At 43.1% G+C, this 143,133-nt stretch overlaps 5 protein-coding genes across 10 annotated transcripts in view; 3 read left to right on the forward strand and 2 right to left on the reverse strand.

Moving 5' to 3' along the window:
* The window catches only part of BCL2A1 (BCL2 related protein A1), a 2,359-nt gene extending 1,104 nt beyond the window's left edge, over positions 1–1,255 (reverse strand). Inside the window, exon 1 of the mRNA XM_041469256.1 lies at positions 836–1,255. Within this exon, the coding sequence (XP_041325190.1) occupies positions 836–1,255 (420 nt within the window). The remainder of the gene's footprint in view (positions 1–835) is intronic.
* Positions 1,256–27,340: 26,085 nt separating this feature from the next.
* LOC121354362 (translation initiation factor IF-2-like) lies at positions 27,341–28,375 on the forward strand. Its single transcript, XM_041468918.1, has one exon. The coding sequence runs from the start codon at positions 27,341–27,343 to the stop codon at positions 28,373–28,375; it is 1,035 nt and encodes a 344-aa protein (XP_041324852.1).
* Positions 27,755–64,201, forward strand: ZFAND6 (zinc finger AN1-type containing 6). Of its 6 annotated transcripts, XM_041468810.1 has the most exons (8): positions 27,873–27,898; positions 29,111–29,140; positions 30,574–30,664; positions 52,667–52,836; positions 53,895–54,006; positions 56,126–56,226; positions 62,526–62,639; positions 63,233–64,201. In XM_041468810.1, the coding sequence occupies exons 4-8, from the start codon at positions 52,686–52,688 to the stop codon at positions 63,379–63,381; spliced, it is 627 nt and encodes a 208-aa protein (XP_041324744.1). In that variant the 5' UTR covers positions 27,873–27,898; positions 29,111–29,140; positions 30,574–30,664; positions 52,667–52,685; the 3' UTR covers positions 63,382–64,201. The 6 variants fall into 6 exon arrangements, with proteins under 6 accessions (XP_041324747.1, XP_041324743.1, XP_041324744.1 ...); XM_041468809.1 differs by lacking the exon at positions 29,111–29,140 and having other exon boundaries at positions 27,763–27,898; XM_041468811.1 differs by lacking the exons at positions 27,873–27,898; positions 29,111–29,140 and adding an exon at positions 28,212–28,371.
* Positions 64,202–65,617: 1,416 nt separating this feature from the next.
* Positions 65,618–83,585, forward strand: FAH (fumarylacetoacetate hydrolase). Its single transcript, XM_041469074.1, has 14 exons — positions 65,618–66,582; positions 68,786–68,896; positions 69,518–69,639; positions 70,698–70,747; positions 72,200–72,290; positions 72,826–72,923; positions 73,180–73,232; positions 74,619–74,718; positions 75,459–75,589; positions 76,339–76,414; positions 76,942–76,988; positions 78,149–78,250; positions 79,255–79,372; positions 83,461–83,585. Exons 1-14 carry the CDS (start codon positions 66,391–66,393, stop codon positions 83,538–83,540), a joined length of 1,371 nt encoding a protein of 456 aa, XP_041325008.1. The 5' UTR covers positions 65,618–66,390; the 3' UTR covers positions 83,541–83,585.
* A 9,558-nt stretch (positions 83,586–93,143) lies between these two features.
* On the reverse strand, positions 93,144–93,323 carry CTXND1 (cortexin domain containing 1). Its single transcript, XM_041468718.1, has one exon. The coding sequence runs from the start codon at positions 93,321–93,323 to the stop codon at positions 93,144–93,146; it is 180 nt and encodes a 59-aa protein (XP_041324652.1).
* Between the last annotated feature and the right edge of the window lie 49,810 nt (positions 93,324–143,133).

The following is a 143,133-nucleotide window of genomic DNA, read 5'->3' on the forward strand; positions in this document are numbered from 1 at the left end:
AGAAAAAGTAACATTTACATATAAGGAAAGGAGAAAAGTACCAAGGAAATAACTGACACTGGTGTCATTAATGCTCAAATTCCCCCAGCTGCAAAAAAAAAAAAAAAAAAAAAAAAAGTATTGGTGGGATGAAACTTTGCAGAGTGAAAGGATATTTCCCTTCACTGGCAGAATGGGAATTTCAGCAGCTTGGCAAAACAGTCCACTTAGTAGCAAGTATTTTCCTCAGCATTGACCATTCATAGATGAAAGTTCTAGGATTATCTCAGTCCAAACAGAAAAGATTTAATGCCAGTTGTACTTACCAGTATATTTGTTGTAAGTAAAACTGATTTGGTGGATTAAATAATGGCTTTGTTGAAATCCACAACAAAAGTGCTGACTTCATTTGTGAGGATCACAACTGTGTATTCTTTCCTTACATTGAACTTAAGTATTTTTGGACCAACTTCTCTATGAAAGCAAAATTGCTGCGCTGACCTTAGGATATCACTTAATTTTAGATTTAATAATGGAAATTTCAGGGTATGTGTGGTTTAACCTGCTTTGAGTGGGACGCTGGACCAAATGATTTTCCAAGGTCATTCTCAACCTGGATTACGATATGATCCTGTCATTCAAAATTGGCAAGTGCCTTTTAAAAATAAAGTTGTCTTTTATCACTCTTCTGTTTAAAGCAGAAGCAAAGCTCTCACTCTGAGTCTCAGTGAGACATTCCAGACACCAAATATTAAGCCACCAAATGAAACCCTGAATAAAATGGTTTAGACAGTGTCTGTAGCAATAATTAATGAAATCTGCTAATGTAGATTTTGGTGGAAAATGAGAAACTCACCCAGCCACCATTCGCATCAATCCATTCGGCTTTGTTGTTTATGATGTACTCTGTGATGAAATAAGAGATCTGCTCCTTCTCCTCTGCAGTCAGCTGAACCCCATGCTCTTGAAGCTTCTTGGTGAGAAGACCTCCAAATGTAAATATGGTCATAATTCGTCCCCAGTTAGTATTTCCATCAGCAAACTTTTCATCCATGACTCCATTGAAAATTCTCTTGGCAACAGCTACAGAGGTGATGTCAATCCTGTCCAGGAGTGGCCTGAGAGCCTCCTCGGTTTGGTCTTGCAGAGAGGATGCCATGGTTCTCAAGACATGAGCAACCCTGGTCTGGGCTGGTCCGAGGTGTGATTCCTGGAGCACATACTGCAGATAATCCTGGGCTAAGTAATAAACGTAATAGAACTCAGCAGTTTCCATTCAATCCAGAGTGCAGGGAGCAGCTCACTGCTCGCAGTCAGGCTCGGCAGTGAGCAGCCACAGGACATGCACACGGTTTTGTTTCGTCAGTTTTGATGGAATCTTTCTGGTTTTACCACAGAATTTCCTGTAGAAGGTAGTGACTTAATGGCTGCGTTGGGGAATATGTCACAGAGGAAATGAAAGAAAAATTGTCTCCTTTTATGTCTTGAGTGATTTATTTCTCCAAATAGTGTGATTCCGCAACTAAAATCGACCAGATTTTACCACATTCTTTAGAAGCATAACTTGGCATTTTCTAGGGACTTTTGTTACATACCACTAGCAAAGGTTTGGCATTTGGCTTGCAAAATTCCAAGAATGGTGTGTGCTAGCAAAGGTTTGGCATTTGGCTTGAACAAACGTGCCCAAAAAGTGCATGCTGCTGGAGGTGCAGACGCCCAGCACCCCCAGTGCAATCTCCTCGCTGCCAGGGTTAAGGCTGCAATCTGTATTGCAGGTTTATGCGTTATTTCTGGTCACAACTTTGTGAAGAAACTGGTAGATGTTCCCAACAGGATAGAAGAATGGATAAACTTTCTTCAGCACTCAGGGAGTTTTAGGGAAGTGCAAAAAGTGGGAGCACAAGAGTGGTACAATTATGGATGGACAAAGGGGACAGTCAGCTTTATAGCATTATCCCTGTTCCAGACTTTCCCACACTCTCTCTGAGTGCTCTTCAAGGTCCTTCTTTGAAGATTTGAATGGGAAGCTTCAAAGATTTCTTTCCCCCATGGGGAGCTCTGCTGTAAAAGATGTTATAAGTATGAAAGACAATGCTAATGCAGGCAGCATGTCAGAACATGGGATGGAAAATATGGGGCTAGTGATGTGTGATACCACCTGAATCTTTCAGGACAGGTAAAAAAGAAGTATCATGATACCTACAACTGCTCTTAGATTCAAATTTTCTGTCAAGCTGTTATTTTTGGGAGAAGAGGCACGGGTATCTAGCCAGCTTTTTCCTTACAAACATCTTGTCCTGAGGCAATCTGATCTTGCTAAAGGGCCAGGATATGTCCATGGAAAACTTCAACCGATTGCAAAGGCTTCAAAGAGCAGCAAGCAGTTTGATGTCTGGAGACCCCTCTCTTTCTCCATCTTTCTTTATCCCTCTACTTCTTATCCACCCTTCTTTCACTGCTGCTCTTCCTTTGAAACCAAAAGGCACTCCCAGCACCCCACACCAACAGCTTTTCTTTGTCCCAGGAGTGGCTGTGAGCCTGTTTCCAGTCCTGGACACTCCCTGATGCTCAGACTTACAGAAGAGGAGCAGAGCTGCAGTCTCAAATGTCAGGACAGCACTGGCACCTAATTGCACTGGGGAAAGCCTGTCTGGACTGTGAAACAGCTCTGGTGTCACACACTGCTAACCCTAGCCAGCCCCAAAAAATGCATGTGCTGCTGCTCTGACATCACAGTTTTTGCAGAAACCCATTGACTAGACCAGGGTAGTTTCCACTTCCTGCTGAGGTTATTTCTGTACGTGGTGAGTCTGGCTGAGACTGACACAGTCATCTTCCATCAGAGCAGGGCTTCAAACATCGAGCTGGAGCCAGCACAGCACAGCATCCAGAACTTCAGGATTATTTCCCTCACTTTCTCTTGGAAGAAAAGAGAGAGGGGCTTGGTGTTTTGTTCACTTTTGGGAGAGAATGTATTTCAGAGGGCAGTGTGAGCTGGAAAACTCCAATGTTAGATGCTACCCCCAGGGAATGATGTGATGCCAGGACTGGGAATGAGCTGGGTGTGGGAAGCTGGATCTCCCCTCTTTCATACACTCATGTTCTTACCAAAGCTCATTTTGAAAGTTCAGAGGTGTTTCCTATCCAGTACCTGCAGCTGTTGCTTTGGCAGCGCTGTCAGGCTGCCTTTGCCTTTGTTATGTTCAGTAATTTCAGCAAAATGCTATCATTTTATGAGGAATGAAAATGGGGAAAGAAAAAAAAAAAGATATAACAGTTGCTAACTCTTTCCAACTGGACAGGAATTTCTGGTGCAGAGGGAAGTCATTGCTCACCCAGCCAGCTCCCCTCCTGTCAGATGCTTGCTGTAAACAGGGCTGGGAGAGGTACTAGAGCAGACATCACAAGAATCCTCTTCCTATATAGCACAGTCTGTGAAATTACAGATCACTCCTGAATTTCTTAGTAATTGATTAATGAAAAGTTTTTGGTATTCTCTGAGAATATAATAGTTGAATGTGAGGACAGTGAACAATACCTAAGGAGACCAGTTTTGTTTTCTTCATCCCTGACAGTAGCAGTGCACAAGCAGATGCAGCTGTTTCTTCATTAGTGGAGCATTTAGGATTCTGAGGAGGGTGATGAAATAAGACTATGAATGTCACCATTATTGAAAGAAATCAATGTATTACCTTGGCAATTTCAGTGCAAATGCTGCTACTTACAGCCTCTTGATTTCTTAAAGGGCTTTGAGGTGAAGCTGAGGGCTCAGCTCCCAGAATGGGGTGGCAGCTCTGAGCAGAGATCTCTAACAGCCAGCTGTGACACTGGTGACCAGAGCTCAGGATGGAGCTGTTGAAAATGCCCCAGCTCTCTCTCCTTCAAAGTTTTCAATAGTGTGCAGTGCAGGGTGCAGTTCCAAGTGTTGGATGTTCAGTAGCAGTGACAGTTTATGGATCTATACACACAAGTTTGTATAGAACAAACTCTGAACACTCTAAGAAATCGGCTTTGGGATCTCTTGCATCATACCACTTTTATGCTTTGATTCTCATTTTCTACATTAGGCAGCGTCTTGCTTGCTACTAGCAGACTTCATTCTCATTTTGTAGCTGTAAGTGAATACCTCTGAATTAATGAAACTACTTTGTTTCCTACCTGCTCTGTCTCCCCTGTGCTGCATAGACTGCATTCTCATACACTGCACTGCTTCTTCCTTGTTTTCCTCTTTGCTGGATATACTTTAAGTGTTAGTTGTTAATAAAAGGCTTGAAACAGAAGCCAGCTTGTCAGGGAAGCTCAAATGCAAACCCTCCCCTCACTACTTGGCAATTGGAAGGGGCTTCAGAGACTTTGATTTAAATCTGTGCCCTGTGGATTTGAATCCACATCCTACTCTAACCTGAAAAGGCTTATTTTTCCAGAACAGATGGGGACTGAGTTGACAGATCCTCATAAAACTCACTTGTGAGAGACGATGTTATCTCATCACGTTCGAGACAAAACCAAGCCAAATAACAAAAGCTTTGCTGAGCTATCCGTGCTGCATCTGCCTTGCCAGAGTTCAGGTGATTGTGGGCACTGTGATTTTTCTTTTGATCTGGAGGAACAGTCCAAGGCCTTAAGGAAATGATTGAAGATTTTTTTCTTCCCCCCTCCTTTTCTTCTCTTTTTGAGGTCCGCACCGGGGTGATTTTTTTTTTTCTTTTAATTTCTTTTGGCGTAGTATTGGATTTCATTGCGAAAGAGCAGCTCGGTTCACTTGTAGCTTTTCAGCTGTCCTGCACAGCCCTGGTACGAGAGCTGGGCAGGTTAGATGGCCTTTATTCGGCAGCCTGGGCAGGTCAGATGGCCTTTATTCGGCAGGGATGCTGCGGCGCTCGGCGGCGCTGCGCTGGGGCCGCTTGCCCAGTGGAGTGCTGACATCTAGTCGCAGCCGGCCGCGCTGCAGCGCCGGGGGAGCTGTGCCGCATGGATATCCCTGGTTTGGGTTCTTCCGCAGCAAACTCCTGAAGTCCCGCGGGACTGGGATGCTAATGAGCCAAGTTAATAAGTGATGTTGTGTTTCCCGCAGCCCCGGGCTGCAGCCGAGGAGCGAGGGAGGGATTCTCCCTCTCGGCTCTGGGACCCCGCTGCAGTGCTGTGTCCATCTCTGGGGTCCCCAGCCCAGGAAGGACATGGAGCTGTTGGATCAGGTCCAGAGGAGGCCTCTAAGTTGATTAAATGGATGGATCATCTTTCCTGTTTCCCCTGGGATAATCGGGATTGTTCAGCCTGGAAAAGAGAAGGCTTCAGGTTGACCTAATTCCAACCTTGCAGAGCCTGAGGGGTGCCTACAGGAAAAGTGGAGGGACAGTGTTTACAGGGGCATGGATGACAGGAGAAGGGGGAATGGCTTTGAATGGAAAGAAAGTAGGAGTGGATTAGATGTTAGGAAAAGATCTTTACTGTGAGGGTGGTGATGTTGTCCAGAGAAGCTGTGGCTGCCCCATCCCTGGAGGTGTTCAAGGCCAGGGGAGGGGGGTGTGAGCAGCCTGGTATAGCAGAAGGTGCTCTTGCCAACATCAGGAGGGTTGGGACTTAGTGATCTTTAAGGCTCTTTCCAACACAGACCATTCAGATTCTCTGATTCTATGAATTCTGCCAGCCGGGAAGCACCAAAGGCTCCTGTCCAAAGCATGAAAGGTCCTCTCCGTTAATTTTGGGAACAGTTAACTTTAAAACATTTAAGACCATCTCTTAATGTTTCTAGGATAGAGACAAAATATCAGGATCCTGGATCTGAAATTCTGTGGCAACTTGAAAGAGAGACTTTGACCCAGCTTGCATTCTGTGTGTCAGACATGCTCTGAAGGCAAGCTCCAGAAAGGATGGGAGGATGCAGCTGGGTTTGCATCCTCTTGGGCCAACTGAGGCATTCTGGGCTAATTGGAAAGCCAAAGTGGTCCCCAGCATAAACTAAAGCAAGTAACTACTGCTCACCAATGAGCTGCAGTGCCATCTAGAAAGGCTGAGGGCTACACAATTTGGCATAGGCTCTCTCCTGCTCCCAAAATACCCAGGAAAGGCTGAGGGGATGGATCAAATGGAGGTGCACCATGGTTCTCCATTGCTCAAACATGAAAAGGTGGTCATTCTACTCCCCTTATGACTCCTCTGTAGCATTCCAGAGACCCAAGGGAACTGTAGGAATGGCCAGCTTTGGCTGTGTTACTCAGGATTCAGCTGCTGCCTCGTCACTTCCCCTGGTAACTCATCCCAAGTCAGAGGCTGTTTTCTTCTGAATCCCTGTCTCTGTCGTCACCATAAGTCAAGGAGCAGCCAAACATACTTCTCCACTGTGCATGTGTCATGTGTCATCATGTGCATGTGTGCAGACACATGCTCTGCATTCTCCTCAGCCTTTCTAAATGTTTATCTTGGATTAGGAGCATTTGAACACATAGCCAATGTTGTCAGCAGTGAGCCACAGAAATGTAAAGGTCCCTAAGCTTCCCAGACAATGGAGCATGAACAAGTCTTGGTAGAAGCTTAGCAAGCTCTTGCAGATGCCAGCAGAAGCACTGGTGTCAGCTTCATGGCTGAAAACACTTGCTCCCAGAAGGGGAAAAAATGAAAATCTGCTTTTGAGTATTCATGAAATAAGAAGCCAAGAACTCATGCCTCAAAATGATAACCAAAACTTTGCATGTCCCTGGCACCCACGAGTCAAGAGTGTCACAAGTCAAGGGTGGTCTTGAGTGTTGGTTCATTCTCCTGGGGCAGATGAACATGTGCAGAGTCATTTGTGATTGATCAGCTGCTTTAGTTCAGATCTGTGTTTTTCAGCAACATAATGCTGCCAGGAGAGACAGGCATTCAACACCTAAACCTATTTTAGACACTGGTGATACTCAAAATGTGGTGAGACAGCATTTCAGTGACATAGCTGAGCCTTGCTCAGCATAGAGAGTCCCACTTGATGACAACTTCAAAATGTGAACAAGATTTAGGGCAGCATTTCAGTGACATATCTGAGCCTTGCTTAGCATACAGAGAGTCCCACTTGATGACAACTTCAAAATGTGAACAAGATTTAGGTAAAGAGTTCCCACTGAGTTCCCCATGGATAAGATATAGGTGCCCAGTTCCTTCAGATGTCTTTGGGAAAAAAAATAGCAGCTATTCATTAAAGCTATTAATAGTTTAAAGTTAGGCATGCTTTTAAATCCTTTGCTGTTTGATTTTCCAAGAGAAGCTTATGTATCTCATGTTTTTAAAATAAATCACTTTAAAATTCAAGCTCACTTTACCAATTACAAGTTACCTGGGTGCCTTGGAGCTTTGCAGTCCTCTACATCAGCCCTCCCAGGAGCGTGCTTGCCTCTGTGCTTCTCCATCTTTTAAATCAGCCCTGCATCTGTTCCTGCACTTCTCCATTATTTAAATCAAGGCTGCACCTTCTTATGGTACTACTGGTAACCTTTGCCCTGGGTCAAGTGTTTGTGATCCACAGATTAAATATCTTCCCTTTAGAAGAGAATGTATTCTCTTAATAAATCATTTTACCCCCCTTTTTCCATATCCCCTCTGTTGATGATCCTATAAAAGAGGGTTGCAGCAACAGTGGTATTTCTACTATAAATTCTTTTTCATGGAGGTTCATAATTCATCTTTAATTTGTTTTCCATGTATGGTTCCAGTCTGGGGGCACATTTGTTTTTATTCCCCTTTCAAATTGTTTTGAAATATTTAAAGTTATAAAATAGACAAAAATACAAACGTACAGTGTATAGACATTTTCCTCATTTATAATCAATCCAGATCTTTGGATGGAAATTATGATTAGGAAATGAATGTGTAATGGGATTTCAGTAATTTTCATATGTTCACAATAAATATTGATATTAAGACACATTTCTAAACCCTAATTCAGTAATTTTACTACAGTTTTATTACCTTTACAAATGTTTATTTGCATGAAAATGTGGTGCTGGTGCCTACTGCTTGCAGCCTCCTTTTTTAATAAAAATTTTTAAAAAGCCTTCATGTACAAGAAAAAGACACAGACTACATTGCCGTTTGGCAGGACTTTTCTGCAGTCTAAAGTCCGTTGTTACGAAGGTCATTCCATCCACCTGCAGCCTAAGAAACTGGGCTCCATGTGGTAGCATAAAATCTCCTTCATTACTCAACTGCAAGGCAGAGCTTGTGAACTAAATATCCCAAATGACCCTTCTGGAGGGTTCTTCAGCCCTAACTGCATTTCTCATTTTTCTGATTTGCACCATTGCAGCAGACACTCGGCTGTTGGCACTCTGCAGTATTTTCAAATGATTATGTGTAAATTGCTGCAAATTAGAGCAAGAAATTAGCTGTAACTCCCATGGCATATTTTTATCCTTGTGTTTATTACGTTTTCTAATCCTCCAAAAAGCATGCTGAGATGGCATTTCTGTGCTCCTAGGAGAAGGCTGTGAGCAGAAATAGCAAACTAATCTGTCTCCCCAGGTATTTATACCACATTCCTCGCTGTGCTGTCTGAGCATGTAACATTGTCCCCTCGATCTTTTTAAGTGCAATGATGTCCTGTTAAGTAAGTGTGAAGGAAGCTGATGCTACCGTGACTAGTTATCCAAACCTGCTGCCATTCTTTAACCACGGCAGAATAAAAAGAGATTTGCTTTTCAGCTCATTTTTTATTGATGGATCTTTACAGTGCTCTGTGCTTTGAATTACATTTGTCCATCTCCATTGCCATGGCTGTGTACAGAGCCTGGGGTCATCAAAGGAATTAAACCTGTAAGCATCTTAGCAGTGATACTGATCCCAGGGCCTGCTCAGGCCCTAAAATGCTCTGTCTTTAAGAAAGCTGAATTCTTTTAGACCCTTCCAAATAACTTTTTGCCAGCTCTTATGGGCAGTAAAGCAGCACCGAAATGCCCCAGCTGGGGCTGGGGGTTGTTCTGTGGTGGGAATTCACCCGTCCAAGCCTGGAGGAGTGTCCTGCCCCAGCTCACTGAGCCAACACAAACCCCAGTGGCCTCACGCTGCAGCAGGAGTGGGGCTGTGATAGTGTTTCATTAGGGAATGGTGAGGGTGATTGCATTTAATCCGTGAGGCATTTTAATGGCTATCGGTAGCAAGAGCAAGCAAACTCCATCCCAGCAGTTCAGTGCATGTAACTCTGAGTTTTCACAATAAAACCCCAGAATACCCACTCATCCTCAGCAGACTTGCCTTTGTAGCAGTTTGGGAATAGATTCTTGGCATGCCAGGGAATTATGCATCATAATGACTTCATCAGGGGCTTTCACAGTGTATTCTGGAGCTGAGAAACCTCTTTAAACCCCAGTGCAGATGGAAGCTTGGACCCAGCAGCGAGTGCTTTTCTCATGAAGTCAGAGGAGCCCTGCACAGACTGACCCCCTGTGCCTCTGCAAAGCTGTATTGATTTTGGTAACTTCATCTGTGCAGGGATGTGAATCTGTCCACAGGGAGCTAAATGAAACCTAAAGTTATTGATTTTCAAGAGCAAAGAACTTTAGTTAAAAATCTCTTATGTTTTCTTAATTATTCTTAATTTTGAAACATGGCATCACAGCAGAATAATGACATTAAGAAGCAACAGTAAATAAATCAGCCAGTTGCACGTGATTTAATGCAGTAAGGGCAGAGAGAATGGAACTGACTGAATTAGACAAGGTTTTTATTTGCTCTTTGTGCTGGATAACTGTTAATCACTCAATGAGAAACGCATTTCCAATGGCCAGTGCTCAAGCAACGTAAATAATAGCAACATCCTTGTTTCTCCTTTGCCCTCAATCTCCTTTTGGAGGCTTGACAATAAACAGCCATTCCCAATCTATTTCGTAACTCAGAACCCAGATCCAAAAAGCCTCCATGAAACGTAATTGGTTTACTTTACTTGTCTCTCCTTTATATTCCTGAGCTAATAAATGGCCACTGCAGTTCCAGAGGGAGTTAATTTTTCTGGCTGCCTACAGAGGATTGAGAGCTGTTGTCTCACTTGAGCACAGCTCAGTTGTTTGCTGGGTCTATCAGCAGGGGCCGTATTTGCTACAAAAGGTGGCAAACCACAAAATCATTATATCCAATGTAAAACTTGGTGTTCATGTGGCGTGGCAGACTCCTTCAACCTGCTGAGTTTTGGTTTCCCCGTCTATTGGATGGGCTTCTTCAAAAGATTTGCTGACTCTGGCAATAGGATGTAACTTTCTAGTTATGCCTGCATTGAGAAAACCATGGCTGTCTCTATGACCCAGTTCCCCACTTCTAAAACAGAGGAAATTTGAGACTTGCATTCAGGTCTGTGCCTGTTGCCTGTATTTACAGCCTTCCCAAGGAGGTGTGCTGGGGCAAGGGGGTTCTGTACGTGGTGCCTCAGCTGGGCTGGACCATGCTCAGGCTATTGGTGATGATAATTCTGCAGCCACGAGCTCAGTGGAGCTGAAGCAGGTAGGAGCTGACTCAAACGTGCATCACTCCAGCCATTTGCCATCTGTGTGTGAGTCAGAGCCCTAATATTTGTTTTCCATCCTTTGTTAGAAGTCAGTGGAGCTGTTTATTTATGCAGCAGTTGACACACTGGGGCCTTAATCTCGGCCAGGCCTAGGTGCTGGTTTAGTACCCAGCCTAATGTTGCATGTTATGAGTGAGAGGCTGGCTTTAGCTTTTATATGTATGTGTGGATATGTCTTGAATCCCATTTTTCTCCCACATGACATTGTAGATAGCAGCTAGGTCTGCCTTAGAGATGCCACAGATGCAGAGCTTGTAATTCTTTGGACATGTGTTTTGGTTCAGTCACCTAAGACTGAGTGCTAGTGAGGCAACCTGAAAGGCAGTTTTATCAAGTTCATCTTTTCAAATCACTTTTCTTTCACAATATGGCTTGCTAGCTGTAAAATTATTCCATTAAACAATGTTACCGCACTCTGAGGCAATTTGTTTTCTTGTGCATTGATCTTTGATCCAACGTACTTGCTCCTGAAAACATTCTTCCTTTTTAACCACTTAGATAGAAGTTAATTTTGTAGAAATTGGAAATTGTTATAGAACAGCATTTCTTTTGTAACTGTAACATTACTTTTGTAAATTTTCTGTCCTTTGTAATATGCTAATCACTTTTTCTGGATAGTCACTTTGTGAGTGGATTTCTATTCAGTCATGGTCAGATTCTTTAGTGTTTAGTGTACTAAATTAATTTGTCGTGTAGCTCTCCAAAATAGTTTAGAATTATAGATTTCATAAAAGGGTAAAAATCTCATTTTAAAATGAAGAAATAGTTTTGCTAGTATGTAATGTTTGGCAAATTGGAAACAACTGCAATAACAATAAACTACATTTATTGTTAATTAACTTGTAATCGAATGGAAACTAATCTCCCCTGGAAGGTAAAAACACAACACTTGCATGATGTGGTCAGGTTTTCTGTTCATGGTGTCCAGCTCGATGCCAACAAAGAAAATATCTGGGGGTTTATTGCAGCAATTCCTTGCCAAACAATGCTGTCTCCATTATCCATGGCCTCGTGTGAAATCAGGAGGCGTTTTAGGTGCCTTGGGGACCTCCAGCTATTGTTTCTCTTTGAGACATTGTTTTCATCCTCAAACATCCACGCTGTCCTGTCCCCTTCCTTCCTTTCTGTGGATTTGCAGCCCTGCCCTGCAGCCTCACAAGCAGGTGATGGGGCATCCTCCTGCAGGGAGGGAGGAGGAATGCAGCTGCAGGATTCAACCTGAGCACCTTCTGTCTGGATTCTAAGGGGTTCTGAACACTTCTGAGGAAGCAGGGCTGGGAAACAAAGTCTGGCATGAAAGCTCACACTCCTGAATAGGGATCAGTTTTAGCAAACATGCTGCCTAATTCCTGGGGATATTAGCAGGATAAGAATGCTGAGACAAACACTTACAGCCCCAATAACACACTGAAAATTGTGTTCTGATGTGAAAAGTGACTCCGTAAAAATGTTACTTCCAAGCTGCAGGAGGCTGCTCTCACCAAGTCCAGACCAAATGTAAGCAGTTTACAAGCAAAAGTACAATATTTATTTCTTAGCTGCCAGCCATATAAAGTGCCTAAGCTCTAGGTTGGTTGCCCTACAGCCCACGTAGTTTTTTCCCCAGGTAGGTGTTGTAGTCATGAATTGGTGATGCTTTTCCTCTGCTTTGTATTTGCAACAGAGAGGTTGCAACTAGATGTGAAAAAGGTCAGAACAGGTTCCTTCCTTCTGATAAATGTACACCTGCTGGAATTGGAGCATCCGGTCTGCCTCTTTGATAGCACAAAGCAGAGAATTTCAGTTATTACTTTCTGTGTGTTGCTCATAAATGAGCTAAGACAGACTCAGCTAGCTAGATGAACCCTCACAGTTTTATCATTTCATTCCTTTTAATGGTTTTGCAGAAATGTAACACTCCAGAATGCTCTGATTCACGCATGCCTCACAACAACTGCTGTGGTTCTTCCCCCAGAGCATTCCCCCTTGACTCCTGCACTGGCTCTGGAGCTACCTGAGTGTTGGTGCAGTAATGCTCTAAACCTTCTTTCTACCCTGAGGTACCTGTTTGATATTCAGCCAAGGTTTGTTCTGTACCACTGATAAGTTTTACAAGGGGTTCAATGGTTAAACAACAAAAATGATAGATAAGAATTTCACCATTAAAGCTAACTACCCTCACTGGTGGTGCCTTTATGACTGTGTTTCTGTACATCCCTGTACTTATTTGAGTTAGGCTATGGTGACAAAACATTCTGTCATCATTAACACTGATGCTGATGTCTCTAGTCTCCATCTCCCCCTTTATTGAAGTCTGGTATTTTGATACCTCCTGACACAACTAGATGAAGAAGAATACTGAGTCAGCACTGCCTTTTTACTATGAATAAGGGATTGCATCAGTGTTGACTCCTAAGGAACTTGTAGAAATTTATTTCTAGAGAGCAGTGAAGCTATCAGCCTCCAGAGAACTAAATGATAGAAATTGCTTTCAATAATTACAGTGCTTTTAATTTGACACATTGTCCTTTTGTCATCACAGGGTTTTTCTTGCTTGAGGAGTCCAAAGAAAGAGAATATTGACATTTGAATGATTAAAATCTGGGAAAGTTTACTTTCAGTTTGTCTGCAGCATCTCTGCATAGACAGAACAATCTGTTTAAATTAAAAATATTGTTAAGGCAATACTGTGCAGGGAAATTTTAGTGCCAAGAATTTAGCCATGTATGTCTGACCATATTAATGGGAATCCTACTGCTAAATCCCTGTGCCCCCGGTACATAATTTACCTAATGATTCCAGTTAAGCACAAAAAACAAGCTCCATCTGAAACTGTTTGACTTACAGTGCTTGATGCATGGGAGCCAGAGAGAAAACATCATTGCAGTGTGAGTATCTCAGTTCCCAGCACTGGGAGTGAGGGGAGAAGATGGGCTTTAGAATAAACATGTTCTGGGACATCAGTGCACACTGTAATGGATTCATGGCATAAGCTTTGGATTCAGCTTTTATCCCACTGTGAGGGATGGACCTTTCTTACCCTCAGTCTCAAGAGTCCAGTTGGGCAACATTTGTCTGATTTGGGCTCCTGGCTTCAAAAATGGCACTCAACTGTAAGATCCAGGAAACCTTTAATTTGCAAAGAATTTGGCATTATATATAGTTTGGGTATAAACCACTACTTTTACAGTAAATTTTTCCTTTATCTTCCCTGTATGTAAGATTTCATCTTTGGTGTATGCTGGTTTGGTATTTCCCATCTGCCTTTGGCAATAATATTTTCAAGGGAAGGTCTGATCAGTTGTCTTCCCTTGTGCTACAGTTCCATTCATATCACGATAGGTTATACAGGCAGCATGATATGGACAGTCTGTTAGGAACAATCTGCTATTTCAGGTAATAAATAAGTCCTCTCATAACTACATATAGCAACACAGTGATTTTTTTAAAGTGACATAATAGAAGAATTTCTCAGCTTCGCTATTTTCAGCTCTGATTTTATCCTTCAAGCATACGTGGCAGAGCCAGCCTCGAAGCAGAAATTAGAGCAGACTGTAGGAACACACTGAGGATGCCTCATCTCTCACAGTCCAGTAGAATGCTACATATCCTCCTACTACACTTAGGAAAGATTTGCTGTCTGTTAAATAAAGTGGTATTATCTGCATTACAAGTCAGACATCAGCAAAGCACCTACACATCCCTGGCTGAAGGCTGCCTGTCATCCACCTTCCCACACATATCACATGTTTGGGCTGGAGTGAGTAGAGCTCTGTGTGTTTAGGTCCTGAGCCAAAGAGAGCTGGGCTTCATAAGTCACTGGACTGCTTAGGAAATATTTTAGAGGAACTCATGTGCTGCTAGAAATGAACCTTCCAAGTCCAAGCCTAGTCCCTGAGCTCAGTTAGAAATACTGTGCTGAGCATGGTCACAGGAAATCTAATGCTTGTGGAAGTGCCATCATCACTCACAAGTGATGAAACGACCATAAAATACTTTGGAGCATATTTTTACAAGCAGCAGCATATCAGCTCTTATGTCCTCATCAAATTCCAAATCAAGCAATTACCTTGCAATTCCAAATGGCAATATTATTGTTTGCTTCATTACCTGCTGTGCTTGCTAATGCTGTTTGTGCAGGATGGTCACTATTTCTCCAGCTTAGCAGCAGTCACGTTCTAGCAATGAGCAAAAAGACCCATTATCAGCCTTCCACAGCACCTTGGATCTCTTCAGGATGAATAGTGCAATATAAATGTAGAGGATTATTTAAAAACCCATTGCAAACACTTCTAGCTATTAGCCATAATAATAGTCTGGCTGTTTTATTTGGCAATAATCCAATTCCTTTATCAAGATACAGTACCTGGTGCATGTACTTGCAGACCGACTGGCTCATAAAATAGCAGGGTGGCAAAATTATCAGGAAAAACAATGATGTGCTTTTATATTGCTGTAAGTTATGGGTGTGTAATAAAAGGGGAACATGAAGTTCTTGAGCCAGTAAGTATAAAGGTGAGGGGTTTACAGCAGCTGTAAGTCCTGAAGTGTGCATTTAATACTGCACAATTTTTAGCTGTTCAGTCTGATTTTTGTGTACCTGACTAATAACAATAAAGGTGAAGCAGATAATATAGGAGTTGGGAACTGTAGCAAGACAATGTTGTCTATGAGAAAAGAGCAAAGGGAGATGTGAAACACTTCAAAAGTAAAAATGTACAGGCCTCCATAAGAGCAGAAATGAGGCATTGACCTAAATTCACAACACACATGGTTTATTTGAAATCTCAGGAGCAATCCATAGAAAACTTCACTTTGATATTTAAGCAATATAGCCATAATAATACAATTAAAACCAGTGTAGTTTCTATGAGATTTAGTTTCTTATCTAGTGCTTATTAACAAATCTGCAGCCACTCTACAAAGGGGGAATGAGGCATGGCAGGGTGCCAGCACTGACAGAAGAAGATATATCATATTCATTGGTACCTCTGAATTATATATGTATATATAAATGTTGATAATACTCATCACTATTAACCAAATAATTCCTGAGCAAATGATGCCTGGGGATCCATACAACTTCCTGCTTGTTAAAACTTTATTTTTCAAGCAAGCATTTGTTTGACATGAAGAAAACCTCCCTGAAAGGGTTTCCTGATTTTTGCCTTGTGCTGTCAGTGGTTGGTAAAAAGTTTGGGTGTTGGTATGCTGTATGCACTCAAGGCTGGCAGGAATTCTACAAAGGAGAATTGTACTGGGCTCCAAACTCAGCTCAGTCCTGCAGCAGAGCATCTTAGGCTTAAGTACCATGATTTTTAGAAGCATCTCCGTGAATACATTGTGATCTTCAGCCTTTCTGTTGCTGATTCAGTTAAACAAGGACAAGGGGCAAGGTGATCCTTCACCTCCTTGCCAGCTGCTTGGCTGAGTGGGTGGGCTTGCCAACCGAGCGAACCTCAGCTTGCAGATCTTCCTTAGCTCCTGATTGTTTGTTCCTGAAGAAAAGCCTGGAGAGAAGCAGATCCTGGTATCTACATATGGCTCAGCTAATTAAGAGATGCTTTAGGCATGGAGCTAATCAAGCCTTAGAGCCCTCTGTGCTGCAGATGCTTCTTTTCTGTAACTACAATGGGGCTCTGTCATTCACCTCCTGTGAACTGTGGAGTTCTCCCACCACAGCTATTGTCACCAGGGAAGAAAGTGTTACTCAACACAAGTAAATGAGACAGCAGCTGGGCCTATGGTTAAGTCTAATCTGCTCTGAAGTGAGAAGTGACACAGGCCTAACCCGGCTGGATGAGTCAGTGGCAGAACCAGGGTGAGAAGAGGAATCCCTCATTACCAGCTCTGTGATACAAACACATGCCTTCCCTCTGCCTTCCCAACCCTTCATTAAAACAGCGGTAGCAGTTAGATTTAGTTTATTTATTTTTCTCAAGATGAACTTTCACCTATTTTTTGAGTTCTGCAGGAATCCTTCTTCTCCTTGCCTTGCTCTTCCTCAGTTTTCTCTCTTCCCGTAAAGCACCAGTGTCAGGCTCCTCATGCTTGCTAACATGAAACAAAAATTGCTAAGAAACACAATTGTTGCATGTTTGCTTGGTTGCCCCATACCTGTCACCTGGCTACAGCTCTTGTAGCTGCATTTCATTCTTTGTGGGGCACTGCAGCCCCACATGAACATTTAAAAGCTGTGAGTCAGGCCTCCAAGAAAAGTCATGCATGACTTAAAATCACAAGGTTGATCAAAAACAATAAAATACATATTTTCAATTTGCCTTTGGGTTTTCTAAGGTTGTGAGGCACACCCATTTCAGGTCTTCAAGCCCTGATTTGCAACTATTAAAGCTAGAAATTCAGGGTATTCATTTGTCATGAGCTACACATAATTCTTGTTTTCAGAAAAACAGGAAATATTATAAGACCTAATGGCCAGAACTGGCAGCACTGGTGCTGACACTGAATGTACTTACTGAAACTAAATGTGTGATTTTTTCCTTTCCATCTAGAATGAGGGCTTTGCTTTTCACTTCAGCACAATGTCTCAGTGTTCAGATACATCAAACTACTTGAGAAAGTGTAGATTGCTTTTGCTGGGGCTTTATAAAATTGTATCAATGAGTTGGTGTTGGATGAAAGTCCCAGTGGGATGGACTGTCCTGTAATTCTGCACTTTCAGCCTATGTGCCACTGATTTGGTTTGGGTTAGGCATATTCATTTCACCTCTTCACCTTCACACAGCTCCATATACTTGGACTGAATACCATTCTGAATTTACAACGAGAAAAAGAAGAAAATAAAAGTAAAGGAGAGAAGACTAGTTTTCTTTTTCTCATTGTAAATTTTGGACATTACAGCAAGATGGTCAGATGGCTGGACTTGGCACACACCATCCTCCAGACCTTCAGACTAAACACCTCACTGGCAGCTTCACCCCTCAGGTAAACAGGATTCTGCAAAATGACAATGCAGCTTGTCTGGGCAGGGGACAGGCCACATCCCAAGGTAAAGAATGAGCTCCCTCAGGGGCTCATGGCCATGGCAAACATCACCACCTTCTGCTTCCTGTGCGAGATACAATTCCTAGAGCTTGTGTTCTTGGATGCAAAGAGAGCACTAATGGTACCTGCCAACACATGTGGCCTTCCCTTGAAAAAGGGGTGAGAAAACAAAATACATATGATAGATGTTAGTCATGCTGCTTATTGCACTGTTGGCACACTCTCCACCTGGGGCTCCTATACTCACATCCAGGATCTGGGGATGAGTCACACAGACTGCATATGCATTTATGGGCAATCTGAGCATACACAGAACATAATGGGAATTTCATGATGTCCCAACTTGCTTTTGCTTCCCTTTGTGCAACAAGATGTCTGCAAATCCTAGACAGAGCCCTTTTTCTCTGAGATGAGGTTGCTGAATGGAAAAACATAGCATGCCCACAGGGAGCTGCATGTGTGGAACATGAGGTTTTTTGCTAGAAAAATAGACTAGTGTTGCACATTACTGCTGGCCATGTGTCCTTGGTGATGATTTTCTGAAATCTCCGGATTCTGAAGTCATGGTAGCACTCAAGAATCTTTATTAAGCAAAAAGTTTTCAGCCTCCACATTTGTAAAATAAAGCTAGTTCCGTCTGATTCACCGGCATATCAAAAAGTAAAGATAAATAAGAACACTCTGAACCTGTATTTTGAAGACTGAAATTCTGCAAGCCAATCACATGGCTTTGGGAGACCTGAATTTATTTTTGAACAGCTTGTGTTGACAACTTTCTAATTTTCCTTTAATAGCTGTGTCTGTGTGGTTTGGCTTCCTACACCATCTCTAATAAAGCTATCAATGTTATTTTGTATATGTTAAACTTTATTTTTCCTTCTAGTTCCTCAGTCACTAACAGGAGATAGTGTTATATGCAGGGCAATTATCCAGACATTACAGGATGAAAATGTGGACTATATTTCCCTGGGAAATAAAGTTTTCAGACAGTCTTTTCCACATATGGAAAAGGAATGAAAGCTTCAACACTGCCTGTTCTGGTTCTCTGCTCGCAGCAATAGAGATGTTGGTTTGTTGGGTTTTTTTCCTTGCTTGAAAACAGGAAGATTGTTAAAAACAAGGATTCAAAATGGAAGGACAAAAAAGGCATGGTACTAACATAAGATGTTGAAGGGAAAATGTTTGTTAGCATTCAGTGGTAGTGTCTCACTTCCATGAGGTTGTTTTACTGCAGGCAAAACCCAACAACACAGCAATTAATAAAATATTAAACGTTGCAGAAATTTTTAGAAGGACATTTTTATAGTTCTACCAGGTGCAGTGGCATTCTTTTAATTACCTGGGTATGACAAAGAATGCTTCAAAGCTGAAGTGTTAATTCCTTGCTATGCATAAGGCAATAAAGGTAACAGATAGGGAAGGGAACTGAGCTGCAGATAGAAGATTCTGATATGTGCACAGAAATGGTCAATGAGGTTTGTTCTCATCTCCCCGTTGTTATTACACTGTTAACAGGTGGAAATCATTTTGAAGGGCATAAAATCCAGTCATAAAAAAAATCATTTGATTTAGCCATCAGATGAATTCCAAGTGCTGATGTCTTCCCAAATGCTAGCACTCTACAGTGTTTCCTATTGCCTCTTACTCAATTTAATATATGTAACACTGTAAGGGGTATCATGCCCAGTCACCTGCTAACACCCACCATTGCCTTCCTCCAGACATTTACTCAGACATTTCTCAAGACCTTACCAGAAGCTCATTCTTCAGGGGAGGAATCAGTCCTGACCCCACTGAAATATTTTCTAGAAGTGGTGTCAATGAGAAATCAAACCACATTTTTTGGCAGTTAATCAAGTTGTCCCATGAGTATTGTGAGTGTAAATACTTGCCCCTATGCTAGATGTGCTCCCTGGATGCTGGTTACAGAAATGCTTCCTTAGCAAGAGACTGAGCCAGAGAACACCTGAGCATCTGCCATGCCCTCAGCTCCTGATGACTTCAAGGACAACTAAACTCATACCATCTTTATGTGCCTTCTGCAGGTCCTCTCCCTTCTTCAGGACCTGACATAACCCTGCGTAATGAGCACTCTTTGACACTCAGCAACTCACAACATGAGGGAGTATATCTAACATCATGGCAGAGAGAAATTATGCATTTTGCCCAAGATCAGACAGAAGATCTGTTGTAGCACTCAGAACAACATCCCAGAGAAGTAACTTTTTGTTACGTATGGACTAATATATATGTCTTTAATGTTTATTATTTCCCCTGTTTTACTTATTGCTCTGCTGTCTCTGATTTACTCAAGACTTAATATTGATTTTGAACTGGGATGTTTTCTTAGTAGAAAGGTTTCTGGTTTATGGTTTGTGTTTCTCCCAATTCCTCTCTTCTGGTAGTATGGGCTCTGGCAGCCCAGCTCCAGCACAGCTAGCAGTAGTTTTGTATATGATCACGGCTTCTCATGGTCTTTTCTGCAGACACTACTGTAGCATAAAATAGCACAGAAGGTTGTGTGTCTGTACCACAGTTCATAATCCAGCATTCTAGCACCAATGCATCTCCACCACTGCTGTAAGCTGTGAGTTGGGCCAGCTGAATTATAAACTAGGTCACCATCCCCTTCTCCAGTCCCTACCAGACAGGTGGAAACATCTCAGGGGGAGGAAGATGCAGACAGAGGAGGGTGATGAACCATATCCTTCAGTGGCCAGGCCCACCACTGCTCATCTGAGAGCTGTGATCACTGCTGTGTGGGTACACTCTGCACAAGGTCTTCACAAGCTGATTATCAATTATTCATGTCGTTAAAGCCAGTTTGGCACGGGCTAGTGACTCAGTGAATATTATTGTGATTGGTTTTACAGCCCACGTGGCTCAGTGATGGCTGCTGCTAGCACAGCCTGAGCTTCAGCAGAAGGTGGGTTGAGCACACCTGTGTTACATAACAGCCACATCAATGCCTGCCATGCAGACATAACTTAATGTTGACATTTTCAACTGTGTAATTAGGTATGCCAGCAAATGAACAGCAGCAGTACTAAGCACTATTCTTTGTGAGCTTGGTGTGGGGTGTGTAAATATTTTGCCTCAGTTAAGGAAAAGAAATTAGGGAAAATAAATATTCCCAAGCACATTCTAGAGAATTCTAGATAAAAGAACAAAGCAGAGTAAAAAGCAGATTTTATGAGGCAGTATTCACAAAGATCTTACATTACTTACACACCCCAACATTTTCATGTCTGAACTGCATAGAAACCCATTATATCTTCACATGCAGGACACTGTATTCTAGGAGGTGTGACTTTCAGAAATAGCAGTTTTTTAAGTAAAAAGGAAAAAAAAATTTAAAAACTGCAGTGCTCTACTGTGGTGTGTTGCTCTCTTTCTGCAGAAATTGTTCTTTATTGTGGCAACTCTGATAATTAGCAATTTCCCACAGGAGGGAAGTTTTTGCAAGCCTGTAAGATGTCCCCTTTCATTTAGAAGAGGAGAAGTAGAAAAGTAAGGAGGAAGCAGAGAGACGCAAGATGGGAGAGAAGTGTGATTTATTGCTCTTCAACTGTAGACCTGTCAGTGATCCAAATCCTTAATCTTGTTCTGTGTGTACTTTTTCTCATGAAATCCACTGGGCATTTCCTGTGTGTGTAATTCAGGTAAGTTGCTAGTATGGCTTTTTAATATCTCCTGGGCAGTGCACAAGACATGAAAAGACAGTATAGGGAATCAGGCATCAGAGTTTCTTCATATTAAATTAAATTAAACAGTATATCAGCTGGACCAGAACAGCTTTTATAAAATGCATCAGGGATGGGGTGGGAATGAGGATGGACAGGCCTCTGCTCTGATTCTGTCACTGTGGCCCTCACACAGGCTACAGCTGTGCAGGAGCTGCTCAAATGTGATACCACCCAAGCGATTTCCATCTGTTCCAGGAGAACAGGAACATGATACCTCTCCCTCTCTGCACCTTCCTTCTCCCTGTGTGGAGTGCAAGGAGCGCGGTCTGTAATCTGTGTTCACTAGCAATTCCCTGGGAAACTGCCAGCTCCGAGGAGAAAGATGGATAGACTCTGTCCCTCCTGATGTGATACAATGAGCAAAGTACACTGCAGAAAAGCAGGAAGGCTGGGCCCAATCTCTGGCTAGGAAGACTTGGGAATTTCTGTGATTGCTTTAGAACCCTGGAATGAAAGTTACTACCCAAAGGCAGCCCCCACCATCCATCTTCCAAAAGGCTTCTTTTCTGAGGAACAATGCTAGGACAGCAGTAATCCCATCTCAGCTTGATGTCTTCTGGCAAAGTTAATGAGAGAGATCAAAGCTGATTATGACACAACACTTGGATATTGTGGGACAAAAATATGTGCTATAGGTATATTAAAAGCCTCAGCTTCAAATTTCCTAAAGAAAGCCTACAAAATCTCATATGCATTTTGAGGATTTGTGAAGCTTTAGAAATGCCCTGCTTTTAAACTTTCTCCAGTAGAACATTTTATTTTCTTTTTAATCTATCAAAATCAAAATCAATTTCTAATGACATTTTGACAGAGAAGAATATTTGTCTAATTTAAGGAAATACTGATCAGGTCAGCTTTGCTGTAAATATCACCTGCAAATTTCCAGCCATTCAAGTATCCAAGACTGCTTTAGAAAAAGATTTCAGGCATTATAATTTTACAAGAAATGAGTAACTGCTTGGAGAGTTTTGGAGACAAATGGTTTGCTTCTAAGCAATCAAAGCGATGTTTTAGCTTCCCTAATGAGGTAGTTCCCTCAAGGAGCTGGAGAACACTGACACCAGATACTCCCTCTGTTGTTGCAGCAGATTCCTCTGGCATTGACAAATAGCCTATCTGAGCTAGCAAGGTCAGATGGACAGGAACAGAACAAACAAGAGTGCCAAACCCAGAGTAGTCTGGTGCTCCCGGCATTCCTAAGCAGGTGGGAAGACGGCTGAACAGACATTTTTGTCATTTGGGACATTTGTACCTAGATCCCTGACAGGTGCTTCAGGCTTATTGTTTACTTTCTAGACACCAGGATGTGTGCAGGCACTGAGTTTATTCATGCAGAACAACCCTCTAAATCCAAGAATCCAGTGACACAGTATGAGCTAAGAGCTCTCCTGCATGCAGTGGAGACAACAAAAAGTTGCAAAAGCAAAAATTGGCTCTGAGTACCTTCAGGGAGGCATTAAATTCTGCTGGATTTAAAGGTCTCTGAAGGAGTGCTGCTATTAAAGGATCACCAAGCAGTGCTGCCCTGACAATGGGATCTTTGCTCCCCTTAAATTTCGAGCAGAAACAGGTAGGGCCAGCTTTCCTGAGTACATGGAGACTTTTGAGTGGCCAAACCCATCCTGTTAGAGCATCTCTGGTCCCTGTATCCTCACAATTTAGCAGCTAGTTGCCAGAGCAGTTGATAGCCTCCAGGCTTTCTGCGCAGTGACCCATTTGTGGAAGGGTTTATCCATATGGTAAATGGCTACTTTAATGTTACAGAATTTAGGAGTCCAGATTTTAAATAGTAATTAATAGTAATTAATACTCAAACCCTGTAGCATGTACAAAGCATAGACAGACATGTTCAGAGGGTTGTGTTATGGGCAGGACTGGGGAGCACGGAGAATTTCCCAGTGAGACTGGAGTTGGTGTGTTGATGACTAGACACGCACAGCGTGAGCCACTCCTGCCCTGAAAGACTTTACTATCTACACAGACAAAGCAGATGCAGGAGAAGAAAAAGCACAGAGGTACAAAATAACTTCTCTGCCTAAAGTTACTCATCAGCCCACAATGGCACACTGTTCTCCTGAATGCTTAATGAACTATTTAACATGGATATTAAAAGCTTAAGTGGGGAGTCATTAGGGCTTTAAAAGGCCCCAGCCCAGATTTCTAAACAAGGCTATCTAGAAGGAATTCCCAGATTTGGAACCACGTGGCAACACAATCTGCCTCATTTTGAAAGATGCTGAGCTGCCCGGTGGCTCCAAAGCAGCCTGCCCTGGGGAACCCCTGCCCAGGAAAGTCACCGGGCAGCCGCTTTGCTCTCGGCTTCAGCGGCTGCAAGGGCACCCAGGAGCTGCTGGCCCTGAAGTGGAGCCACCTCTGTGGGCAGGGCAGCCCTGACCTGGCTCCACTGCCAGCCCTGGGCATTGTCTGATGCCTGGCATCCCACTTGCCTGTTTTCACAGGTTTCATCCATCCGTTCTCAACCTCTTCTGGTGTTTTTACCTATTATCCCTGATGATCACTCAGTTTTCACCAGATGATTTTTTTCTCCCATCCTCTGAGAGGCAGGAAAACATTTTGTTATTTTTAGGGATGGACTCATGTCTCTGATTGGGAAACCAGTATACAGAAAACAAAAGCAGAGTATTAAAGTTTTGAACAATACGAGGCTTTTTTATTCCAACCATTTTCACAACAGCCTTGATGAGTAAGGCTCCAGAATGCCATACATAAATGCCAAGAAATTGGATTTTCATTTCTGCTCCTTTTTTTTTTTAATTTTTTTTTTTTTTTTTTTAATGAGAAATAGTCCCTAGGTTGTTTTGGAAAATGAATGCTGAAAGCTGGAAATCCTGATGGTAATTTCATTTCCACATGTGCATCTTTCTTGCAAACTATGTAGCATCAGCACAGTAAATATCCTTTATGTAATTTAAAAGTAAAATGCATCATGGAGCATGCTAATAGAGCTTGATGGTAATATCATATAAACAGAAGCATGAGAGAGTCTGAAAAAATCCTGGGCCAATTTCTGCTCTTGGCTAAAATCCTACGACCCCCTTGAAGTCAGTGGCATTCTGGGCTTACAAAGCAGAATTTGGACTCTAATTCTGCAAATCTCTGAACGTGGGCATTGCAATGGAAAGCTGGCATTGCTGCTCATGAAGGCCACTGCCAAATAACTGGGCCAAATTTCCAGTAGGCCTGGGCAGCTGAAACTCCAGTTCATCCTGTTAGGCTAAGGCTTAGAACAGAGGTCAAAGTACCTGTGGATAAAAAAAAAAAAAATCCAGTGAGACTCAGAATCAAATAAAATAAAATTTAAGATTCACTTGTTCAAGAGAACTGTTTGCTTATTTCTTTTGTATTTTTATAGTCTGTCTCTCAGGAAGCAGGAGCTGATTCTGCTCTCAATAAACCTACAGTGAAAATCTCAGCAGAGTCAGGAGCTGCACACTGGGCCCCAAACAACAAGATTAGAACTGAAATGATGTTAGCACTTAACACCAGATCCAAAGCCCACTGATGTGAAGAAGAGTCTTCCCATTTTCCAGCTCTGAAGATAAATCTACCTCAAAATGAATACATTACTAAGATTCCTCTAGTGATATCTAAAGCTTTGGCAAAAGAAATAACAAGCCACTGTAGCAGAAGCAAACATAAAAGGAGGCAAAGGAAAAGGTCCTCTGTGTTAGCAGATAGATTAAATGGATTTGGGAGAAGCGAGTAAAAATCAGAAGAAACCTCTTCCAGAAAAATTGTGTCCATATTTTCTAAAGAGTTATATGAATAGATAGTCCTTAAAACCATGAAAATAAGTTGTGCTGGGGAATGAGGGTGATGGGAGCATTAATATATGAAAGCAGAGCTGAGTAATGCAGGTCAAGGAGAATAAACAGCGTTCCAGTTGTGACGTTACAGAAGAGGAAGTAACGTTCACTGATTACCACTCACCCTTTTGCCATACATCACAAATCACTGGCACAGCTGGGAAAAACCTTTCACCTGGGTGTTTCAGCTTGGACTAGGATCTCCTGCCTAATTGTTTGGAGTTTCTTTTGTATTTCTCTGTCAAAGCAAAATCATGCCTGGTAGAATGAAATTGTTCCATGAAGAAGGTCCCACTGAATACCAGGCTCCCCATGCTTCAGGCAGTCCTGTGCCCTACTGAACATGTGTGCACTCTTAAAAACAAAAACTATTTTGATCAACTTAAGGTGGAACAATAGCCTCCAATTCTTCTGCAGTGGTCCGCAGAAAACAGGCTTCTGTTTTCAGCTGCTGGCTCACAATCACTTTTGACTTCTTCAGCTGATTTCAAAGCCAAGGACACCCTTCTCTGGGTAGTTAACACCTTAGCCACTTCTCTGACTATACACTTCCCTTTTAATCCTTATCCTACTTGACTTCATTTTAGCCTATCAGTACCTAGATCCTCAAATCAGAAAACTGAACACTATTACTTCAGTATTATGCTTTTCATTCACAGTGAAATACATGTCCATTTAATTTTTAAATTCATCCTTTATTCTACTCCAAGAATAAACCTGGCCATCTTGTTTGGGAATTTTCTTCCTGAGAGACAGCTTGACTACAAGCTTTTTTAAATGCAAATGACATAAAACTTTGTGTTCCCTGTTTTCCTAGAGGTTGTTTGCCTCTTCTGAGCTGTGGCAGCTTTTGAGTGTACCAAACATAGTGATTCTGAACGCTCCAAAAACCCCACTTACTCCAGCATTTTTGTAACTGAGTTTTCTCTTTTCAGCACATGAGAACGGACGAGCATCACCCGCAACTTGAGCAAGATCACATTTGAACGTTCTGCTGCTCCCCCTTGACATCTGATGCCACAACTTAACATTTGTTGCACCATGTGTTGCTGGTCAGTAAGTCCTGGCAGGAGGTGTCTGTCTTGTTCACTGTTTGCATTTCCCTTGCATCGGCGCTGCTGTTCTGCCAGCTGCTGTGCTGGTCACTCCCAACTGCAGAACAATCAGTTGGCCTTTTCCTGAACACTGAGGATGTTGTGCCCTACTATTCTGCATTTGTATTTCCAATGATGAGATGAAACTTGACACAAAGAAAACAGTCCGAGAACAACCAGAGGGAATTAATTCAAGTTTTGAAAAAAATCATATTAAAAAGAGATGATCACGGAGAGGCTGGGAGGAATGCAATCATCACTCCCTGCAGCTCCTTATGATTACTGCCAAGACCATGAAAGTGCTCCAAATAATGTTGTGGTGAATGCTGTGATACCCACATGCAATGCAGGTCATCTTCTGCTCATGCAACCTGGCATTTGGAAAACCTATTGCATCAGCAAAGACAGCCAAGACTGAACAACCTCTACCAAAATAGCTGTAAAGCTATGTTAGCACTTTCATGCTGGTTGCACTAGCATTTTTTCTAGTGTTGATCCAAGCTCTGATATTCAAAACAAACAAACAAATAAGGTGTTTTCTTCCCTTTTAGTGCTTTTTCCAGGTTTACGGCTCTGCCTACTCAGCTCAACGTGGGTGATGGCAAGCTCCTAGCAATCAGAAGTCTCTGCTTGGATTTTATCTTCGCTGAAATCTTTATGTGTCCCCTCGTAATGCTTTCCTCAAAAAAAAAAGACCCCAAATTTCAAATCTCTTCACAGTACCCCTAAGAAATCAATGATCCTGATGGGTCCATTCCAGCTCAGTGTATCCTGTGATTGTATGAAATGGGAACATTTTACCCAGCCTCAGCTTCTCTGGCTGCACGACTGCACACTTCTCCTTCCCTGCTCCAAAACTCTCTGCAAGCTCCACTCACCTCCTGGCAGCTGCTCTAGCCTTGCCCCGCTCCTCTTCCCTATCCACAGATAAAATTCTGCTTTTATTTGGCTTGTTTCACGTCCCTGGAATCCTGTACTCCCTATCTGCTTCAAGCCATCGAGTCACTTACCATCCTTAAACCTCACCTTTAAAACCTCCCTGCATGGTATGGGCTGTGACAAGCGGGGAGAATGTATTTAAAAAAAAAAAAAAAAAAAAAACACCAAAACTATATCCGTATATATCGAGTGTGAGGTGGAAATGGTGTGCATGTAAAGAAGCTGCAGTGGATTGTCTGAGAGCCCCACATGGAGAAAAGAAAACACAAACAAGCAGGTGACATTAGAGATAACAAGAGACTCCAAGGGCAACGCAGAAGGCGAGGGGCCTGTGAGGGACTGACCCCACACAGCGCCCTGAGCCCCGCAGGAAACACCGCCAGGAGAGACCTTCCCCTTCACGGGCCCGAAGGGCAGAGGGGGCGGCAGCGGGCGCATCCAGGGGTATTTTACAGCAAAATGAATTTATTTGTGGGGCAGGAGTGCGGCCGCCGCCGCCCCAGCAGCCGCGGTCCGCTCGCCCTCCCGCCGCCGCGCTCGCCTCAGGTCACCCCTGCGGGCGGGGGGGAAGCGGGGCGGGCCGCTGTCCCTTTAAATAGCATTCCGTGGTTCACGTCGCCGCCGTCGCCGTGTAATAATTACTCGCGAGCCGTGGCGCCGCCTCCCGCTCCCCGCGGCCTGCCTGCCTGGGCTCCGCCAATCAGCGCCCGCCCGCGTCACTCTGAGGGCAACGAAACACGGAGAAAGGGGAAAAAAAAGTTTGGTGAGGAGCGAGCGGGGCCGGCGGGCGCGGCGGGCCCGGCGCAGGTGAGGGAGCGCGGCGGGGCCGGGGCGGCCGGGCCGGGGCTGCGGCAGCGGCCCCGCACCGCGACGGGGCGGGGGGATGGCGGCCGGCCCCCCCATTGGCCTCGGGGAGCGGCGGAGGGGCTTTGCGGAGGGTTCCCCCTTCGTGCCCCCGACCCCCGCAGGCAGCGGGCGAGGGGCTGCGGGGCGACGGCGGGCGCGGGGCCCGCTGGCTCTTTCTCTGCCTTTTTTGGTGGTTCCGTCCTCGTCTCCCCACCCCCGGCGGGCGGCTGCGTGCGCAGGAGCCATCCCGGGGCAGAGGTGTTTGTACTCGTGTCCTTGGGTGGAAGGGAGAGGCAGAGCCGGCCCTCCGCCAGCGCTGCGCCGGCCGGGCCCGGCCCCGCGCCCTCCGCACGGCCCGCGGGTTCCAGCGCGGGGCCGAAGCCCTGCCCGCCCCAGGGCTCCCCCAGCCCGGAGCGGGCCCCGCTGCCCCTCGGGTGAGCCCAGTGCGGCGGGGTTGGCTGCTGTGGGGACGGGGCTGCTCGGGAAGAACGTGCGCTTTGTGTTGTACCGCTCTTCTGGTTAAACCGAGGGTTAACGCTTGTAAAGTCTGTCGTACTTTGGCGTTTTGCGTTACGAAAAGTTATTGTTGTTGTTTTGGTGTTCGCCCAGGAAGCCTGTGAGATTTAGCCCAACTTGCCTCCTAGGTTTTGCCAAAAGCCTGGAGTGATAGATAAAGGGTGTGAACATCCCCTCGTGTTTCCACAGGATGTTAGGATTGGGTAACCTTAGAAAATAAAAAGGGCAGTTACCTGACTGCTAATAACAACAGCAGCAACAACGAAATGCAGAAACTTCCACCATATGTGCTGGTGTAATGTGGAGGCATTCAGCAAAACCGTGGTGGTTACTTCACCCCCTGCATGGATTGACTTCAAGTGCACCGTTGTGTTCTGAAGTCCATTCCCGTGTGTTTGTCCAGGCTTGTCCTTTAATAGGTGTCATTGCGTAAGAGTTAGAGGGAGCAAAGAGCGTGCCGAGTTTCTTTCACTCTTCTAAGGTTCTGTGCTCACATCTCAACTGTGCCAAACTTTACACTGAAAAGAGAAGGGCACAGCTTGGTAAGCTGCCCTGTGAGCTTCAGTGAAAAAAAAAAAAAAATTATTCTCTTCTTCCTCCTACTCACAAGTAAATATTTTTGTTGTCTTGTGTCGTCTTAAATAATTTTTTGCACAGAACGCTAATCCTTCTGAGCTGTGGATGATGGTAAGTCAACAATTCAGGAAGTAAATATGTCAGTTCATTCCTTTGTCTCGTTCTTGTCTGTCCTCTAGCTTTTACAGCTTTACTCTGTGACTTTTATCTGATTTGTTTTTGTTATGCTGAGGTACCTATTCGTTACTATCATCTAACTTCTAGAACAAAGGGACTGGCTCTTTTCTGATCTGTCTTGTATTTGTTCAGGCCAAAATAAATGTATAATGGGAGGATTTTTGTTTCTTATGGTACTGAATAGCAAAGTCTCTGACGTGTCAGTGGCATAATTCCTTGCGGATAGAGAAGCAGATAATCTTCACTAGTGGGAAAACTGTCTCTTTTATATGTTCATAGAATACCTCTTAAAATGTTTGTCTTAAAAACCTGTGAATCATGTTAAATTTATTTTAATCTGTTACTATTTAACTTCTTGACTAATCATGAATTTATGGCAAAAATTAACAGCATTGTATATGACATAGTATACTTACAGGAGTGTGATTGAAGAATGTAAGTTTACATTTCAACTTCTGGTTACTTCGTGGTCTCAGATGGCACATTCAAAACCTTACACAAATAGCTTGAAAGAGATAGTGGCAAGTTATCAGAGAGAGAGTAACATTAACACAAACTACTGAAAAGTTGCTATGGTTACAGATAAAGGTAATCCCTGTTTCTGTGAAAGTGTGTGGTTTTGTAACAGCTATATTAATCAGTCTGATTTCTGAGAAAATTGGAAGTATACAAACTTCTGGCTCCATTTTCTTGGCAGTTAATTGCTATGCACTTTTTTTTTTTTTAATACTGAATGGGCTGTGACTAATATTTGAGATACATCATTTGACCTACAAAGATTATTATAGATTACGTATAAATCGACTTGGACTATGCTGAATTCAATGGAAACTAGTATACTTATTTGTGCTCCACCCAAAAGATATCTAATATCAAGGAAGTGTCTTTTAAAATGTCTAGGTCCTTTTTCAAAGACTTTGGCTGAAGCAAGTGATGTAGCCCTCTGTCACCAGAGACCTTGGCTGTGCAGCTGTACAAGATACAATTCCGTGTTCTCATTAAAAAAAAAAAAAAGAGAGAGAGAGAAAAAACACCCAACCAAATCACACACCCCGCAAAAAACCCCAACAACCACCCCAAAGCAAACCCTTATGACAGCTGCTGAGAAATTGAGACCTGTTGGGAATGTCCAGCTTTATAGGCCACGAGGCCACAGGGCAGGGACAAATGATTCTGTTAAGGGCTTATTGCCTATATAGAAAGAGTTGGGATTTAATAATATCTCAAGTCAGCTAGGCTTTGAGAGGTTTGAGATAGCTGCTAAAACAATCCAGTGGGATGTGTCTGTCTGGTGCGTCTGTGCTGCTGTCCAGACAGCTCAGCAGACCTCTCTGTGTTTACCACATGCACCTCTTTGTTGTTTCCAGATCTGATTATTGCAGTGCAGTAGTACGTCTGGCATTGAAAGCAGCAAGAGGAATCTCAGAAGTTCAAGATTACTGAAATCTCATCAGTCTGGTATGTTGTTCTCTTCAAACTCCTGGAATAGCAAGTTGAATTCTTTGTATGTGAGGGCCTCCTTAGTTACAGCTAAGGATAAGTTTCCTGCTAGGTTTCTAGGGTCTTGGCTTTTCATCAGCAATTTCATTCTCGGGAAGTAATGTGCTACTAAGAACTATGAACTGCGTATTGTTGGGCTTCTGTAGGAGATTGTTTTTGGTAGTGGTGTTTGAAGCAGGACAATGAGCCCAAGCTCTGGGGACCTTCAGTCAACATACACTCTGAACTTGTTTTCATCTTGCTAATCCAGCTTGGAAATTCCAGGTACTTTTGCAGACTTTCAAAACTAAAGTCAGGCTGGAAAGGAGTTACTGCTAGCAGACTTTGCAGAGACTGATGTATTGAAGAATGCATAATATGAAAAGGAATGTTTGTTTCTTCACATAGAGATTTTTTTCCCACTGCCTTTATATAGACATGGCACCCATGAAATAATGGGGTTTATTAGGTTTGATAAAAAAATGTATAATATTGTCTCAGAGTCATTTCTCAAATGACAAAGTTCTGAAATTCTTATGCTAATGTACTTCTTAAATTGCTATATTTTCAGAAATACACAGCAAGTTTGGGAACTATTGTTTATAAATAGGGTTACAGCATCTGAGGCTGTGAAAGGCATGGGGAGGTAAATATTACTTTGAAAGCTGTCTCTAGTAATAAGAAAAGCTAAAAGTCTGAACTATAAGAATAATAAATAAAAAATTTGGCACATGCTGTAGTGTAGACATCATTGACAACCAGAGGGTAAAGTCCTTTACTCCAATACCAGTTCAGTGTGTGTATGTAGCAGATCAGTTTCTTTGCTACTTATTAACGTGTACAGAATCCAGGTGTAATGGATTCAGGACTGAAAACCAGCTGCAGAATGGTGAAGAAAGCTCTTGTGGTTCACACTGATCTGCTGGGACCTGGGTTGAGTAACCGTCTCTTCATCTAATCCCTGAACAGCCATCACATGTGGCTTTTGATCACTACTATTCTTGTCTCTGTTTGAACTGGTGACTTACAGATGGAAGGCTCTGTTCCTGATCTCTTGAGCTGTCAAGTCTCCCAAACTTGTTGTCTTGTATGTGTAAGATTACAGAACAAATGGCCTTTTAGCTGTTGCGTGATTCCCATAGTCAAATGAGAGTCAGGTGCTCTCTTACTGTCCAAGTGCAAGGTTGTGTGGCAGCAAACTGATATTTTTTTAACACTGCTGTGAAAGCTTCCCTGCTTAGTGTTCTTGCAGCTGCAGTCTGCTGTTTTCCTTTTTTTCTGCATCGCTACAGATATTGTAATAGTAGCAAAGGCTTAACTTGAGCCTGAACCTTAAAATTTGCCTGTACCATTTTCCCAGAATGTATTGCTGATGAAAAGTGTGTTTAGAGGGAAGATAGATGGCTTCTTGCGGAAACTGAGGCTGAAAACTAGGCTTTTTAATCTAGTTTCACTACATTTCCTTCAGCATGGGACAATGACTTGAATAGCAATTTTTTAATGCATGGATTCCCAACATTCAGATACAAATATGTTTACCTGTGATTTCTAGTCCAATGACCTAAGGGTCAACCATGAATCTGGTTTGGACGCCCCATTTGACAGATAATGTGGGGATCTTTACTTTTATGAGGATAGCAAATTACTCTTGGGGCTTTCTTATTAGGATAGTTGTGGTGTGTTTGTTTTGCTTTTAAATGAGATGGGTAAGAAAATCTGGGAGGCCAGTGCTGAGTTTGCTTTGCCATCCCCCTTCTGCTCTGGGTAAGCCATACTTTTGCTCATCACAGGCTGGCCAAACTCCTGCCAGCTCAGAGACTCAAGGCAGGTGGAAGGGGCTGATTAGCACCAGAGCTGGTTTCAGGAGCTGGCCAGACTGCAGGGCTTGTGGGGGGAAGAGGTGGGGAGGAAAAGGGATGGAACGTCACCCCTGTAGTGATAAGAGCTGCTAGTTGCCTGTGTGGCAGAAGCATGAGCTGAAGTGTGGGATGTTTGATGATAAAAAATATTTTTCATTGCCATTACAAGGTGGTGAAGCTGCTGTGGTAGCAAACAGAGCTGGAAGCTTTTGGAGTAGTATATTTGGTTTGGTTTTTTTTCTTCTTCTCCCTTTTCTTTTTAAAGTATCCCAACAACAATGTTTACCATAGGGTTGTCATGTCTTCAAGCACTTGGCAGTTTGGTTGATACAGTTTTGAATTTTGCTGTTTCTATGGGCCTAAAGTTAATGTACCCTGAATTGAAGCTTTCCAAGATTGGTTCCTGAGATACTTGAGGGACCCTTTATTGGTCTGTTTTGTTTGTGTGAACCTTGTTCTTGGTTTTGATTGCTTAGATAAGGGTTGGTCAAAAAAAGTGCCATGCAAGTATGAGTTATGTTCAGTGGACCCCAGATCAGCTTCCAGCAGTGCTGGCTCTCGTAGGGATCTGAATTCAGATGCAAGGATTGAGGTCTGGTTCTTTCAGTTTATATTTTAGGTATTGTGTGTAAGTTATGTGAATATTGTTAATTCTGTTCTTGTAGTGTTTCATACATATCAACTTATAACCAATTGCTGCTTTTCAGTTGTACTTGGATTTGTGGTGTGGTAGGTTGCTTTAAAATAGGTAACACAAAATGTGCAATTTTGTCATTTTAGCAGAAGTAAACATCCCTCCTGAAGGTGTTTTTTATGCTGTCTTTGGTGTATCACACCTCAAGGGAGCACTTAGCTGTAAATATTTTCCTAATGTTGTGTAGTATTTGCAGTAAAGCAGTGTGCTGGACTGCCTTGGACTTCATTAATCTGTATTAGGGAAGTTAAAACTTCCCTGTTTTGAGGTAATGGTAGTGGGTGAAGTAAGGGAAGGCAGGCAGTTCCAGCACTGGGAGAGGTGACAAGAACCAGAAACAAGTTTTTCCTCTCTGCCTTCGCACACGACAAAAACAACCCCAATGTGCTTGTGCTGACAAGTGCTTTATCTTCCTCTAGCTTAATATTTTTAGTTATTTTACACTAAACACGTGAAAATATTTTATGTAAGGCAGCCTTGCTACCCAGATAAGTCTTGTGTAACTATGATGATACTTGTGGGTGCTGGAGGGAGCACTGACTGTTCTGGCTCTTCCCTTTGTGCTTGTTAGGATGGGGCAAGGTTCGTCTTGAGCCAGGTGTCCTAGCTGCACTTGTGAAATATTTGTTAAGCCTTGTTTTGTTTTTACTCATCTTTTCACTGGAGAGTTCGGTAGGGAACCACATCTGTGTTTGCACGATGGAAAAAGAACCGCTTTTAATCTAAAGGACAGGTTTTTGTGTGGTGCTGAGAGGAGGCTGTGCCGTGGGAAACGCTGCTGTCATAACGTGACCAGGATCTTGCAAATTTGTGCAGTCAAGTGAAGCCTGAATAAGCACAAAAAGTTTCTGGCAGAAGCCGTGGTACCTTGTGGGATGGAGACAGTCACTTCCTGCGGAGCTCCTGCTGACTCATGCTTTAAATGGGTGGAAGTCTTTGGAACCGGCGAGCCGATGTATTTTTAGCCGGGGTTACTAATTTATATAGTGTGCTCGGCCTCCCGGGGTAACTCCAGTCACCCTTAAAGCGCGGATGGGCTCCAAACCCACAGCTAATTTTATCCCATAAGTGGAGCAGGCGGCAGTTGTGTAATTGCCGCGGGAGAAGCGTTCCCAGCCCTCTCGGGTGTTATCCCCTCTTCCACCCCTGGCCCCCCGTCCGGGAGAGGTGGGTTCCCCGCGGGGACCGGGCTCCGTCCCGGGCATCGGTCTCGGGGTGCGCCCGCCCGCGGCTCGGGTTTGTCACGGAGGCAGCGGGGCACGGCCCCTTTAAGAGCGCGCGCCCGGGGTGCCCGAGCCCGCCCAGCCTAACCTGCTAGCAAGGAAAAGTTCTTTACGTGACGGGCAGGCTCTTCCGCCAATCAGCGGGCGCGGCCCGGCTGGCGGGGCGGGCCTCCGCCGCCTCGACCAATAGGAGCGGGAGGGCGGGCCCCGTGCCCACGGTAGGTTGCGCCGAAGTGCAGCTCCAAGTGAAGTTAATCTGGGGTGAAGCGAACAGAAAATTGTGGAGATCGTGTTGGTAGGAATTTTGCCGTTCTAATCGCGTCGTGTGGCGTCGTTCCGCCCTCCGGGGCAGTGGAGTTCATGTGCGTGGGGCTTTCCTTCGTCGTTCCGCTCTCTAATGATGGCAGGATATTAACATTTATGCAGGGAAGCAGAACAAAAGGGCTCTTTAGACAGGAAATAAGGTGCTGAGAGACTCAAACTTGACCGAGTTTCTTTTGTCATCTCTCGGCTTGCACCGGGTGTTCTGGCGTGGAAGAATCGAGCGGTTCCACATTATCTTATGGAGAAATGTTAATTCTAAAATAGCGAGGATAATGCTGCTGTTTTGGAGTTACACAATGTTACAGGAAGAGAGCTCGATTTTAACTCTAACTTCCCTGATTCTGATGAGATTGGAGGTAACTAATTATGACAGCTGCTGTGGGATTATTCAGTGATAGCATTTGCTCCAAGTCATTTGTCTTAAATTGTCCTTTGTTGTATCACTGAACGCTGCTGTGCTGTTGTCTGTGTGTTTGTTCTTGATGAGAAGAATGTCTCGCAGGTCTTTAGCATTTAGAACAAAGATATGTAAAAACTATGTAAAACATGGCAATTTCTTCCTCAATTTTAATCAGTTTTGTAGGGTGTCTGGGTCTGTAGGAGCTCTGACTACAAACACAGGCAAGAAAAATGAAGTGTTACTGCTCTCTGGTGCAGCTATTACCCTTCCAGCTAAGGGGGGAAAAAAAGAGGGGGGGATTTTCTTTTCCTTTTGAATTGGTCTGATCTCTTTGGAAGGCTCTATTGCCTAATGGTAGCAGGTGTTTTATTTGAGGGAAGATTATTTTCAATTTCTGCACCAGTTATATCATATATGGTATTTTTAGTGGCACTTTGTGCATCTGAAAGGGCTTCAGGAACAGGAAAAGTATGAATTGCCATGGGTGGCATGGGATAGGAGGAGAGCAGGAAGTGATGAGGCAGGAAACAGGGGGGTTCTAAAGAGAATAAAGACTTTCTTTTAATTGTCACCCTCTCTGTATTAGATGAGGCCACATACAGTACAAAGCTTTCAGATTGGGAAATCTATTTTCTTACTTCCCTGAATACTTCCTGTTTTTATAAAATCACTTGGGTTGATACTCAGCTGCTCCTGGGAATTGGAAAGAAATACTCATGTCCCCAATACTTGTTGAGTCTAAGAAGTTTGATGGGTTTTGTGTGATTAGTCATGGTGATAGAAGAATGGATGTGAAAAATTGAGAAACAGTCTTTCAAATGACCGTGGAAAGCAATTGCTTAGACCTTTACTGAATGTAAACAAGTGTTATTTTCAAAGTATACCTTGTTCTTTCAGTTTTACATTGAGCTATTCTGTTTTCTCCCACAATGCTGGGTATAGATTGCTTTTATGTATATATATAGCAGTGTTTTGACATACTGGTGTATGGGCCAGTGGCTTATAGGTCTGAATTACTAATTTACTCCTGCTGTCTTTATCTGTTTATACCATTTTTAAATGTCCTGCATTGTATTTAAACCCTGAAAATACTATTTTAGAATGGGCAATGACTTTATATGGTCTTCTAGCAGAGAGCTAGGATAGGTTTCTTGTACTGGGCTTGAGACCAGGATGCATAAGTGTTTAATACCTGGATATTAATTTCTTTACTTCCATGTGATGCTAGGCCTAAGACTAAGTGGCTCGTTAAAGTTTCCTCTAAACTGATGAGTATGTGTATTAGAATTGCTGAAACTGAAGCAGGGCAACTAAAATATTTGTGTGCTATTAAATATTACATTTAGCCAAAAACTAACTTTCATTTAGAACTGAACTGCTTTCATTTAGAACCAGATAAAAGCTGAATACATGAGGCAACTTGGTTCCTGTTGCTTGATCACTGAGCAGCCATGTTTCTGAGTCCCCTCTGGCCCCCAGCTTAGGGAAGATGTATTATCTGGGACCAGTTTGGCTGATTTATTCAGCAGAGGAGTGAAATGCTCAACTCTCTCGCCACATGTATACAGTTCTAATGCAGGCTGTTTGTAGAAAGCAAATCTGCCCTAAAGGATAAACATACCACTTTGCTGGCACAGCTGTACAACTTCTGTATTCAGGCTACAGCAAATGTTTCTTGCCTGCATTCAAAGCCGTTGCTGGCAGGACCTGTGTTGTCCCCGCACGACGATTGGTTGTTCCAGCATTTCTTGTTCATAAAACCTTCTCCCGCACATGCTCCATCTGCACATCTTAAACACTGTGAATGTGTTGTGTGCTGTGGGATTTATGTGTCTGCTTCTTGTGCCAGGATGGAATATACATCTCTGATGTGAATAAGAGATTCTCAAAATCCACTGTAACCCTGTGTATAAAGCACAGGATGAAATTTTATCTCCCCTCTTTGTGACAAAGGACATCTGTGCCCTACAGTCCACCAGCTGCTGGTGGCACTGCCCACAGTGAGGTGGGTGGCCCAGCATGAGCTGGGATGGTGACCCTGCACTCTGGTTCTGTTCACTGCTACTTGGAGCAGGCTGTGTGCCTGCCATGGACTGATCTCTAAAATATCCCCAAGCCTTATGGAGGGCTGCTGTCCACCCTGAAACCAGGAATGTGGGCTTTGGGTCCCCCCTGCCTGCTGGGCCCTCTCTGCCGCACGTGGGGCCTGCTGCACGCTCCCAGCAGAGTGGGCTCTGTGGGCGATGCGGGCACAGTCAGCTAGGCTGGCTCAAATTGTTCTGAACTGGTGGCTGGAGCCAGCCCAACTGGCTCTTTTCCCCTTGTCTTCCTCCCTGTTTCCCAAGTGGTTTAGGGATCATTTCTGCCAATTGCCCTGTGCCCAAGGCAGAAGGGAGGGGGGAGAAGAATAATGTCATCCTAGAGCATGTCAGTGATGCCCAAACAGGGACACCTGTCCTTGCTTTAGCTGGGAGGTTTGGCCTCTGACTGGTTTTCTTGCAGTTTCTAGGAAAGGGGGGAGCTGAGGAGGCGTGATCAGCACGGGGCTGCTGTTGCAGGGCAGATTGGTGCCCAGGAGCAGCCCTCTCCTGCAGATACAAGGGCTCCTCAGGAGATAGTTGTGTATCCTCCTGTGGTGTGGAGCTCGCTCTGGGTGGGGCAGATCATCTGCCCAGTGATGTTTACACTGTCATAAGGTTTTGTGAAAATAAGCAGATAATTGCACATGACCTACAAAGGAATAAAAATAGTTGGGATCTGTTCTTGGTTTTAAATCTATTTAACAGAGGCATGAAACATGTTTGGGATTTTTAAAGCTGCTTGTTTTTAATTTTTTTTTTTTTACCTTTAGAAGTATCAGGAACATTAAGTCTTTCTTCCCTGTTCTTGTTGGATCTCTCAGATGTGTCATAAGCTTCTCAGCCCTTAATTGAAGGGGTGGGGTGATATATTTTTAACAGATCCCTTCTTCCAAGTGTGTTTATAGGGCTTTTGAGCTAAACAGAGATTAGCTAAAACAAAGCTTTGACAGTGCAAAAACTGTTTCTCCTCAGTCATGTTGGGGTTTTTTACTCATTCTCCAGTTGTTGAAATAAACTGAGGTTTTTTTCATTTGAGAAGTAACTTTTTTGGCTATTAAATTATACATTAAGAGATAAGTTGATCTAAATGGAGCAGAAGATGGATCAGGTTGGGATTTAACTCAATTTAAGACAGTATTTTGAGTATTAGACAAATGAACACATTGATTTGAGTATTTCCTAAAAATAGCTCCTTTCTAAGCAGCAGTTTTATTAAACCCACAGTTCTTCCGTTAACTTAATGCCACAGCAGTCTTGCAGGAGCTCAGACTGTCTCTGTGCTGAAGACCACCCCTGCTCGGCTGTTCTGCCCTGCCAGGGTGTATTTCTGTCACAGGACTCTAACCTTCAGGATATGGTGTTTGTCAGTCTGAAACGTAATAATCCTGTATCTGGAGAACTAAACTGTCAACAGTGTGGCTTGGCAGGCCCTGGCAGCCACCCCAGCAGTTTAGCTAGCCCAGGGTTTAAGACAGCACTGCACCAGTGTGTCCTGTAATTCATGATGCTAATGCATCTTTATCAATGCGAAGAAAAAGGGAGACAAATATAAACTTAATAATCAAGTTGGAATGGGAGCTTGAGAGGTATTTCTGAGATGGAAGTGAGGTGTTTTGGGCTCATTGAAACATTTTGCATTGCATGGGCTTTTTAAGCAAGGCCTGAAGTTTTCACCATTGGTTTGAACAGTGCGGAAGTCTGGATGATTTTCATGTGTGTGCTGTGGAATATAGTTGTGCTGATGAAGGCAGAATATGAGAAAGGCAGGTATTTCCCACTTAAGGTTTAAAATATGTTTGCAGCAAGAGAACCACTGATTCTTCAGGCAAAAATGTAGCATTCTGTACCTAAATTGGACACATTAATGCCTTTTACACAGAATGCTATCTCTAATTTAGATTGCCAGAAGACATTCAGTGAGTCGTTGATCATGCTGGTTTCGAGGATGGGGTGGCAGGGAAGACAAGATTGCAAAGAAGGATACAATTATTTCTCTACCCCCTGTATGAATTTTGTATGAATTCAGCATGTTTTTGTAAAATCAGATACAATCAAGTCCTTAATGCAGTGCAATGTTGTGATGTACCATAAAGGTTTCTGTGCAACAGGATGACCTTGTATTGGGATCTGCATCATTGTCGAGGTAGGGGCAAAAGAAATGGCTGTGAGTGTTAAACTGAAAAGTTTAGAGATTGCTCTCCTTGCCCAGCTCCTTCCAAATCAGGTAAGATGCTTATCAGGTAGCTTTAGTTGTTGATACCAGAGAGTTTTCTAAGTGAATTTCATCAGACTTCTCATGTTGGGATTATGCTATCCAAATATCATGCTAGTATGACATGCTGTTGGATATTGTTGTCAAGTCCTTAAGTGATTTTGTAGGTATTAATTAGAATTAGTTATCAAACAAATGTTGTTCTCCAGGTGAAAGGTGACAAGAAAAGTATTTATTTTAGTGTTTTGTGATATCAAAATATTTGATTACTAATGTGCAAGAAAATTTTGGCAGCATGGAAGAACTTTGCTGAAATGCTTTTTAGGGAAAAGACTTCAGAATGGCTCAGTAGAATTGTTTTGAGTGTCAACATATTTTCATGGGGTTTGTTTAAAGTATCCTTGGAGAGAAGGAAGGCAGCATTAGTAACAATAGGTTAAGGTAAGTGTATTACTATTGGTTACATAACAAACAAATTATCAGTTGTGTGTGACAAACCAAGCAGGGGCTAAGACTAGTGCTGAGATAAAGGAGTGTTTGATTTGTAGAATGGTCTGGCAGCTGGGCATGTCTTTATTGCCTTCTTAATAAGTCCAGTCAAACTTGGTGCCTTGAGTGCATTTAAAAGTGATTTTAAACTTCTGTGCAAAGCAGTGTAGTAATTTGCTTTAATTTTTTTCTTCCACTATAAAAACAAAAAAATCTCATTTCACACTCTGGTCACTTGGTTGATTTTGTTGCCTTCCTGCATTTGCTTTTCTCTTACTTGGTGTCTGTGAAACTTTTGGCTCTTGCCTCTTGTCTCTGCAGGAATTAGCTTGTTATTCTGCAGAGTCATAATGTGACTGTGACCCATGGTCTTAAGTTTATACCCAGTCATTATTCATAAATAAATTCCTCATTAGTTGCTACCTACTTATCCTTCTGTCTTCAACCTCAGATCCCACACTACACAATCAGAATGCTTGGAACATCAGTCTTCTCTGAATAATACCTATATCCTTGCTGCAGCTCTGACATCTTAATTTCTCAGACTCTCAAGGCCTGAAATGAGGAGTTTTTTGAAACTTTTTTATATGGCCTGAAAGCTCAGCCTGGTGAACTTAAACAGGGTGGCATATGCAGTGTAAAATGTGCAGTGCAATGTTGCTGGGTTTCCTTGAGCAGCATCAAGTTTTACAATGGGACAGTTGATTTTTGAAATGTAGGCTTGCAGGTTAAAAATAATTTTTTTTTTTTTTTTAATGTAAGGAAGGCAAATATTCCTCAACAGTTATGTGGGGGCTTTTGCTCTCACAAAAGTTGTGTGAGACAGAAGGGATTTCTGGGAGGCAGTGTAAGGGCACTGGGCTTTTCTGAAGCTGCTGTGCCTGTGAGTGCATCCTTAGGCCAAGCTAAAGGGCCTTGTTCTTGCTGATAACACTCCTGTTTCTGACCCAGTGCCATAATAAAAAGGAAAATACTTTGTTCTTTTTTCCATTGTCCTGATAATAACCCTGTTGGCCATAGTTTGTGAATGGAAAGGAATGAGCATCAAGGTAGAAAGCCATGTGTTGTTGACAGTTGAAGCTCAATATCCTGTGAGCAGATTTTTTTTTCTCTCCCCATTTTTATCTATTCTGAAGTGTGACACGGGCTTTAATATGCCAAGCAAAATAGTTGGTGATCTGCCCTGCATTTTTCTCTGTTTGTGTACTTTTCCTTTATATTGTGAACTTTTCTTTCTCTATAAAGTGCTTTACTTTGCTATATGTCAGTCTGTTCTCTGGCAGAGTACAATCACTATGGCAAGAGGATAAAAAGAGAAATCAGATCTACTTAAGGAGTTATTGTTCAAAATGCTTCTAAAAATGTATATTTCTGTTTATGTGCCTTGAGGAAAAAGGGGAAATCCCAGAGCACTACTTAACAGCTTGGCCTTTTTGATTACAAGTCCCTCCTTTAAAGCCATTTATGGCTTTATTTTTCCATGTAGAATTGTAGAAGAAAACTCTGTGCAAAGGTAGCACAGTAATAAGTGGGGAGACAGTGGCATCCAGCCATTCTATTTTTAGGTGATTGTGTTCTTAACTTGCTGATCTAAGTGTTCTGGACAGTGAGTGGGGGAGACATTGTACTAGAAATGTGTGCTCACGGTGGAATCTTGTCTGGAAACAGAATGAATAGCAGACTTGGTTATCAGGAGGGCAGTTCAGAGTTGTAACTGGAGTATTTTGTAGGTAAAAAGGATGCCCTAGTGATTAAAGCACAGTGTTTGCAATGCAGACTCTTACTCGAGAGCTGTCAGCTCTGGCTTTCTCCTCAGTTGAGAAACTGAAATATGTGCAGTCTGTTCTATATGGGCTTAGGGAAGAAGTGTAAAAAACTATTTTCTGTTCCATGATGGCAGCGGGGGAAGAAATGCCAGTTGTCCTCAATCAAGTTGATTCCAGTATTTTTTTAAGCTTTTCTTAAGCAGTGACCTCTCCATCTGAGCAAGTGGTGTACTTCTGGAAACCTTCAGAAAGGAGAGTGTCTCATTGCGAATTTCTGATAATTCTCTAGCCCCTTATCTGTGAACTCGACACTTAGATAGTTAAAGCTGACACAAGGCAACTTTCACTAGTTCAGGCTCTGACCTCCTGGTGATGTGGGCCTTTTTCCTAGGCTTAAGCTGTAAGTGAGGCTATGCCTCAAATTTTAGTTCTGCTACTGACTTGGTAGGTTCACCTTCCTCCTGCAGTGTACTGTTAACTTCGACTCCTCTGGCAGAAAGCTGCACCACAAACCAGATCCAAGAGCCAATCCAAGCTTTTGAAAAACGAAGTCTTCAGGGTAGATCAGTTCCTGTCCCAGCAATATTGTGACAGAGGTATCTAAAGCCCCAAATTACCTTTTTCATGAAGCCATTGCATTAGTTGCATATGAATAGATCCTGAATGCATGTGTATAGGCTGCAGTTGGATATTTACATGTTCCATTGTTTCAGGGAGTGTAAAGTGACAGCTGAGAGGAAACTAAAGGAAGATGTAAAACTTCAGAGTGTGACCAGTTGGTCTGTTCCTATCTTCAGTGAAACTTGACAGTGTATTAAAGTGAGGGATAAATACCAGTTGTTCAACATGGCAGCTGCTGATCACCTGTGAAGTATTTTCCTATGCTTTGTGCAGTGTGGTAAGTTTTACTATGTAGACATCTACGTAGTACATGTAATTTGTTTGGGATCGTGTAAGCTGGCTTCCCCAGTGATTGAAATAATAATTCAGGGATAAAAAAAGCAGCAAACACCCCCCCCCCCCCCATAGCATTGAGGTTAAAACAAAGTAATACCTTTGAGTCCTTGACTAAATTTAAGTGTATTGCAGGAGATGAGGAATGCAGCTTTGCCACAGGGAATGCTGTACTTATACCTCTTCTGCTGAAAACTTGTCCTTACATACCCTCTTTCTTTGGTCAGGCTTTAGCTTTAGGTTGAGTTCCCCATGAAACCACAGTAAGGGTATTGTATAATTTTACACACTTAAATTAGATATAGTGCATAATTCTAAATAGAACTACACATCATGCATGATAATTACAGTGTTCTTGGAAGTTAAACTGAATTCGAGATGCCCTAGCTAGAAATGATGGCAGTTTTATTTATTAACGCATAGGAACCCCGGTATTGGCGCAGGAGGTCCCTCAGGATTAGACCCATGTAGAACTGTGGCATTATAAGCTAATTAAAATTCTACATAGTGCTGTTTATGAAAACAAATTATAATGTGTTTTGTGCTTACTGTCAGTTCTCAGCAACAGGTGCTTTGTTAACAAGAAGCTGTCTATTTCGGGAACTTGTGTTAAAGCGGCTTTTATCTCTTCTGGGTTTGATATGCTTAAAATAAGTGAAACTTATGCTGTATTGAGAGAAGATTACTTATTCACTGAAGCTCAAAAGAAGCGATTACTGAATCTATATCTATTCTTTCAGTAATTATGAGGGTAATCTTGTAAGTGTTTGAATCCTTCTTACAGATTATTTCTCATCAGTGCGTTAAGTCAAACCTGTTTTAAAATACAGCAACAAAGACAGTTTATGGAGTTGCTCTCCTGCATCCCTGTTGGCCTGGTATTCTAAAAGAATTTATAGAATTCTAGAATCTCCTGGTTCTAATTCTCTACAGCCTCTGATTTCGGAAATGGCCAGCTTCAATATCTGATACCAGAGAAAGCAGAATCCAGCCCCGTCTGGTCTGTTTCATAGTAGCTTTCTTACCTTTTGTAGAGCATTTTAAAAGAAGGCATTTCGTTATCTGACAGATTTCAAGTAAACCTTAAATTTATGGGACTGTGAAGGGCAACTCAAGTATTCCTGCAGCACCTGAATGCCAGAATACAGGTGTGAGATGGCACAAACTCCAGAGGAAAGAAGAGGGGGCTCCTCAAGCAATATCTGTGACTTGTACGGCTTGGCACCAGTTCAGCCACACATGATGGAAACTGTGTGAACTGACATAGCCAACTGCTGATGAGCAATTACTGACATGGTTTGATTTTTCTAATGGGTGTAACTTCTGAATTTTTTTTTCCTCTTGAGCAGAGATGCCAGAGCAAGCACTCTAAAAGGGTACTCTTTTAAAAGTAGCTGCACATTCTGTCACAAGTGTAACTTCATGTAAGGTTTCTGCGTCAGTCTTGTCTTAGAGACAGCCATCTTCCAAAAACGGGCCTGCTCAGCCTGTCTGCCTTAGATCTTGGGGGAGCTGGGGAGGCTAAACCGAGTAAGTACAACTTCATATCTGAGGGGCAAGCCACTCTTCACTGGCTTGTGCATGGACAGAGAGTGCTTTGGGTAGGACAGCATGACCAGAGGGGTGGCTGGCCAGTGTCCTCTCTGTGTTCCTCAGGTATGCTTTTGAACTTCTGTCACCATGCCTCCCCTAGGGATGCCAGATCAAAACCAGCTTCCTGAAACACATTATATACTCTTCTTGTGTTCACTTTTATGTGTAACTCAGAAATTGTCTTTACTGTGTACTGAACAACTATAGTTACTGTGTTGCTCTCAGTGCTTTTAATGTTTAACTAGTTATCTTTATTGAAGGTCCCTGTCATGGCTCGCTGTAAACAAGCATGTCTAGCTCCAAGGGTTATTTGCTGTTTTTTTCTTGAACCCAAGAAGTGAGTTTTGTTGTGTGTGTAGGTTTTGTTTTGTTGTTTTCACTTGCATTGAGGTTGACCTCTCCAAAAAGGCAGCTTTGTCAGCTTAAATTTTCTGATAGTCATCACTGGAGAGTCAGAAACTTAGAACATGCTGGTGGTGCCTCTTTCGGAAAGCATTTCTGTGTTGCTCTTGACTGGAGTTTGCTGGATGAACGGGGGTTGCCTACAAATATATTGTGCTCCTGGGGAGTAAGAGGCTTTAAAATTTTCTAAGTCAGAGGAAAAAATGATGTTTCTTAGCATCCAAACTTCCTGAGATTCAGTCATATGTAAGGGTGTAGTTCTAGTGGTGCTGCGGTGCTAGTCTAGAACAGCTAGGCAGTCCCAGTGTGCAGGCTTAAATGTACAAACAGTGATAATCCTTGGCATCCTGACTTTTATTTTTGCTGCTTTAGACTCAATTTGAAATGCATGATAAATAGGAGTGTTGGAGGCTTTATACAGAGTGCTGCTCTTAATATTTTATGTGTCTTAGCAGTTAGCAGATGCTCCATAAAGTAGTGGTCATTCCTGCAAAGAGCCCAGCATCACACCAGTGGCTCTGTGTGGCAGCTTTCTGCAATTCCAATACGAATCCTTTTGTCTGTACTCTGCCTCTTTGAAATCCAAAACAGATAAAATATGATTCTTCCTAAATAGGTAATAAAATGTACCTCTTGCATTGCTTGATAATTGTTGGGGTTTTTTAAGAATTAATCTTCAGTAGAGTAATGACATCCATGGAATTGGCCCTTTATTTGGTGTGTTGACTATACTAGAAAGTTTGGAAATTAAGTATGAAAATTTTGCTTATACTTGTTTTTGTTTGTAGACTTTGAGTGGTTACTGCAAGCAGTTAGATGCTTTTGCATGAGGTGAATGAGAGTTTGAGGTACCACTTTTACAGAAGTTAATCTTTGGGTCTGATAATCCATGCTTTGCAAAGGTTAAGTGTGGTCACAAGTAGTAATTACAGTTTCAAAGTAACATCTATTAATAGTACATGTAGACAAGCATGGAAAGCTGAGTCCTTATTGTCAGTGATCTCCTTGATAGCAGTATAGAATCTGTGCATCTTTGTTCTTGCTTAGCAAGAGCAGAGAGGTTGTCGTGAAATGTTCTCTTGTTCCTCGTGTAACCTTGAGTACAAGAGCAGTCAGCTGTACTTAGCAGCATACATGCTTTAACACTGGAGGCTTTGTCTGTACCAGGTGTTCCTGGGTTATGGTATTCTGGCTCAGATTAGTTGTAAAAGTTGCTAATGTTCTGTCCCTTCCTAAGACCTGAACTGTCTCTTTTCTCTCCATCTGTCACTTTCTCTCACGAGTGTGTTTTTTTTCCACTAGTGTGATTCTTTCATAGTCTGACATCTTAAATCTGAGATATAGCTTTCTTAAGAGTTACAATTTAATTTATATTTTAGTTCTTGTATGGAAGAACTTTTATTAGCTTGCTAACTAATAAAAATTGGAAGTGAAGAAAAGACTTCTCTAACTCTTTACACCTTTTTGTAAAGTTTCTGCTAGGAGTGTCTAGTTAAGTACTTGACTGTAGCCTAAATTAAGTCTGTGCATGAAACAAAAATAAAAAGCTGTTCAACAGGAATAGACAGGAACATAGAAGATATTAAATGACTTGTCAAGTGAGTTAAAAGAACATCTTATGTAAGTCTTTGGTCACTAGCGTGAGTATTTTGTTTTTGTTATGAAGTCATATAAATTCTACTTCACATTGCAATTTAAAACTTTGAGCAGGAAGAAAACTGGGGGCTCAGTGGAATGAGTAGAAAGCTTTAAAATGTATGGATTCTCTTGGTGCTGAGGAAGTTGGAATTCCTGTGTTTTGAAAAATGCAGCAGCTGTGTGTTCTGCTGCTACAGGAACAAAGAGGTCGCTGCCCTTACAGATCTGCTTGCATAGCTGGTCCTTAACCATATTCACTTTTTTAACTCAAAGCATTCTGATGAAACTGGGTCAGAGTGTAACTACACATGTAGCTGTGCTGGCAAATGTGAACCAGCTGCAGTGCTTTAGCAGGGGTGAGCTGTAAGATGAAATGACATGTCTGACTGCAACCAGCAAGCTGGGCTGAGCTGTAATGACTGAGGCCCCTATTCAAATCTGCCAGTTCTTCTTGGCTCCATAGCAAGTTGCTGGGACATGATAATGCCTTAAAGCAGCTACAAATGACTGCTCAGTGAATGTAAATTGGAGCCTTTTGGGAGACAGCAATGGACTAAAAAAAACCCAGGACTGTTCTGTAGCTTGCTATTAATTTGTGATTCTAGTGCTTTATACCCTGAGTAGTGTCCTGCTGGAAGCAGGACACCTGAGCAGCAAATTCCAATATGAACAGGTATCCTCAATCACAGCCAGTGCTTTGGGAGCTTCTGCAGCAAGATTCAATAGAACTTTGTTCTTGGGCTTTTATTTGCCCTTTGTTTTGATAAGCCTGTAGAGAAATGCATTTCCTATTTATTGCTTTTTGTACCAGCCTGCCTTTTCATATGGTGGTACAGGTGGTATTGGGTATCTGTGCCAGTACATGCTAAAAAGTGAAGTGTATTTTTGTGTGCCCAACTTTGTGTCTTATTTGTGCTTGGAATGAGGCTTTGTATGTCTAAGCAGCACATGTAACCACTTGCAGCTTCTTCTTTGTTTCATTAGCACAAAGAGAAAATGACCATTAGTCTTGATGCTACTTCAGTCACTGCTGAACGGCTTCATTATAAAGGTGATTATGACAGAGGAGGGAATATTTTAATCACTTGTTAAAATTGGATTTATCATTTGAGGTGAGTGTCAGGTAAAACTGTCAGTGTGCTGATTTTGACAGTGAAGAGTAGTTCACACTGTGTTCTGCTTTCTCTTTGAGCAGCAGTTTCAAAGCTGGCATCAGAATGGTTCAAACGTGTCTGTTATGCTGTTGAGGCACAATGCTGTTTGGGTGGTCTCAGCATTAGCTTTTGGGCGGGATCCTTCCCATACCAGTCACAGATTATAGGAGTGTTTGCAGAACACAAGACTGTACTGCAGGATGTGAGGATCTGCTTGTTTTCCTTACCAGAACTTGAAGTAAGAGGGGAACTGGTATTCAAGAGACCTTTTTCTTTGGAGAAGACAGATGAAGAGAAAGCTGGCTTCTGTGCCAGATTTCTTCTTTTTTCTTGTCTAGAATTTGGGGGGGGGGGGGGGGGCAGTGAAAGAGATTATTCTTAAACCTTGTGTGTTTAATCCCGCTAAATGCTGCTCTCTCTGATCTTACTGATTAACATTTGAAGCCTATAAAGCTAGGGTATCTGTTATTTGAAACTAGTGGCATATAAACATTTTAATTAAAAGGAAAAGAAGAAAGGGGGGCTGGGGAGGAAGACCAGTGTCACAGTGCTTGCTCTGTGGGGAAAAGATGTCCACAAGTATTTTGTTGCAGTATTGGAAGATGTCTCTTTCTCCAGAGAACTTGATGTCCACAAGATTTGCTCTGCTTTAGTGTTTCTACAGCTTCAATTCTATACATTTTATAGGCATATCTTTTGCATATTTTTTGCTTGGGACAGAGGGGAATTTACTCTGAGGATGTGATGGTGAGGGAGGAAAGACAGGACCTGTAGAAACAGCAGTAGTAAGAGGGCATTATTAAATGAATGAAGTTGTGTATTGCAGGAGTAACAGGAGCAGGTAGACTGTAAGCACCTTATTTGTAGGAAAAGGAGGGCTTAGCCTGCAGAGGTGTGTGCTGCCATGCTTCTTGTGGCAATAAATATCTTTAAGAAAACAGAGGTAATTTCAGCTAAGTTTAGCAATTTTTAGCTAATACAGAAATAGGGTGTTTACTCCATAATCTTCAATAAAGTAGATGCTCTGGGGTTGCACTGAGAGGAGTTGTTTAAAGGTCTTGCACTTCCCTCTAGTCTGTTCCTTCTCATTAGGGCTTGTACGACTGGTTATACAACTATATTGTAAAGCAAAGCAGGTAATGTGCTTAAAATATTGTAAAGAGCTCTATTGTTTTGGGTTTTTTTCTTTAGGATAAATCAATTCTGCATTCAGAACAATCTTCAGAATTCATAGCATTACTGTATGAATGCTATGCAGGCACAGCTCTGGGGGAACTGGCAGAGCCCAGAGGCATTTCCAGGAGCTTGACAAGCTCCACGTTTGTTTTGTGACACCTCAAACTGAGGGGGACATACGTGTAGTCATGTTGATCCCAAGACCTTGTTGTCATTTCAGCTATGAAGCTGCTTCAAGTGTCATGCTGAAGCCAAGCTAGGGGAGGGCATTTTTGAAATTATGGATGGTGTACGCACTTGGGATTTATTTTACAGTAGACTTGATGCTCAGCAAGGGCTTGCTGCCCCTAGAAAGGGTTGTCCTATTTTTAGCCATGTCACTTCCTGTGCAGTGTATGTCATTTCTCTGGAGTTGATCTTATATCAGATGAGCAAGCTCTCCAGTGCACCAGAACAAATATTTGTGTTGTTTCCATGAGATGGCTGAGCTGATGTGGCTGCAGGCAGGGATGGGGGGCAGCAGTGGCCAGAGCTGTGGGAGCATGCCTGCCCCTCTGACCTGGTTTCAGCAGTGACTGCCCACCTCCTCTGCTTTATGGGATGTTTGGGCTCGGTGATACTGTGAGGCGTTACGGTTTTGAAACAAAAATCATCTGAAGCTGAGCCAAGAAACGGGCTGATGGGAGGTCCCTCCCTCCCCCAAAAACATCTGCTCCGTGATCTCTCGCTGCCCGTGTTTGCTGCGGTGGGGCAGAGTCCGGCTGCTCTGCTGGTGGCAGTTTGCCTGGGGCTCGGAGTCCCCGTGGCAGCAGCGCTGTGCCATCCCTGTGTACAGGAGAGGCATGGCTCGAGTGCAGTGTCAGAACTGCCAGAACTTGGGTCTCTTTTGTTCTGTTTTCAATGCCTGGTTTTGGCTAGTGGTTCTCTTAGCAGCTCTGCTGCTGAAACAGGCATTTCCACACGTGTCTGCAGCTAGACCCTCTCTCCTGCCCAAATAGCACACACGTGACAAATGAGCTCAGAAACCAATCTGTGTTGAAACTAATTGGCAGAAGGTGGAGTGGTTGATTTTTTTAAAGTTTGATCATTTCCTTGTTTCATTTTGGTACATGTGAGCACTGAAAGGGAGGGCGAAGCATGGGAGCTTATTATACTGATTTGGCATTCTGTGGCTTTAGGGTTCAAAGAGATGAGTTCAACCATCCCAGGAGCTTACAGGCTGCTAAAACGTGTGTTGTCCCTCCTGGTCACATGTCCTCCCTCACATCAATTCCAGAGGCTCTCCTGTGTTGGACTTTCTACTTGTGCTTTTGCATGTGAACTGATTGAGCTCACTGAACTGTCAGAAAACTGTGTTGGTGATGGTGCTTTGTTTTCCTGGTGGGTTTTTTTGGTAGCTTGCAGCAGTAATTGTGTGGGTGAGGTGGGTTGTACCCAATTGTCCCCTTGATAACCAACAAGCTGTTGTCTCGATGCAAGTTCTCCTTTGACTTCATAACATTGCATCAGGTTGATCCTATCTCTTATTCATTGTATTTCTCAAATATTAGCAACCAATGAAAGATCTTCCGCTTCCTGTGGCCCTTATTAAAACTCTTCAGAAGAATCCCTGGCACTTCCCCTTGGAGATTGAAGTGTTCTGGAGCCTCATGCCAGTGGCTTGTGCTTTGACTGGTGACAGGATCCACTGGTTAATGAACTTGGGAACTGGCTTAGCTGGAACTCAGGCCAGCTTTTCTTGTTTTTCATCTGGGCATCTTTGGGCACCTTTCACAGTTTGTTTATTGAATTGGAGCAGCACTTTTTTTTTTTTTACATCCAAGTTCAAGATTGTTATTCCGTGTTTGTGTTAGCACCAGGTCCTTTCAGCAATGTTGTGTTGGAGAATATTAGCAGTGGCTGGTGCAGTTACTGAGTTCCTGTGTGCTGCTTGAAGCTAATATTGAGCAGAAAGAAAATCATGGTACAATCTGGAAGTTAGTGTAGGGTTCTTTAATATGCTGCTGCCTGAAGTTAAAAGGATTAATACTGCATTGTGACATTGAATCTCTAATAGCTCTTGAAATATTCAGTTGAAAGTGTTTTTAATTAGTCTTTCAATCTTAAACATTCTATGCCAAAAGTGACTTGCATAAGGTTTCAGCTTTAAATTGGTTCTGGTTACCAAAGCACAGCAAACTCATATTCATTTGCACTTCCCTGAAATGGCTTCTCTGACATGTTGGGCCCAGCATAAGAATTAAATTCCACATGCACTACTTGCAGTTTCATTCTGAAAGACTGTCTGGAGAAAAGCAGGAATGAAAGTGCTCTTTCAGCTACAAGTGCAGTACTTCAGCAAAAATCAAATTTAGCTGTCGTGTGAGGTCAATGGGGGCTTTGTATGTTGAAAGCAAGTGATTCTCTGTTGGGGTGGGGGAGTGTAGTCAACAGCTGAAATAAGCTTAATTGCAGGTTGAAGCTGAAAAAGATACTATCAGATTTTGGTTGTCTTCCTGCCTGTACATCTTCCTTGTCTTATATCTTGAATCCTTCCTCATCCATAAGAGTACCTTATTGCTGTGAGCAGAGGACTTGACTTGTTTCTGTGTTGCTGTTGGCTTTGTAACCCAGAGGTTTGGTCTTGGTATCAATTTCATATGTTTTGGGGAAATAAAAACAAAATGGAGTGGATGTGGGTGTGAGAGGAGATGAGGAGATTTCTCCGGAAACAAAATAATGGGAGTGTTGTTTTTGTTTGGCTTTGAATACATCTTATGTAAAAGGAAATATTTTTTATCGTGGCACTTCTTACTATGGTTTCTTCTAGTTTTATAACATGGCAGTTGGTGAAGTGTTCAAGTATCTTGAAACCCCTTTCCCTCTGGACTTTTTTGTTGTTTGAAATGCATACTGGTGTTACTTGCAAGGTTGATTTTATTTTTTCAGAAATATTGCTTACCTTTGGCTTGACTTGCAAGAATTAAAATTACCTATGCTTCAGCTTATTTTTTAATAAGGAAATGGTAGACCTAAGTTGATCTTGAATTAAATATAAGTAATTTATACCTTGCTATACCTGGTTTCTTAATGAGAGACTGTTGGGTTTTTTTCAAAATTGGTAAAAAAAGTGCAATTGTATATTTATGGAGGAGGAAAAACGGAAAATTAATTTTATCTCATGAAATGACATGTCAAAAATTATTTCCAAGTTAGACCACTTGATAATAGGGGTCTCAGAACACTGATGGAAATTGTCATTTGTTGTAATTTTCTTGTAATGTCTTACAAATATCTGTAAACTTGATTAATACAAGCCAGGGGAAAAAGAAATTATACAGTCTTTATTTAACATCCTTATATTTGGGTTTTATAATGTGGCAACTCATATATCATATATCTCTCAACTTATATATCTCTTACTTCTCATTTTTATTATATTTTCATAGTGCATTTATAAATATGAGGTTGTGTACATGGTCTAATACTTTTGCCTGTAAGGGTGATTTTCTCTTAGTGTGTGAAAAATCACAATACAGGGTTTGTGGTAAGCAGTTGTGTCGTCTGTCACTAATGACGCAGTGACTAAACAGTGTCGTGGATTCATGTGACTGTTGTTAATTATAATTATGCAGCAAGTAAGCCTGTGTTATCATGGCTTGTCTCTATTTTACAGTTCTCATGCACAGTGTCAGGTGTTCAGGTTTCAGCATAAGTGTTCCCCCTCCCCTACTCCCCTTACCTGACTGCCAGAAGCAGTAATACTTCCAATATTTGATCAAATTACTTTTCTTTGTGGGGTATTTATTGACAATAAATTGGTGGGGCTGGGAGGGTGAAGCCTACATATGACAATATTTGTGTTATTGGGCAGACTTTATAGACTTCTTGGGAAAGGGCACTGAGTTACCCACAAGGCATTTTTTTCTGGATGGTCTTTTTGCTGAGCTATAGGAAATTCCAGATTTTCAAATGTCAGCTGTAAAAGAAGGGTTTTCTCAGGCCTCTAAATGCTGGGTTGTGTGTATCAATTTCAGGTTTATAGAAGAAGGGAGAATGGCTCAAGAAACTAACCGTAGCCAAGTGCCTATGCTTTGTTCCACTGGCTGCGGATTTTACGGGAATCCTCGCACAAATGGCATGTGTTCAGTGTGCTACAAAGAACACCTTCAAAGGCAGAACAGTAATGGTAGAATTAGCCCTCCTGGTAAGTAACCCCAGCACGTGTGTGTGTGTTAACAGCTCAACCTGACACAGCAGGCAGCAGCCTCCTGGCCATGTCCAGGTACTGATTTTTGGAGCATTAGTGCAAACCATTTCATTCCAGCATCTTACCTTTTGGAATGAGCTTGGATGGGGTGTTCATCATGTAATTGTGTTGCCACTAATCTGCTCAGAAGTAGACTCTCACTAATACCTTTTGTATTCATTTGAGTATTTCTGATTTGAAATTATAAAAACGCAGAAAAAACACTATAACATATTTTTGCTGAAATTACTGACAGAGATAGGATTGAGTTTGGGAAGTGTTTGTGAAAGACATTTTAAATACAGGTATTTTATCTCTGACCTCATTCTAAAGGATTAACCTGTAAACACTTGACAGTGATGCCTTTTCCTGTAAAGGCCTTCAGGGGCTTTTGTGGACATCTTTCCATAACTGCCCCTGAAGGCCTTTAAGGAAAGATCTGTTCTTACATTATCTCCTTACTAAAATTATCTTGAGTTTAATTTTCAGGTTGGGAAAAGGCAACTATAGTTTCTCCTTAACTTCACATACTTTCTGTTCTTTTTGACCTAGTGCCCTGTGTACTGTTGCCTTTCCTTCAACCTGACCTTTTAAGCAGAAGCAATATCTTCTATTGAAATCTGGAGATCTGGGTTCTACACGTTCAAAATACATCTGAAGTTGGCATTAGGGTGTTATACTGGTGTTCTCCCAGATCTATCTTGGTTTTTTAAACAAAACATCAGCTTCTCAAGTCAGAGTAGAGCACTTTATGCTGAGAAAGCTGCTTGTAGGTGGTTTAATTAGTGAAAAATAGTAACTGCTTTAAAACTCCAGCTTCAAAATTTTCTGCAGTGTGAGTTTTGGGGGCCTGGGGAAACATAATTACTTTTTTGTGAAATTACGTTTTCTTATGGTGTAGGTAGATTCCATTACTCTCCTGGTTGGTGTTGTAGGGGTCAAAGAGTAAATGCAGCGTGTAACTTTTGTCATCCCAGGAAGCAGCATAACACATTTTCCCTGGGTGTGTCTTGCAGCAGCCTCTGTCAGTAGTATCACCGAGTCCTTACCGGTCCAGTGCACAGAGGGCAGTGCCCAGGAAACTCAGTCCACTTTAGATTCTACATCGACTCCATCTATGCAGCCAAGGTAAGGTACTTCAGTCTGCTCTGTGTCTTTACAGAAAAATCTCTGTCAAAATGATTAAATGAAGTGTGCTGATCCTGCATAATTAAATGCTGGAACCGGGATTAGGAAAAGGCGTAAGATTTCAGTGCTAACTTTAAAGCATGGGATCTCAGGGTGAATGCTAGCAGATCTCTGTGCTTCATCTGGCATTCAAATGGAAATTTGTCTTTAGAGTTTAGCTTCAAATAGAAGTTGTCAGTTTCTGTTCTGCAGAGATTTGTCTGGCTGCTCTTCTGCTTCCTCAACTTGTAGTTGTACATTTACCAAAGGAGAGCTCTTCTCATCCTAGAAATTTGAAGATTTTGTAAAATGGCAGGGAGCTGTTTACAAGAGCTCTCATAAATAAATGTATGATAATGTGTTAACGAGCCAGTTGCTTTGCAAGAAGTGGAGAATACTAGAACTGGGTAAAGACACCAGTCTTGGTACAATTTGTGCTACTGAACTGATCTCTTATTAAATTAGTAATTTCCATCTGGGTTATTCAAGGATAATATCCTCTTATAAATCACTCAGACTTACTAAGTGTTCTCCATTTGTAAAAGCTAAATATTTGTGTATATTTAGTGGCTCCATTTCAGTTTAGAATGACACAACCAACAGCAACTTAAGCGCTTTGGAAAATGTTTGAGTGAAAGGTGTTAGTGTGTTATATACTATGGAAGTTAAACTCGCAGTAATACTCATTTCAACTTTTCTTTAAAAAAATGAATGTAGTAAAACACAGGCCAAGGGCGATTTCATCAGTTACTGCTGACTGATTCTGCTCAGACTTTTCTGCTCCCTAGCTTTTTATAGAAGGTGTTATCTCATGCTTGGATCCTGCATATGAACTGAGAGCTAGGTGCCATGCTTGATGCTATATTTAGTCTTTCCATTCTGAGGTTTATAGTTGGGGTAGAAAATACATATCTTACCCTGAAACAACTCTTCTGGTGTGTGTAAAAAAAAAAAAAATAAAAGTTCATCCAGGTCAATGCACAGATGTGAACCAATTACAGTGCCTTGCCTTTGTTCTCTCACAACTTCAATAAAACCATAGAAGAATAGAAGTACCTCACTGATCACTGGCTTGATTACTGGCTGCAGGAGAAAGGAGTGGGTGGTTGCTCTTGGACTTGCACTTGAAAAAAATCAGTGTCACTTGCTTGGGTTTTTGCTTTCAAAATAAAATAAGCAGGAATTCAACTTTGGTCTCTGGAAATACCTCAGACTTAGGATACTCTGAGGACAGATGAAATCAATTGACAATGCCCTTTTGTAGGTGGCCAGACTGGCAGTTCAAGACCTACATGCAATTCTTGACAATTAAAATTGCAACTCCGGTGCTCCTGTTATGCCATGGAGTGCTGGTTCATGGCCTGCTGGATAATCTGGTTTTTCCCTTCAGAGTGAATCCCTCAGTGGAAAGGAAGAAAAAAAAATGCAAATGAGATAGTGCTACCTCTTGCCTGGGACTTGAGCTCTGTCTTGTTCCATAGGAGAGCTGCTGGATGAGCAGCTTGGCTGGGAGTCACGGCCAGTGTTGAATTCTCTCTCTAAACTGCTCAGGGTGTTCATTTGCTGTGTGTTCAGCCATGCTATGACTTAGCAGTATGGCTAAATGGTTGGGAAGTTTAGCCTGCACCACTTTACACAGTGAAAATCCAAGGGGTTCTGTGTGCAGCTGCTGCAGCTTTATTACTGGAAACATTGACATGCTGCAATTTTCTCATTCGTATCTCCAGAAACTATCTCCTCTACAATTATCTTGCTGACTTCTGTTATAAAGATCCTTGCATCCTGAATGTTGCATTGTTGCTTCTGTGTGGAACAATGATATGCCAAACCACCCAAAATATTTTTCCTTTTTTATAGTGGAACTGTTTTGTTGCATTCAGTATGAGTTTAAAAAAAAAAATGTTTACCTTTTGTGTCAGTTCAGAGTGTAGCAGTTTTAAGTGGTTACAGAAACAACTTCAGAGTGAAATGTTCTGGGATACCTTCTCATCAAGATGTGCCCTAATGTATCTCTTACAGGAAAGGAATGTGAGAATGTGAGAATGCATAATAAAAATAATATTCTTCTTTTGCCTCTCAGCCCTGTGTCCAGTCAGTCACTTTTAACAGAATCTGTAGCATCATCCCAAGCGGATAGTACGGCTGTGGACAAAACAGTACCTGAGACAGAAGAGTTGCAAGGTTGGTGCCTAGTTTTCAGTGACAGAATTTATGAATAATGCTTTCTAAACTTTGGCTGTTCTTAATACACTCCTGTTCAAACACGTATGATTCTCAAACCCAAATACTCTGTGAAATCAGAAGGCAAAATAAGAATAAAGTTTCTTTTCTTAAATGGCAAGTGAAACTGAAACCTTCTGTTTAATTGGTGATGTCAGTGTCTGCCATAAACTTAATTGGTGTTGGAAATGCACATCATAAATCAACACTCTGTTCTGTCTCTGTGCCATGGTTGTTACATCTGAGTAGAGTTTTGGTATCTGTTACTTCTCAGAGTGACCATTTACAGCACATATCAGAAGTTTCAGCATTGTGGTAGAGGGTGTTTGATATAGCCATTGCCAGAACAGGGTCAGTATCTTTTATAAACAGGAAACACCTATAAAAGAACCTTTCACCTCTGAACTGTAGTGGTGTAAGATTTTGAACTACTGAAATTCACTTTATCAAATATAAAATTACCCAACCACAGGCTATATTTTGCTTGAAGGACAGTGGCTGAGTGGGTTAACTATATTGGCCTAAAATATAGGTCCTTCTTGCTGGTACAATGTAAAGCTCCTTTTCACTTTTTTTCTTGTTTTCTATGTGCAGACTTTCAGAGCTTAAGACTAAAAAATGTTTAATAGTATTTCTTAGGAAATACAAAAATGCCAGGTAGTATACAAAATGTGCTCAGACTGGTAACCTATAGGCACTATAAAAGGTATTTAAAGGTAAGTCAGTAAGTATTCTGCCTTCTGCTGAGGCAGTTTGTTTTAGTGGGGAGGATTATTTTTCTGTGGACTAGTCTAAACATAGAAGTGTGGGTTTTGTTACAGATACATCTTGTAATTCCACTTAAACATTCTAGATACTAGTTCTTTGATACCAGAGATACAGTCAAAGTTTTGCTTCTCAGATACATTTCTAAACCTGACCTGTCCCTTTCTGTAGGATGGAATATGAGAGTCATTAGTCAGCTACTGTGCTGAGTAAGGCCATCTCCTTGGTTAAAAAACTTGGGAGAAAAGCTTTTAATTCCATTTTTTTACCACTTTTACTAATCTTTGAGATGTCAATTGTTAGAAACATGTTTATTCTTGAAAAGATACATTCTAGAGATACACTCCAATGCCTTTTAGGAAATTTGTGTTCTGGAGCTGAGAGCTCTTGTCTCAGTTTTGACAATGCACCTACTGGCTTTTCAGTGGGAGACAGAGGGAGTACTTTACTTTATTGACCCTGCACTGAGGTGTCTTGGGCCTGTGAAAAGACTTTTCCCAGCAAGTTATCGGAGGCATGTCTCTCTTCTTACACACTTGGATAAATTTATTCTCCTTATGAGAAGATAAGAGGTTTCTCAACCAGAAGCTTTTAATTTAGGGATGTATCTGCAGAATCAATGTATATCAGCTGTTTAGGTTACTCAGCTGTGTCTTCTGTCCTTTTCTTTGTACCCTCATTTCTAAACTAAGAACATCACCAGCATGTAGTTGCAGTTCTAAATTACCATCCCTATTTATAACTCTCTGGCAAGGTCAGCCTTACTTCCTTAAGAGTTCCTTCTGTGTTGTCCCTTGACTGAAAATTATAGGAAAGGTAGTGTTTCCAGTTTTAAAGCATTTTGATTTGAAAATGTAAGTTTGGAAGGAAAGCAGCTTAGAATGGATGCTGAAAGGGATTTCACTGAATTGCTGTCACAGTTGTGCATCCTGAAGTTCCTTTTTTTTTTTTTTTAATTTTAATTTTAGGTTGCTGACAAGCATGTTATACAGACATGTGAATCCAAGGGTTTTTTTTTTAGCATTGCCTAAGTTTCTAACATTTAGGAAAAAAATAATTCACAGCAATGTTAGTTGGTCCCAGAGTGAAGTTTGTCTAATAGTGCTTCTGTTGATGTAGGGGAACAGGAGAAATAAAGTCAGTATTTATTTTGATAAAACCTTGCCTTGTGGGAATGTCTGTTCTGGGGCGAGTTGTTCTGTGCTGCTGGTGTAAGTATTGTGTTCAGCTGAGGTCCCCTTAACTTGCCATTTAACAAAAATTACCAGGCTACACAAGATTGAATGAAGGACTGGGTGAATAATTAAGCTTTCTTCGATTACTGTTATTACTTTTCTAAAGCAGACAGATAAATGAGACTCGAGCTGCTTGCAACACAGTCCTTGCTGTTTGCAGTCAAGCTAAAACTACAAAGGGATAAAATTTCCAAAGAGCAGTTCAGGTTTTTGTTTGGATTTATGCATTGCAGAAGAAATAGAGGAAAACTCTAGAATATGTTAAAAAGTGTAGACTTTAGAGCTAGTGTTTGTATGATGATGCTTATGGAACAGTGCAAAAGTCCAGATGCTCTAAGATGTGGACTAATAGAGTTTTTTTTAACTTTAATGTTCTTAAATGCCATGAACATGCCATTAAAGATGACCTAAAATGAAACTCATTAAGTACAGTTCAGCTTTTCTAGCAGCTTTCTTCTATTCTGAGCATCTCTCCAAGTCATTTTAATTACCTCCTGGGCTATTGTGCCTTTTGCTCAACATGATGGCCCTGTTAGGATTAGCCAGTCAGGATTCCTGATTTGTTAGCCAGAGGATTAACAGGGCTGCCTCCAGGCAAGCCTGCATGCAGGTGAAGAGGTGCTTCACTTCCCTGGGGTAAAGGAGTTAAAACCATCCAGGTTAGGATTTGTGCATCTGGTTCAGGGAGGATTTTAAAGGTAAATGAAGCTTGTCAGGGAAGGCAGGAGAACTCCACCACAAACATTATGGAGCTCCTACAACTGAAGAACATCGGGGTAAAAGTATAAATCCAATTAATGGATGGATTCAGCCCCTCTGAGGCTGAAAACTTCTGAGAATGAAAACAGCCTCTGTGATTTTCAAGCTTGTTGTGAATTGGAGAGGAGCATGTACTATTAGCATTGCAAAATGCCATCACTCACGTCATGTGGTGTGGTTATTATTTGAAAAACCAAAGTACAAAGTTAGGTTGGATTAACTGTCTAAAAGGCTGTTCTGAATGAAGTCACCTGATTTTGTGCATATCTGGATTTTAGTGAGGTTAAACAGAAGTCCAAACTTAAAAACTTGGTATTAAAACAATTAGGTTGCTACAGAATTTTATGCTGGGGTTACTTGAACCTAAGGTGAATGCAGCTGAGCTAGTGGTTTCAGCTTCAGTGGGCCTTATCAGGGTGGGCTCAGTAGACAGTAGTAGAAAGGAATTGATGGATGCTGCTCACTTTTGTGATAGTACCAGGGAGTCAGAGGTAGAGTATAATTTTGATACAAGTGTATCAAATAATACAGGATATCATGATACACTGGGTGAATGCACCAGGGAGAGAGCCAACACTCAACAGAAAGATTTTAAACTAAATTCTGTGGGTGAGTGTGCTCTTACTTAATTTGCCGCTTCCTAACATTTAAACAGTGTATTTTAGGCTGATTATGTCAGTTTAAAATGTTCGCAAGTAGTGATGTTTTCCTTTGGATTAACTTCACATTTCACTCCTCTGGAGTTGTGGGGGTTCTTCTTACTAGCCCTAGTGAAATGCTCTTAAGAAGTAAATGTATCTTTTCATGCTCTTCTGTAGGAATGAGAAACCTTTTTCTTTTAAAATCTCTGTCCAGTAATGCAGGGGTGATGGATGTAAAACATCGAGAGAGAGAGAACAGGTTGGGTGTCTGCTGCACACACAGAGCTGTGTTGTGCCTGCAGGGGTGCAGAGGCTGGAGTGCATTTTGTCATGTGGCTGCTGTTTTTGTGCTCAGTCAGAGCACACTGAAGCTCAGGCAGGGGTTTGCACAAGCAAAGCAATAGGAAAAGCTCATGCCTTTAGGAGGAAATCCAGGTTCTGCTTGTTTTGGTCAGCTAGGAACATGTTCTGTAAATCAGGGAACTTCTAGTGACCAGCCCAACTTGTCAGCTCCAGAAATATGACTGTGTTTATGCTTTACTCCTTTTTGGTTAGTTGGCAGCTTTTAGTGGTGCTGCCAGGGCTTCTGTTCTTTGGCTACAGGCAGGGCTGGGGCTGGGGGAAGGGATGACTTGGTTCAAGGAAGGCAGGCAGCAGCATCCTGGAATCCAGGTGAAGTCCAGCAGTTGGGAGTGGCTCCAAGCTGGGCAGTATTGCATCTTACCTGGCTTTGTTCTGCTGTGGTCATCACAGGTAGCTTATAGACTGAACAATGGCACTTGGTCATCTAAAGTGGTTGGGATATTTGTGACTATCATAGAGGATTTTGGTTCAAATCTCTAGCTTCTATTCAAAAGCAAATTGAGACCTAAAATTTATGGTTACTACAGTAGATACAAAGTGACTTGTGGTGCAGTAGAAGAATCTTCCCACTCAGTTCTACAGTGAGCAGCAGCTCTTAAATATTTTTGAACCTTTTTAATGTGAGAGCCATATGCACAAAGAAAATGTATGTAAGGGTGTATGAGAGCCTTGTTATGCAGGAAGAGTGCCAATTTTTCCTAAATTTAGCTAATAGTTACAGAGGCTCTTAGTGACACTTAGATTGAGGTAACTGGATTTTGCTACAACAGGAAATGCAAGCTGGAGAATGTTGGCTCATGGCATGACTATGTCTTAATGAATTAATAAAGACTGCAATATCTGTTTTGTGTAAAACTACACAAGCTCATTTGAGTAAGTCTTAACCCCTTCTGGTACTTACCTCACGTCTTTTAGTCCTTGCTGATTTTAGAACCGAGGGATCTTGCAATCCTTTTGATATTATGCCCACTCAGAAATGTGCCCTTTAACAACCATTTAAAGCCATTGAACTTCTTTTTTCTTTGCAAACTATGAATTGTTATAAATTTCAGGACAAAGAGAAGCTCTGCTTGTAACATAGATGGTGACTGAGAAGGATTTAATAGACCATGTATAAAAGTATCTTTTCTAGATTAGTCTGTGGAATATACTGTCCCCTCAGGCAAAGTCTTTGCTGGTGATCAGGTATCTTGCTATCCATTGATGTTGCTTAGTACAATGTTTTGATATGTAGCAAAAGTGATGAGTGCCCTTTCCTTTAAAAAAAAAAAATCAATCAGAATAGCAGCACATGAAAAACCCCACTGGATTTGTCATGCAGAAGAGCTGTCAGCTGGTGAAGAGCCAGCACAGAACTGCATCTGACAGTCCCTGACAAAGAAAAGTCCAGCTGCACAGAGATGCCTGCAGCTTTTTCCCTGACAAATGTCTGAGCTTGCTGCTGTATTCCCTTCCTTACAGCACTGGTTCTAGCTCTGCTTCCATCCACACTCCTCCCAGCTGGAGCTTGTTTTTTTTCTTTGCTGCAAATACTCCCAACTTCTGTGTATCTTAGTCACTGGAGACTTGTCCTGCTGTGATCCAGCTATGTCTGGTAGGCAGAGGTTGGCTCTTAGCCCTTCTTGAAATGAAGTTGGGTTTTTTCATTTCTGTTTCTGCTTTGTAATGTAAGGAATGTGCAAATACTTGAGGAAAACCAGCCAACTTCTATTTTTACCTGACTCAGGCAAATACTACTATTACTTGTTCATACTCTCCCACACAACCTGTAACCTGTTTCTTTTAGATGTGAGAGAACACTAAAGTAGGTTGAAAGATGCCTTAGGAGAAATATCTTTAAAATCAGGTTTTTATTGCTTCCTTCTGGGCTCCAGTGCAGTGTAGTTCCACCCTATAAGTCTGGGTCTCTTGAGCTGGTGTTTCTCACCCCAGGTAGTGACTTATGGCCTGTGTAGGCTTTTTCCAGGTGTGCTAGAGCAGCAGCATCACAGTGGTAGAAATTATTCTGAAACACTGTGTTTCAGAAATTATTCTGTGTTTTGTGTGGCCTCCATGTTGCAGTCTTCAGCAAAAATAATGTTGATTCAGGATTTCAAAGAGGGTGTTTGGCTCAACTGATCCTGTTATATGGAGTGCTTCTTGCAAGCAGATTTTGGGAGCTGGGCAAGTAACACTGTGGGGAAACACTTGGCTGTTGGATTTTCTTCCTGGATCTGACAGTGCTGAATCTTGCTGTTAAACCTAATGTTCATTGTTTTGGTTGTTTTTGTGGTATTTTCAAGCATTTGGTGAGTTCTTTTCTTAAATTATATTGAAGGTCTAGAAGGAGGGAGTTCCAGTCTCTGCAGAGGGACCAGTGCATGACTGCAGACTTCAGACATGGAAGCTGCAGCAAAATGGCCAAATGTACAGCATGGGCTTTAGATCATTGTAGGACTCAAAAAGAGAGAGACAGACTTTTTTTCTCCACTGTTCTTACTAACTTTTTAAATGTCAGCTTCAGTGTCAGAGAATGCAGAGCCTACACCTGAAGAACAGGACAAGTCGCTTGACAAACCAAAACAGAAAAAGAATCGTTGTTTCATGTGCAGGAAGAAGGTTGGACTGACTGGTAAGAAATACTGATTTCACTTTCCTTAGGCTTGTTTAGGCTTTGGCTCTTTGAAATGCTATATTAAAGGGAAAATGGGGCATGGTCATTTGATATTGATTTGGAATAACAGTCAAAGGTGCTTTCAGCTGACTCTTACTAGATTAGTCACTCATGTATCATTTTGTTTTTCAGCCTCCTGTCTTAAAGTGAAGTTCATAATCCCAATTACTTCCTTTTGGAAGTCTGCTTAGCTAAGGAATTGGATGGTAGTTTGCTGTCGTTCACTAGCCATCTTTGCAGTGGTTCAGTGAAAGGGCCTGAGTTCTGGAGGGTGAAGATTCATAAACAAGGCAAAAGAGCAGGAGTTCTCTAGGAATGTTCTGTGCTAGAGTGTCATGGAAAAAGAAGGAATGGTCAAGTCAAATCTTGCTGTAATCACTTAAAAATGTATTACTGTTGATTCTTCTGCTTTCTGCAGCAGAGGCTCTTTGGCTGATTGATTGCCACTGGTGACTGAGATTTACTGCTAGTGAGTGAACACATTCAGGATTTAAAGCAAACCGGTGCAATTATGAATGTTGAAATGTCTAAGCTGCTGTTTCTGTCCACAGGGTTCGAGTGCCGGTGTGGGAACGTTTACTGTGGAATGCACCGTTACTCAGATGTACACAGTTGCTCTTACAATTACAAAGCTGATGCTGCTGAGAAAATCAGAAAAGAGAATCCTGTAGTTGTTGGGGAAAAGATCCAGAAGATCTGAACTGCTGCTTCTGCTGGAATACAAAAATCTTCTGACCATCTGCAGATTAAATTGACTTGAGCTTTTTTCCTTAGTCATCAGGAACGTAGAGCAGTGTATCTTGCCTAGACCTTTTAATCATGCATGTCATCAGATGAATAGATTTTTTTGTTTTCGTTTTTTTGTTTTGAAAATGACTCTGAACATTATTTTCATTGCAGTTTTCTGTGGCTGAAGACTTAAGTAAACTTTACAAGTATTATCCTTTAAGATCATTTTAATTTTAGTTGAGTGCAGAGGGCTTTTATAACAAACATGGAGAAAATATTGGAGGGCTGTGCTTTTCCAGGATAAAACATGCATGCGTTAACTTTGCAGTTTATTTTCTTGTTGTATATAGCTTTTCTCTGCAGCACAATTTCCTTTTTTTTTTTTTTTTTTATTGATAATGCCTTGTATGGCACAACTAGTTATCAGTAACTGAATGTATTTTAATCATTATGGCTGCTTCTGGTTTTTTTTCCCCATTAACGAGAGGTTATACATGTTCGCATATTAGCTTGTTTGCACCCTCTACCTATTTATGTATGAATCATTTGTAATGAGAGTGTGTGCTGAGATTGTGTGGGGTTTTTTGTTGTTTTCTTTTTTTTTTAAATTGGGGTTTGTTTTTGTGTGTGTGGGGGGAAGGCTGTATGCACTTCATTGACTGCAGTTTTCATTGGGATTACATCCATCAGTTTGTCTGTACACAAATATGAAGAATGATCTGAAGTACCTGTGCTGTATTTATGTTTATCCACGTCTTAACTTTGATTAAATAAAATCTAAAAAAATCCGAGCCCCTGTGGCTGTCACTGGCATATGTAAGTTGGATTTCTCTTGCTTTATTTTAATGGAGACCTTCCATTGGTGATTCCTTTACTTAAAGTGTATTCATTTACAGCTACCACGTGTTTCCCAATGCCAGTTAAATTCTGATGGTTTTTTTTTTTATTTTTTCACCTGTAACTACCAGAGACACTGCAGCTTCCAGACCTTGACTGTTGATTTTAAAATTCAGAATGCTCTTAAAAAGCTATGGCTGGCAATTAGTAGATAAAGCAGTACATTTAGGATATAAACTGTGCAGCAAAAGGAGCTTTCTCTGGTGGTAACAGAAAGTCATCTGCAAGACTGAATAATAAATGAAGTAGCTTGTGCTTGCAGAAATGGCCTAACCACAATCTACAAAGCACATGGAGTTTATAGTAAAGGAAGGAAGGAATAAATAACTTACTGGCAAGTTTCAGTAAAGGTCTGCCTTATCATGGGTCAGAGAGCCTGTATTTCCTCAAAGCATTTGCTAAACTTCCTCTTACACAGCACAGGGCATGGAAAAGCAGCAGTGTCACCTTTGGTTTCTGTTTGCTTTCCTCTTTGCTGCTACTTCCCTATTCTCTAATCCTTCTCACTTTGAGTTCTTCCCTATTTCTGGTCTCTCTCTTTTCCTTTTCTCTCTCCTGTGTGCCCTCCTGACCAATCTGCCTTTCACCTTTCATCTCTGCTTCTGGGCCAAGCAGAGAGAACAGACCATAGAGTTCCCAAGGTGGGGGAAAACCTTGTGTGGTTGTGTGTTCTGGTGCCTGAAAGAAGGAAAGGTACAAGAAAAGTATTCACATACTTCCTGTCTCTTGTATAATCTTACATTTAGACTGGATGTCCACCTTTCTGTGACACCTGAGAATTGTGTCATGTTTGTTTGCTTTGGTAATGGCCCTGTGTTACCCTGGTGGTTGATCTGCACTTCAATCTGTATTTTGTGTCATCAGCTTGAGGTTAGCAGATTAACATTTTAATTAACACCAGCTCATTCACAGCACTACAAAATGCTTGAGTCTGTCTGCTCATGTTGGACTCTGTATTGGAACAGGTTTTCAATGTGGTTTTGTTTCAGTTTTGGAATAAGCAGGTTCTATAGCCCACATCCCATAATCTGTCCACAAAACCTCTTCACTATGTTTAAAACATTTCCAACAGTCTGGGAAAATTTTACAGGAAATCTTCCACAAGCTAGGCATTGTGATGTTTAAATAAGACCCCTTTTCAAACAGCACCTTGTGAGCTTGTGTCTTCACGAGTGAGCAGCTGTTATATCATCTTGCACTGAATCTCTAACTGTTCCATTTGCTGCATTTCTTCTAACGACTCCTCTGCCAAAAAAAAAAAAAAAAAGGTTGAGCAGCAAACCAATTCTTTGACTTTGCAATCACAAGTATCTTCCTTTTTTTCATTTGAAAGATACGGCCTTTGCTATTTAGTTCTAATTTTGAGGCTGTTCCATCACTGGCTTCTACTGACAATGCGTGAATTTTCTGCTGCAGGTAGGAGAATGCTGGGATTGGGAGCAGAAGCACCAGGCTCCCTGTTCTTTATGGTTGGCTGCACATGTCTGTGGTTTTAAGGTGGTGGAACTATCTGGAGAAAATGGAAGAACTTGACAAGGTGCAGCTGCATTGCAAAACTGAAAACCACAAAAGGTGCAGTTTCATGTGTGAGTTGTGCAACTTCCCAAGGGCTGCTGAGCTTGTGGTGGGAGAGTCAGTGTGGACATGATCACTTCACCAGGGCCCTGGCACACAAGTGACCCCTCCAAAGTGAAACCAGGGCAGTTACCTCTGCTCTCAGAGCTGCTGGATCCTTCACCCCCAGAGAGTTACCTGTTACAGGAAGGCCTTGGTTTCATGTGTTTGTAAAATCATGGAAGTGTTAAGGTTGGAAAAGACCTCCAAGAACATCGAGCCCAGCTGCTAACCCAAGTCCACCCCTAAATTCAGTGCCACATCTGCACATCTTCTAAACACCTCCAGGAGAGGTACCTGTGAGGAGAAGATCCCCTTTCACCAGGGTCACTGCCTGGCTGGGAACAATTCACAGCTGCTGACTCAGGCCAACCTCTGGCACTGATTAACCACTGCCAGGGCCAGGCAGGGGGTGGGATGGCCACGGAGCAGCGATTGGTTTGTGCCTGAGGGCAGAGGGTGGGATTTGATGCCCCTCTGCTCTGGGTTACAGCACCTGGAGAGGATCTTCCTCCGAGGAAGGCACAAAGCACCTGGGAGGTGGGAACTGTGTGCAAGCAGGGGCTGCTCAGGGCTCAGCATGTCCTTCATCCAGGTAGACAAGGACTCTGATTTTCCTCTCCAAAACCTCCCCTATGGGGTTTTCTCCACGAAGGAGGAGGTGAGTAACAGCAAACTTTGCTCTTGGGATGTTGTAATTCTTCCAAGGCTGTGAGAGAGCAGAATTTCCTAGCAATGTGCGATAAAGGAGACTTCCCAGCCTGAGACACTCATGGGCTTCCTGACCTGGTGGCAAAGCTGTAGCTGACACATTGTCTGTTTCCTTAGTGTGATTATTGTGATTGCAGCTTTGAAACTGCACAAAAGAAATCAGAAGTGTTAATACTGGTGAGAAATACTTTGGCTAATATGTACAGTACTTCTTGTGTGGTTTTGATCATTTCTGTGACATTTGACCCTTCTACTCCCTGCGTAGAGGCACAGCACGTTTCACAATCAACTTTTTTATTTTTAATGCAGTCTTTTATTTTCTCTGTAACTGTAATCACACCATCACCCTTAAAAAGCCCCAGTAACTACTGCTCTTGGGGAGTTTTGTTGGTGGCTGCCAAAGCATTAAACCAGGACACCAAATGTGTGTTTTACCTGTTTTTGCAGCTGACCTGTTGTTCTATTGGGTGTATGTTTATGCAGTGCTGTATTAAGTGTGTGCAAATGTGTCATGTTTGAAGCTGGGCCCGAAGCCTGCCAGCTGAGCCAGCTCCAGGCCTTCTGTTTTATGATGATCACATAAGAAAACGTGACTCAACCTTTCTAGCAAGCTCTCAATTCCCAGTTTTCTTGAGAACTGAGCCCAGCAAGGCTGAACCTCACACCTCTGAGTGCCTGACAGGATGGAGCTCCTGGAGAAAGGGAAGCAAGCCAAGAGCTGCTTCTCAGAAGGAAAAAGTGGAGAATTTATTTGTCACTGCTTATGGAAACTTCATTATTGTCTTCTGGTTTCTGCTAGTTATCCATGTAGGTTTAAAAAAAAAATAAACCAGAAGATTGTGTTTTCTGATATGGTATTTTCTGAAGATAAAATGAGATGGTGTGTTAAAATGAGATGGTGTGCATGCTGTTATCTAGCAAGTTTGGATTATTTTTCTGTCTTCCTGAGTAACTGTTCTCTGAAAAAGACATTTTCACTCAAACCCTGTGAAATGACAGGCAAGACTTACAGAAATTATTTAGGAGAATAATGTTCTGGTGGTAGCTGAATATTTTAATGATTTCAGGCTAAAACAATTGGTGTCATTCCTGACTATCCCAGTTACAAATTAACCTGACATGACCTTTAGTTTTTTCCTGCAGGAATGTTTGCTGAATAAATGCCTACTACCACATTTGGAATCTTCCTTGGAAATTAAAGGTTGAAAAATAGTTTTAATAGCGTGGATCTTTGAAGATGGTTATTTTGGTGAGCTGCTTTTCAGAGTGGCTGTAATAGTTGGTCTGTCTTTGCCTGAAGACACAATGATGGAGGCTGTGGTGTGTTTTTGCCCCGTGCAGCTGCCGTGGGTCTGTCGGTGCTGCTGCCCCGCCGTCGCCGCTGGCTCCGCACGCGCCCGGGGCATGAACAGGAGCTTTGTCTCCTGGGCTGCATCTGTCCCATCTCCCCATGTGTGGGATGCTGTTCCTGCAGCGAGGACCCAGCAGGGATCCAGGCTGGGCTCGGTGTGCGCGTCCTGAGCTCCTGGTGTGCTGTGAGGATGGGTGGTGTAGGGCAGCCTCGTCCAAGGAGGCACAGAAATCATGTGCCTGGGCATGGTGTGCCTCCTGGCATCACCAGGGGAGTCCCTCAGTCCTCTGGGGAGGAGCTGGGGTGCAGAAATGACTGTTTCTCCAGTGGCATACCCACAGGGATGGAATTCCCCCTGCCCAAGGCCTCCCTATGCTTCTGTTCCCCACTGGTACAAGGAGCAGTAGTGTTTTCCCTCTTCACAGCATATTGCAGATGGATGGGCTTATTCTGCAATGCATGTCATTAATGAGGGGTGTTAATGAGCAAGTCAGCCTCTTTCTGGGGGAAAAAGGGCAGGGAGAGAAACCTCTGCTTGTTGTGCTGTCCTTTCCCCAAAGGATGGGGATGAGGCTCTTTCCACCCCAGAAGGTCTGCAGGGAGTCTGCAGTGATGCTCTGCCCATAGGGCTTAACGTTTTCCAGCAGCCAGCTTCAGACTGGCTCTTGAAGGTCCATTGCTGTGGTACCAGCTCTTGGTGCTGGATTGGTTAAACTCTGTCTTCCCCTGTGCCCTCTTTGGGGCATTTTTGGGTATGAGCATAAATTCTTCTTCTCTTCCCCCTCCTCTTGCTGCTTTGCAGCCTCGGCACAGGCTTGGGGTTGCCATTGGAGACCAGATTTTGGATCTCAGTGTCATTAAACATCTTTTCAATGGACCAGCTCTTGCCAAACACCAGCACGTCTTTGACCAGGTATTTATCAGAGTCTGTTCTAATTTCCACAAACATTTTAAAAATATTCCATGAGGCACTTTAGCAACTTGTGGTAAGATAAAGAACATGAACTGGAAATGTGTTGTCAGGCAGGTTCTGGTAAGCAAAAACCATCACAGGTGTGATAGCAAGGACAGCAGGGGCATCAGGGGTCCAAAGGTCATTTTCCAGGAAAGTGTCATCATCCTTTGGCAATGCAGGTGTCTGACATAAAGCCTAAATATTAATTCACTCCTGCTTGTGCCCTCAACACTCCATGGGTGGGTTATTAATGACAGGGAGGTTGTGTAAAGGATAAAAGTAAATACAAACAACTCTGTCTCAGCGGGCTGAGATATCAAAGCCAGCAGGGCCTGCAGTGGTGTGAAGGATGAGGTGATGCCAACATGCAGCAGGTCCTGCTGCAGAGGACTTGTGGGGTGTGATGGGGATGGGCAGCCATGGGCAGGGGTGCTTGTGGGGTGCTCTGGGCAGCCACGGCCACATAACCCCAGGTACAGGCATCCATCACCGGGGTGGGAGTGTGGGACATCTTCCTGCAGTGAAGGATAAGCAAAATGTGGTCTTTTCTTTGTCCCTGCACCTGTGTGTCACTGTCAGCCCACGCTGAACGCCTTCATGGGGCTGGGCTGGCCAGCATGGACCGAGGCCAGGGCTTTCCTCCAGAAGCTGCTGTCAGCTGGAGAGCCCACCCTGAGGGACAACGCGGAGCTGCGGAGAAGGTGAGGGAGCAGCGAGTGGCTGCAGGCACAGGGAGCTGTGCCCTGTGTCACCTGAGTGACAGGAGACCAAAACCAACAGCCTGACGTGGCCACCTGCCTCCTACGTGGGAATTAACTGGGGTTTGTGCACATCGAGTGCTTCCTTCTCTTAATTGCCTAAAGATTAATCTCTGATTAACCTTGTGACTGCCCGCAGATCCAGGGTGTCACCCTCCACCTGGAAACAGCCAGCTCTGCCCTGGGTGTGTCCAGACCTGCTGCCTCTCTGTGGGGCTGGGCTGCTCCTCTGGGTACCCCGCTCCACCATGGCCTTCCATGGACACACAGTTCAAGGGTCTCCACCTCTCCCGCCTGCCCCGGGGCCTCCTCCCTGCCTGCCACACCTGGAGCAGGAAGGGGACACCCCCCAGATTGTCCTCAGTAACCACTGGACTTTGCTCAAACTGAGCGTGTGGTCACAAATTGGCTTCAGCTTTGGGGCTGTGCAGGGGCAGGAGGGGAGGACAGTGCTCTGCTCTGTGCTGATGGAAAACAGGGGTGCCCATTAACCCCACACCTCTGGAGTGATGCTTCAGGCACCGCAAGTGCCTGGCAGTGAGCAGCAGTTCTTCCTCCCTGTCCTGCCAGGGGGATGGGGAGGATTTAGGCTCTCCTGAGCAGGACAGGGGTTGAACTGCTGCTTGCCACAAACAGGGCCAGCAGCTGGAATCAGACCTCCAGGAGCCACGTGCCGTGAACTCATCATCCCACTCAGCAGAGGCAGTGCTGTCCTGGGCACGGGCTCTGGGATTTCTCTGTGCCCCTCGGGAATCCAGCCAGCCCAGGGCTGCCCCCTCCCCACTCACATCACACCCTGACAGCTGCTGCTTTTCTGTATCCATCCCAGAAACAGCAGCCCGTGCAGTCACCAGCTTTTCTGCCAGGCTTTTTTTTTTTCTGTGGGGCTTTGCAAACTAAATTAAAGGAGAAGCTGGGGGAGCAAGTCAGCCTCTTCCATGCTTCTTACGGGTGGGAGCTGCAAGTTTTCTGAGATCTGAAGGCATCATTTTTCATTTCAGAGCATTTGTACCTCAAGCTGCTGCGACGATGCACCTGCCTGCCCACATTGGTGAGTGTGGGGCAGCCGGGGGCTCCTCAGCCCTGCCCTTTGCTCCCACACGGAGCAGCTCCTTCATTTCCAGCTGGCTCAGACAGACACATCATAGCTGTGACAGGGAATGGGCTTTGCAGCAGCCAGAAGTAGATTATTGTACATAATGAAAGGTAGGTGCTGTCTGTGGCACAAGAATAAAAGCCTGGGGAAGCTCAATAGCAGCCAGAGCATTCCTGTTTGCAATTTCCACTAAATCAGGAGTGTCTGGTGGTACATAACTCCTGTCATCAGCTTGGCATCACCACAGGCCTTTGTGACTAGAGCCAGGAAAGAAACACTTGTTCAGTTTCCAACAATTTCCCCTTTTGCCATCAGAAAATGTTTCAGATGTTGCAAAGTTTCCAAGGCAGATATTCCAGCGCAGCCTCATGAACAAGTACGAATTTCCACTCCCAGACCATTACTCTGCATCCCAGATTTTGCCTCCACTCCCATGAGGACTGCTTTGGGATTCCTATATTCATATAGATACATAAGCATTTCCTGGTTTTGGCAGGAGTTTCTTTTTGGACACAAACCAACCTTATCAAAGTCACTTGAGGGCATGACCTGCACAGCAACAGGGATGTGAACGTGCCCATTTTCTATCCAAGCTCTGTTCTGAGCTGGCTTTTGCCTTCCTGGGGGCACAGCCCTGGTTTGGGACAAACTCTAGCCTGTCCCAGAGGAACCATGAGGAATTCCCATAGGTGTGATACCTTCCTGAAAACAGTTTCAGGTTGAACACGTCCCGTCAGAAAATTGCTGGCTCCTGGCTCCCATGGCTACTGGGAATGGACTGCCCTGATGTCACTGAGCTGGATCACACAGATATGAGGCATTTAGGATTCCACAGCTCTGTCCTGTGTGTGGTTCCTGCTTCTCCTGGGTGGCTGGGTCCTCCTCTGGGAAGCTGGAACTGTAGGGGATAACTTACTGCTGGATCCTCCTGGAGCAGCAGGATAATTACTGAGCTCACTAACCAGCATAATGCAAATACACCCTCCCAGACTGTGTTTTCCCCTCATTCCTCCGTTTTCCCGTGGCTCGGGAGGGTGGGAGCTGTTTGCAGGGATGGCAGCAGAGGGCAGCAGATGTCCTGAGTATCCCGAATTCCCGTGCCGGTACCGCCGGCTGGAGAAAAGCAGCGGGAATTGCTTCTCTCTGAAAAGGGGGCTGCTGCTTTGTGTCCTGCGTGTTCCCTCCTCTTCTCTACTGGAGACTTAAAAAAAAAAATAAAAATAAAATAAAAGAAGCCATTTTTATCTGCATAATTTATAGGTGAACTGTTAATCACCCCTTGGTGCTGTTACTGACATCCCCGAGCCCTTTGCTGTCTCCTTCTCTGCGGATGACGTGCTGCAGCCCCCGCAGATGAGGGACTGTGCTGCCACTGATCCCTGGTTTATGGATTCTTTCCTCGTGCAGGAGACTACACTGACTTCTATTCTTCACGCCAGCATGCCACAAACGTTGGGATCATGTTCAGGGGGAAGGAGAACGCTCTGATGCCGAACTGGTGGGTGGATTGTTGGATTGTTCTCTAGTGCAGCAGTATTTTGCAGGCTTATCCGTACATATACATGATGTTTTAAAGGTCTGAGTAGTTTTTCAGGATCACACTGTTTTGAGTTCATAGCAGATGAGAATCAGTGTTGTCCAGAGTTCAATACCAGAACCAAATTCCACATGTCCCCAGCCTCAGCTGAGTCTGCACTGCCCTTCATTGCAGTGGCCACACCAGTTTCTGTGCAGCCCCCCAGTTTAAAAACAAATATACCTAAAAAATTAGGTTTTGCTAAGTGAAAAGAAAGCAGAATTTAAGATCCAAGGAATTAATTGGAGCAGTGGCACAGCAGTGCATTAAGACTGCAACACGGTTTTGTTATTATATTCTATTTCACTTCCATCCTTATATCAGAATACAGTGCTGAGATCTGTGCCCATGCATACAGAGCTCCTGCTCCTTGTACCTCCCACTCCCGTGGTGCTTCCACCCCAAAAAGCTGCTCTGGCACCCAGCTAACCCGGGCACTGTGGTGCTCTTTCTCGAGGCTGCACTTACCTGTGGGCTACCACGGCCGGGCATCGTCTGTTGTGGTGTCTGGGACGCCCATCCGGAGACCTGTGGGACAGATGAAACCTGACAATGGTGAGTTCTGGGAGGATTTTAATCCAGATTCTTATTCCTTTCATTCTTTAATTTTGCTCCACATCATGGAGTAGTGGAGTGGAAGGGTCTGGGATGCCTTGCCTAAAGCCCAGCCTGGGGTCAGGGCAAGAGAAAGGCCTGGTTTAAGTCCATTTTCTGTTCCATGCCAAGCAGCACAGCTGCTGTTTCTTTTGGCTATTACTTCTATTTCCCTAGCTGCCTCCCTGTTGTAATATATTCTTGCTTCTACCCACAGATAAACCCCCAGTGTTTGGTGCTTGTAAACGTCTGGATATCGAGTTAGAAATGGTGAGAGGTTTTTTCTCCTTATGACTTGAAAAATATTAAAATAGAAACAGGGAAGAAAGGGTGGGTTTAACTTCTTCTAAAGTGAATGTCCCATAAGGTCCACTCCTGTGTTCCCCTCTGAGCTGTCTGTGCTGCAGGCAGTAAGGATTTCTGTGGAACAAACCTTTGCTTTGGATGAGGAGCAGGGTGCCTTAGCTCATTGGGAGGTTTGCTCATACAGCTCTCAGGCTGGAAAAAGCTCACCTGGCCAAAGCTGAGCACCAGTCAGGCAGCAGAATTCTTTTTCACAGCCACCAGAGCCCGTTTCCTGGTCAGCAGTTACCTCTGCACTGCAGCCAGGATCCATCAATGGACACTGGGGGTTGGGAAGTCCAGGCTGTCTGCACCTTGTGCTGGAGCAGAGGAAGCCCTGAGTTCTTGGCAGTGGGATTCAAACTCTTGGTTCTCCTGCCTGGAAAGTTAAAACCTGTGCTGTGGGTGTTGTAAAAAAAAACATGGTGGGAAGTCACATCATGCTGTGACTTGGTGTGGTCCAGAAGGGAGGGTTTCATAGGATTCTATTAAGATTTATATCATTTTAATAGCTGATATAATTTTTGTATGTTTTATTCCCAATCCTTTCCCTTTAAAAAAAAGTACTGGAAAAAGTGTAATATTGATGGAAATGGTTCTAAAAATGCAGTGAAACTCTTTAATGCTGTGTTCTTTGCCAATCAGTGCTGTAAGGGGAGAGAGATGCAGTGCCACAAAGTGGGGTTCCTGTGGTGCTGCCACAGCTCTGCTTTCCAGCCTGAGTTCTACTGCTGGCTGCAGTAGAAAACAGTAGAACAGAAGGAAAAACTTCCACATTGTAGACAGAAAGAGACAGCTGAGTTTTCCTATAAAATCCTCTGCATGTGCAGGCTGTGGATTCCTAAGGGAATGAGTGCAGGCACCCAGTTCATGGCCTACTTTACTTAGTGGGCACATTTCTCCACCTGTTCTTCCCCACTGTCTCATCAGGCTCCAGCCACTTTCAGTGTCCCCTTGGATGTCTTTGCACTCCTTCCTGTTCACTGTCTGCAGCAATCAGTCCCTCCAGTGGGCAAACCTGTTCTGCATCCGGACCTAATTAGGAGGGACCATTTTTTCCTCCTGCATTTTGACAACATGGTGCCCTTGTTTAATGCCTGTCTCTTAGCAACACAGAGCTCTTAAGTAATTCAAGCCTGCCAGCTTCGTGGAGGGGGGGAAGAGGGGAGCAGGCCATGGGTTTTGTCCAAATGTGTGTGGGAAATGGTGCAAAACTCATCCTGTTCAGCCTTTATTGCTGCTGACCGTAACTCTCTGTGCTGTAAAGACTTTTAGCTTCAACAACATAATCAACACGTTCCTTTTTGGTTTCAGGCATTCTTTGTAGGTCCTGGAAACAAGTTTGGGGAGCCCATTCCCATCAGCAGGGCCCAGGAGCACATCTTTGGGATGGTGCTGATGAACGACTGGAGCGGTGAGCGCTGCTGTGGGATCCTGCCTGGAGAGGGGGGTACAGCACCACGGGAAACACCAGAGAGGCAGAAATTATATATTCCAACAGCAGAACTGATCACTGAACCCACTGGTACACTGAAAGGGATGAAAATGAAGTGTTGCCTGTATCAATCCATCTTTGATCAATTAGTAGAACCAGAAATTGCTGCCTAATGAAGATTTATTTACTTATGGAAGAGCTAATTTCAGTCTAGTTTCTTCTGGGCAGGGATGGAGGAATCCTAAGAATTGTGATACCAAGGATGGTGATTGATTTCAATGTCAGGAAAAGGATTTGGCAATCACAAATCCCTCAGTCTCTGCACAGACTTACCTTGTTGAAATTCTCCCTATGGCTGACAAAGACCATTAGCTGGGTATAAAAGGATTATTATACATTCATTTTTATAATTTATATATTATAAATTATACATAATAAATTATAAATAGAAACTATAAAAAATTAAAGTGGGGGTAAAAATACTGGTTATATGGGGATGATCTGGTTTGTTTTACTTATTGCTGATTTATCATCCTAATCTAGCTGATCTAAGAACACTGGGTTGAAAATGGATGGATTTAAATTAGGATTTGGGCACAACAGCTAGAAAAGGCTGGGGGTAGTAGCAATTTCAATTCATGTTACTCTTCCATGGGTCTGATGGATGTGCAATTCCTAGGATATGTTCACCTGCAGTGCTTTGAATGTTCTCTTCCCAGCCCGTGACATCCAGAAGTGGGAATATGTTCCTCTGGGTCCTTTCCTGAGCAAAAGCCTTGGCACAACCATCTCTCCCTGGGTTGTCACCATGGAAGCTCTCATGCCATTTGTGTTGCCAAACCCTGTCCAGGTCAGCAAGAGAAAAAGTTGAAATAAAGAAAAAGCAGTGCTAGAAAAATGTCAGCAGAGCTGGAAGGTGCCTTCATCAGAAATCACTGAGCTGCCTCCATGCCAAGGATTGTCTCCATGGAATCCACAGCTGGGATTCTGCTTCTGAGCAGATGAAGGGCCCTCTGAGTCCAAGTGCTCATTGATGTCACTGGCCCTGGCACATGTTGTGCTGTCATCCTGCTTGAGGGGGGCAGAAAAATCATCTTTAAAACACCTGGAAAATAAACTAACCAGAGCTTCTTCTGGGTCCTTGGTAGCACTTAGCATCCAGTAAGTGGTGGAGAGAGGGTGGAGTCAAGCCAAAACACTTTGTTCAGGCATTTCCAGTTGTCTGCATTGTGCAGGTGGTTAAAACTGGAAAAGATTAGGGAACCTTGCAGAGACCTCACCATCTTCTCTGTGCAGGCACAGAGCAAAGTGTGCTGGCACCCTGTTTGTGCTGGATTAACATCCACGCTGAAATGATGGGCATGGCTTTTGCAAACCTGGTGCAGAAAAAGGAATTGGATTACATGGGTATCATGTCTGTTCAGCAAAATCTGTGAAAGTGTGTGCATGAGACCAAGAAAAGTGATAATCTGAGCTGTAAGAATGGTGGAGTGAATGGGCTGTGCAGCACAGGCTGGGTACACCAATACTCACTGGAATGTCTTGTGGACTTTTAAATTCCTTTTGGTTTAGACTGTGATGTCTTTTATGTGCTTTTAGGATCCTAAGCCGCTGCCCTACCTTCAGGATAAAGAGCCCTACACTTTTGACATCAAGCTCTTTGTTGCCATTAAAGGTATGGCAAAGCTGAGTGGGTTACAAAGCTGCAATTGCCAATCAAATTTTGTGGCACCACCACAACCTCCAGGCACTTGGCTCTGGGCTCCCTCTTTTCCTGCTTTGCCCAGAGAAAGGGGCAGAACTGCTCAGCTCCCTGCTGGAGCAATGTGCCAAGCAGGGAGTGCCCCCCAGCTGGCCAGCTCCCCTTGAGGAGGGTCCCCGAGGGTCTCCTTGCATAGGCAGGGGTCATCAGGACATGGAATGAGCAGATTTGTGTGGGATCCAGATGTTAACCCAGCTCAGCCCCCACCTTAGGCCCTGCTGACCAGGGGCAGCTTGATGGTGCCCCAGTGCAATCCCCACACACTTGTTTTCCATGAAATCCCAGTCTTCATGGCAATAGAATTGTTATTACTGTTTTTTTCACTAGGGATTGCAGTGATAAAAGAAGTCTCCATCCATCTGTAAAATAAAAAGACTCCAACATCATTCATCCAACACAAACAAATTGCTTTTCTCTTTTTTATCCTTTATTTTCTGCAGGAGAAGGAATGAGCACACCAACTACTATATGCAGATCAAATTTCAAGGTAAGGCTCCAGTATCTTTTGTTTATTTGCAATCTTGCTGATGCCATCAGCTCCAGCCCAGGCAATTTCAAACACTGCTTTTTGCATTAGACTCGTAGAACAGGATCATAGAACCACTAAGGTTAGAAAATACCTCCAAGATGTCCAAGTCCAAATGCCAAGCCCACAACTAAACCATGTCCCTCATATCCACACACCTTTTGAGCACTTCCAGGGATGGTGAACCCACCACTTCCCTGAGCAGTCAAAAATTTTCAGAAAAAAAATGAAAAACATTTCATTTTTGAAAGACGAAATAAAGATGGTGATGGATCCCCCTGTGAGGTGGAAATGCTTGATGAATGCTTGATGAAGGGGACAGCTCCTCCCTGCTGCTCACCTTGGGGTGCTCAGAGCATCCTTAGCTCTGTGCCCATTTTTCAGGGAGAACAGAGGACTACAGGCAGAGGGAATTGTCTCTTGCAGTACAGCTCTGCAGCATTTTTGAAAGATGAAATGAAGATGGTGATGGATCCCCCTGTGAGGTGGAAATGCTTGATGAATGCTTGATGAAGGGGGACAGCTCTCCCTGCTGCTCACCTTGGGGTGCTCAGAGCATCCTTAGCTCTGTGCCCATTTTTCAGGGAGAACAGAGGACTACAGGCAGAGGGAATTGTCTCTTGCAGTACAGCTCTGCAGCCACAGCTCTAATTTAGCTGCACTCCCTGCTGCCAGCCTGGGTCTGCCCCATCCCCTCTGTGGGCAGCGTGGTGGCTCTGCCTCCACCCACTGATTGAAGCCAGGAGATCTATGTGCCAGCTGCAGCAGTTCTCAATCCATTTCATATCCACATTTGGCTCTTGGCATAGTAATTACCTTAATCAGTAAATCAGTAGTCAGCAAATCAGTAATAAGTAGATTTTTCAACAAGGCTGTTAAAATACTGGGTGTAATCATGGAGCTTGGGTCAGCAGTACTGGTCTTAGAGAGGAAGAAGAGATTTAAAATGAAATCCAGCTGAAACAAGAGAAGTTTTAAGGGACTAAATTGCATGTTAAAGTGTGGGTTTTATGAATGCCATAGGCCAGGCCCCATGACTCCATTCTGCACAGCCTAATGGCCACCAGAGAATTTGTCCTTCGTTGCTTCCTTGCTTTAGCCCCTCTTCCTCCTTCCTGCAGCACATGTACTGGACCATGAAACAGCAGCTGGCTCACCATTCCATCAATGGCTGCAACCTCAGGCCTGGAGACCTCCTGGCCTCTGGCACCATCAGTGGACCTGTAAGTGTTGAAACAATGAAATCACCGGTCAGCAACTCAGAACCAGCAGAGCAGGGCTTGGGGCTAAGCTCTTCCTGATCTGAGCACCACAAAACCATCTGCAGCTCCTTCCCAGGCACATTGGGGTGCTGCTTTGGTGGCCCCAAGCTCACACTGAGAAGTGGTTTGGTTTGGGTAGGGTTTTTGCTTGGCTGGTTTTTTTATGTTGTTGAGTTTTGGGGTTTTGATCTCTCTTGTGCTTCTTTCCCTAAGAATTATTTTACAATGTATGCAAATTAGCTTCTGTGTGGAAGCATCCTTACAATCCATTTACCCTCTGTGAAATGCAGCTTTTTATTTCTGAAAAGAATGTAAAAGGTGCCTGGGTATAACTTTTAGTTTGTCCAATGAAGCTGGAGCCAGCTGCACAAGCTGTTACCCCCCTTGAGCTGCCATTTGGGCAGTGGCTGCAACATATGGGCAACTCTCACTTTCTGAACCACCAAACACAAATCCTGTACATGCTGTCTCAAAGACAGCCTCAGGTAAGGTGTTTGCAAGCTGGGATGCATGTACTTCACTTTTGAGCATTTCTGAGGTGCTTTTTGAATCTTCAGACTGTTGTACTGCAGAAGACATTAAAGACTCACAAACAGCAGCTTTGCTCTTCTGAAGAACAAAATGTAATTAAAAATCTGAAACGTGATTGCATAAAAGCAATGGATTTGTAGAAGTCTCCTCCACTTGTTTCCATTCTTGCTGTGGCAGACCCAAACTGCTTTAACAGGTTGAACACTATGTTAAATACACCAGATAACAACAGCTGTAAGCATTACTGCTAATAGCCAGCAAGAAATTAAAATGCAAAGTCAGGAAAAGGACCCAATGTATCAATTAATGAAATCAGCAGCAAAACTCTGTTCTGTAGAGGTAACATACTTGTGTGTCTGCTCCCAGCAGCAAGAAGCTGAACAGCAGGAGAGATACTAAAAAATTGTTTATTTGTTTATGAACTCTTGCTGCAGGAGCCAGAGAGCTTTGGCTCCATGCTGGAGCTGTCCTGGAACGGAACAAAAGAAATCCCTCTTGGCAGTGGGCAGTCTCGTAAATTCCTGCAGGATGGAGATGAAGTGATTTTGACAGGTAATGGCTGGATAGCTGCTCTTACAGTGCAGCAAGGACACATTTCCATAGGCTGATCCCAGCAGCACGAGCCCCTGGTGTGGAGCTGGGCTGTCTGTACACACCTGCCGTGCAAGCACAGCTGCTTCCATCTACCTGTGAGGAGGCTCAAGCAGTGGATGGAAATTTCCCTGCCATCAATGCTTTCTAGAATGGATCATTTGCTTTTCTAAGTCCTTAATACTCCTGCTATGCCACTGTGTGAGCACCAAGGAGATGATGGAGGTAGGTTTGCCTTTATGGGTAAAAATACCCCAAGACTAGGGAGCAGTTAATTGTTTCCACCACAGTGCAAGTTTGCATGTGGAGCAGAGCTTGGAAAATGCTAAAAAATGCTATTTTTCAAATAATATTTAATTTGTAACCTAGGCATATTCAGTGAAGTGTGTTGCAAATCAAGTATGTGGGAAACCATGGAGCCTTCTAGAGCAGCTGACCCCTCTGGAAAGGGCTCTGCTTGAGACCTGGATTATGCTGAGACATGGTTTTAGTTTTCATCTTGATAATCTAAGGATTTTATGAATTAAAATCTACCACAGTGTTTTGTGATCTAAATCCCACTCCTACTTGTTTTTGACCCAAAGCCTAGTGCAAAACAAATCTCTATTTTTTCCTTTCCTCTCATCTTTGGGGTGGCAAATATTTGGCACGAACAGCCATGAGAAACTTTTGTTTCAAGACTTCAGCGTCTTTGCTGTGTGACCTACTGGGATTTTAGGGAATGTCCTGTGGGATGTTGTGTGTCACCAGCTGAGACCCAGCCAGTGCCACACCTGGCTCTGAGCAGCTCCATCCTGAGATGTGATCAGAGATATCTGCACAGGAACACACGGCTCAAGCAGTGGGGAAAGACTTCCCAGGTGTGACTGAGGGCAGAGAGAATGTGAGTGACAAACACCTGGGCAGCTGCCTCATGGTGTGATATTAATATGTGTACCTGGGCCTGCTCAGCCCAACCTGGACTCCTAGGATTTTTGACAAAACAGTTTAAAATTATAAACTTTTTTTCTCCCAGAAAAAAAAAAAATAAGAAAAGTCAAGAATTTTCTATGATTTAAAAAAAAAAAAAAAAAAAAAAAAAAAAAAAAAATTAAGAAAAGTCAAGAATTTTCTGTGATTAAAAAAAAAAAAAAAGGAATGTATGTATTCCAGTCCCCTGGCAATTCCAGTGCCTCCTGCCTGGCAGCCCATCCAATAGCCTTGAAAATAAAATCGTGTTTCTGTGAGCTGCTGCCAGTTTGACAGAGGAAATGCTGAGACAGCTGGAGGCTGAGATGCACTAGAGAGAGCCATAGGTGATGACCCTGAGGAGTCCCCAGTGCCTCTGACATCCTCCAGCCTCCCAGCAGCTGAAGCGTGGAGCCACCTGAGGCTGCTCTCTACAGGCTCCCCATGTGTGCAGGGACACTCCTCCAGCAATCCAAAGTGCCACACTGCCCTCCAGAGTCCCCAGCCTCCCTCCAGAAACTGTGCCAGGAGCCCTGCATCAGGGAGCAGTGAGGGATGCTGGAGTTGCACACCCATATCCCTTTTGGCAAGGAGCACCTCACAGTTTGGGAGCTGCTGGCACGGGGAGCCAGCCTGGGGACAAAGGTGACCAGCCCATGAGCCATGCTCTTCCTGCCCAGGACAAGCTATGTTAGTTCATTAAATGCTTAGAATCCTGACTGTCTTTAATGTTTAAAGATGGCATTGCTGCTAAGCTGGGGAAGGCAGTGGGGCAGTGCCATGGCAATTGATCTGCTGGGCCATTTCACACGGGCACGCTTTGTGGCTGTGGCACCAGGGCATTGCAAAGAGCCAGGGGCTGCTGGGGCTCTCTGGGAGCTGCTCCTATTTATTTATTTATTTATTTATTTATTTATTTAGTGATGTGTGGCAGGTCCAGGGCCTTAAGGCACCCCTGGGGCAGGGCTGGTGCTATTCCATCCTCTCCCAAGGTACAGCCATTAGCTCTTGCCAAGTGCTCAACACATCATTTCTGCTTTTCTGGTTCAACTTTGTATTCTTACTCCCCACGTGGGACCTATTTCAGAGACTTAACACTCATGTGTTAAGTCTCTGAAAGTGAGAGAAATGTATTTCTCCCAGGAAGTGTCTCAGGGAGGGAGCATGGCAGGGGAAGGGCTCCTGCTGGTGTTGGCAGCTGCCTGCAAAAACCCCTCAGCAGCTCCTTGGCACACACAGAGCTCGGGCCAGGGCTGCTGGCAGCACAGGGCTGGCTTTGTTCAGTGTGCTGCTCCTTGGTGCTGCTCTAAATTGTGCCTGACAGCAGGGATAACCAAACTGGACTGAAATAATCAGCTGCTGCTCAAAGGAAAGCTGGCAATGAAGCCTAATGAGGCAAATGGAAGCTGAGCTGAGCCTTACAGTGCCTTTTTCCACGGCTGCTTAAGGATGAGGATTACCTGGCAGATAGCAGGATGGTGTCTGTGGCTTTACACAAGCACTTAGAGACACCACTGTCCTTGGAAAACTTAATTTCAGCCTGGCTGTGAGAGCTGCACTGTGGGTTAGGGCTGGCAGGGTCTCTCTCTGTGCTGCAGTCACTTTGGCTGCCCTGCAGCCTGAGCCCACCCTTCCTCTTCCTCAGGGGAGTTTTCCATGATCTGTGCTAAGGGTGGGAATTAGGCTCTGTTCTGTTGAGCTCCTTCTTGAAGGCAGCTGGTTTTTATCACATGCAGGTGATGATTCCATCAGGAGAATCCATCTCTAACTGTGAAATAGTCCTTAAAATGCAGCATATGCCACTTTGTCCCTCCTTTGGTCAGCTGCTGCAGCAGCAGGCTACAGCAGGTCTCCTCAGCTGCTCTTCCCAGAACAGACTCCTCAGAGGGGCCAGAAGGCCCTGGCTGGGTCCCCTCCCCTGCTTTGCCCCCAGCTTTGCTGGTGGCTGCTGCCTGTGGAGCAGCTTGGCTGGCCCATGGCTATTTTATTTGTATTTCCCTCCCTCCTCCTGGCAGGGAGGAATGATGACTCTGAACCCATGTTCTCAGAAGGCTAATTTATTATTTTATGATACTATATTATATTAAAGAAAACTATACTATACTATACTAAGGAATACAGAAAGGATACTTAGAGAATGCTAAAAAGATAGTAATGAAAACTGGTGACTCTTTCCAGAGTCCCAACACGGCTTGGCCCTGATTGGCCAATGAGTGAAAACAACTCACAGCAGAACCCAATGGAACAATCACCTGTGGGTAAACATTCTCCAAAAACATGCCACATGTGAGCACAACACAGAAGAAGCAAATATGATAAGAATTGTTTTCCTTTTCTCTGAGGCTCCTCAGGTTCCCAGGAGAAAAATCCTGGGCAAAGGTATTTTTCAGAGAATGTGAATGCCACACGTGGCAGCAGGAGGAGCTGCAGCATCCCTGTCCCAACGTCATCACCTCCATCACTCGAGAGCAGGGAGACACAGAGCTGTCCCCAGAGGTGTCCCTGGTCAGAGACACTGTCACAGCCCCATGAGCTCAGCCAGCAGAGCTCCCACCCCTCTTATATAACACAGCACTAATGAGAACTTGGAGTCAGATGCTGAATTTCTCATGGAACTAAAGCACTTGACTTTAGCAAGAGAAACAGCTTCTGCAAGGGTAGGTCCTGCTGTTGGAGGGGGTTTAATGACTGCCTTTCTGGCTGTCAGCATCACAGCATCCCAAGAGCAGTCCTGATGCTGCAGGAAGAGAATCCAGATTTATTTGATTAATTGCAGGGCTGGGCCAGGCAGTGAATCAGTTTGCCAGGTAGATTGATGGTGCTGCAGGTTAGGTTTGAAAACAGAAATATTGCTGGCACATCTTGTTTGTTCTTTGATCAATTCACTGAACTTGAATATTGCTGTGTTTAACAGTTTGTGCTTTTTTTCTCATATTCCTAGGCTACTTGAGCTCTTCCAGGTGTTCTTTTATTCTGCCCCTCGTTGCATATCTGAGATGTTTTCACTTGGTTTTAGTCTCTTTATGCCTTTTTTCACTTTTATTCCTGGCAAAATCCTGCTGTCCTTACAGAACAAGCTGTGTGTTGTTTTCTATCCCTAGGTTACTGCCAGGGCAACGGCTTCCGTGTGGGATTTGGCCAGTGCTCAGGAAAAATCCTTCCAGCCCTGTCCAATCCATGAGGCCTGGAGTAATGTGGCATCCAAGGAGGAACCCTCTTCCCACCTCTACCAGTCATCCTGCTTTATTCAGATTTATTATTTTTATATGAGTGATTGTAATCTTACTATTTTTAATTATCAATAAATATCTTAAAGGTGAATGTGGCTCTCTGGTGTGATAAGAAAAGGATTTCAGTGCTAGCCTAAAATTCTCAGAATATGAATAAGATGATTGAAATGGAAAATGAGATTCTTAACTCTTCTACCATATTAATGTTTTTTTCATAATTATGAAAAGAGGCTTTCAAGTAAGCTTAAATATTCAGAGTACTAGGCTGATGATAAGAGCTGGGATTCCATGCTGACTTCCTTCTTCCACAGTGTTAATATGCTGGAGGTGAAATCCCGAAGGCGAGTTGCACATGGTTGTTAAAACCTTCCTGAGCAAGAGTTACATGACTTGCCCTAAAATAATTTGCAACAAAGCAGTTTGGAAATGTGATAATCAACACTGCTGAAGGCAACAGGCAGGATGTCCCTGCTCCTCCTGCCCCAGACTGGTTCCATCCCAGGGATGGGAGACTCTGTTGGGGCACCCTTCAGCAGGTCATGGTCAAAAGATCACCCTTGTTCCTCCTGCCCTGGTTTAGAGAAGGGAATTCCCTGTTTCTCCCTCACCCTGTGCACCAGCATCCCTTGGGTCAAGGAGGGAGGGGGAATTTCATCACTGGAGTGACCCCCAGCCACTCCCTGGTGGCAGTCACACCCCGTCACTCACCAGGGGCTGTGACAAAGGACACCAAGCAGGCCAAGCCCCCTCCTGCACCCCAAAAGGCATCTCATGCCTCAGCATTCCCCTGCAGCAGCCAGTAAACACAGCCACGTGCCACTTTCCTCAAGTGTAAAGGGCATCTGCTGTCTCCTGCTGGCCTACAAATCAATTTAACTCCATGGCCCAGTGCCAAATCACATCAATTAGAGGATATTACTGACTGGAGGAGCTCGGGAGACCGGATAATGAACTGTGGTGTAGTGCAAGGGGAACTTGTTAAATATTTGCTTGGTCCTCAAAGTGAAGAACCTGATGAGGCTGCTGGCTCCATGTGGTGACAGCAGGGTGAGCCCATGCTGCTGATTTTCCAGGCTGTCCCATTGCTGCTCAAAAGCTCTGCTGGGTAGTTTTGCTGATGTGGGCTGTGAGGGCATTTAAAGTCATCCTGGGGAGCAGCTGGGGCTGACCAGGAATGTCAGCCTGGGCCATGCAGAAGAGGAAATTTGAAATGAAAATTAAAGAAAAAATGTGGCAGTGCATATAAATCACTACTGATGGGGCATGTGCACTGTAATGGGCTTTCTTCTAGTGTGCAACAATAATAGTTCTTTAAGAGTATCACTTCTAAAGTATCACTTCTAAAGAGTGATACTTGGAGGTTCATCCCCAAATCAAGGATGACTTGGCCAGGAAAACATTGGCTCTTTGTTGTTTATCAAGGAAAAGCTATTTTGCCTTCAGGTTCTTGGAGCTGAACTAATAGGCAGATATTTATTTAATGTACTCTGACTGGATCATCAGTTTATAGATGCTTTGTGCTATCTTTTGACCTCAAAGGACAATTGTGAGTTGACACCTTCCCTCTTGGATTTAGAAATAACCCATCCTGTTCTTCTGGCTTTGCTCCTGGCAGCAGCAAGAGGACACACATTTATCCAGGAGAGAAATGTCTCTGCAGAAGCAACATCCAAGGAGCACCTTGGCATATCTGATGTCCTGGAAGTGCAATGTGTGACAGAGAGCTGATGTTGGGGCATTATGCCACTGGCCATCAGCTGTGACCTTGATGCAAGACACTGCACAGCCAAGAAGGACTGTGGTGTCAAGGCTTCTGGGTGCAGGAATACTGAGGGGAACTGTAAATCCATAGGGCTCTTGCTGAACTTTGAGCAAGGTAAAGGCAAGTCCTGCACACACCCAATGAATTCCTCTCCCAAAGATCCAACTGGATGCTGCAATTCCTGCCAGCAGGTGGGACTTGGGCTTGTTGCCTGCTCAAGCAGAAGGTCAGTGGTGCTGAAACCCCAAACCTGGCCAGGATGGAGGCACCCAGCCTCAGATCCTTCCAAGCTGGCTCGTGCCCCAGAGCCAGCCAGCCCTGAGGGAGGAGGTGGCTTTGCAGTGGCCACTCTGTACATCCCTGGGCCAAGCACCCCTGCCCCAAGCTGGGGATGGGTGGGAGCAGGGAAGAGCCCCCGTGGCCCCAAGGTGACTGAGCTGAGCTTCTCTAGCCTGGGGACATCTGGAGAAGTTCCAGATTCCTAGGAGGTGGGTAATTTCTGGAAAGGACCTCAGGCACAGCAGGTTTCAGAGGTGAGCTGGACAAAGTCCAAATTCTCAGGACAGAGCTCAGAGTCATCTGCTGCCTGCTTCATGGATGGGGGCCAAAATTCCAGGAGATGATAAAAAAGGAGACAAACTTTTCTGTGTGCCCAAGACCACTTTCTTCCCCCCCAGAAGAAGGCAGTGGGCTCTTTTTGGGTGGGCACTGTGGAGAAGGGGGGGCCCATGGCCACGCTGCCCTCGCCCAAGGCAGCGAGCCCAGAGGCAGAGCACTGCTGATTGTCATCCCTGCCAGGGTGCCCTGTGTCAAGGGAGAGTGAAGGGCACACCTGTGCTGCCATGTGCAGGGCTGCCCACAAAACAGCTTTGGCCTGGGACCAGCAGCACCCACTGCCTGGGGGGAAAGCAGCCTCTGACCCAAATTTTTGGGAAACACACAGGTGGTATGGGCACCTCCCGCTTGCTCCACCTCTCCTGGGGCAGCTGGGGCCAGTTTGCACCCTTGTCCTTTAAAACGAAGGTCATGGAGCTTTCTTCTGCTTTTGGGAGGAGCTGAGCACTGGTGGAAAGATCAGGCACTTGGAACAAGAGGGTGCTTTAGCCTAGGTGCTCTCAGTTCGACAGGCTGACTGGGTGCTTGAAAAAAGTTTATTTTTGAAGTGCCAGTTCCAGGTGGGTTGATTGCCTTTACAAAGAGCTTCCCATGCACTTCTGGAAGATTTTGTTTCAGGCTTGAGCATGGCTGTCTCTGCTTCTAGAGATTACTAATTTTTGTTTGCTTTAGATGTATTTTTCTTAGCTTGCTTATAATCTGGCTTCAAACAAAAGTGGAAAAAAACCACAAACAAACTCAGAGCTCCTTTTTCACTACCCAGTCATAGCACCAAGTTTGTGGGTTTGTAACCTGTGTGTAGAACAAGAAAATCCTTCTTGGATCTTCAGAAGCCTGGAGGAAAAAACTAAAACCTTTCTGCTGTGTCAGCCACCTGAGAGACCTCATTGAGGGTCATCCAACATCGTGTGGGGAGACAGAACCTCACTCGTGACCAGAGGAAATGGAAATGTGTGTCTAAGTGGAAACCACAGCTCCTGTGCTGGCCTGGAGCATCCTTCTCCTGCCTGGTGTTTCCCACTCAGCAGTTCCCAGCAGCAATCCGTGCTGGAGCACAGTGATCCCAGGGGTGAGTAGTGCTGGGCTCTTGGATGGGAGCTCCTGGAGGGGTGCAGGAGCTGCTGCTGGGCTGTGCTGCTTTATCACAGGGTGGGCATAGAGGCAATAAATCATCTTGCCTGACACTATTCCACCAGCTTTTGTTTTTTTGCTGGTAGCAAAACTAAAGGCAGCCACTGTTTAGTACTTTGAGATGCATTTTCTTACAGATCAAAGCGTCGTCGGGTTGGTGTGTAATGAAAAAGCTGGGTGTAATTTATAATAGTGCTGTTGGTATAATTAATTGTCAAAAAAAAAAAAAAGCACGGAATAAACCCTTAAAATGTATTTCAGAATTTAAAGGAACCAATGTTTTTTTGCTGTGAAATGCAGGCACTCTTCACCTGAAGTAGTTTTCTGCAGAGATTCTAGTTAGAAATGGGTGCGATATCTTGGAAAAAAAATTAGTTTTGATGTAAGCATTTGGGTCAGCAATATTCATAATTCTTTCATTACCCAGGCAGTAATAACTCAAAGTGAAACACACTCTCAGTAGCTGTTCAGGGTCAAGGTAGTGACTTTGTGAAGAGGGACAGGGCTGGTAGTGATACTCACGTAGCTTTTGGTGTAAAGCAGTGAGGCAGGAGACCATTTCTCAGGGTTGATTGCTGCTTCTGTTCAGAATGCCCATACAGTTGCTGCTTAGTGAGAAAGAAGGAGATCATTTCTGGCATTTTAAAATTGATTGAAGGCTTTGAAAGTACGTGAGGGACATGCTGAGGTACTGGCATTATGCTGCTCCATACAAATCTGCTGTGAGCTGTTCCTCCCTCTCAGCTTCCCTCATTCCCAGGAACTTCTTCAGCTCAACTCTTTCTGTGTTGCACAAGTGCTTGGTTTTCCGTGAAGTTTTAACCCCAGACCTGTGCTTTCTGATTTTACCCTGTTTGCTCAGTACTGTTTGCTCTGTAAGCAGCTGAGGCAGGGCTGGTGTTGGCACAGTTAGTGAAGGTCCAAGGGAAATGCTGCAGGAGCAGAAGTCCCAGGTGGCAGCTGGGCATCCCTTGGCTCAGCCTGGAGGATCAACCCCTTGGTCCATGAGCACTGAGGGGCTGGCTGGGAGCACAGGGAGGGTTTCTTGTCCCACTCCTCCCTGTGCACTGGATCCAGGGCAGGTGTGCTCAGGGCTCAGCCCCTGCAGAGCCCTGGGTGCCCTGGAGCTGCCGTGTCCTGGGACCCCTCTGCAGGGCTCTGGGATCTGCTGCAGGGGCTGGAGTGTGCCCAGCTCTGCTGCCTGCTCACCCCTGCCAGGTGCTTCCTTTGATCTGCAGAGGCAAGACAGCAGCTGCAGGAGAAATCCAATCAATCTTAAATATAAAATAAGTTTTGAAAGACTTTGCACTCCTTATGGCTTCAGCACACTTAATGAAATTTTAATACATTTTTGGTTTCTGATTTCCCTGTGTGGGCTGCCTGGCTAGGTTCCAGTACAAAACATGGAGCTTTGTAAATAAGAATTCTGTCATTCAATGTTTCTTAACACCATTGTGAATTGTGTTATATATGATGACCTGAGAGTAAATGCAACCAGCATTTTCAAATTGTTTATTGCCTTAAAGATGTGTGTGTGAGCAGGGTTTTCCTCCTGGCTAGCAAGGTATTGACCATTTTTAATGAAAATTGTTTTAAAAAAAATTTAAAACTGTGAAGGAGATGGCTGAAGTCTGAGCACAGCGTTTCCCATCTGAGTCCTGTGCTGGCTCCTGAGCTGAGGCAGGCTGGGCTGAAGCTGCCTGCTGAGACTGTAATGACCCAGCAAGCTGGGGACACCTTTGGCCAGGGCAGGCTGCAGCAGCATCATGTGGATCTCTGGCTTGCCATCAGTCCCTGTTTCTTCCAAAAAAAAACATTTCCAGGGTGTCTGCTCAAATTCAGCTGCTGCTGGCCTCAGTTCAGCTCTGCTCTTACCTTAGCCAGAGTATCTGTACAGAAAACAGTGTAAAGGCTCCAGCCCCTGCTGCTGACGAGGAGAGAAGCAGTGATTGATCAGTGGGGTTTAGTCTTTGTGGCAAACTGGGCTCCAGGCACACAGACCCTGCTGCCAGAGGACTTGCTGCAGGGCCAAGCAGATCTATAAAGCACCCAGCTTTCAGGCAACAGAGCCTTTTTTCAAGATGAAAGAATTAGCAATTCGTCTCTTGATCTTTTTTCAAGAGGAGGAGTTCCCTAGGTGATTTTTACCCCGCATATCCCATACTCTGGAGCTTCTTCAAAGAGACCCCCACAGATGCTCCATGCTCCTCATTTTCAGTCACTAGCAGGAGGGATTCTGGTCTCAGTGGCCCTGTTTCTTTTGGTATGCAACTTGTTACTGATAATGAATTGCTGAAATACAGGTGCTGCAATCCCCCACTGAGCTGAAGCTCAGCTGAGTGCTCTTCCTGGCCAAGGGAGTAACCTGAAATAGCCCCTCTGGAAAGGCTGACCTTCTGCAGAGCCACAGGAACACCTGGGACTCCATCAGCTCTGCCCTGAGCTCCAAAAATCTGTAGTGGTGCAGCTACTCAGGGAGTTGTTCTCTGCTCTCACTCTCCAAGGAGGGCTGTCATGAGTGTATGCTCTTCTTGTAAATCATCTTGTGTTGTGAGTATCTTTAAAGATGTCCTGGCAACTGTAAGAAAACCACAACAGAGACAGCAAGGAGGTTTTCTGTGTCGAAGCTGTTTATTATGTTAGATAAATACACTTGCAACAAGTTTGACTTGCATCCTCTGAGTGCAGTTGCTGGTAGTATGGCACAATGATTAAAAAAGAACCAAAACTAGCAGAGGCACTTGTTGCATGCAGCTGGAGTTTCTACCAAGCCCAGTGATGCAGCTCCTGCTGACAGAGACCTTCCCTGGCCATGAGCTCAGCTTTGCCTGCAGGGCTGGCACCAGCCAGAGCTGCCCTGGGCTGGGAGAGCCCTGGCTCCAGGGGAAGGAGCTCAAAATGTCTGGCTTAGGCATGATGTTCAGTATTGCTTTTGGTTAAAGAGGAGTGAGGTTGTGTGATTGTGACCAGTGGGGAAAGGCAGAAATTAGAATGAATCCTGGAAGATGCTGAGCTGGGAGGGACCCATCAGGATCATGGAGTCCAGCTCCTGGCCTGGCACAGGACATCCCAGGAATGCCACCGTGTGCCTGAGAGTGTTGTCCAAAGGCTCCTTGAACTCAGACAGGCTTGAGTCCTGTCACTGGTCACAAGAGTGAAGAGATCAATAGCTTTACATTTTCACTATAAAAACAATCTCGTTGACTTTTACACAGTCATGTGTGTGAATATCCGGATTTTTATAAAGACATTTCTTGTCAACAGAAGGATGGACTTGACAGGCTATGCCAGGAGGACAAGTGCCTTTTTATTAGAAAACAAAGCTACCCAGATGGGTGTTTTCATGAGGATTTTCAGGAAAATCCATAAAATGTTTTGTTCAGCTGGACAAAAAGAGAAAACAGTGGCAACCATCCCTGCAAAGCAAATTTGTCAATTTGCTTCCTCAGCATTTGTAACCCTTCATTCTCAGACAGGCTTTGCTCCTCCAAGGACTGTGTGCTGCTGTGCCTGCCCTGCCAGGAACACTCCACAGGACTGACCCTGGTCTCTGCAGCTGGGCAGCCTGCTCAGAGGGTTAAACTGAAGCACCTGAATAAGTCCTTAGCTGAACTGGGGCTTGTCAGTGACGTGTGACAATGCCAAAGAGTCCTGCATGCAGATCAACACCAAGTGGAGTATTGGCACTGAGAGGTGTGAGGACAGGCTCTGTCCTTGCTCTGCACCAGCTGTGAGCTCAGCCAGGTGACCTGCACACTGAAAGTGTCCCTAGCCTGGATGTAATTTTGTTATTTTGCTTGTTTTGTAAATAGCCCAAATAGAGGAATACAAGATTTAACGACAAAAAACAGGTTCCAAACTTTAGCCCAGGGAACAGAAGTGTTGTTCTCTGAGCTGGGACATCCATTCCTATGGTACAGATAGACTTGCCCACCAATAAGAGAGAACAGTGGATTTGCTGCAAGTACAATGGACATTTAACATTCAAGCCTGAAAAAGTGCTCTGTTACTGGTGATGACCTGGCTAGCAGAAGCTGGGGCTAAATAACAGCCTGAGGAGCAATCTGCAGTGGGCAATGGAAGCAGTGGAGGTCTCTTGCTAGAGGACATCAGGAGGAAAGCTAATCTTTGAATTTCCTGCCTCAGGAATGGGATCTCCTACAACGGAGATCAGCAAAAATTGTGTGGTTCAAAAGATCCATGCAAAAGTCTCCATGTGCCTCATAGCCTGCTGTTTTGGGATCTCTGTTTTTCAGTGTTGAGCACCTTACATCCTCAGAAACCAGTGGGCTGAGTAAAAAAGCCAGGTGCCATTTGGCTTGGCCCAAAATACTGCAGTGAGAGAGTAAATGGGGGTCTGGACAAGTCCCCTGCCTGTGAAACACAGTCCTGCAGTGTAACAAGACCCAGACCTTCCCTGTTGATTTTAGCAGGAATTGTTGTAAGTAAGAACCTCATTTCTGTGTCCCTGTCTAAGGCTCTCCAGGTGCTTTCTGGTATTATTAAACAGACAAAATGATCTGTGACAAGATGAAATTGTTACACCCATTTCACTGATGAGTAGACTGAGGCACATAAAAATTGGCTTGTGTGATCATCAAACAAATCTGTCAGAGCTAGAACAGTGCCTTGCAAAGTCTGTGTCCCAATTTTCTCGTCACAGCCTTTGCTTCCACCTTTCCCACCCAATGTGTGTGGCGTCATGGAAAGAACCTGGGGGTCAGGTAGGATGGTGAGGAGGAGAAATGCCCTTCTTGAAGTTTTGTGCTTTCAAGCCTTGTCTGTTCATGGTGCTTGCAGCACCTGCTCTGAATTGCTTCCTTTCAATCCCATAAGTTGAACCTGTAGTCATGAGAGAAAAGGCAGGCATGAGCAAACCTTAGGATTTGAGGAATAGAGAACTTTGGAATGCTGCAGTCCCCACTCTTCAAAGGTAAATAGTAAATTTCCAGAGCTCCTATGTTCACTTCTGCCTTCTTGCATAATGGCTGTCTTAATGAATTGAGAGAAAGAAATGTACCTTACAAATTTGTGGGAAAAACCTCCCTTTGAAGGAGCTGAATTTCTCTGAGGTAGAATGCTTATTATTGTGTGTGACTGTAAATGTTATGCTGAGGAGTCTGAATGACAAAGCTGGGAAAAAAAGTCTCTCTGCTTATTGTCCTTTTCATTCTAGTCCTGTCTCATCCCACTGAAGTACACCTGAAGCAAAAGAAGGGTGAAATTGCATGTGGAATCACTCTTTGAAAATCACAGCAAGTTTTATGTAGTTGACACCAGCAGTGTCCAGGCTCTGCTCCAGGGATTTTCGGTGCCTACCAAGCTCAGAATCAGTGGCCTGACTAATCCAAGGGCCCATGACAGAGGAAATGGCTGTTTTCTGCATGACTAGGACAGAGCAAGGTGGTGCTATGGGGTCTACAGCAGTCCAGGACCCCCTAAGTCTGAGTGCTTCTGTATCCTGGTCACTGGAAATATGGCTGCAGAGGGGTGGGGAGTGCAAGTGCAGAACCAAGTGAGTTAAAGAATAAATCTTCTTGTATAATTCTACTTAGCCAGAGGTACTTCAGCACTTCTACTTAGTGATGGTCTGGAATAAGAAATCTGGGTCACCCACAACGACCCAGGAATCAATCAATATTTGAAGCAATCTGTTTCCAGGAAAGACAGAATACTCTTGTTGCTTTTTTATGGTACTGATGGTTACCCTGGGTTTGTGGGTGATATTGAGGGTGGGACAAACTGTGCTAGACCAAGAGTTATATTAGGAAAATCTAGTGCTTAGGAGCACTAGATTAGGAGAATCTTGTGCTATTTGAGTTAAAATGACAACTGTAAAATAAAGAGTTGCTGCATAGTAGTAAACTCTGCTGCCAGAATGGCTTGCTGATACCTTGACCTGTTGAGCAGAAATAATTTACACTATGTGCTCTTGGAGATATTGCCTTTGCCCTGCACATCTGAAAATGGCTGTTGGTGTGCCAGCCCTGCCCCTGGGAAGAGGCCTCCTGGACCACAGCATCCCGTGGCTCTGCTGGGGAGCCCGTCAGTCATCGAGGTGCTGCTCCTCCCACGTGGACGTGGGGATGGCACTGTAGGGGTCCATGATGACTTTTGCACAGCGGATGATCATCACAATCAGGAAGAGGCAGAGGAAGACAAAGCATGCTAACGTCAGTCCCTTGTCCACGTCAACGTACACGGGCTCGGGGGTTGGCACCTCCATTGCTTGGGCCGCTCTTCATCTGGCTTTGAATTTGCTCCTAACATCATCAAGCTCCTGCAAAACAAACACGGTGTCAGGCACGAGGGATTGCTGCTCCTGGACACGGCGAAAAGCAGGGGTTGTACTGGACACAGGTCTGATAAATTCTTGCAGGGAATTAAACCCACTGGAAATGTGGTAGCTCAACTGAATGAGAGCTGTGCGAAGAAAAACCTCATCCCCATCTTAATTTAGCCCACAGATGCTTCTGGCTAAAATATTAGACACTAAAAAGAGATGTTAACAAAGAAAAGAGAGGCAATAGTGAGTGAGCACTATTCACTTGAAATATCATCTCCTAAAAGAGGCACAGACACTGTTCTTGTCTCAGCATTTCCTAATCATAAAAATATTTCCATTTCTCTGCTAGTGTGAAAGATCAGACAAATGGCAGAGCAGACTGTTTCTATCCCAATTTTCCTCTCTGTCCAATCATTCTCTGTCTCTCACTGGCACAAAGCAAAGTGAAAATTATGCATACTTATTTTCCATAATCTTTTAATCTCTGGTACTCAAGGTTCTCCAGGCAGTAGAAGATTTTTTTAGGAGCAATATAATGTTTAAGTGGATGTTTTATCAATCAGAGAAGTACAGGTGATTATGTGATTAGAACAAGAATTATCTTATTCACTGCAGATGTCTGCATAGCTGAAGGTCTCTCTGGCCTCCTCACCTGAATCCATAACCAAAATTACTTCAGCAGTGATGGAACCCCTCTGAAAGTTTGATTCTGGACAGTTCACCAGCTGATAGCACAAACTGCTTTGCACAGTTGTGCTGAAGGAGAGGAGCTGACCTTACACAGAACTGAGTCACTGCCCAGGGATGGGGAAACTTCTCCTGACATCCACGCTTGGCCAGGGTGGGAAGGAGAAGTGCTGGGGATTACAGTGTAGAGTCTCAGGAATATGGAATACCTCTTTACAGCAAACAAAACAACAAAGACATGCACATCAAATGCAATAATCAACGTGAGAGCAGTCCCTGCTTTACTGGAGAGGAGAGATGGGAACCAGAAGATGCTGAGCTGCAGAGAGGATGTGGTGAGCCTGGGGTACCAAACAGCCCAGCTGCTCTCTGTGACTGCACTAACACAGCGAGGAAATCCCAGCTTTATTACACAGACAAGCTTGCCTGGCTGTGTTTGCAGTGAGCTGCTGCTGCTGGCAGGGCTGGTGCAGAGGTGGCTCACATTGCCTGGAGCGTTTTGCTCCTGCAGCATCGTGCTGGGCCAGCTGCCAGGGGGTGTCCCAGAGACTCCTGAACTCCTGAGCCCTGCACATCTTCCTCAGGGTGAACTGAAGACCTTTTATTTTAAAACCTCACAGTTTCTTCCCCATCTCATCATTTGCTCCATTTCATGTGGTTTTCCAGCCTCACAACTTCCTAGATCCCACAAGGCAAGTACAAATCAGCTGGGCTCTTAAATCTATTTTAAGGACAAGGATGTCAGATTTTTTTTAATTTCCTGAAAGGGTAGAAATTACTGTGACAGCCAGTCCTGCAGCAGGGAAATGAAAGAAGCTGATGACACAAAGTGAATGAAACCAAGCAGACATCTCATGGTCTCAGGTATTTGCCAGTCACATCCTTAGGAGCTCATGAAGAAATCTCTGAGGAGTGAGGTCAGGCTTGTAATGCTCACCTTGCCTGGTCAGGGGTCTGATATTCCCAAGAGACTCTGCTATCACTCTAGTTCACCAGCCAAGAGATCTTACATTGCAGTTTATAACTTCATTTGATGAAAAAAGGGTTTGTCAGCAAACCTGAGTATTAAGTATGAATACTTTATGAATACAAAAGAAAGAAATGTTATCAAAGCTGCTAATGTATCCCAGTCTTTTCCTGCAGTGCTCTTGTGAGGGTCCAGCAAGGATGGGTGTGTTTTTTTTAATTTTTTCCCCCTTCTGACATTCTGGCTGTTGTACCATGTGGGATTATTTCACCCTAAGTTACCTGGTGCAGAATAGCAGAAATACCTGGTAATTTCCATCATTACTGATCTTAGAGGGAAAACTGCATTTTCCTTCAAATGTACTTTCTTTGGAAAGATGAATAATTTACTCAGAAAATGATCAGAGGTTTCAAGTAGAGATCTATCCCTTGGAGATTTTTCTCTTCAAAATGGCATCACTCAATCTCATAGAAGTCTGGTTTAAGTGCTGCATCCCTCTGCTTCAGGACTGTGCCTGGAGGATGTTTCTCTTCTGCTGGAAGGGAAAAGGACAGCCAGGTTTTAGAAGGCTTTACCCAGAGAGCAGAGTGAAAGGCTGTGGCATCTGAGCTGTGGTTTGCACAGTAAATTATGGTGACAGCTTGAACCCAATGATTTAAGGTTTATATTGATCTGTTTTGACAAAAGCAGACATTTTCAGTAGGACTAGAAATATTTTTTCCAAAAAAGCTGTATTCTTGAGGTTGTATAAATCACGTTTTCTCTCCTTCTGGTCCCCCCATAAACTCGGTAATGTTTTGATGCTGATCACTGTTCTGCACGCAGTCACTTGCGTTTCTTGGGGCTGGCCAGAAGGATCTGGCTTTGGCTGTCCTCACTCTCAGCTTGGCTGCTCACCTGCATCTGTCAGAGTGGAGCCTCCTCTGCAGGTCTGGCTTGTCAAAGGGCTCCTGTGAGTCGTGGGAGGCTGGGGCCAGCAGGCTCTTGGTGCTGTTCCATGCTGTTAGTCCCTGCAGGTGCACTCCAGGCTTGGCAAGGCAGGAATGTGTGGTGCTGGGCAGAGCTGGGGGCTGGAATGGGGCTGGGCAGAGCTGGGGGCTGGAATGGGGCTGGGCAGAGCTGGGGGCTGGAATGGGACAGAGCTGGGGGCTGGAATGGGGCTGGGCAGAGCTGGGGGCTGGAATGGGGCTGTGTCTGGGGCACCTGTCTCCAGATTATTTTATTGTGGCTGGAACTCATTGCTGTTCTAGATCAGGCAAGAGACAGTCCCCAAATGCAAAAGTAGACATGCTCACAAATGCAAAAAATGCAAAATAGTCCCCAAATTAAAAAAAAAAAAAAAAAAGCGTTCACCAGGACTGTTTCCTCTTGGGGAAGTCCAGCTCCCAAATATCACATGGACATGCTGTGTCCTGCTGCCTGCCAGCTCCTTGTGGTCCTCACCCCTGTAACAGCTGCACAACTTGTCCTGCTCCATTCCCATTTCCTTGGCCAGGGCCTCCACTGCCCTTCCCACTGCCCTGGTGCCCAGCAGTACAGGCAGGTCTGGAGTGGGCTGTGGAGTCTCCCAGGATGAAGCAGAGTGGCTCCATGCTGGATGCTCCCTGCACACCTGCCCTCCATCCCAGCCCTGGGATGTGCTGTGCAGGTCAGCAGAGGGGTTTTGCAGTCGTTTTTTCTTGGTCTGGTGTGTGAAATCCATCAGTGCTGTTGAAATTAACTCTCTCTCCAGCTACAGACTGGTTGGCTGGATGTTTTGCTCTTGTTTACTAGCAGGGCTGATGTTCACAGCATTGTGTGTGTGTGTTGAGGGGGGGGGGGGAAATCAGCTGAAACAATTATAAAGTTTCACACTTGAATGATCAAGTTTTCTCTGAATAGCTGAATTGTAGAAAATTACTTTTTTTTTTTTTTTTTTTTCTTTTTCCCCAGCTTGACAGCAATGTAATTGTAGAAAATTACTTTTTTTTTTCTTTTTCCCCAGCTTGACAGCAATGAGCTGTAGAATTGTGGTTTTATGAAATTCTTCAGATTTGTTGAAAAGGTGATTAGGTCTAAACAAAGCCAGAAGATGAAGAAGAACAATTCCTGGCTCCAACAAGGCAATTTAGCCATCCTGAATCTATGTCTTCCTGTAAATCCCTGGGTGTTCCAGTGCAGCCTCTGCCCCTGTGACCTCTCTGACTGTAGCTGTGTGCCACAGGCAGGCTCACCCAGGGATGGAGCTGTGCTGGGTAATTCAGCACCAAAAGTGACTCTGCCCTTTGCAGAGGGCCAGCACCAGGCAGCAGCTGTGTCCCTTCAGAGGGGTTGGTGCCCTGCTCCCCTGGCATGTTTTGTGTCTTTGCTGCTTGTTTTGTTTCCCAGAGCCCTTTTCATGAGGGATTGCTACAGAAGAGAGATTATATTTAGTTTTTATGACTTTATGCAGGATGTTGGTATTCTCCTTAGTGTTCCAGCTCTGTTACAGGCTCTCTGTAACATTTGTGCTCATCAGTGTGCCTGAATTTTGTAATCAGCCCTACCTATGCAAAACACTTTAAAAGATACATTTTTGGGGTTTTTTTTCCCTAAGCTGACAATCTTGGCACTGCCACTTTAAATATAAACTGATAATGAACCACATACATTGCAGAGAGCTGTTTCCTGTGCTGGTTTATCACGTTTCACCTCATCTCAACCTTTAGGATTTATTTCAAAACAATCTCTGTTTTGGTTTGTTGGGTTTTTTTGGTTTTTTTTCATCTATACTCCTAGATGTACAGGGAGGGAAGGGAAAGGAAATGATAAGATTTCATGTATGAAGCAGATCCATACCTTCCAGCCCTGGGTAGGAAGCCTGTCACATCCCAGCATGGCAGCATTGTGGAGATAAAATCCTCCCTGCAGTCATATTTTAAAAGTTTTGTCGGTCAGTGGCGCTTTAACGGCGTCCGGGCTCTGCTCAGGTTCACCTCCACCCAGACCTGGAAGCAGTTCTCACCGGGGTGTTCTGGAAAAAAATAATAATTGACAATTGCTCCTGACGTGGGATGTGGGCGGGACGGGCTCGTTCAGCTCCAGGGACAGCCTGGGGCCACTCGTGCACAGGATGGATTCCTCTGGCACACATTCCCTGCAAGAACATTTATGAGAGGAAAAGCAGTGTTCAAGCCTGAGGTCATATCAATAGCTCTTCCTAAACAAGCAGAAAATCCTATTTTTAAATCATAGCGAAAGATCAGCCAGGTTTGAATTGATCCTGCTCAGGAGTCTGCATATTTATTTAGGGCTTGGTTGGTTTGTTTAGACAAGACTGCTTGATTTATCTGAGCTGATACACCAGGACTTAAAAGCTACTATTAATTATTTGCATTTTTTTTTAAAGTCTGTCTGGTTTGGGATAATACCATTTTTTACATGCACTCAAAGTAGTTTCAGCCAGCAATGCTTGCTGGATGACAAACCTGGCTTTTTGCACATTGTTGTGGAAAGGAGTTCTAAGGTGTAGGATGGGAAGGCTGAGAAGAACAAGCCAAAAGATGAGCCCCAAACCCTTGTTTGGGACTCAGCAGGACAGGGTGTGCTCAGGCTGAAGGCCAGGAAGGATGCTGCTCCAGAGAGGCATTGTGTGTGTTTGTCAAACAAAGTCACCTTCAATTTGAAGTTCAAATCTCTACAGGAATAGCCTGGACACTTGATCATACTCTAATATTCTTAACAATCTAGTTTTGATTAAAAACTCACTGCCTCTGAGCACAGGAGTCAAATGCTGCAGATAGATACAGACAGATGAGCTTCTTGCTACACCCAGAGAGCAATAATGTGACCGTTAGCTTAGTCTAAAAATTAATTGTCCTTTTATGCTTACAATTCTTTCAGCAGAAAATCAATAGCTCATTTCAGTAACTCTGCCTTCCTATAAGCACGATTTTTCCTGTGTAGCTGAAGGCCAGTTTAATCCTTGTTTTTAACTCACTGTTTGGCATTTTGTTTTGGTTGTTGGACTATTTTATTTCTTGCTTTACATAATGACTTTAAATCTATATGCTTAGCTTAGTTTGTACAAACTCCTTTACTCAGTTACGGTCAAGAGACAAATAATCTTCCCTCCACACAGTTGCTTTTAGCCAGTTGTAAATCACTGGGTGCCAGTACTCCATCCGAAGACTAAAGACATCATTTGCAAGAGCCCAAAAGTTGAAAACAAATAAGCACATAAATCAATCTGGGGAAAGTTTTAAAAGTTGCCGTTGCACAAATGTTTCCTTCCTACATAGCCCCATGGCAAGAATAACATTAATCTTCATTGAGAAAAACATGCAGCATACACTTAGAATAACTGTGGGCTACTTATAATTTGAGAGCATCCTAAATCAAAGCATCATTTCTCACTCACTTCAAGGAGCATGTGGAATTACTCATTAACAAAAGATTTAAAAAAAAAAGAAAAAAAGATGGTTGTGCTTGGGAGCAAGTTGCTGTTCAGAACTATTGAGTGAGCTGATGGACAGCTGGGATCTGGAGTAAAAGGTGCTTCCAGCCTCCCAAAGCTCAACTATTTTGAAAAATCCTTGATTAAACTTTGCTGAGGTGAGAACGCCTGTGAAACTCTCTCAGAGGCTGGAAGTGGTCATTCAGAGGTGAAAAAGAGGGGCAGGATCAGTGATGCTCTCTCTCTGTGGGTTGCTGGGTGCACACAGGAGTGGGAAGTGACAGGACTCAAGTTTTTTATTATCAAGGGCAGGCAATGCAGGATGATGCTGTGATGTTGTCTCTGTGTCAGTTGCTTTATAACCCACAGGGAGCAGGAGGAGAGAGAAAATCCAGTGCTCCTCAGACCCCAGCCCAGGGTTTTGCCTCCCCTCCCTGGCACTGTCCTGGGCTCATCCCTGGGCAGGGAGCTCTGTGACTCCTGTGTGAGCTGCAGGGACACTCCTCTGGTCCCCTGTTTGTGTTTCTGCTGTGGTGGGAGAGCTGCAGGGATTGTACAGCGTGGCTCAGCCCATCCCTGCAGTGCTGGCTTCCACTCTGGGGCTGCTGGGGACACTGATTCATCCTTTAGGAGAGAATGCCTGGAAAATGCAAATGCCTGGGATATGAAAAGTTTGGATGAGCTAGAGAAATAACACCTGCCTGAGCAGGACCATCCTTCCTTCCCTGTGTGTTTTGATAAGGGGGCTGAAGCTGCTTTCCTTATCACTGCTGGGATGCACTCAGTGCATCCCCTTTCATCAAGGCAAGATGTAAAGGAGTCTGAGAGAAACAAACGGATTAGGCTTTTAAGCCAAGGCTTGTAAGGTCTGAATAGATATGATATGAACTCATTTTAATGGAGTATCTGCTTTTTAAACTCTCTGCTGTTTAAGTCCTCTGAAAGGAGACAAACATGCCTGTTGGTCCTGGCAGTTATTTTATAAATTAAACAATGACTGTTAGCCAGGAGAATTATAAGCAAAACTATGGAGAAATTTTTCACTGCAGCAAAGCTGACAAGGAGGAAAAATGACCCATATTTTTCTGTACTACTCTGATTTTTTTCTTTTTAAACAAAAACAAAAGGCTCACTTCAAGGCAGAACAGCAACTCCTTTTTACATAAATATTACCTTGTGATGGTGATATCCAGTATTCTCTAACTTGCAGGATACTTCTCAGAAACACATCTTTTGCCCTTTCGTCTTGAAAAACTACATACAGATCAGATTGAGGCTGTATCTATATTTTTCCAATTGAGGAAAAGTGTTGTGGATGAGTTCTCAGCAAAAATAGTTGGGTTATGCCTGTAGAACTGCCACAAATATAGGCAGAAAGGAATCATCTAATCATATAGCTCTGCTTCATCTCTGAATCACTTATTTCAAATCAAAAGTTAAATTCTTGCTAATGGAGGTAACTCCTAGTCAAGAAGGTTTTAATAAATGAGCAGCAAAACATCGAAAATAGATACAGGTGGATTTGCCATTGTAATAGCTGCAGGTACCCTTTAATCCATACTGATAACTGATTCATACACTTTTTTTAATGCAGGCCTTTCTCAGATACCTCAGAAATTTGTGGGGAGAGGGATTTGATCAATTAAACATAAGCAAAAATAACGCTCAAAGTCCAGAGTGTGTTTTGGCTCAAAACAAGACAAACTGACACAGGCTCTACAAGGGCTTCCATCAAAGGCCCTGCTCCTTTCTGTTCCTTTTCTGAAGCAGTTTGGGCTGCAGGGGATGCTGAGGATGGATGTTTGCAGTTGTGCTCATGCACAAAACCTCCTGTGCAGCTGCCCTGGCTCTTTGTGGCCATCTAACCAGGGCTGTGATGCCAGCTGAACCACATCCTGTCTTAAACTGAAAAAAAATCTTGCAAAGGAGTCTTAAAGACTGGATGAATCAGCCTGAGATGCAGCAGAAATATGGGCCTGACTGCAAATCAGGACACGAGGTTTAACGCTGCCAGCCTCCCTTGCCAGCTCACTGGGCAGAAATGGAGCCCCAGGAGCGGCAGCCCCAGAGCCAGAAATGGTGTTGGGTAAGGATGAGAAACCCTTAAAAACAGTGGCAAAACCAGCCCTACTTACATAGATTTATCTCCTTGCTGGTGTGAGGAATAGGGGGAAAGAAGAATTGAGGATCTGAAATGAAATTTTAGGGGCCCCAGGTGATCCGAATGAGTTGGGTTAGGGCTGTTCCAGGGAGCAGAGCCTTGTGCTGCATGGGACACCCACAGCAGCTTCTCTCCTCTCCAGCTGGAAACCTAGAATTGTTGCAGCATGTTATCTAATTCCAGCTCTAATTTGCCAACAGGAGAAGCAGAAATATCATTACTAGTTTTTCCGTGTTTTCTTTTCTCAAGAGGACAGTTTTTCTCCTGCTACTATAAGAACTGGGAGAGTGGAAGTTGGCCTGTTTTCAGAGGCACTGAGTGCCTCCAGCACCATCTGGAGCCAGTGTGAGCAGCCAAACAGCTCAACAGCACAGAAAATCTTCCTGTTTTCAGACCCCTCCTTTCTGCACGGCTCTGCACATGAGCACTGCACAAAAGATTCTTTCTGATGAGGATCCAGTTGGCACCCACATAAACTGTGTTTTCCACTGTCTCCCAACAGGGATGGATTGCATCTTCCTTCAGAGAGAGGCCAGATGATTTTTATTACAAATGAACCAAAACCTTGAGTCAGGACATGCATTACATTTTCCATGACAGCCCTGGCTTGAGTGAAGGATCCTGATAAGAATTTAAGGATAATTGAGCTCTAGTCTCTAGCTCTGTAGGTAGGTAACAAATATAGCAGCCTCCAAATTTGGCATGTCACCAAGCAAGGCGGGGGGAAAGGATAAATGGCCCATTGCTGAGATGAGTGAGGATCAGGCAGGATCCTGAGTCTGAGCCCCAGCTGTTCATGGTCTCTGTCTCTTGTCCTTCCCAGGACACGTGGGCAATTCCTACTGCAGTAAATCAAATGTGTCCAAGGCTGGTTTTTGGCATCAAGGCTGGCTGGTGCAAATGGGGACAAACTTTTTAGCAGGAGCTGTTGTGTTAGGATAAGGGGCAATGGTTTTAAACCAAAAGAGGATCTTTTTAGCTCTGATATAAAGAAGAACATTTTTACAGGGGATGTGGTAAAACACTGCAGGGTGGTGGATGCCCCGTCTCTGGAAATATTCAAAGTAAGGTTGAACAGGGCTCTGAGCAGCTTGATCTAATTACAGATCTCCCCAGTCATCGCAGGGGGCATGGAGCTTGATGACCTATAAAGGTCCCTTCAACCCAAACCATTCTGTGATTGTATGAAATCCTGCTAAACTTGGCCTCTGTGACAGATTGTTATGTTACAATGTGGTTTTAGAGGGATGACAAATTAAACTTGTAAACTTTGAGTATCTCTTGGTTGTGGAATGTATTTATTAGAAGTGCCAGATGGATGGGTATAAAATGCAGTTTGTGTTTAATCAAAGACAGAGAACAGTCAAAATTCTCTCTCAGAATGGTGAAACAATGGGTCTGTTTCTGACTGGGCTTTGGTGGCAGAAGGAGGGCAGAACACCAATTTAGTGACCACCAGCACAGCCTGACATTGAAGCTGTCCAAGCAGTGAAAAGCTACCCCATGATTACCACCCTGGCTGTCATTCTCGTTTCTGGGGCATGTTCCCTGGACCACCTTCAGGTGAATCCTCAGGTACCCCTGCCCTGGGGGCTGCTCCAGGCCAGGCTCTAATTCAGCTTCCCTGCAGCAGATCTGATCCAGGCTAGTGATGACTTTGGCCAAAATTTTGTTTGTTTTGACTGATGCTTTTTCATTCCCTCCTTCCCTCTCATCCCAGTCTGTATTGAAGATATTCCCAAGTACAGCCCATGGCCTGAGTGCCACCTGTGTTTCTCCATGGGTTTTTTCTGATCGTGTACTCATGTACACTCTCTAAGTATGCGTGCAGCCTTTTCATCACATCAAGAAAGGTCCTTTCCTCAGCTGGAAGCTCATTGACTTTTCTATAAACTTGTAGCAGAAACACTCTTTAATTAAGTCTGCACAGAAAAGAGCTTTGATTCCAGACGTGTGTTACAGCCTGATGTTGTTTCCTCTCTCACTGCAGCAGATTACTGGAAGTGTAGTCCTTGATTAAAAAGATTGTGGGCAATTACATTCCATCTCCACATCTTCAGCTAGATCAGTAGCTTGTCAGTGGGTCACTGGAATCAGACTGCCAGAACCTTTGTGCATGTTCAATTTATAAAGGACAGGTTTTGGCACAGCCCCCAACAGTCCCAGACAGCCAACACCTCATTAATGCACCATTAGCCACAAGGAACATTTTTAAGTGAACCTAAGGTACAGGGAGCCATGAGGGCTTGCCTGAACTGACTGAGCAGTTTGGAAGGTCTTTTCTCCCTTGCAGGGATCACTCTGACTTCTGAATGTGCCCAGATGTCCCAAACTTAAGTGCTCCTTTACCCCTTGTAGCCATCTTTTATTTTGGTTTTTTTTTTTTTTTATTGTTTTTGTTTTTGTTTTTTGTAGCCATCTTTTATTTTGTTGGTTTTTTTTTTATGGACTGGGATCACTGTGGTTTGAAAGCAGAGATGTGGGCTGAGGAATAGATACCTGCCCCAAGGGAGGTCTCTTCAGGATAACTAAAATGATCAAAGGGATGATCAGTTGCTTTATAAGTGTCTGAAGAAGCTGGGGAAAAGGTGGCTGAGGAATCATGTTTGAGCTATACAAAAATCACAGATAGGTGAGGGGGAAAATTTTTTTTTTTCCTCCCAATTAAAAAAAAAAATCACCAGTTTTCAAAACAGGTAACTGGGGGCATTCAATGAACTGGTAGACTACCAGCTTGTTATTGAGAAAACAGCTGCTTTGTTCTGCAGGTAGTGACTTCCCAAAACTTGCTACACAGAGGACTGGAGACAGCACCTGCAGGCTTTTTGAACTGGATGAATTACAGGTAACAGATCCAGAAAAAGATCCTAAAACCACTAATCAGAGGTCTTCCCTATGACTTCCTAAAGGAGCAGTTGTGGGTGGTGGAGGACGAGCTGCCAGATGTGACACAGTCCCTAAGGAGCATCTCCCCTCAGACCACTGGGCTGCCCCAGAAAAGGATTTCTTTTGCTCTTATTTCTTGGCTTGCCAATGCTTTTGGGCTGCCTCTGGAAAGTCCCTTTAAGAGAAGATATTTAAGATCTAATCCAATTTCTGTTTCAATCTCTATTTTTATCTGTAAGTAATACAGCTCTAATACTTTTAAAACCAGGCACTGATCTTCGCTTCTAGTTTAACTCTGTCTCTTCATATTTACTGAATATATTTATATTCAGTGCAATAATGAGATTCCTCAAAAGCTCTTCATGCATGAAAAGAAACTAAACTGAAACAGCTCAGTCCTATGAATAATAAGGTGAGATGTGTCCCAGTGGGTCTCTGCCTGTCCATGGCTGCTATTTCTTTATTGTCACAGGCTCGTTTTATGCCCACGCTCCTGGAAGTATAATTAATTGCAAATGCAGAAAATGGAGAGTTGCTTTGCAGTACAGGTGACTTTGGGCCAGAGGCAAGCATACATCTAACACACAGGAATTCCATCCCCACATCTGTGAGTGCTGAGGAGGAGACAATTACCTCTGAGCACCATCTCACAGGCATGCACAGAGCATCCAGTGATCTTTAAACCTGGGCAGGGAGCATGACACGGTGACACCAGTAGGATTAACTACATTTTCCTACCTCATTTGGTGTACTTCTGTGTGAAGATTTATGTTAAGACAAGAGCTAACAGGACTGCAATCATGACTCAATACAGAACTAGATTCTTCTAAGGCAAAATTTTATATACGTGCAAATGCAGACCTGAATCTGTTTGTTTGGGTTTTTTTAAAGTATTCTTTGTTTCCCCTTGGACTGTTTTCCCTGCAAGGTCTTCTAGATGATTCTAGTGCTGAGCCTCCTGGTAGGGAATGACTCCAGATCTCCCACAGGTTCAGCTGAGCCTGGAGCATCTGGAAGGGCAGGACACTGAGCTCAAAAGCAGCCCTTGCTTTTCAGTTGCTCAGCTGCAATTCTGCTGGTGCTGTTCCATCAGTGCTGTGCTCAGGAGCTGCTCCTGCTCATGCGCCAGCAGCAGCCAGACTTCTTAAGGCAGGGGTTTGATTGAGAAGGGGGCAGTGAAGTGGCAGAAGGAGATTTAGAACTCCATCGTGGTTCAGCATAGGTCTTCTCTTAGAAGGCAAAGGACAAGGGTTTTGCCCAGTTCTGCAGTGTTTTTGATTTGCAGAAAAAAGCCTCAGATCTTGTCCCATGTCACTGCAGATTAACACAAAGAGTTATCTGGATGCTGTGGCTGGGGGGAAGTGGTTCCCTCTATACCAAAATGCACATTCTCTTTTGGGTGGAAGCCTCTGTGTAGGTAGAGCCTGGCCTGCAGAGGTGTGTGAGATGCTCAGGGTTTGTGCAGGGGCAGCCAACACAGTCACAGGGATTATCTTTGGCAGGACAAGGCAAGGGACCTTGTTTTGTTTTAAGTTGTCTGTTTAGAACAGGATTGTTCAAGCCACCTCTAACAGCAAAGCCAGACCTCAATTCTAGCAGAATTTAGGAGTCAGCCCTTACAAAGGAAACCAAATAACACCTTATGACTTCTATTTTTCTGAATTACTGAAACTAATAGCTGAGAAGATGCTAAGCAAAGATACAGGGAAGCTCTTTTAACAGCAGAAACCTCCAACAGTGCCCCCAGTCTGCAAGTCTGGGCTCTGCCTTCTCTCTGCTCTGCAAAGTGAGCTTTGCAAATGGAGATTTCCTCCAGCACCTCTGTCCATGTACGTGACTGCCCCAGCTGCACCCTCAGCTCTGAGGGGGCAGCAATGGAAAGTAGCTGAGAGTGCTGTTAAACTCAGTTTCTGTAAATATGCCAAGCCTCAAGGAGGGAAGTGATGCCCAGGCTGGTGGCTAAGGCAGATGGAGCTGGGAAGGAGGCTGGGGAGCCTGCTGACACACAGCCTGATGCATGTGCTGCTGCCAAGGTCAGCAGCCCTGGAGTGACACAGAGTAAATAATGGGGCTGCCTCGGGCACCCTTCCTGGGCTGAGGGAACACTGCAACTGCAAACCCTTCAAAAGCACTGAGATATACAGCACTCAGCTAGAAAATAGCTCTTTATGGGCATGCTAAAATATGGCCTGCACATGGCTGGGTACCTCTCTATGAATGACTGTCCCCTAGCACAGAAAAATGTCTGGCTTCTATTTACATGACTGTGAGCACCCTTGAACTAAATTAGTTTTGTAAATGTTGGACAGGCAGTGGGAGGGTTGATTTCTAGAGAAGTTGTTTTAATAATAAAATGCCTCATAAAAACGGCATTGACTTCAACCAGGCAGAGCGTGGGCAGCTCGAAACTTCTGCCTGCTTCACTTTAACCCATGCTTTGGGGCTGAGCAAAACACAAAGGCCATCATGGCTGGGGTAGATGTCCCTCGTGAGCAGGAGATCAAGGGCAGAACTGTTTAAATCTGCTGGGTCAGGGCTGAGGACAGTGTGACAGGGAGTAAACTTGGTGCTGCCAAGACACCTCCATGAAACCAGTGGGAGGTACAGGCTGGCAGCCTACACTTGGCATTTCCCACATTGTGCAGTGGTGTGACAAACACAAACTTTAGACTTTCTCCTCCTCAACCTTTTTTATTCCGTTCACTGACTCACTACTGACTTTGCAGTGAGAAAGACAGAGGGATTTGTGCATTGCTGGGCTCATGTGTCTGAAGGTACCATCTCAGCATCTTCCAAGGCTCCATAAAATCAGAGCTAAACAGTCTCAGGAAACCCTGCTGAACTTTCTCTCTCAGGAAAGCCTCACTGCCAGAAAGGATGCTCTGATGGGAACACTGCATTCCCAAGCCAAATTGCCCTTGGAATCACTTCCCCCTCTCTGCCAGCTAATAAAACCCTAATTTTCTCAAAGGGAAGTTCAAGCAGAGTTTTGACTTTGAAAAATAAGTGCCAGCAATTATCTGCCGTTTGATATAGCCAGTTCTATTGATATGCAATATTTAATAGGAAGTGTTTAAATATTATAGTAGCAGCATAAAAACCTGCACTTGACCACAAAGAACAGTATCCAATTTATTCCTTTGGCATGTACTGAAGGTATAGGTTAAAGTAAGTCTTCCAGAAGTCTGACAGGCTGTCTTGTCACAACTTAAAACTTCTCCTGTGATGTAGTTTCCTGAATGCTGCCCTGGGGTGGGTTTGATTTTTTTTTTTTTTTTTTTTGACCCCTTGGTGACCTACTGCAGTGATTGCCAATTAAAGCATTTGGCAGGTTTCTCATAAATATAACCTTGAAACTGTGGAGCAATCTCCTGGTGAAACATGGCCAGCCTATGCATATCTGTCCATCAAATGACCCTGCAGATGCTGTGGTCAGGGAAGAAAGCAGAATTAAGAAATTGGGGGTACCCTCTCCACACCCCACCCTGGCACAGGGCCCTGTCAGTTTATACTGCAGGGACTCCTCTCCTTCTCCCCTTCTATTTCAGGTCTTCTGACACAGCTAATTATGGCAGCAAGTGACTTGCATCAATGACATTCAGGGAACACAAGCATTTGTGGGCTTGGGAGCTCTTGAGCATTGCCCTGTCTGCAAATTTTTCTTCTTGCAGTGCAAGTGTAATTTATATCTGCTATTTATATATGTTTAGGAAAACTCCTGTGCTATACATTCACCTTTTCTACTTTACCACCAGTCTAGGATAATTAATAGCCTCAGAGACCTGCTCTGTTACAGGCAGGGACTCTAAAAACTATTTTCCCTTCTGTTATGTTCTTTTTAAGCTTGAGAAGCAACATTGCTTTTCCAACCCTAAACACACAGCCTGGGAACTGGATCTAGGTTCTTTGCTACCTCATGAATCACCACACAGGGAACGATTCCTCACTGGAACTTGGAAGAGCCTAATAATTCAGGAGCCAGGAGACATCCCAGCTCCCACACACACCCTGGCCTTACATATGGCCTTGCTGCATTGCTACTGGATATAAAAAGCCTCCAGGATCTGTTTCAGTCAGGAAGCAGCTGGGACTGTGAATGCAGATGAGAAGCAGACTTAATTCACTCAAGGAAAATGAGGCCAATAGAAAACGAACATTATTTTCCTGTCTATAATTGCATTTTAAGTGCATAATAAGTAGATGATGGTAACTATGTGCTAAAGGGTCCAACTGTTCTTAATTGATTAAAATAGCTTCTGAAGGCTGTTCTGTTGTGGATTTAACTCAACATGGTATTATAGCATTGCACCAGGAGGAGTTTGTAGCCAGCTTTGTGTCTCTTGTCTGGGTCAGAGGGTTTCCCACAGTCCAGGGAGTGTCACTGGGCACTGACAGTCACCTCCTCTGTCCCACTGACCTCCACAGAGGCCAGCTGCAATGTGCCAGCACCAAAACCCTGCTGGCTCCCACACAAGAGGAAAGAGTCTTCCCCAGTGGTTAATATAATGTTCAGCTTCTAGAAATAGGCAGAGATTGGTGGTCAGACACGCTGAGCTGGGGGCATTGTGCCCAGCTGTTCTTCTCTTTATTTCTTTCCCTCTACCCCAATGGCAAATCTCTGATATAAAACTCTGGGGTGTTTCAGTTTGAATGGGTTAATAAAATTCCCCCTCAATAACCCAGAGCAGGCCTGGGAGCAAGCACAGGATCAGCCACACAGGCAAACTGCAGGGAGGGGAGGGGACAGAGGGTTTGGGATGGACAGGTGGAAAAAATAATTTATCCCAGGCCAGCAGGGTGAGGGGGACCATGCCTGGCTCTATCCTGGTAATTATTGCATTGAGTTAAAGAAGCATGGTGAGACAGGAACTGTTTTTCTCCTCTGTTGTAACCTCAGACCTGGGACTGCATCTGTTTCTGAGTTTTATATTTCATATCTCAGAGATGGGGGAAAACAGGTGAGTATTTTCCCTGTAAGATGAGGTAGTAAAATCAAGAGTCTCTTTCCTTTGTGCAAGGAAGATGCTAGGAAAAGTAGTTTTCTGTAGGGTCCTAGAATGAAAACATTATTTATCCTACCAAGGCTTTTGTTCTCCAGCCAGAGAATGAGGAGTGCAATTCTGAAGTGTCTTGAAGTTGGCTGCAGTACAGGCTGCTCAATATTAATTAAAAAAATAAATAACAACAGCATAATCATTATGGCCAGCCCAGTGTTTTATTCCACCTTCTTTAAATAGACTAAATAAATCACTGACTTAATAAATATTTTCCATGAAGTAGCATGGCAACTGCTCCAGTTCACTGGCAGGTGTGCAGACAGCAGATTCCTGGCAGAACCTGAACATTCACATTTGAAAGGCAGCATCCCTGGGCCTTGTCTTTAATTGCAGAGCCTTAAATCACACAACCCAATCAATCTTGCTCTAGGCTCTGTGTCTCATCTGTGTATTATGTTAACCTGTTGTCAAAATAAATTTGATTTGCAAATATACAAGAGTTAGGTGATACTTTTATTTTAGATCACTTATCTGAATGCAGTTTTCATGCAAGATTAAAGCACATGCCTGGCTTTAAATAGGTACTAAGGGCAGATTGAGAATAAAGCAGTCAATAAAGATATACAATTGCATTTAGGTTCCTAATTTCTTGTAGACTGGCTGAACACTTCACAAATTCACAGAATGTGCTGAGCTGGAGGGGACCCATGAGGGTTATTGAGTGAAGGGTCCACATGGGCATTGAGCCCACAGCCTTGGTGTTATCAGCACCCCCTCAAAGCAGCTGAGCTAAGATTTGAATGAGAACAGGGGTTTCTAGGAAGGCTTCAAGAACGAATTTATTCCTCTGCCTTTGACTTTTAACCTAAGTCCAACCAGTGCTGCCAGATTTAAGGTGTGTGCTTGGTTTGCTGGATGGCACCTGGCACTGCCTGTGCATTGCAGTCTCTGTGCTGGACATGGCATTTCTCCCAGTCTCCACCTTTATTATTGAGTGTTGAGGCAGGAAATAGAAGCATTGATAATTAAAGTAGGAAGGAACTTTTCAACTTTAAAAATTAATGCATTTATCTGGAATCCTCCCTGGAATTCAGATGTTTTCCTCATATCTCAAGAAACAGTAACCATCTCTTTCCTGTAGGTTAATGTGTATGAATTAATTTTAACCCATGTGATAAGTGATATGAGACTGAGCTGAAAAAAAACCAAATCGTAAATCTGTGCTGACCATGCATATTATTTTTTAAAAGGCTCAAAATAACTTGGTTAGTAAATGAATACAATGCCTTTGACATCATGGGTGCTTCAGACTAACATCCACACAGCTGCTAAAATGCAAGTTTGCCATCCCAAGTATTAAATGGAAGGAAGGTCAGAAAAATTAATTAAACAAATATATAGGAAGCCTGACCTAGCAGTCATTAGAAACTCAAATCAATGGGTATTTGTCTTGCAGGACAAAACCATTACTGCTTACAGAAACGTTAAAGAACAATAGACTAGGACCAAGTAGATAGAAATCTATATTGGAAGGCTTTTCTTCCTAGCACAGGACATTTTCAAGAGCTTTTAATTGCACTTTTTCATTTTGGAACTGAAAGGTAAATCCTATACCACATTGACTGAAACCACAGCCTCACATAACCCTGCAGCAGCATTTGCCCTAAACAACAGCAAATTTGTCAGTGCCTGACTTTATTAATATGAAAGCAAGAGTTCTTGTAGCAAAAAGAGAACTCCCTGTGACAAGTCTTTGGCCAGGGCTGTAGCAAGCTCCATTTTAAGTTTCAAAGTGCAGTGATGTCAGCAAATGACAAACTCAGCCTTGGCTGCTGGGATGTGCTGAAGTCCGTGAGTGGCAGCTCTGTCACTGCCAGAACTCAGGAGACACAGGCCAGGCCCCTGGGAAACATCCCCTGGAGTTCCACCTTCTCACCTGGGAGACATGCAGGAATCCAACACACATTCATTTTAGCCTTATTCTGCATCCTGGTGAGAGGTTTCTGCCAGTTCCAGGCGGGTCAGGATCATGTCTCCAGTGTCTCTGAGCCCTCTCCAGGAATGGCAGCAGGCATCTCCAGCTGCTGCAGGGCTGAGCATCTCATGGCACTGCTCACTGGACACAGGCTGCTCTGAGGTCCCTGGAGGATTCCCCTCTTTGTATCTCACAGGACACAGCACTGGTAACTGCAGTTAGATGTTCCAAGCGCTAATCTTTGAAGAAGAAAAACTATTTAGCTTTCAGATTTATTTGCTTATGGCCTACATGTTGCCAGACTCCAATTGTAGATAAAGTTCACCAAATGCTGGACTTGGTGACAATAATATAATCTGGGGGTGTTTCACTGGAAGGTCTGAGCAGAGACTGGGAATAAAACTTCTCCCTGGCTGATGTGGTTCAGCTGTAGATAAATAAGCACTATGTGCTTTGGTACATTCCCTGGGCATTCTGCTTCCGTGGTTCACTTACTCTTATTTTGATTTATTTTTCTTTTTCCAGCATAAACTTAACATAAGACAGAGCTGTGCAAACTTGATAACCTTAAGGAATTATTTGGGACACAGTGATCTAGGCATAATTCTCTCCTCCTTTATCCCCATAAACAATGAAGGCCATAAATCACCTTTCATCTGCTTTGGCACTCAGGAAATGCTATGCAGAGCTCTCCATCTTACAAATCTAGGCTGGGACCCTGTGGCCAGTGAAGTCTTACGTCCAAACAGCAAGACTAAATCTTGATTCCTCATTCCTTTCCTGGTTGTTTGGTTTGTTTTTATTTTTTGGGATTTTTTTGGCTTGTTGGGGTGTTTTTGTGTATAGAAAATAAACAATCAAACCAAATCATGCAAAGCAATGTATGCAAATACTGTAACACCTATCTATTGGTCTGCCTTTACCTTAAAAACATCCTTTTCCTCATTTGACAACTTCTGAACTTGGTTAATTTTATGAAACCTTATTTTATGAAATTTTATTTTATAAAATATGGGAGAATAGTACTGTGTATAATGCCAGCTTTCTTTTGATGGGGGATGAGTGGGTGGGGTGTGATTTTTAAGAGGAAAGCTTCTTTTTAGGGTTTTGACTCCAGATACCTAAAGTGATTCTCCACTCTGTCTGAAAACATGCACTCAGAAACTTTAAACTACAAACTGTAATATTCAGTTGTTAAGGCAGCAAATTTTGTGAGCAGGGTGTTTTATGCTGTGATTTGAACACCTTGGAAATGCTGAGGCATATTAAAATATTTTGAAGGCATTTAATGAATAATAAATGTATTTATTATTGCTATGCCACTCAAGCAGGGAAAACAACATCAGCTTGCATGAAAATACATCAGCAACTGCTCTGCAGCAAACAGAAGTTGATTATACACAAATCTTCCCTGTGGCTGGGGTAGAAGTATTTTCTTGAATGCCTTTTACACATCATTCCTTCCTTTTTGCAAAGGAGAATTGTGGTTTTCCCTCTTTGCATGCACTTGCACTTCCTCGCCTTTTTTAGTTCCAGCAACTGGAAACTATTTCTTCCTTCTCCTTTTTTGTAACCTGGTGAAAAAGTGCCTTTATTCCTTCACAAATTCCTTTTCTAAACAGCAGCCAGCAAGGACTTTACGGGGCAGTGATTTTCACAGCACCCTTTCAGCATCCCCAGAGCTGTTCTGCTGCACAAGCAGATGCAGAGTATTTTTGAGAAGGATTGAAAGTAAATTACTTCAGATTTTCTGCTCTGTATTCACACTGGTGTTTTAAGCACAGCTTCTCAGAAAGTTACAGAGATCTAAAAAACTATCTAAAAGAAAGAGGTGTACAGAATCATCTTTGCTCTTTTGATGTGATTATTATTAATTCAAAGACATTCTTGCCTGCTAAATGTACTTTTACAAGACCTTTAGTAGTTATTTACCACCCTGCATGTTAATTTGTTTATGGGCCCAATAAGCAACACGTGGTTATAAGAGCTGTGTGGGGAAAAAAATCCAAACTGCTAATACAATGAGAAGAAACTGTAAGAACAGAAATTAGAAAATTTTGCTGAGCAAATCTATTTAGAAATAGAATTCATCCTTTCAAATAAAGAGGGAGGAAACTCTTAAAGATAACCTTACAAAGAGATCAAACGAGGAAAAAATGCAGCAGTTAGCCCATGTTATGTGATAAAAGTAAAATATTGTAGAAACTTGATTGTTTCTCTCCTTTTTACTCTGACATAAATTGCACTTAGAGCATTTACTGATCTTTATTCATGATAACACAAATATGGCAAAGAATATAGTAAGAACTGGACCAGATCCCACTTTCCTCACCTCACATGTTTGATCTTCTAATTTTATTCCTTATTTTAAAATTATCTTTGCTTTGGCTTTCAAGGTGAGGAATATTCTTGACAGCAGCAGTGACATGGCACAGCAGCAGGACTGGCACAGCCATCTGAACCTTTCTTGAATCTGCTCCTGCTTTCTCCTCCCTCTCAGCATTTTGCAAAACTCCATTCTTTTAGAGAGTAATGCTTTAATAATGGAGGAAAAACAGAGGTTTAAAATAGACTTTTGTTTGCTGCTATGAAGTAAGGTGGGAGATTAAATAATAGATCATGTACAAGAAAGGTTGAAAATTAGTCTAATCACTCAAAAATTCTGAAGGAACAGCTATTCTTATTTTCCCCTGCTGGTTACTACTCTGTTTTATGGTTTAAACTGCTTTAAGAAATGCTGACTTTCTCCATGCCATAGAACTTCAAAATATTTCAGAGAAGTGCTATTGGGCAGTTGTGTAATAAAATTACTGTCTGCTTGCAATCATATATTCTGCTGCTGTCCAAAAATCATCTTCTCTCAGGACACCCACAGAATTTAATAGAGCTGGGGGAGAAATTTTTTCTTTTCCTGACCAAAATTATCACATTTTTCCAGACAGTCAAGGGGTGAGACACTTTGCTGGATCATGTGGTGGAGAGGGGGAAAAGCAAGGAAAATGTCCTAGCCAAGGAGCTGGGGCTCTAGTTTGATGGTTTAGAATTATTCCTTCCACAAGCCCCTTCCTCCCTGAAGAACTGAGCACCTTGCTGGTGCTGCTCTAGCCCTGGGTGAGGCAGTCCTGGTTTTCTTGCAGAAAACAGATTTGCAGTGCTGTATCTGCTGTGCTGGTTATGGAGCATGATCCTTTCTCAGAGAAACAGTGATGGCAAAGCTCTTTGAGAGGTTCCCAGAGCCCCTCTGCCTCTTCTCCCCCATTCCCGAGAAGGGCGACCTGGAATCACCTGCTGGGTGGTTTTTGAGGAAGGGTTTTGTAACCCCACACACCTTGCACTTGGAGAAGATGCTTTCAGCTGATGCTGAGCCATTTTGAGGAGCTCTGTGTGCCCCCAGACAAGGTCACTGGGCCCATCCAAATCTTGCCACTTGGCTCCCGTGGATGTGCTCAGACTCTCAGTGTCCTCCAGACACTGAGTTCCTGTGCTTGCCACTGATTAAAATCCATTATTACCTCCTTAGAACAGACCTGACCATGGTGCAAACTATTCTGCATATCATGAGCTTTGTGTGAGCAGATGTAGCTTGAAAATGCAGGAAGAGAGATGCTGTTGCAGGAAACTTTTTTTTTTTTTTTTTTTTTTTTGAAAGAATGAATAAAAAGTAGGTGAGGCAGCAGATTCCTGTTGTTGACTGTTTTTCTGTCTTGGTGGGGTGACTTGTTCCATTGCCTCCTGTTATGTTTACTAATGTGTAGCTTAAATTGTCAGTTAAGCTACCTCTCAATTTAGCCAAAGGTTTTAATGTAGGAACATAAGGAGATTAGAGGAACAAATTGTCAGGAGAAAAGAAAGCTAAAGACAACGGTTCTGATCCCTAAGCAAATAGAGAAACAAGACTTTCTTTGCACAGAGTATCCCATTCTTACCAAATCCAACAGAAAAAATTCTGCTAGACTGCCAATGTTATTTCCTTCTGTGCTATTAATTTTAAAAATGCTGCAGGCATGAATGTTTTGCAGATACTTGCTTTAAGATACAAATAGTTGTCCAAATGCAAATAGGAAAATACAATATTTTTTTTTCCTGGGAGATGGAAAATCACTTGGAAAGTTCTTCTGCACTGTGTCCAAAATATCAGCAAAGCATTTATACACTTCAGTGTCCCAAGGCAATGTTCTGAGAATGATGCCAACCATCACTGATTTCCATTTCGGAAAGATTCCTTTAAAAAAGTGTTTCGGTTTGAACAACAAAAAGCAGGCATAAATTATTTATTTTCTCAACATTCTCATGCTCATTTTCTGACAACAATCAACATAAAAGCTTTATCTTTGGTGGGTGGGTAGTAGGGAATGCAGAAAATCACAGGTTAGTGCAAAAAGGGTGGAGTGTTTATTCTGCATGTGTGTATTTTCTGACAGTGTCTAGCACTCCCCTGCCCACCCAGGCTGTCACTTCAGCATCCCTTCAGCCCTACACCTGAGAAGGGTGGGCTTCAAAACCACAACAAGTTCAGCTGGCTCCGAGTTAGACCTGGGATTACCCCTTTGTGACATTAAAATGTCAATAATGTATGCACCAACCTTGCCAAATCTCTCTCTGTCCTCTGCTTAGAAAGCGTTGACTCCACAAAACCTCCTTTTAGGTGCCAAATTCATTTATTTCAATTCCTGTGCTGGAGTCAGCTTCCAAACAGGCTCCCCAGCAGTTTGCTACAGCTCCTGCTTCCAGCTGGCCAAGCCTCGAAGTGCACTAGAAAGGCTCATGTGTTCCTGGAGATGAAAAGTTTCTCTTTTCTTTATTCACCTGAGAAAATGGCTTTCAAAGCTGTGCTAGAGCTATTTCCAGCAAGGTTCATGTTGATGTGTTTCTGTTATTACTGTGGCAGAGCACATAACATGGCCATAACTGCAGATGGGGCAGGGAACTTTAATAAAAAGTATTACTTCCAATGTGGTAGAGACATTATTATGTTTCCAAGACAGCAAGAAACTAAGGTCATGCATCTTTAGAAGTTACCTCTTGTCAGCCAAGACAGAGTAATACACTGCCTATGAGCTCTAGACCATCTCAGAAAACCAAATAAATTTAAATCACTAAATCAGAGTTCATAAAAACCTCAGCCTAGGTTGGTTGCTCCTGTGGTTCCCTTGCACAGTCAGTCTGCCCCTTTCAGTGTTAAACTATAACTCCTGTGAATTTTAACTGAGAAGAATTCAATGTGGCCCTCTGCTGCCAAACTGCCCAGCGAAGTCACTGGAGCACATAGAAATAGTTTTGAGGGCAGCAGGTTTACAAACAAACTTTGAATATATGGGGCCAAGTTGCTATGACAGCAATGGTAACTGCAGGGCCAAGGGTGAGACTGATCCCTTGTATTTGCAATGAGTAGGTTGAGAAGTTTCACCTACCACACAAGCAGCATGTCCAGACATTTGAAACCCAGGCAAGCATCACAGAAGAATTTGTTCCACAATCAGTAGAAGGACACTTGAATGCTAACCACAAGGGGAAAAAAGCCTAGCAGTCAGCTGAGGTGTTTTCTTGTGGATGGTGACTGATTAAATATCACCTGACAGCATAACATGACTTTTATGACATGAACCCAGGTGCAGGAGAACCAGAAAGCTGTTCTGTAGAGTCAGGCAGCAAAATTTAAAACAATTTAGCTCCACCTCTGCTGTATTTAATCTGTGCCCATGGGCAGGGCTAGGGAGCAGCACTTGTAAGGTGCTATTCCTTCAGGTCTACAGGCTCAGGGAAGGAAACTCAGAGTGTTAAAAACAAAAAAGAGGCATACAAAAGCTCTAAGCTTCTTCTGTTTCATGAGCAACTTAATATGTTGTCTTCATAATGCAGACAAATGCTACAAAAACCTTGTGGTTTGTGGGCTCCAGTGGCTCCCAAGTCCTTCTTTTTAGTGAGCAGCTGGTGGAAACCCCAAAATGAGCCCTAAGGTCTGCATCTGTGTGTGTACTTGTACATAATTATAAATTAAATGCCCTCTCTGTATTTTACCCCTACTCAACCTCTTCCTCTTACAGACAGTGATGGTTTCTGTGCAGACTGTGCTTCCTAACAGCTCAATAGTGTCCTTTAAAGTCAACCCCAGTGTCACAGGGTAGTTTTGGAGACAAATACTGATGTCAGCAATCCTGACAGGCTGCTGTACACATCTGCCCAGTGAGCTTGAAATGGAGCAGCACATGGACATACCTCTTCCTTGGCTGCTTCGTCAAGAGAGACAGGGGTATCCAGCTGGGACCTGCTGCTTTTGCTCTTACATTCAACAGAAAATGCCTTAGCACTGAATATTGCTTAAGGAAAGTTACTGTGGAATATATGCTGCTTGCATTTTATTTCCAGATCTTGATTTATTTGGGTTTTTTTGGGTCTTGCTTCTTTCAGAGAATCTGCTTCATTTGTATGCACTTATTATTTCTCACCAAAATCCTGGGTTTACAAGGATTAGGTGAAGGAAATGCTTTAAATATAAAAAAAAGAGACACATTCCCTTGCTGGTTTTCTCTACATTTTGAGATCTAAGTGTATCCAAAAGGCTTTTTAAATCAAATCCCAAGCTATGGAGTGTTATACAAAACACCCTCCCCAGGTGCAGTATTTCTTCATAAGAAAAGTTACTCCATCTACTTTAATTCTGTCTGTAACCAAATTTTATTTGTGCCTGTATTATGCTTTCATTCCTCTTCTAAAATATTATTTCCTTTGTTCCACACATAATTTAAATCAAGAAAATATTTTTTAAAAAAGGAAGGAACAAAACTTCATTGTTGATAACAGCCCAGCTATGGATGTTTAATGTGTGTCGGACTCAGGCAAATAAAAGCCCTGAGGGGAGCTGGGTGTTTGCCAGGAGGGGCTGCTCTCCATGGCCAGGGTTTGCAAGGTCACAACCTCCTGCACTTCTTTTTTTCCTCATCATAAACATCACCAAAACCACTCCCACAGTACATCCCACAGAAGCCTTTTGGGTCCTGATGCAGCGTCAGTGGGAGTCTCCTCACTGCCTTCCGTGGATATGGGATCAACACCTAAAGCAGAAGGCAGCTGGGGAAAACCTCCCTCACAGATGCAATTTTGAGTTTGTTTTGGTTTTTTTTTCTTGCTATTACCAACCTGTTCCCATCCTCCAGGCAACTCTTAAAAGAGCTCATTGCTGAGATGTGGCAGAAGGAAAGTGATGTGGAGGGAAAGCAGGTGTTTCCAAACAGGAGAATCTGCTTCTTCCCAGAAAATACCCAGAGTGAACATGGAGATGAGAACTGTCAGTGCTGTAATGGTGTGACAGGGTCTGAATGGGAGAGAATATAATGCAAGTCAACTTCAGTGTGCTGACCAAATATAGCACATGAAAAGAGTAAGGAGAGATATTTCCGAATACTTTTGCAGCTGAACAAGAATTGGATCAGCTTTGCTTGGGTATTTCCTTTCTGGCTGCCTTTTGCTTGCAACTTGCAAAACTGCAGAGATGATACAGTGAGCTCAGAGGCAGAATATAATCCAGAAAACATCATTTTCTGGTGGTTTGCTGATGCAGATGGTAGAACATCTCTCAATTTCTCTTCCTGGGAAACATTTTTGCTGGCTGTAAGACACAAAGACGGTCATGTAATGTTGTAAAAAATAAAAACAAACCAGAAGCAAGTGATGTTTTGTAAAGTTGTGATTCTCAATACAGGGATTACCTAAATTTTAACCTTCTGCGGTTTTTACATGTGGTGACGCTTTTGAAGCTCTGCTGAGGTTACTGTACAAGGATATAAAATTCTTTATTCTAAAATGCTCTCATGTGCTTGAAGATGAAAGCTTTGAAGCATAAATCCTTAACAATACCCCAAAATGAAAGACAAAATGAATGCAATGTTTATTTTTTCAGAGTTCAGTCTTTTTGGTTTGGTTACTTTGAGTTTCTTGACTTTGAGCAATTATGACTTATCATTATTTGGACTTCTAGTAATGGGAGACACTTTCCTGACAAGATCTTACTGACAAAATTGGCTCCCTCTGTGTTATTGCTGTGTTGTTGCTGAAGTTTCCTCTTCTTTTCATTCTCACTACTTTTCATAATATTTTATGTGGTTTTTGGCTCATGGCTCTCACCAGGCTGTTTAAAAATCACTTCCCTGGAAGTGTTCAAGGAGAGGTTGGGTGGATCTCTGAGCATCCTGGTATAGTGAAGATTCCTTGCTCATGGCAAGGAGTTGGAATGGGATGAGTTTTAAGGCCCCTTCCAACCTAAACCACACTGTGATTCTAGAATTGATCTCCTCCCAGCTGAATTATGCTCAGACTGAGGGCTGAATTCTGAACTAAACTGGTGAAAATCCCAATGAATTCTGCAACATATGGTGTGGTATGGTTATTTGGTAAGAAGTCTTAGATTTATTGGCGATGCTGACAGAGAGAATGGGAGCTTGAATGTGAATATGGAAACAAAATTGGATGGGTGACATCAGCTGCCTTGGACTAGTTTATAAGACAAACTGAATGTGTGAAGCAGCAAATTCTCCAGTAATCATGACATCAATCAGATGGGGCAGTGAGAGAAATGGAAGGATTTTCCAGCTGGTAATTTAGATTTGCTTGGGCATATGATTCTTTACAGCCATCAGCACCAACTGAAAGTCTAAAGCAAAGCCTTGAAGGAAAACCTGTGATTTATGATAAAAAGAAATAAATAATTCCCTGTTTCTAGCAGAAGAAATGTGAGCATCTGTGTTTTCAGCAACCTTCTGTCTCATTTCCTCATCTTTCCCTCTGAACAAAGTCCTGACTGACACTGGGGGATACAATGCTCTTCCTGTCTGGGAATCTCTCTGGCTGACTACTGTGAATTCTGAGTATCATGAATAGGATCCCCAGAGGCTCAGTCTCCCCAGGGCTGGATGAAATAGATTTGAAACTCAAATGCTAAAATAATGCTGCGAAGAGGTGTGTGTCTCTGCAGCCATCATTCAAGCAAACCCTTGTTTAGTTCATATGCTGTTTCCTTTGTATTTCTGTCCAGGAGGAAAGAAAATATCATTACAGGTTCCATAAACTTGGGGAGATTCAGAGCTGAGCATGCGGCATTTGGAGTTTCTTCCAGATGTTTCAGTGAAAATCAGATGATGATTTGCAGTTTGTTGCTCATGACTAAATTTGTTAGAATACAGACTTCCACAGCCTCCTTTTAAAGTTCAATGTCCTGAATTATCCTCCAAAAAGCCAGATGCCAGAATTCTTGCCTAAAGCTTTAAGGAATAGATGCAGAAGGTGACAGAATCGTGGGCCAGCTCTTCTGCACTTTCTGAAGGTCACCCTGCCTTACCAGGTGCACTTTGAAGATACTTTGCCAAACATAGCGTGTGATCTTTCTAATTCTGTATGGTTTTTGTGTGCATATCTACACTTTTTGGATAGCACTTGGGAAAGGCAGGTACATCACTTTTGCTCCTGTTTTAAATGACAGCCAAGGCTGCAGGCTTTAGGAAGTACTCAATCTTAGTCCTTTAATCCTCCTTGAATGGTACTGCACTGCTGCTTTACTCACAGTAGGTTCTGGGGTTTGTATGGGTGTGGAAAGTGAGGAGAGTCACTGTGGCAAATGAAGTATCCTAAATTGTAGCTATTACAGAGTATTAAGTAATTGCCCTTGGAAAGAAGTGATAGTAGAAAATAATAGCATATTCATTTTGTTGTTGAAAATGGACTAAGCATATATCTGAAAATCCCAGTTTAATTCAATCTTGATGCTCACAGCAGATAAGTATAATGAAGATTCTAAGAGATTTTCTTTCATACATATGAATAAAATAATTACTATGCAGCATATCTAAGTAGTTGACGCCATCAGAAAGTCTACCCTTGAAAAACAAGAAAGGAAGAAAATGTCCTTTCTTTTGTAATCAGAAAGTAAGTATTGACTATGTATGTGGCACATTTTGGATGTCACTAGCTGTAAGATGTATTTCTTTATAAACATGACAGTTCTACTAAGCATGGTACAAAAATTCCCCACTCTTGTACAAACACAGTTAACTTATCTCTTTGAGAACATGCTGAATGCCTTTTAATGTGCTGAATGTCTTTTAATGTGACATCGTCTGCGCCATTGCTTCCTGGTGCATCAATGACACGCACTTCCACTGGGCTTTGAAATGATGCAGCATGTTTATCCACCCACTGGATATTCTCTTATCCAGTTTTGTACTGGGAGTTTTGCCTCTGGTGCTTAAACGACAGTTGTATTTCTTACTGTCAGGGAAATCTGTCCGTGCCTCTACACGTCAGAAACTGGTAGAAATACAGTGATGCAAATTAAAGTTGTTCAGGTGACTAAAATGTTGAGCAGCTACTCTTCATTAATTAAATTGACTTGCAGCTCATTACTGACAATGTAGGACAAAATTAGTTTCTCTAATCCTCTAATGCATGTTTCTCTCTCAGGTTGCAATGCAATAAAGTGGACTCGACTTCTGAGGCAAGGCTTCTGCCAGGGTTACTTACAGAGAAGGTGAGGTGAAAACATAGTGTTTACTAATATGCTTATTCCAGACGGAGAAATTAGATTTTATACCTAATGTTCTCCATTTTACATTTGACATGAACAATAATATTTGGCAAATAATTTTGAGGTTCCAGTTCAGGAAACACATTTTGATTAAAGACTCAGAGTTGCATGAAAGCATAAAACCAGACATAATCTTCCTTTTTGTCTTCTGATTCTCATTATGAATCCAGTGTCTTCCCAACATCCAACTCCTTCTTTGCATTTTTTCCCTCCCCTGTTTTGTACCTCAGAGAAAATAATTTGAAAATAATAGCTTGTTAAATTACTGGAGTTAGTTTACCTGAAAATATCTGATGATAATGTCATTAAAACTGTGTGCTCTGAGCACGTTTTAGTTACAGATAAAATCCCTGCTCTTTCCTCATGACAGATATACCAACACCAGCTTTATAATGCTCAGTCAGAGATATCTTATAATAAATTCTCATATCTTCCAAGTTTGCTCTGGCTTTGCTGGAAATCCAGATGGAGAAAGCAGGGGCAGATGAGGCACACACAGATTGTGAACCTGTGACTGGAGAAATTGCACTGATCTTAGGTTCAGGTCCTTAAGTGAGAGCAGCTATAGCACCTATCAAAGGCTCATAAGCAGAAGGGGAGAGGCAGGGGTTGGAGAGAAAGGGAGGAGGGGAGCAGACCAGATTCAGATGTGATCCACCCTCCTTGTAGATTTGTCCACCTTCAAAGCTGTACAGCTAATGAAGAATAATTATCACTTATTAATTTTGCATTGTCTTAGCAATTGCAACCCAATAACAGCATATGTCACAAGGCTTCTCTGAGATGAAAAGGAGAACATTCTCTTGACTGCAGTGCCAGAGGAAATATCTCTTTTCAGCACCTGAGCCTTAATCTCAAGGAAAAAACTCCAACACATGCATGTTGCATGGGAGTGAAAAGGTGCCAGAACTTCCAGGGTATTTTTTGGTCTCATCAGCTATGCCTGGGACTAAACATTACACACATCTTCAGCAGCATCTCTGCAAAAACTCTTTTAGAAGAAGCTGAACTTTATTTGCCTAATTTTTGAGAATTATCCCTTCAAATTAGTGATGCTACAAATTTTGCTCAAAACTAAAATGACAGATATAATAGAGGAATATTTCTCTCTTCCTTATGTGAATATTTTACAAGAACTAAATAAACCCCAACTTACAAACAAATATTGAGTGGGAAAACCAAGGAATGGTTTCATTAGTGCTCTGTTACAAGAGACCAATGGCTACTTATTGTCGACATTTGACTGAGCAGCAAAAAGAGAATCCTTAACTTTTGGCAGTTGCATGTACTGCTCTCTTTTAAAAAATTTCAAAAGCACTGCCTTAAAGAGTTAAACTTGCCTGAAGCCCAAAATGGCAGTGAGGCTGAAGGCAGGCAGTTATCCTAAAGCCAGGGCTCGTAAGTCACTGAGGAAGCTGTACCAAGAAACCAGAGGAATGAAGCTTGGTATTAGTTTCTAAGTAACAGAACAAAAACTGTATGGTTGAATTTGCTTTAAATGCTGGACAGATCTTTCCAAAGGCCTGCAAATACTGCCCAAACGCTAATTTTACAAACATTTTCAAATAAAATAAAAAAAATATAAAATATGTATAAAAATCCTTCATCATATAAAGCAAACTTTAACTCATGCTTTCCCTCTCCTACTCAGTACAAACAGAAAGCTGCTGCTGCAGAGTACAGTAACAGAACATCAGAATCTGAAGAAAGCTGTGATAAAGTACTGCTTACAAACATGAATCTACCAAAAAAGCATCTGCAATTCCAGACCACAGAGAAGAATTTACCACAAACTAGAAATTAGCCACATCTGCTGAAGTGAAATGAAAGCATTACCCACCATCAGGGCGCTCATTCATTCACACGGTTTCAATCTACAATTCATCATTACCCAAAGGCACAGCCCCTGTAAATCCAGCACCAGAGTACCTAGCACTAGTACAGAAAATAGTTTGCACCCAAGCACAGGAAACATGCTGCATGATTAAGGAGAACACAAATGCCTGCTGGCATTAAGTTATTAAGCACATCTCTGCTTAAACCTGTCCAGCACGAGCACAGCCAGCCCCCCCAAAGGCAGCAGCCCTAGTTCAGCACAGGACACAGAGCAAGCGCTGCCCTGCAACACAAAGCGAACCCCGCCGTCCCTGGCACTGCAAACCCGCTCCAGCCCTCCACTTCGCTTCCAAACAACAACAAAAATCAGCAGCCCTGCCACTGCTCCCGGGCCGGAGGTCGTGTCTCTCGCAGCAGAAGCTGCAAAGCCTCCGCTCCCGGCGAGCCCGGGGGAGCGGTGCCTGCTGCAATATCCCGGCACTTACTGCATTGCTTTTCAGCGGAGCGCCAGGGGCTGCTCTTCCCGGGCACGCATGGCTCAGCCGAGGGCTCTCTGTTCGGCACAATTCAGCTCCAAAGTCTCTGCATGTGGAGGGAATTGCCCGCGCTCGGTACCGGGGGTTTCTGGCTGCAGTGGCTGCTCACCCTATCCATTGCCTCTGGTGTATGCTAAGTAAGCAATCCCCTGGGTCTTCATAAGGAAAGGATGAAGAGTCACAGCTTTGGAGAGCAGATAAGGTGTTCTGCCGAGAGCCTCTGTGCTTCCATGGCATTTTAAAGGCAAAGGGGCTGGGGATGCTTCATCGTGCTTTACAGTTCTGTGTCGTGCAAGTTGTCAGATCCTGCAACTTACACTGGAATTCTCAGCCAAACACTAATTTATGTTTCAGAGAGAGCTCAGGTTAACACTAGAAATTCAAGCCAATGCATTTTTAAGTGTTGAGGAACGCACTCTGTCAATTGAAGCAAATCTTCTGCTTTTCAGAAGTACAAGTGAAGGGGAGGGGTTTCCTAGCTCTGAAATGCACTGTACCAGCCCCGCTGGATACAGTCAAAAAGTAGAAGCCTAAAACTTCATGGATTAACATCTCGGATTTAACAGGCTCCAAGCATTGCTCTAGTCTTGAAGGAGGGATTGTCACCCTTGTCCTTTGTCCTGTGTCTGTCACTTATGGGGGCTCCTGCAGGCAGATGGGGCAGAATTAATGAGCAGTAATAATGAGAGGCAGAATGACCAAGAGCCACAGTGCCACTAATTTCTCGTTAGGGACCCCAGTTTTTTCTGTGCTGTGCTGAGATGTTTGACTCAGTGCCTTTGGGAAGTGATGGGGGAATTGCACTTGCTCTCCCCATAACCATCTGGGTGAGCGGATTTGTGAAGCTGAACCACTGCCTGCTCCAGCCCTGACCTTCAGAGGGGCTCTCAGGAGAAAAGCCCCATTTTGGGGCCGTGCTTACCTGTTACCCAGGCCTCCTGCAAATGCTAATTGTGCCTAACCATGCGTGGAAAATCCAGGAAAACAAATGCATTGCAGTCCTGCGGGCAAAAATGGGGATATTTTTCCACATAGGCACCCCCAACAGATAACACAGCAATCATTAGTAAACATTTTCTAAGACCAGGTGCTGTGTAAGGTGTTGATTCACTCATCCCCCAGGCGCTTGGGCAGGGGAGATTTTCTCTGCCACTGATGGGGCTCAAGAGAAGAGCAGCAGCTTTTTGTTGGTGAGGGAAGGGTTTGACCCCCTTAGCAAAGGCTTTGAGCGTCCCCAGGGGCTGATTATCCTTTCAGATAGCATAGGGAAATCCCAGCAACCAAAACAGTGTGGCTAATAAATTTTTCAGGATTATTAATTGGATTCTTTAGAAAAAGGGCAGTCAAGGGCAGGCATCTAGAAAGAGCCCATTTCCCCTTTGAAAAGTGTTTCATTAGCTGGACTTCATTTTCTTCTGGAATTCCTATATAAATGCAGCTTTCTATGATACCTGTCAGCATCATTGGTCCTGTACCTATTGTTTTCTGTGCTATAATTTCTGCCTGTGAAAATGCCAAAAATACTCAGTCTTCCTGGCTGACAGATGTTGCTGGGAAGGTGCTGCTTTGCACTTTCACAAAAATAACACCTTGGAGGAGAGGGGAAACCAGCACATATCAGTGTCAGCACCAGTGGATTCCTATGGAATGAGAAGACAATTCTATAGTAGCAAAACTGACTTTTTTTTTCTCACTCTTGTTCTGACAACTGTGTTTAGCACCTCAAGGTAACAAATTTGTTGAGTCATAGAAAGCAAAAACCAACAAAGCTGCCTTGAATATTAAGTTTGTCTCATATAGTAATTATGTATTATGTGTGTGTTTTTACTTTTAAAAGGCAGGCAAGGCACAGTCCCTGTCCCAGGGAGTGTCCAGTCAAGTCAGACAAAATGATGCAGATGTAACAACCAGGATTGCCAGGTGACAGCCTTGTTGTAAGCAAAGCAGGAAAACCTGGATGGGTCTGGGAGCTGCAGTATTGGTAGCAGAATTAACTCACACTGAAGGCTCTCACCTTTTTAGGACCCTGTAGAAAGGTGCTCCAATTTTCCTCTTTATACCTGCCTCACTCTTTTGGAGTATATTGATCCTTCCAGTAAGTTTATTTACTTTCCTTGGTTGGAGATAAGCTATGACGGATTTCTTTAAAGTATGAGTTGGACAAAAATAATCAAGTCAGCCCCGTAATTAGGTGTGGACCTTCTCAACATTCCAGGAAACGCCAGCCCTGGCCATGGACAGATAAGTAGTTATTCTAACAAGCATAATAATCTCATGTTCTGGAGCTGTGGTGGGGGAAGGAATATAGATTCCCGTGGATCATTTTCCTTTGGTTTTCTGGGCTCCTTGCCTCAGTTCAATAACGCAGGAACTCTGCTTTGCTAACACATCACTTCACTTTCTGTTGGTAACAGTATTTTAAACCCTGGAAACAAAGAACCAGGCACCTGATTTACTGGGGAGAGGCACAGACCATGACAGCATGGACTCAAAGCCTCCAGGAGACACTGAAAACTTAAAAGCACATTGCGCCCTCACCCAAAAACCCCTCAAAACAAAAAGAAATACAAAACTGTCTTTGCAGTGTTTTCAATAAAAAGCAAATATCTTGTAAAATAACTCTCCCATTTAAGGACAGACCAATAAATAGCCTGGAAGTGTGGAACTGTCTGTCTGTTGTTGTGTAGGGAGGTACCAGTGACTAAGAAGCAGTGTTGCACAAAATGATTTAACTGAGGAGCTTTTGCTAGCCAGCTGGAGAGTATATTGTATTTGCAAACTGCAATAAAGGAGAATTGAATTTTAACCTTCCTGCTAGAGAAATATAAAGGGTTTATAATTGACTCTGGACGTGTAATATTGAAGAGAGCCATATAGTGCAGAGGGCTTGTCCCTGAGAAAAATAAACCAGTTCAGGTATGAGTTTATGTTTGTTGTAAATTTATTTATTTATTTATTTGTCATAAATATAGAAATATTTATACAGTAACAGTATAGCTGTGTCAAGAACAGGCTCTGTACACTTTAAAAATTTGGGAGCAGTCTGAATTAGTGTTACAGGTTAATTGTGGTGGCATGGAATAGCCCTAGGAATATCCTGGGATAATTTGTGGTAGTTACTGTACAGCAGGGTGAAGGGCATGGCCTGCACAGAGGGAAGCTGAGCTGCAGGCCAGTGTCTGCAGGAAGATCACTTTGCCACTCTTCTTTCTGCTGGGCAAGAGAAAAATGAGGGGAAAGACTCTGAGCAAAGGCTGCTCAAGTCACTTGAGCCTTCAGAGGACTCAGAGAGCAGAACTTCAGGTTACAAAAAGCCAAAGGTGTTCTGTGCCTCCTTCCAAAGTTAGGCGAAAGATCATCCTTTTTCCTCAGATATTTAAATTAACTGTAATTCAAATTTGATTTATTCTCTTGCTTCGTCATCTTTCAGCTGGCTCCATGGTCAGCTGCTCACTGCAGCCTATAGAAATCAAGGACCAGAATAAGGACTTCTTACTACACATCTTGTGACAGTAATTAGAGGGAAATCTGCCTAATCTGTCCTAGGAAAAAAAATAGTTACAAAAAATAGACATTTGCACATTAAGGGTTAGGACAATTATTATTAATTTCTTTTATGTGTGAAACCAGATTTGCATCCACACTGAATTAACTTGTCATAGTTAAATTGTGTTTAATGGGTGAGAAGGACACCATTTCCTACCTTTAGTACTGATGATCTCTATTTTATTATTCCAGAATAATTTAACATAAGACAAATTATAAACGTCTTAATTTTCAACATAGGCATATAGCTACAAATGAATAATTTAGGAATTTTCTTATTTCAGATGAATTGTCCTGAATATGTCTACATAGTCAGACCCTGTAAAAGTGAATGCATGGGAATTATGCTTGCCTCCTCTAGCAGGACATTCCCAAATCTTTCTTAAACTGATTTCATTGTATTCCATTTGAGATATTACAGTTCTTCAAGATGAGGAGAAAAAGGAACTGAGTATTTAGCCAGCAAAGCATCTTATTTGAATTAGAGACATGCTTTCTAATTTAATAGGGCACTTAACTGTGGGCATCAATATCTTAATTAGCTCATATTTTTCTCTTAAATTAGCAGATTCCATACTCTTCTATAATCTGTTTCAGCTTTTCTTCTTTAGTTTCTCTGGGTGCTCGTACTCCTACTGTTCAAATAAAATGCATTAAATTCACAGCTTTTCATCTCTAATGCTTTTCAGTTAAACCCACGAGTTCAACTTTACTCTCCTTACTCTTTCTATACAGTTCTCTCTGAGGTCAAGAATTAGGAGAAAACCTCCTGGCACACAAATCCAGGCATGTCCCCAGTAAAAATGAAAGTAGGATCATGGAATCTGAACCTGATCTAGTGGAATATTTAAGATCTATTTACATAAATTGTAGTCTCTGTGCCCAAAAATGCATTAGATCCTTTGCAGCTGATGCGAGGGTAGGCCCAGCCCTAAAAAATCCTTCAGTTTGGTGAAGATAGGTGCTCTGAGAGGACATGCTGGAGCCATGGGAAGCTGTGGTTTTGTATTTCAGGATGAGAGGGAGAAGAGCAGAATGTTACTGAGGAGAGCAGGTGATGTGAACAGAGAGGTATGCAGACAGCCCTGACTGCCCGTGAGATCAGAGAACGTCTTTTCTCCAAATACATTCTGCATTTGCCACTGGGATTCTTGGGGAGCTGCCTCTGAAGGCTCCTGTGTTCATTCTGGAGGTGGTTTTGACTTGAAAAGAGACAGTGACAGGCTGGATTTGGCCAACATGGGGAGGAGAACTTGAGACTGGAATTACTGAGAGCCCTGAACAGCAGCTGAGGAGAGGGCAGGGAGTGTGGAAGAGGGTGGTTTAGCTCTTGGAGACACTGAAATAAAAAGGAAATTCAGACCTGGAGTGTGTGAACAAACCCTAGCTATCCCAGGCTCAGCCAGGACAGAGGCTGGACATTCACAGCTCTGACACAGGTCATGGGATGAAGCCAGGCCAGGCCACTGGCCTCTGACTGCTCTTCTGTGATAGTTATTCACTGCACAGCAGGGAGAGAAAATGAAGATTCTTTCCCATTTGAACAGTATTAATTCTACCCATTAAGCTTCTTTTGGTATTGAAAATTCTGAGAAATGAAACAAATTATTTTATATAGCCAGTCCCTAAAAGCCTCGAGGAGAATAAAAATTGAATGGGATCATGGGGGAAATTTTTTTTTTCTCTTTCTCCTGTGTCTTTAGGGAAATGTATGATCTGATGAGCTCCTCATCTGTGCATCTTTATTCTTATTCTCCTCAGAGCTGAAGTCAAACATTCAAAAGCCTGGGTCAAAAGAATTGCAATAGCAAAGAAAGCAATCTGGCTGAAAATGAAGGAGTTAGCAAAATAGGGTTTTTATGCAGCCAGCTTCTACAAAGAGAAAGGCCAGTGCAGTGCCTGTGCTGTCCCATTAATGTTCTCCTGACTTAATTTAGTCAGGAGCTGGGATGAGAGAGGAGTTCAGGTCTGAGGGTCCACAATTCTCTCTGAAGCTGTCTGACATGGCTGATGGTTGTCTTGTGCCAGTAATACCTTGAAGAATCTACTAAGAAATATTTCTATACGTGTATATTATATATACACATATATAATTACAACATTAGATCATTGTAATATTACATTATGTATTTTTAATATAATATATGAGTTACATTAACGGCCAGTGTTGATCCACAGCAGAGCTGCTCCTGTCTTTACAGCCTGTGTGGTGGGGCTGGGAGCACTGAGCAGAGAGTTAGTGAGCCCTCCTGAAAGCAGAGAGCTCCTGCTGCTTTGCAAAAAATGTGCTCAGTGTCTCAGTGGAACAGCCCAAATGAGTGTGGTTCCTGCTCTGGGAGGTTGGTGACCTGGGACTTGGTGTTACAGTGATGGGCAGGACTCATCTGTCATCTCAGATGGTGTCTGTGGGCAGACACTGACTATCAGAATTTGTTTCAACACATGAATTTTAGCTTATTAGCTAATGTCTGAATACATCAAGTAGTTAATAGCTGGGTGTGAATCTGTTTTTGATGCTTTGTATTAAGCAACAACTTAAAGCTTGTGAATTAAGATGTCTAGGGAGCAAAACTAAATCAAAAAATAATTACAGCAAGTTAGACCTTCTTAAGAGATGGGAAAAATCTCAAACCAAAACTAGGTTATTAAAGGATGGATCATCAGACTGTGGGTAATGGGCTCAGACATTATGTGAGGCTCCCTGCCAGTGTTTGCCATTGTCCATGGCACGAATCCCTTGGAACAGCCTGCAGGTAAAAAATGCATTATATCTGGAATGTGTAAGCCACAGATGAGGAATAACAGCTATGAACAACCTCATTCAGCTGGGCATAATTTTCAGATTATGTTGTTGTTACTCAGCATCACAAGACATTTATGACTGGGAGAATCAAAATGAAAATATGGACTTGGAACACAAAATGTTTAGTCATGCCAAATGCAAGCTGTTTGTTTTTTGGATTTCTTTTCTAGAGAGCAAATTCCTGCCATGGATGCTTTGGGGTTTCTGTGCAGGAAGCAGGCTTCTTGATGCAGTTCAGAGAACTGCAGGGAAAATGCCTTCAAACAGAAACCTTCCAGTATGTCCTTTGTCAAAGGGAATGTGTAAAAACCTAGGATCCAAATGGAGAGACCATAAACCCCAAATTGACTTGTTGTTTTGGAATGCCCTTCAGTGGATGGGATGCTCCTCTGGAAGTGGAATGAAGCCAGGAACTGGCCTTGAGTTAGTGAGCTGAGAGCTGATGAGCTTGGGGTGGAACATGTCTCTGCTTTGCTGTCATAGTCCTGTTTCTTCGGCAGAGGGGGTTTTTTTTGTTTGTTTTTTTTTTTTTTTTCTTTTTTTGTCCTCTAAAAGGCTGCACTTAAAGCTCACAGCTTTTTCTCATTAGGCAAAATAATTTTCCAGGCTCATCCTCTGTGATTTCCAAGGGGTGCAGTAAAGCAGTATGCCAAGCCCAATTTAGATAAGAACTATTATCTCTGGGGTTTTCTAGCTGATGTGTTTGGTAAGATACTTAAATTACACCTGTGGGCTTATTATCCAGCCACACCACAAACCTCACTGTGGGCCTGAGATGAAGTTGCATGAATAGGATTTATATTTCACTCTTGTACCCATTACGTATGAGTCTGCTCTATAAGTCAGTGCTTGATTTGGCACAAATGATCAGCTCTGATTAGAGCTGCAGATGTAGAAGGAAGAGCAAAGTTACTTCTGTGTCTTGATTTACCTACTACCTGTACCTCCTTATAAAAACACCACAGCCTTAAAAATTACCAGGCAGTGCAGGGGAAATCTGCATGAAGGTAATGAGGAGTTTTCTGAGAAATGCAGCTCATGCATTAGGACTTCATTCATTGCACTGTCACAGCAAAAGATGCAACAAAACTTTCAGTTATTAGTTTAAATAAAATCAGCTCAGCTTGGGAACAAAATAAATCAACCTCAGGCCTCAGGCATATGACAAACAACAATTCCAGTTGAGACCTCCATTTCTTTCTGACGAGACTGTCAAACATTATTAAAAAATCATGAACACAATTTTTTTCTGTAAACAAAGAACACTTCATTATAATATCTGCCAGCTGATCTTCTATGCCAGCATATATCAGCAATGAAAATTAAATGCCTTTCCTTGAAAAATGAAACAGAAAATAAAATTAACTGAATGTAGGTTTTTTTTTACATACTTAGAAAGTCCTGGCTATAATGCCTGTATATTTATTCTGTTGCACCCATCTTTTTTAATCAAAATAAATTTCCATCTCTCTTTTCTGCTTTAGAAAAAGCTTTACTCCAGTAAAACTGAGCTCAATTATAACAGTTCATTACAGCAAACAAAAAACTCAGTTCCCCAGAGAAAAATAACATTAAGAATGACGAGTTGTTTACTGTTTTATGACCAAGTGTCTGTGAATGGCTCAGTACTGAACAAATTTCTTTTAATTTTTCTTATATTGGGATTATCTGTCCTTTACTAAAATAGCTTTTGGAACTCTGCTACAAGTTGAAAGACCAGAAAACAAATCTAGATCTCAGCCTTATTCTTGTAACCCCATTTTTTTAGGCTTTTGAACTTTTAGATTTTAGTGACCTACAACTTTTTTCCACATTTGAAAATATAAGTGATGTTTGTTACCTATTTGGTGTTGCTAAATATTTCAGTTTAATGAAAAGACAGGTTCCAGAAGATCTGAGTCCTACCTCAGTTAGTGTGAGCCTGTCTGCACCACAGTAGCCATTCTAATGTGACGGATGGAAATCTTCATGGGAATCCCTTCATGGACTTTCCCCTTCACTATTCAGCTAAAAAGGGAATCAGAGCTTTTTCTGACCTTTCTGGAGGAGCCTTTCCCATTGATAATAACAACTTTTTTTCTGCTACCATGAGTAGCATCCACACTGATGGATTTTTTTCATCATCTGCCAGGGAAAAGAGAATTAATTTCTCTCAATGAGTTCTATGTTCTAGGATAATCTGAAGACACAGAACTGACTTAAAGGCATCCCAAGATCTGCTTCCATATCCTATCCCAAAAGTTTTTCAAGAGAAAGCCTTCAAAGGCTGGAAGAGGACTTTCCCCTGCCATAGCATCAGTGCACAGAAATGGTCCTGAAGCCCTGTAAGGGCTGCAGCTCTCATCCATCTCTTTGTACCAAGACAGCCCCGTTCAGCAAACACCTGAGGCTTCCAGGTGTACCAGAGCCAGGGGTCACTGCTGCACCTCCTGGGGGCCAGAGGATGAGCAAGCCCTGGCAGCTGGCTGTGTGGGAGCCAAACTCCATCCCTTCTCCAGCAGGAGAGTCAGCTCCATCCCTCCAAAGGCCGCTGTGCTCACACATCCACGCCGTGTCTCACTCACCCACTCGCTCCCCAGGGGATTAACACTGACATTCCTCTTGGAAACACTGCGTTCTCCAGAAGTTCATGACTGGGATGTGTGGCTGCTTACAAATACCAGCATGCTGGATGCTTTTCCTGCATGGCAAGGGAACGTTTCCTAACCCTGCGATGGGATTCTGCATTTTGTCTAGCACTTGGATGCTTTGTCTGGGTGGATTTTGTAGCGGCTCCAAAAGTTTCTTACAAAGTGCCAAAAAACTCCTGCTGTTGCAATTCCACCTCAGTGCTAAATTTGGAGAAAAGTGCTATCCTTGCACCAAGAATGAAGAGAGCCCCAGGCATTAGTGGAAGCTGACTCCAGATGGATCCAGGCTGCTTAAGGAAGGTTTTTTTCTCAGTGTCACCCTGTTAGCAGTGGCTGGGGACACAGGGGTGTCAGGGTTCCCAAAGACACAAAAGATTTTAATTCAGAGTTGTGTGGACCTGGACAGGTGGAATCAATGACAGTTGGTGCAGCTTTATCTCCTCTTTCATTCACAGTGCAGCTTTCTGTAGCATCATATCAGAGGTGTTCACCATATCAGGTGCTGGCTGATAAATGACAGCTGATAAATATGACACACACACTGATAGAAGCTAAACTTTTTACAGAAAAATGGAAATAGATTTGTAAGTTATTTTTTCTCCTTCCAGGAATTTATGCTAATTTCCTTAGGTTTTAGGTCTTAATTGTAACTAGCAGAAATGGGAAATTAGGCAAACAAATAAGATGCAGTGTTTTCTGTTTTCAGTGCATTGGTCTACCACAAACAGTTATTTTAGGAAGTCTTGAAAAATATTTTCCATTTTCTCTCAGGAGTTCCCACCACTTTTTTAAAGGAATACAAACAAATTAAGAAACCTCAGGCTATATTGCAAAAAAAACATTCTTTGTATAAAATGGTTTATAAAAAGAAGTGGTATGAAAATATGAGTTAGAGGGGAGGAGAAAAGAAAGATAAGGAAACAGATGTATTGGAAAACTAGGAAATATTAAACAAAGGGACAATTTTAGCAAGTGAATGTACAAAGCATGAAAGATGTGGTTGCTAGGAATTTTTGGAAGGAAGATACTTGTTCATACAATACCTCAGGTGGCGACTCACCTGAAGCCTCACCTCCCTATTCATGTGAATAGCTGAGAAAACCTACAAAGGAGAGCAAATTCAGCAGTCAGAGACTGCAGCACAGAAACCTTTTCCACTGCTGACCTAACCTATAAACTGGGAATTGTTAGTATAACGTTCTAGATAGCTAATCCTAACTCCTGTGGTTTGGAGAACCAGAGGAATTAAGTGTACTGCTTTCATGAGGAGTTTATGTGCTTCAGCCTGCGCATGTGAAGATTATTTATAGAGTTAAGCCCAAGAAAGCTGTTTAGTCTGGGAGGAGATGGAAACCAATGGGCAACAAAACAGCGATCGAGACATGATACCTGGGGTAAACAACTTCAAGGGAGTTAAAATAACAATAATTCAATAATCAGTTGGGAAAATGCTGTTTTCCAGGCCCCGGGCAGTTACACAGCTGGCTTGCCAAGTCTGAGAGCCTGGAGATCAAAAAGAATATGAATCTTAAAAGGATTGTGTTGGAACAAGAAAGGGAGGAGTGAGCAGCTGCCTGGGGATGAGAGGAAGAGTCTGAAAAAAGAAGGGAATGCAGCTGAACCAAAAGATGCAGATAACTGAACAGACAGGTAGAATGTGGGCTGGAACCTAGCTCCTGCAGAGATCTTATCTCAGCAGCAGGTGGAAGTAAGTCCCAGCACACCTGGGCACACAGTAACCAGAAATACCTGATTACCCCAGGGATTTGCACTGGTAACCTGGGGTTTGATGGAGTTTGGTTTTCAGTGCACGTTTAGTCCAAACTAAAACTGGACTTGAGAGCTGAAATTCCCTTGTAGTTTGAAATTCACCTTTTTGTGCTAATATTTCACTAAGCAAGCAAGACTGTTCTTTCCACATGGTGGAGAAATTTTTTGTTTACTGAAAAGGAGTCCTAATACCTTTGTTCATCAAGGACTGTTCACCAACCACCACATGTTGGCTGAGGTGCAGTAATAACTGGTGTTTCCACATGGTGGAGAAATTTCTTGTTTACTGAAAAGGATCTGTAGAGTCCTAATATCTTTGTTCATCAAGGACTGTTCACCAAACACCACATGTTGGCTGAGGTGCAGTAATAACTGGTGTTTCTATCCATTATTGGAAAAACAAAATCTTCAAGATGTGCTTAAATTAAGTAAGCAAAATAATATATTTCATTGGAACTGTATAGGAAGCAAGTGCATTTAAGTTGAACTCCTCTGGATAGCACATTTTGTTTTTTCCTCTTTTTCCTTCTTTCCTTCCTCTAACACTGCTCCTATGCCATACAGGGCACACTCAGCCCTTTGGTGAATTGTGATCATCCACATGCAGCACTTCCCTGAAGTCAGTGTCACATCTCCAAATTCATCTCTTGACAATTATATTTAGAAACAATAAGGTTTTCTACTGAAAACAAAAGCTTGTTGAGACAACAGCATGTAAGTACAAGCACTGTCTGTGTGGGATGAGAGTTTATGTTTGGAATGACTCTTTTATCTTTGAAGCCTTGAAAACCTTAATAAATATTTTGGAAGCTGTTTCCCTGACTGGGGTTTGTTTGGGATTTTTTTGAAATCGCATCGTGCCTGCCTCCCACCCCATCCCACAGATTTGTGTTGTCTGTCTGCTATGGCTTGTCAGCCAAGCTTCAGGCTCCATGGATTGTCATTATCTTCACGTTTCAATGAGCTGCCCACCACATGCTACAAAAATATTTGCTATAAAACAATAATAACAGCTCATCCAAGTGGTATTCACTTAAGTATTGAGTTATTGCTTCTGAATTTGGAATTTCTCGTTCAGATCTTCAGGAAAATATTACGTTTTCTGAGAGGAAATTCCTCTGCAGTAAACAGCCATAGCCCACAGCAGAACCGGGGCTACCAGATAGTGACTTCTGTGTTATGCTGCTAAACTGTGTCAAACCATCAGCATTTGCTATTGAATAGTTGATGAATATTGGAATAAACTCTGTATTTTTATGTGTGCTTCAAATTCTGCCGGTGGGCATTGCCAACAGCCCGGTTTGCTGTGCAGCTGCCCACAGGCCCTCATGGTGCAGCTGAGTCCATTCCCGCTCTCCTCCATGGAATGCGCGTTGTGGCAGAGCCAAACACCTGCCCCAGTGTGGGCTCCGTGTCCAGGCCCACCCATGGATCGATGTCAGCTTGGAATATTGAAAGGGCAGGAGCTTGGGTTTTTCCATCTCTGTAGAGAGCCAGCTTAAATGTTCCCACTGCAGGTAAAACTATGCAGCTCGCGCAGCAGGGGATTAGGGAGTCTATCAGAAATCCTCTGAGTTTTCAGAGCAATGCATTATCCTTGTCCATCTGCCTCCTCAGAATTAACATCCACCTGAGCAAGTCTCTGCACCTTGGCTAAGGGCCAAGCATGCTCTCAGCCCAAGGCAGGGAGAAGGAAGGGAAAAGGCTGCTCCCAAGGAACTGCCATCACCGTGGAGGCATTGACAGCCTCCTGGAAGCCACGGGAAGGCCAGGTCCTAAATCGTCACAGATTTACTGCTTTGACTCGTTACTCAACAGGATCCCGGCTGGAGGAAACGTGGGCTTGGGAAAAGTGAGCCTTGAAGCGTGACTGAAAAAAGGAGATGGTATTAATGGCTGTGGCTGTGCCCAGCACCCAGAGAGAGCCTTCCCTGACAGCTGCCCTGCGTGTGCAGGGAGTGGGGCGGGCTCTGGACTCACCTCTGGCTTTGGTACTTTAATTCTCAAGTGCCCTGAAGCAGCTCAGGGACCTTTTCCCACGAGGACAGACCTCTGTGCAGGGGCTGCAAACAGGGGATGTCCTCTGCAGCACCTCTGGGTGCCAGCTCAAGGGTGTGGGAACTGGGAGCAGCACATCTGGTTTCAGGGCAGCTCTTTGTGTTCTATCAATAGTGATTTCAGGATTTCTGCTGCAATTTTGCTTTGGCTCCAGCTCTTGACCCTTTCCCATGAATTCTCTTGCTTTTTTCCTACTCTTATTCTGCATGACAGGACCAAGCACTGTGTTTCGTTTTCAAATGCAATGAATTGTTCAAACTCACCACCTTCTTCCTTGGGAAAAAAAGGAATTACAAATAAACAATGAAATGCTCTTAATCATCAAAAAATGCTCAGCATCTCTGACTGATGTCATTAGGAATCTTCCCATTGACACTGGTATCATTTATAGCTGGATAAACGAGAGGAAATTATACATTATGGTTAAATATACATTTTTTTTTTAAAATCTGTGCTTTGTTGAAAAGTGACATAGAACATGGGAGGCAGAGATAAAGACAAATAATTATCCGAATAGATAAAATAATGGTAATATGCTTAAATAGGTAGGATGAGCTACTAGGAACTTCAAAACAGCTTGCTGAAGATATTTAAGACTCTCAATCCACTCAAAAAATTAATTTTTGATTTTGGCAAGAGGAACAATATATTGTCCAGGAGACAGCACATGATCAGGACAGTCTACTTTTATGGGTTTTTTTCTCTCACTAAACATAGTAATTTGATATGTATGAAACAAAAATTTCATTTTGATCTCTAATTTTACTGCAGGACAGAGGGGAGGTTGTCCTGTGAAAGGATCTCCCATGAAATTCTGAAATATCTTTTCACACAGTTATCTAATAATACACACAGTCACTGAATATCAAGGTAAAATTGTATTTGCTGTCTCCTGACAGTCATTCTCAAAGAAGGTGCTCACAGAAAGCAATTGCTTTCATCCACTTACACTATTTTGACAATCTGGCTCGCTGTTTTATCCCCAAATTGTTCTAACATGATCCACAGGATAGAAACACAGTGTCTCTGTATCGTCCCTGCTTTTTCCTCTCCCAGCACATATTTCAGTAATCTTGTGTGATAAGTAAATAAATCCAACAATGTATATTATTACTTCTTGCTGTTCTGTGCCTGCTATCCAACATTACTTCATAACCCACTGAGTTTACTAGGGGATTTTTAGAAGGCATTTCTGGAAATGCTGGTCAGATGTAATTCCACTGGACTGAAAAAAATATTTTTTGTCTTTGTGCAGTTGTGTGTCAAAGCCAAATTCACATCTGGGTAGACATTACTTCTTTCTTTTCCCAGATAAGACAGTGATAAAACAATACCACTGTCTGTGCATTCCTCATATTTAGGGATCACTGGTTCAGCAAGCTCTTACTAACAGGCTGATATTTGTCTCCAAGAAGCATATAAGAGGTGACATAACCAATGCCAGAATTTACTTTTGTGGATCCAGAACTCTTTCATTACAAATATGAATTAGCGATCAGTGACAAATCAATTAGTGATCATGACAAATGTACTGTATTATCTTTGCATCTTAGTTCTTTTATTTGTCTTGTATTCATCCTTTGTACCAAGGGTACAAAAATTGATGTAATATTATCTTTGGGTAATTTGGTTTTCTCAGAACTCCTGGAGGACCAAAGGAGCTGATCCTGCAGGCTTCCTTGTTCACCCAGTGAGGGGCTTGGAGTCTGTCCAGTGCTTCCATGAACTCCAATTCCATCCTGCTGCTGCCCACAGGTCAGTGTGAACTTTGGGAGAGCCACACCCCAGCCTGCCATGGTCCAGTTTGGCATTTCATCCTTACATTTTATTTTTAATGAAAGCATTGCATGGCATGGGATCCTGCAGGCACTGGTGATAACCTGCTTTAGGACTGGCCTATGAAGTCTTCTTAGTTAGCCCTTAAAAATGACAAAACTATGCAATTTTCTGGGACCTGATTCTTTACTTAGGCATTTACACCCTGTGTTCAGAGTAACACCTCCATTCCAGCGCTCATGGACTGACAAACAGTCCAACCTGCACAATGAAAGCAGTATCTGGGCATTCACTTACCTCTGTATGGCACTTGTATAATTTAAATAACCTCCCATGACCCTTGTGTGAATGCTAGAGTTCATGTAATTACCAACAAAAATTATCTTGCCCATAAAGTGAGTGAACTGTGTATAAATCCTTGATGTCAGGGATAGCATTCTGAAGTGTAAGTTATATATAGAAGGAATATAACATGCAGAAGAAATTACTCTTGCTGGAAAAAAGACTGATTCACTGAGTTCTATTTAGCTTTTAATTTATAACAAACCAGCCTAATCTCAGTTTCTTTAGCTTCTGTTAAAATATTAAATAACATTATTATATCAAATACATCCCCTGTGACATTAAAGGAAATGGAAAGCTTAGGCACACATTAATTGCATTCCAAAATGTGGCATAAACCTTAATAAACCTAATTTAAAGAACCTGAGAACAATGTCATTTATACTTTAATTAGAGCAAAGGAAAGCTGTGCTGCACACTTTTACATAAACAATTTTTCTTGTGGGACTCGACCTTTTTGGCAAGGTGCACATTTCCCTGAAGTGTGCCACGTGTCAGAATTCTTCCAGAGGCAAACCTTGCTTCCTGGAGATGGACACTGCCACACCAAACACAGCAGTAACAAGCACTGTGAGAGCCAAGCAGACACTACAGGCAACCTTGAGGCAAGACCTCCTAAAAACCAGACTGGGCTACCCCAGGAAAATGAAGTTAAGTTATTTCCCTTTAAGGAGAGCAAATTAAAATGGCCAGATATGCACTAAACCCAACAATAACAGTTTAAGATGATAAATGTTTTTTTAATGATCCCTATCACTCTGCTATTCTAATCACAGCACATACGTTTAAAATGCAAAACATCCAAATCTGCAGAAAAAACATTTGACATGAGATTAAAAAAACATCCAAAATCAGATAGATTAATAGATCTAATTTACTTTAGAGGTATTCACAAACTGTTACAAAAACCAGATTGGTTATAGGACTCTAGTTGTTGCCATATGCATCTCCCAGGCTCTGTGTGATGTTCCTTATGCTGGCAAACTGACTAATGAGTTCAAGGCTGTTCCCCAGACAAGAACATGACAATTTGTGTGCTGTGCATTACAGCACTTTGTGCTCTGCAGCAGAATGAAACATAAATTTTGTGGAAGAATTTAGATGTTCTTTCACAATCTGCTCTGGTAAAAAGGAAATTTTGCAGTAGCTTAGTATATATTTAAAACTGAGAATCTCACTGAATGCAGATGAATGATGTAATACATACACTGCACTTGTATTTACTTCCACTTTAATCTTTTACTGCTATTGGCACAATCTCAGCATCTCATTATTGTTCAGGTCTTCATATTGTTAATTTCTGCAGACCCTTTGCCTGTTGTCTCAGGAATATTTGCTGTTTCTCTGCAATTAGACAGAGGTTGGAGGCACTTGGGACTATTGGACAAGCAGAGCAGCCAGGTAAACTTGCTGAAAATAACAGCAATTTAATAGTTTACTCTGAAGCCTAATGACACTAATTAAAAATGTCAATACTGTCAACAATTTAATAATACTATCAATTCCAAATACAGGCATTTGGAAAGATAGACAAAGTATTGTTTTCAAAAAGCTGATCACAAAGTAAAATTGCAGTTCCTCAGGGCGTTGTAGCATCTCCAGGACTTTCCTTGGTATCAGTTTAAAACCTCTAACTTTTAGGTGAGGGGCTGGCGTGGCAACAATGCATTCAAGTCCAGAAAGCTGTCATGACTTGCTTCATTTAACAGGACAGAAGTATTTGATGCCGACTTTTGAAATTAATGATTTTGATAGGATAAAAATAAAATTTTTGAGTAAAAAATGCTTTCACCTTTTTGCAAAAACCTTTGTTTTTTTGGAGGAAAAAAGAACAAAAAAGGCAGCGTGTTCCAAAGGAATACTTTGATGAAACTGCAGATTCTGGAAAAAGCTGCTGCACTGAAGAAATGTCATCAACCTCTATCTTGGGGCTCATTCAGGCAATTTAATGAATACAAAAGCCACCACTTGTAATCAAGAAGGACTAGTGATACATTTTTTAAAGGGAAATTAATTTTGGAAAACACTAGAACTCTAACACTGCAGGACGTCTGTGGCATCATGCCAAGTACTTGATATTAGCTGTTAATTGGCACTCAAATTCTCATTCTTTACGTGGCCATGTATGCCTGAAAAGTGATGAGCCCAGGGCAGCTCTATGCAGGACTGGATGCTAGAGAAGTGCCTTGCAACCATTCCTATAAATGGCCACACCTGGCACATGTCTAACATCCAAATCCTGGTAGAACAGGAGCTCAGAGTTCATTAATCTCAGACTGTAGCAGCCCCAAGCATTAGCAGAAAGCCCAGCTGGGTAGGGAGCATGTTCCTGTGCTCCTTGGGATGAAAATGATGATGCTGATGAGCTATGCAATGGATGTCAGGTGATTTGGGAGCAAAGCTCCAACCCCATGTGATCCCGTGGTGAGGGAAAGACAGGAATTTTCTGAGTATTATTGCTGCTGCCTGGCAATAGACAGGAATAAATGAGCAGTTACTAATGAGTTCTCCTCTATTTAAATCCTGTGACATGACCCACAGCATCACACTTAAGAATTTAAAAACACTGACTCATGCCTTTGAATTGTGGATAACAAAAATTTCATTTGACTGTGGCAGAGTTTTTTTCTAAAGATAACAATCACAAATCCAGAAAATTTAAAGTTAATCGCTAGATAAAAATGTGGGGTACATATAGTGTGAGTGCCAGAAAAATCACTGGTATTTAAAGAAATTATTTTTCTTCTGTGTTACCTCTGTGGTGTTGTAGCACAACTCAGCAGAGTTGGCTTTGCACGTGCAACAAGTGATGCTTAGATGATTAGTAACACAACTTGACCTTGAATTCCATCACCTACAGACTGGTAATCACAGAGCTTATTTCTGTTTTGCTATTGCTTTGGGCAGGAGAAAATAGAGGGATTTGCCTTCTTTGCAAATACCTTAACATCAGGGCTAATCTGATTCCATATGGTAGTAATAGAAGTTCATTTCTTTTTTTTTAAATATTTGAAAAATGTCTGAGAACAGCACTTGATATTAGTCATGGTAGTATGAAAACATTGTGTCAATATTTTTTCCATGGGAAATACTGCAAGAAAAGACGCATTTTGCAGATTCTGGTCTTTGGGACACATTCCTACTATCCAGTCACCTGCGCTCAGGGGGAAGGCAGTGAGAGGTACAGCAAATACCTCAAACACATACTGAAGAATGTGTTCATTGGGAATGAGACACAGAGTATTCAGTCCTATTTTTAATGGCTGCGTTTCATCTCAGGAGGAGATTCTCAAAGACCTGATTTGCTCAGGCCTTTTGAAGATCATAAATTCAGTAAGGTGTCTGAGGATCAATGAGGGGGCAGACCTCAATCAATCCACATTTTGGCATTGGAAAATATCTAAACCAACATTCTAATTCCCAGACCTTGACCATTCCAGAGGTGACTCTAGCCATGTGCCTCTGTACATTCAGCACCTTTCAGGCACTCAGATAATGACTGGGAAGTCACTGCTCTCCATGGAAATAATCTGTTCAGGCAACAGGAGCAGCAGAAGGAAACATTAGACTGATGCTGAGCATGATTAAAGGTGAATTTAGACCAGGACCAGCACCATTCCAGCTGGAAATCATTGGGGAATTATGCTCCTGTGATCCCATATTATTGCTTATGCCCTGACTAACCACATTTCACAGCTCCCCCTGCAGCTGCTCAGCACTCTGCTCTGCCTCCATGTGCACAGTCACTGCCATGGACTCTGCCCATGTAGTTGGAACAAGGGGGAAACCTGTG

This window comes from Pyrgilauda ruficollis, unplaced genomic scaffold (assembly GCF_017590135.1).
Source record: "Pyrgilauda ruficollis isolate IOZ18807 unplaced genomic scaffold, ASM1759013v1 scaffold23, whole genome shotgun sequence".
In the NCBI taxonomy this organism is placed as follows: domain Eukaryota; kingdom Metazoa; phylum Chordata; class Aves; order Passeriformes; family Passeridae; genus Pyrgilauda; species Pyrgilauda ruficollis.

Coding starts and splice junctions, on each gene's coding strand:
- FAH (XM_041469074.1), top strand. CDS start 66,391: ATGCCCCTCTGCTCTGGGTTACAGCACCTGGAGAGGATCTTCCTCCGA. Junction 69,640..70,697: donor AACGCGGAGCTGCGGAGAAG/GTGAGGGAGCAG, acceptor TTTTCATTTCAG/AGCATTTGTACCTCAAGCTG. Junction 78,251..79,254: donor CTGGCACCATCAGTGGACCT/GTAAGTGTTGAA, acceptor CTCTTGCTGCAG/GAGCCAGAGAGCTTTGGCTC.
- LOC121354362 (XM_041468918.1), top strand. CDS start 27,341: ATGGAGAAAAGAAAACACAAACAAGCAGGTGACATTAGAGATAACAAG.
- ZFAND6 (XM_041468808.1), top strand. Junction 56,227..62,525: donor TGAGACAGAAGAGTTGCAAG/GTTGGTGCCTAG, acceptor TTTAAATGTCAG/CTTCAGTGTCAGAGAATGCA. Junction 62,640..63,232: donor GAAGAAGGTTGGACTGACTG/GTAAGAAATACT, acceptor TTCTGTCCACAG/GGTTCGAGTGCCGGTGTGGG.
- CTXND1 (XM_041468718.1), bottom strand. CDS start 93,323: ATGGAGGTGCCAACCCCCGAGCCCGTGTACGTTGACGTGGACAAGGGA.